The 144,179-nt window shown below is 42.4% G+C and overlaps 3 protein-coding genes and 2 long non-coding RNA genes across 13 annotated transcripts; 1 reads left to right on the top strand and 4 right to left on the bottom strand.

Annotated features, from left to right (window-relative positions):
• Nucleotides 1-25,075: 25,075 nt before the first annotated feature.
• Nucleotides 25,076-35,014, bottom strand: LOC130156466 (uncharacterized). 3 transcript variants are annotated; one of them, XR_008824434.1, is made up of 4 exons: nt 32,267-35,014; nt 30,161-30,403; nt 27,622-27,777; nt 25,076-26,221 (listed from the first exon to the last, which is right to left on the bottom strand). It is a non-coding gene; the product is annotated as an uncharacterized LOC130156466 (long non-coding RNA). The 3 variants fall into 3 exon arrangements; XR_008824435.1 differs by having other exon boundaries at nt 27,622-30,403; nt 32,267-32,429; nt 34,527-35,014; XR_008824433.1 differs by having other exon boundaries at nt 27,622-30,403.
• A 16,017-nt stretch (nt 35,015-51,031) lies between these two features.
• On the bottom strand, nt 51,032-76,224 carry LOC130156326 (uncharacterized). Of its 5 annotated transcripts, none has more exons than XR_008824381.1 (5): nt 75,783-76,224; nt 75,243-75,323; nt 68,827-69,016; nt 58,018-68,061; nt 51,032-52,695 (listed from the first exon to the last, which is right to left on the bottom strand). It is a non-coding gene; the product is annotated as an uncharacterized LOC130156326 (long non-coding RNA). The 5 variants fall into 5 exon arrangements; XR_008824383.1 differs by lacking the exon at nt 68,827-69,016 and having other exon boundaries at nt 58,018-63,589; nt 66,812-68,061; XR_008824380.1 differs by lacking the exon at nt 68,827-69,016 and having other exon boundaries at nt 58,018-58,155; nt 63,425-68,061; nt 75,783-76,222.
• Nucleotides 76,225-76,348: 124 nt separating this feature from the next.
• CCND1 (cyclin D1) lies at nt 76,349-96,755 on the top strand. 2 transcript variants are annotated; one of them, XM_056355082.1, is made up of 7 exons: nt 76,349-77,044; nt 77,645-77,768; nt 79,095-79,497; nt 81,231-81,446; nt 82,032-82,191; nt 87,698-87,846; nt 93,334-96,755. In XM_056355082.1, exons 3-7 carry the CDS (start codon nt 79,300-79,302, stop codon nt 93,487-93,489), a joined length of 879 nt encoding a protein of 292 aa, XP_056211057.1. In that variant the 5' UTR covers nt 76,349-77,044; nt 77,645-77,768; nt 79,095-79,299; the 3' UTR covers nt 93,490-96,755. The 2 variants fall into 2 exon arrangements, with proteins under 2 accessions (XP_056211057.1, XP_056211056.1); XM_056355081.1 differs by lacking the exon at nt 76,349-77,044 and having other exon boundaries at nt 77,072-77,768.
• On the bottom strand, nt 86,308-114,025 carry LTO1 (LTO1 maturation factor of ABCE1). 2 transcript variants are annotated; one of them, XM_056355083.1, is made up of 6 exons: nt 113,870-113,939; nt 113,191-113,259; nt 111,183-111,253; nt 110,081-110,198; nt 87,996-88,155; nt 86,308-86,754 (listed from the first exon to the last, which is right to left on the bottom strand). In XM_056355083.1, the coding sequence occupies exons 3-6, from the start codon at nt 111,212-111,214 to the stop codon at nt 86,519-86,521; spliced, it is 546 nt and encodes a 181-aa protein (XP_056211058.1). In that variant the 5' UTR covers nt 111,215-111,253; nt 113,191-113,259; nt 113,870-113,939; the 3' UTR covers nt 86,308-86,518. The 2 variants fall into 2 exon arrangements, with proteins under 2 accessions (XP_056211058.1, XP_056211059.1); XM_056355084.1 differs by lacking the exons at nt 86,308-86,754; nt 87,996-88,155 and adding an exon at nt 106,949-109,723 and having other exon boundaries at nt 113,154-113,259; nt 113,870-114,025.
• Nucleotides 114,026-118,053: 4,028 nt separating this feature from the next.
• Nucleotides 118,054-123,686, bottom strand: FGF19 (fibroblast growth factor 19). Its single transcript, XM_056354869.1, has 3 exons — nt 123,440-123,686; nt 123,259-123,362; nt 118,054-119,900 (listed from the first exon to the last, which is right to left on the bottom strand). Exons 1-3 carry the CDS (start codon nt 123,669-123,671, stop codon nt 119,568-119,570), a joined length of 669 nt encoding a protein of 222 aa, XP_056210844.1. The 5' UTR covers nt 123,672-123,686; the 3' UTR covers nt 118,054-119,567.
• Between the last annotated feature and the right edge of the window lie 20,493 nt (nt 123,687-144,179).

The raw sequence follows: 144,179 nt of genomic DNA, 5'->3' as shown, positions 1-144,179 counted from the left end.
AGCCTGGTAACAATCTGCCCATTTGTGCTGGTGGTTTTTGTGCTGTGACTACCTTTCCAACAGGAACTGGACTGAGATCACTGGCTTATTCCAGTCTAGCCACTGAAAGGCTGCCTGTTTATTAAAACCATACCCTCTGTGAAATGCATCTTTGTCTATGAAATGGCATGGCCATTACATAATAAGTTTGTGATTTATGGTTGTCAGATAGTGTGTTTGCAGTAGGCAAAGCAGTAGGCCTTGAGGGATCAGGATTTGCTAGCCCAAGGCTGTCCATCTCCAGGTGCTTTCATGCTTGCTTGCTTCGTTGAAACATAATAATTGATGGGACTTAGCTTCTGGAAGGGTGAATAGCGCTGTTCCTACCATTAGATGAGGCAAACCTAAACCAGCAGCTCTAGCATAAAACATATCAGAAGCATCTGAAGCACCTGGATATGTGTCAGAGTGACATGAAAATCTACCTGGGTTACCTCTAGAGCTTGGGTATTGGTAGCAGTCAAGCTGTGGTAAGATGGAGCACCACAAACATTAATTTATGCAGCTGAGATGTGCTTAAGGCTGTGGTTCCACAAACATTTTTCTCTGTGGCGATATTGGCTCCAGCAGGTCATGCTGCCACCGCCCAGGGCTGTTTGCGGCTGTCCCTACACTGCCCTCTTTGTTCTGCACGGAGGGGTGGCAGGAGCATGGAAGCAGGCAGCAGCGAGCCAGAGTGGGCATCGCCTGCTGATGCTGACTCTGTGTCCTGGAGAAATCTGTGTGTAACCACAGCCCGAGAGGCAGGATGAATAAGCTTATGTGGAAGCCTGTGACTAAGTCACTCTGGAAAATAGGCTCTAGGCTCTTTTGACAAGCTTACCCATTGCTAGTAGGGACTAGATGACTTAAAGAAAAGTCAAGAGGCCATTTAGTCTATTCCTTTAAGTGCATAGCGTCATGTATGAAAGAAATCACCAGCACAGCTGCCATTAACTGGAGGATGTGAAATTTCTCAGCAAGTAATTGATGGCCATAAAGATTACACTGCCCTCTCTAAAGTGGTTCCTGGTGTTAATCTAATCAGTGCCAAGTACAGTAGCTGCTGATCTGTGCCAAGAACCTCTCTCTTCTATTACCTGGGTTAAGCCTATTCCCTGGATATAGAAGTAGCATTTCTGAAGTATTGAAGCTGAAGCAAAATGTGAAAAAGTGAGTGTCTGTTACAGGGAGCTAGGAAAGAGATCTGTTGTGTCTGTCGTATCCGTTTATCTGAAAATTCTGGTGATGAAATGTTCCTTGCTTATTTCATTGTGTGTTGTCAAAGAGTGCATGCAATGTATGTGAGCAGCAAAAAAAAGCTAAATTCCTGCGAGTAAACTATCCACCATGAATTACTCAACAGCTCCATACCAGTCAACTTACAGATATTAGTATACGCTGGCATGCATGTTACCAGTGTGGTATTTGCAGATGTTGTTAAGGTATTGCATTATTGCAATTTATTGCCTAAATTACTCCATGTACCATTATATGGTAAGTATGCAAAAAACCCTTCTGCCTCCTATGAGTACCCACACAGCTCCATACATTACACCTTGAAAATGTTCATTTGCAAGTTTGCCCCTAAGTGGTACCTGCAAAAACTTCCATTCTTTTAATAAATCCTGGAAAGTAGGTACAGCAGAGAGCAAAGACCTCCTGACTCCTACAGTCAGTTTGGCAAAGGCAGGTGACAAGAGGCTGATGCTTATTAGCCTTTTTACAATACTAAACCTGCCATTCATCACAGCCCCTGTAACAAGAAGGTTATTTGTCCACCTGGCTGACCTAGCTCCAGGACCATGCCAGCAAGTGTGTCTCAGACAGGTATGGTCGTGCACTGCGGTGGTTATCCTGGCTGGCCTTGAACAAGGCCAGCAACATCAGTCAGGAGTTACTTCTCAAGCTGTCTCTTATCAAAAAAAACAAGCCAAACTGTTGACAGAGAGATGCCAAAGCCTTTGTAATGCCTACAGCCAAGCGTGCCCCATGCTGTGATCTCATCAGATGTCATGTGCTAACTCAGTACTTCACAGAAGGCTTGTATCGAGTGTATGGGAGGCACTGTTGGTAGTAAGTGTCATGCTTTCTTCTGAATCTGGCTTAAACTCAGTATTGGTGGACACTGTAGGTGCCTACTCCAGTAACAGTCTTGCTATCAACCTCTTCTGTTGCTGTAGCCATTTTCCCACCATTTTTGCAAAAGTGCATATGATAATGTAATTAATGACTATGTTTCTTATGGTAGGGGAAGCAGAAAAGTGCTGCAGGGTGGATCTCACATCTAACTGTACAGGACAGGTGGCAGTCAGGAAACAGAGGGACATGGTGTTCCCCACCATCAGGCAGTCCCCATTTTTGGCTGGGGGTATGGGAAGTGTGAAGTGAAATGGGCAAAGACCATGAGAGAAGAAAGCAGGAGCAACAGGCATCTCTGAAGTTGTGGTGAAGACAGGATGACCTGTTCTCACAGTAGAAAATGTGTGTGATAAAAGCAAAGTGGATCAGCGATTAGAAAATAAGCAAAACCATGATCAGAGAAATTACCCTTTTCAGGCTATAGAGCCAAGTCTGGATTCTTTCAGGAACTGATGCTGTTTACACCAATGAGAGAAGAAAATACCTGCTCACACTGAAATATGTGATTTCCATTGCTGAATTAGTTTTATGCACTCAAACATGTGGCCCATGTCCCCCTGACCCTACCAGGAACACATTTGCACGGCTTCTGTCATAGTTGGCTTGCTAGGTTGGGTTGGCGGGATTTCCAGCTTTGGGATAGAAAGTTTCTGCTCCACGACCGCACCTTTTTGCAGCTCTTCTGGTATGTACAGAAGGGAATCCTTTCCCAGCACTCATGGCACACCAGTGAATTTCTCACGAATGTAACTAAGAGTGGATCAGCCCCTTAGACTTTGATTTGCCTGCGTTATTTTTCATGGATACAGCATACACCTTTTGCCAGCAGGTAGGATGCACAGACTTGCAGAGTGTGCGCACTCATGGCTTACATGGGCTTGTATCCTATGGTATGAACTTGACTAAACAGCAGCATTTTAGATCTAGCTTAGCTGTCAGTAGCACCTTTCACTCAACTCTCATAATAGAGTGGTGTTCAGCTCCATCCATTAGTATCCTTCTGAACTATCATAAAAAATTTTGAAACAAAAGTAATTTTTAAAAAAATAAGTTAAAAATCATAGCTACTTATTTTTTAAAATAGCGTTATTAATTCAAACTTTATTAATATTTTGCTCTACTCCCTGTGTAGACACAGATACATACACATACACGTGTGCAGATGCACAGATTTATATATATCTGGGTGTGTGTAAATATAGATGTAGATGTTCCATATAAATATAGGTGTATGTTTGCCTGGAACACATATGAAACACCAGCATCTCTGTAGAACGTTCTCTAAGATGTTTTAGAGTTCACCAGTGATATGTCATTATCAATGATTTATTAATAATGCAGAACCTAACCAAACGGGGATCAGAGTGAGTTAAGCAATCTTCACACGGTTGCTGCTTTGATGCAAATGTTTTACAGAGGAGGTGAAGAGAAAGGAAGATGTAAGAACTACAGGGCAGACTAGTGGCTTAGCTGGTAGTAAATTTTGGTGTCCTAACACCTTTCATTTCTCATCGGTTTTATGTATTGCAGTGTATCAGCAACAGAATTTGTCTGAATGAATATTATCACAGATTGCTGTGATGCTCAGTCCTGCAGGGCTCCCCACACCTGATCGCAGCCTTCAGAAACTGCTAGATTTCAGAGTCCTGACATGGAATTCACTCTGCTTGTGCTGTGCCCTCAGCACTCAGTCCAAGGTCCCTCTGAAGTTCCAAAGATGTGAGCTGTGTTTTATTCCCAGTAGTCCTCATTTTCACATGCTTTTTCACATCCAAATTCCAGAAGAAGCTTCAAGAGGAAGTGCCAGAATCTTATTAGGCAAAGATTGTTCTGCTTTTACTCCCCGAGGAGGCCTGGTGAGATTATAAAGACCCCAGCATGTTCCTGCAGAAGGCTGAGGTGAAGGAAGCAGACAAGATGGAAAAGTTAATACAACGAAGGAAAAGCGTAAAAGAGGTACAGTGCATGGGAATATAAAGAGAAAGGAAATGACTGATGAGGGAGAATGTGAGTCTTCTCTGGTTCACAGAGTTACAATATCACTGTCTGCATTTGTTACATCATTTAACAGCGACCTGCAAGTGATTATTTTTATTGCATTTATGCTTTTCATTGCTTCTTGATGATTTACAATGAAAGCCTGAAAGAGTTCACAGCTTGATTTTTTTTAATATACTGGTCGTCGTCGTTCTATATCTCAAGCTTTTTGTATACACAAATTTCTTGCCAGCACAACTAAATTAGTTTAGATTCGTTTTGATACATTAATGTACAGTCCTTCCCTGCAGGCACCCAAACCCTCACCAGCATCTGGGGGACACACTTTGGTTGGTACAGTCATTTTCAATAGCTCTAGTTTCTATCCATAAGAAATGCTCAAACTGGCAAAGCTTTTGCTGGCAGACAGGCTTTCAGAATGTCAGAAAGATAGAGATGAGGGAAGGGAGAGAGACTGGAATTTTACAGGCAATACTTGCATGTGCTAAATAAAAAACGGGGGGAAGGATTTATTTCCCTGCCTCAATTCCCTTTGCAGTTCACCTTTAAAGGAAAATATTTTTTTAATGCACATGTATTAAATGTGCTCATGTTCAGTGATGATTGTTGTTTAATGAATAGGATATTCATTACATTTAAGCATGTTGAGCTCACAGAAACAGCTGGAAAAATATTATAAGCATTCACTGTACACAAGTGAAGAAACAAGCATGTATGTGTATGTGCACATGTATATTAAGCCCCACACAGCACATTGTGTGGGAGAGGGCACTCACAAGGACATGGATGATATTCATGCATGATGGGGTTAAAATAACAGAGTAAGAGGTGAAACTATATCCAAAGATCAAAGAGAAACAGAATAGAGGAGAAAATAGGGAACAAACTGAGAGGAAGTTATGCTAAAAATTGGCTTTATTCCATATTAATTATTTAGATTTCCAGATTAAGACAAACCAATTTTGTTATTTCTTTTCTTTGCTCTTTCATTGAAAACAGATACACCGCAATTCAAGGAGATGTTTAAACATGTGCTTAACTTTAAGCATATAAGTAATCTCAGTAATTACTGTGTATTCAGAAAAGCCACGATTAATAGAGATTCACTGTAGTTAACAAGATCAACAAGTTCTAGGTGAGTGGAGAGGGGAAAAAAACCTATTACATTTCTGTATATTTAATTACATATGTGAAGGAGAGGGAGCTTGTAGCAATACATATGCGTAAGAAGCTTAACATTGCAGAAGAATAATAAGGGAAACATAAGGAGAGCAGGCAGACCTGTATCCAGCAGGCTCATGTTTTAATGCATTAAGAAGAAAACCTGAAAATGCTGATCTTTTTTCATTAGCTTAATATAGTAGAACAATAAGGTAAAAGGGATAGAACTGGCTTTATTTCAGAAAAATATCCATATCAGATAATGAGTATAGGAGTCATTAAATGTTTTCTTTTCCAACAGTAGCTTTAATAAGTTCCAACAGGAACTTATTAAACACAAACTACTGAAATCAGAGTTGAGAACAAAATAGCCATATATCTGTACCCAGGAATTTTAACGGAGCTCAGTGGTTTTCTGGAGTGCTGGTGCATGCAATAGATATCAACTGGGTGTAAGCTTCCAGAAACACAAAGTGGCAGATGCCATCTATGATTGTATGAAAAGGAAGCTGTCATATAGAGATATAAAACTTGTATTACTCCTGCAGTTCCCTAAAATAACATAGTGAAGATTAAGGTGGGCTCTGTATTGCTGCAAAATTTGAAATCAGGGAATAGATGTTCTGAAATATACACTCTAGTATGAGTCCATTTAGGAAATGCTACAACAGTACATTACATTGGGAGTAGAACTATGGGGTAAATGTGCACACACTTATGCCTAGCTTTCTGTTCTCAAAATCTGACTGTGTGAAGTGACTTCATACTTAATATGCTGAACTTCATATGTCCTAACACGTTATTTTTAAACACATACATTAAACATGTATTTCCTTATGCCTTGCATTGCAAAGCCAAGATCCTAACGCAGGGCTCTCACTGCACCTCCAGCAGCACACCTCAGAGTGACAGGCTGCAACTTGAGCTGGTCTCCTTTGTAAATTTTGTCTTGGATGGGCCAAATGCAATCTCCTGTATGAACCTATAAAATTAAACATATCATCTTTGATCTAAGCCAATACAAGCTCAGTAATGAGAAACAATGTGGCAATCTGTATCATGATGGAATAGATGCTGATGCTTATTTCTTTTGTTCTCTGTTTTGATGCAAGACTAATACATCTATTATTTTATTAAAAAATCATGGACCACTAAAACTAGTTGTCTGTGAAGCACTTGCTGATGGCCCATGGGGAACTGATTAGCAAACAGTATTTTTTACATGTATACACTGTATTACTTTTTTACCTCGATACCTTCTACTTTTTAAGTAACTGTCTGGCAACAACCTGGTAAGAGAGGGTTTTGTTACAGTACTTTTAGACCCTGATAGCAGGATTCTTATTTGAGATAATTAGCAAAACCTTCCTGAGCTCCAGAGATCACCATTTGTAATGCATAATCAAAAGGCTGTTGCATTCAGAGGATGCCATGCTTGAGCTTGTGTGGAATATCAAAGCTGAGACTGATACTGGACATACCAGTGCAGGCAGCTGCCAAGCGAAAACTATTTAATTGCTGTTTTGTTTTTTCTCAACTGCACCATCACTTATTCCTGCTAACTATCGTGATATGTAGATCACTGATATTGCTTCATTTGCAAACTTCAGCAAAGCTGAAGGTAGTAACGCTTGATCAGACCTTCAGGAGCTAAAACACCTTTCTCCTTTGTGTCAAAAAGGAGATGAGTGAGCCAAAAACTGATGGTATCTTCTTTGATCCTTCCCAAACTCTGATAATGTCAATAGGGAATAATTAATGTTTCTGAACTCCTAACTTCCACCTTTGAATGAAACAGTATTGATTTATAAGCTGTTGAAATGCAAAAAGAAAAGTGGGGATCAGACTGTGTAGGTAGAGAGCTATATAACATGGATGTTATTGGTTTGATTGCACAAATCAAGGTTTCTAAATAGGCTTCTGTTGTCTTCCAGAGAAAGGAGAATGAAAGGCAGAAATACTATTAAAAGGTGATAAATTTTAAAGCACAACAGCAGGAAAAATATTGTCATTGATTTAGTGGCATCGTCATTGATTGTATGAGTTTGGGTTCAAAAGAGAATGTTTCTAAAATCTGAGCCTTTCCTTTGTACCTGTGCTGTCAGACTGGCTCTAGGTTGCCGGATAAATTAAATGGCTCTCAAAAAAAGCTTTCTGTGGCTGTAGGCAGCTCACAGCAAGTTGATCCTTATTTTTTTTCAGAACCTACTGTCTGTCAAAAACTTATAGGAGTTAAAAAAACCCAAGCAACTCAAAGATTCAGAATAAAAATTACAGTTGGCTGTTTGAACCTCTAATTGTCTAGTGTCCTTGGCAAGAACAGACACAGAGCCATATCATTTGATATCTTGAACCATAACCTGCAATAATCCATACTCTTTAATCCATCATACAGCTGTTGCTATGTCATCAAAATTTATTTTGAAATGGCATTCTTTAGTACTAATCTCATTCCTAATAATTTATGTTAATGGTAACATTAGAGTGAATTAGGGCATTATTTGCCTCATAGGTGACGCTTAAGTACTTGTAATAATTGTGTATCACAGAAGACGGCATTAAATGTGAATGGCACACAGTATGAAAAATGGAAGAGACCAATATTAAACTTTTAATAGAAATAACTCCAGCAAAACTTTCCCACAGGCAACAGAACTCTGATATTTTTAGCTGGTTGAGGCCAATGTATGTTAAGAATAGCATTCACTGCAGTGGGAAAATACACAACTTCTATTATGGGGCAGTCAGAATAACAACATACTGATGATACACTAGTATGAAATATGTAATTATCTAGCATGTAAAAGAATAAATCACATAAACTGTTTACAGTAGGAATTGTGAAAGGACAATGACACATTGTCGTCTTCTTTGTGTAACAAGGATAAAGTTTGGCTTCTAAAATTGCAAAATCTAATTCATGGTGTTTATGTGACGCTTCCTGCAAGAATACTCTGATAAGATTTTTGATTTCTGATAAATTAGGTTAGATATTAGCTTGGTTGAAATTGCAGATAGAACTGAATAAAATTAGAAAGATGTTAGTTCGGATAAAATCACTTGTTTCTTCACATTGTACCATTACTCTGAGATTATACAGGATAGTCGTCCTTTCAAGCAGCTGCAGCTAACTGCAATTTTGCTTCTAGAACGATTACTGTATTGTAATTCATAGGGTGCAAAATTTGTAACCATACCAGAAGTGAGGTCAGACTCTGAGAGCTATGCGTGGAGTGATTATTCTTATTACAGAACTGCCAGTCCATCATATTAATAAATATTAATAATGCAGAGAACAAAGGCATTGTGTGTCCTCATCTATCACCATATATAAAAATAGTTTTAATTGATAAGCCCCGTCTGTTCTGTGTGCTATTATTGTATCACTATAGGTTGTAAAAATAGGGTGAAATCAATATTTTTTATCTGTCCTCCTTGGTAGCAAAGAAAGAGCTAAGCTTCAGGATTAGTGGGCAGATATGAGGAGGATTTTTTTCTTTGTGATACAAATCTGTATTAATTGATTTTTTTAGATGTGGATTAATTGCAGCTCTTTATTAGGAATAATATCACAAATAAACTATAGACAAGTATAGATTGCTAAGCCAAGATTTCAGCTGAATGAGGCTAATCAATATCTAAGTCTGTAATTTAAAGCAATTCATTAAGGCCTCAGGAAAAGCTAAATAATATATGTGAGAAACGTCTCATCTGGAGCCTTAAAGGAGTTTCTCCCTAAACAGAATAAATACATTTGTAATATATAATTATTGCAGATTAAGCTTGCTCAAATGCTTTTCATTTGCCAGCTATTAAGGGAGCAGAGGAGCACCTCTGCAGCTCAGGCTGGGCTGGCAGCATCCCGGTGGGCCAGAGCGCTCTCCCTCTCTACCATCAGGCTGGCGGTTTGGGGGGGCACAGCTCTCATGCACTGCAACACCTCACGTCACTGTTTACCTTTCTGGTAACAAAAGCGTTCATATTCTCATTTGAAGGAGGTGTAACGTGTTGTATGCTCACCATGGTTTCTGGTGGCCTGCATTAGCCGAGAGGAATATAATTCTGTCCTGGCCATGGCATTTAAGCACAAATGCCAGCTGCCAAGCACAGCCCACAGCCTCCAGCCGTGCCAGCAGGTAGGGAGCAGGGAGTCCCACGGGACACCAGCCCCTGGTCCCCGCCTGCAGGACTGCCCATCCAGGGCCCCTCTATGGCCAGCTGGCCATGCCTTCTGCTGGGGGCTCCAGGTTCTTCACCATCACCCCCCTGCCTGTGTGCTGCACTTTGGGGCTGCCCAGCACATGGCTGGGACTCTCAAAATCACTTGTGCCTAAAAAGTAGAACCGCATAGGATTGATTTTCATCAGTATGGTATAGTCATATGTTGGGTGATTTCAGATAGACAGTAATTAGACAGTAGATCACATGTGCTTTGAGGTTGAAGTCAGCCAACATTTTAAAAAAAAATCATCAGGAGAGCTTAGTGTTTCTGATAATTTACATTCTTCGTGTACAGCCACACAGCATGTCTAGCAGCGTCTGTGTTACCGGTGCTTTAGACAACAACCTGGGTATCTGTAACAACTTTGCTTCAGTCTCTGCTGGGAGTAGCGCACCACTTGCTCTCAGTTCAGTCAGATGTATGGTTCACGTTCTCATCCTAAGCTTCCATTGAAAGTTAAATACATGAGCAACCATTATTAAAATTGCTACCAATAACTAGCCTTCAGGAAATTATTTTAGTGACCTGTAGTGAGTGTGTATTATGCCAGGTGACTTTCAGGGTTCTGTGACTTAAAAAAGCTTTCAGAATATGAATGCTATCATAAAAAAAGCTAAGTGGCTGTACTTGATTAGTATGATTGCTGTAATACTTGAGACAGATCCGAGATTTAGAAGCACTAAATGTAAAACCTAGGATAAAATGCCTGAGGCAGTGTGACAACAATGAACAAAGTAGATAAATTTCAAAATAATATTGTAATAAGTATATTTTGAAAATACTCTTACATATTGGGATGTGATCTTCCTGGCCCTGTGTGTGGGTAAGATAGAAACAGACTTCAAGCATATACTGCTAGTTCTGACTAGTTCAAATTTTAGCACCTACCGAATTCATGAACTTTGAAGTCGCAGAGGACATGCATTTCTCTTCGTAGTTCCATGAATGCTGCACTTAACAGAAAGTTTCCTTTGTGTTGCTTAAGAAATTTGATTTTAGAGCTAGAAATCGAAATTCTTGGTACAAGTCCCAGGTTTCAGCAGGGCTACAGCAGGGATAAATGCAAACAATTTCTGTTGGGAAAACCATGAAAATTACTTTCTTTACAGTGGGATAAGCCAGGCAAAACATTCTGTCATCTCTTCTATGTGCGTATACTGTTAACTGATGCTGTTATTGCTCTAAGCCTTGTCCTTTTTTAAAATTTGCCTAGGCTAGTATTTGTCCCTTTGATACACCTTGACTTCCAGTGCTAGAGCCAGTATTTTCCTTCAGTGGAGAGTTTGACTCTCCCTGTGAAGATACCATAGGCTAGCAATTCACATGTGGTGAAGATAAGCTAACCAGGTATTTAACTTGGTTACAGGGCTTGACTTTGACTTCTGGGTCCCAATACACTAGCTTGTCCTTGTCCTTGTATCAAGGATTGTTTTGACAGCTGAATTAGGTAACTCAAAGTAGCCACTACCTGCACTAGCTAACCACTTCTTCTGAGAGAGACTTGGCATCATCTGGGACTGATTTGCTGCACACTATGGTCCCTTTACAATATTGTATGGGAAATACGTGATAGAAATAATAATGCCTTATGAAATCACAGCAGGAAAGATAATGGAGGACAGAAATTTCTTCCTTTTTCTCATTGGTTTATATTTCTTAGACCCTTTCTCAATTCCATGATGCTTCCATGGCAGCACCATAAATCAAAGCCTAAATCTGAAGATGTGTGGAAATGGTAGGGCATAAATGCATCCACAATAAACTGCTCTTGCATTTGACAGCTAACAAAGCCGAGAGAATAAACATCATAATAAGTCAGTGTGCCCTCTATCTGGCTTAGATTATCTGGAGGCCATCTGAATAAACTCTCCGCTGAAACAGGAAGCCCTGGGACTAGATCTTTCCCCTTCCTTTGATTGTCATTTTCCAATTGTTTTCATTTTTCAGTGACGCCAGCACACTTGTTCATTGATGTTCCATTTTGGCCTTGACTGTGCCAGATCCACCCAGAGAAGTCAGAAGCCAAGAACAAGTTGGGCCTAAATTAAGAGTGGGCTTTCCTTGAAGCATCCTTATACATAAGGTCCTGAAGGAAGGTGCAGACAACGCTGAAGTTTTGTATGAGTTGTTTTAAGACAGGGTGCTTCGAGTTCATCAGGCTTCTTGAAAGGTGGAAATAGCATGTGTGCACATGCACAGATACTCAAAATCAAGGATAGCAACAGCAGAAATATTACTGTGAAAATACACAAAAATGTGTCAGGTTGTTTTGGGGGGTTTTTTTGTTGGGTTTTTTTGCAAAATAGAAAACTATCACGGGTGACTAGATAAGGAGAGATTTTCAAGTCTCTGTTGTTAGCCCGGTAGTGCAAAGGAAATGTAGTACCACGAGAAGGTGGCACAGTGTGGTAATAGAGCAAGTTCAGCTCTCCTCTCCTCTTATGGGATGTATTGCCCAGGTATAGATGTGTTTCGTCAACCACGGAGAGACATGACATGCCAGCAAGTTCATCACAGTGATTTCCCCTCTCTTCCGGTTGGTTTTAGTTTGCTGCCAGCCACAAGACTAAACACTGCGCTGTCTTGATGAGAGTGATTTGCTCATGTGTGTGACAAAGGAGAGAGAGGTCTGGGTCTTTTATGCACATTGCTCATATTTATGGAGTCCTTGTCATCTGACCAAAACTCGTTACTCTTTGAGAACAAGAGAGTGAGTTGGGATGAGTTTTAAGAAGGCTGGACTTTCTTAATCCTGCACGTGTCCTGCCCATTGGGACTGGTTGGCAAGGAAAGCAAACCAATGTCCACACATCTATTTTTCTTGTGCAATAGATCTCAGTTGCACAGGGGCTGTCAGTCTGATGCTCATCACTAACATTAAAGTTTAGAGGGGAAAGACTGTTCTGGAATGGTCAAGCAGAGAAAATCATCCATGTATTTGCATTCTAGTGCTGTTAGTGGTGCCGCGTTCAGAGCAGCTCTCTGGTCTGAGGATGGATTTGCAGGGTAACTGCATTTTTGTAGGTTGCTTTGAAACAGAAACAAGCCAGAAAACGAAGCACCAAACCACAATTTTAAAAACAGGATGCTTTAAGATGCCTCCTGAAAGTCACAGGCTGTCCTTATATCGTTCAATTTTTTGAATTCTTCAGGAATGAGAACAGACTTGGTTGTCAACAGAGTGCTGTTCACAGAAACTAGGCAGGAAAATGAAAGAAGGCTTGCTATTGTTCGGCTATGTGGTGTAGGCTGCAAGAATGCGTTGGGAATGCAGTGCCTGCATGTCAGACAGAGAGAGAGGTCTTTGTGTGAAAACACTGAAGCAGAATGTCAATCATATAAATAACTATTATCTCATTTTTTTATCTTGATCATTGCTATCACACTTCTTCAAACTGGAGTCCATAAGGATAGTTACCAACTTCCTGGAACATACACTGGTGTCTCATCGAAGCTGTCCAGATACCGCATGCAGGGGAGCTGACCTACCATGAAGTGGGGAATAGTGTTGGAAGCGTCACACCTCTCATGTGCCCTCTGCTTCGTGCCACTTTCTGACATACTCTCGATCATAATTTATCAGTAGGTAACATACAACCATCCTGCTCTGGTGTCACTTAGAAGCAGCATTGTTTTTCCTAAATACAAACGTCTTTCTCAGTCCCCGGAAGAATGTTCACAATTGAATAATTAAATATTCATAATTGAAAAAGGAAAATGTTGGCTAATAGAAAGGAAAGCGACATGCTTATGCAGATGTAAAAAACACGCTTTATCTCACAGTGGCTAACGTTGTGTCTGGGTCAATGATGTAAGAGCACTGTTATGAAATTCCTCAAAATCCTGAACAAAATAGAGGCAACATGCCTGAAAAGGCTTCATTTGTGATTACAATAATTTTACTCTTTCAGCAAATTAACGCTTGAAACAGAAGTTTGCAGGGCTGGGAATAACGTACCTGTTATGATCTGAACTAAACTGAACTGACCTCCTCTGAAGTCTTGCTTCTCATGGGTCGGGGTTACTTGGTGATGCTTAAGGCAGATCCGCCTTTGAGGTAACACATCACTGTTTTGCTTGCCAGTAATGGGAGGAGATCACATACTGACAAAATCCACCCTACTGGGAGAGTCTGGGCCCATATTTTGTCAGCCTACACCACGTGCTGTGTAGCACTCATAAGGGAGCTGTTTCGGTGGAGTCATTTAGGGCCAGGAGGAGCAAATCCTGCGAGCTGGTTTGAACACACATGCAGATGTGGCACTCAGAGGTGAGAGCTGCTGGGTGAATAAGGAGGAGGTAAGCGGTCCTGAGCAGTACAGGGGACCCAGTCCTGCACCACCAAAACCAGGGAGAGTTTTTTTGCCAAAAAGTTACCTTTAATCACAGTGTGGCTGGGCACTGACCACTTGATTATTTATCCCTGTGTACCAAGGCCCAGTTGGGACGGCCTTATCTCACAAACCCTTTGTCTCGACACGCTGAGTGACCGATCTAGGGAGCACGGAGCAGAGCAGGAATGCCAATAATAAATTCCTCTTCAGTCGTGCTTCCTGTCACCTCACCAGCCTCTGCCACAGTTTATCCAGCACAGTGAATAAACTACAGGCCGTATCAAAATCTCCGTTTGCGTAAATCATTGTAGCTCTCTCCAGTTCAATCGGGCTGTGCTGATTTATACCAGCAGAAGATTTATTTCACTACCTCAGATTTCTTCATTTTTATAGCAACTGTAGCTGTATAGCACTTAATAAGAGCGTGTTATTATGCTAGAGTTTTCCATGATTCATTTCAGGAATTGAAAGTACACATAACCATTTGTACTTACTGCTTAAATGCTCTGCAGAAAATCATCTTGATTGTAGAATCAAATCCGATTTGTGTGCCAAAATACTGTTTGTTTGGCCAAAACTGGCAATTGCCAAAGTGACCAGAACACAGAAACCTACAGGATGGATGTGCCATTGCGAATGGCCAATAACAAAAAAGGGACATGTACTGTTTCACAGAATTTTTAAGTATGTTTTTCAGACTAATGCATGAAAAATACTCGATTTCATTCTAGAGGGTAAAAACCTTCCGAGAAAGATTTTACAGCTGTTCTATTCTGGTTACAAAAATAATAATTTCTTTTTTTTCCCTATTAAAACACAATTCAGAATATATTTTAATATTAAATCCTGCAAAATCTTACTGAAAAAAATGTTGTTACAATTCCTTGGGGCAGAGGAGAGGGCTGTTTCTTTTGCATTTGTCGTGTTGTGAGGGCGTAAAAAGGAAAATTTCTTCTAATAGCCATAGTTTGGTGGAAAGCTATTCTAAAAAGAAATATGATTTGGCTAAGATAGTGGCCAATACTTGATTTAGATTTTTTAGCTTTTATTAGCCCTGTACAAAGCAAACACTCTGGTTGGGGTTCCAAACTACAACTACCAGAACTCTCTGATGACTAATACTTCCTGGCTGTATTTCATGCCGGCTTGAAAAGAACAAGACTACTTTTTGTCTAAGCCTGTACTAATGTTACATAAAAGGTTGTGAAAAAGGTTGTGTAGGTCCATCCACAGATGTCCACCTTTTGCATATGCTTGTGGTGTTTTAGCCAGTGGCTTTGGGGAGAGTTAATCTGATGTTTAATTAAATCATTTAGCTTTATTCGAAACATACTTTTTTTTTCTAGCTGCCTGTTTTTCATGCAGGGATTTGCTGCAGTCCCAAAAGAAGAATGAATAACGTTTCCTATTTTGACCACAGAGTGATCTGATCATGCATGCTGTCAGTGGACATTGCTACTGGCTTCCAGGGAGAAAAAACATCCGTTGTCCACTCCATCCCAGCTGCAAGGTCATGTGGCAGCAGGGTGTCCTGCTGGTGGGCAGAGCATGTGATGGGGAGCTGGGATTCCTGGATTCTTTCCTTGCCCTGATACTGAGTCAGGCTGTCACTCTGGACAAGTTAGGTAGCCATTCATTAAAAAGAAGGTGGTAATACCCCTGCATCTCCAAAACATTATGAAGGTTATTTCTGTGTATATAGGAGGCTTTTCTAACCCTCAAATGAAACTGTCAGATGACCACATACCAAAAATAACAGTTCAAAGTAGATGCAGGACTGAGCACATGTCTGATTTTCTGTAGGAATCTGGGCCCACTAACCCATAGATTCAGAAGCATCACATAATCTCCGCAGGAAATAAAGGCTGAGGAAGAGCTACATGAAAATCCTTTTTTCACTCGGAAGAAGATATTCTGTCTTCCCGTTCCTGCTCCCTCCCTTCTATCAAATAAGGACCTTCCATCTAGCTGCCTAATCCCTGCTAGCACCCACCCTCAAGCCTCGTTCCTCCCTCGCTCTTCATTAAGCTCTACATAATGTAGTTCCAGTTGACATCGACTGGACAAGTAATACACCCAGCTGCGCTGCCAGCAATACTCCCAGTCCTTTCCTCTGCTGGCCTCAGCTGCTGTTACGGTCGAGCTCTCCCAGTTACTTCTCCACACTGGGGAAAGACTAGAATTGGTGGGGGGCTCCAGCAAGACGAGAGTTCAGGAGAAGGCTGGAAGCAGAGGCTGGAAGGAATGGGCTGCGTCAGAGTTTTCCCTGCCTCTAAATTAGTCTCAATGTCCCGTGATTAAATTCCCTCCCTCCTCCCTGCCACAGTACCCTCCCATGGATGCTCTCCAATACAGAATTATTGTCCACTGTCCTATGGGTAATAATGATTCCTACAAATTGCACTTTGTAAGAAATTCACTGTCCAGAAAAGATCAAGTTCCAGTTGGGCATCCTTATAATGACCAGCTTTTTAGATGTATTCAGCATTTTACATATTTTTTGCCAAATACTCTCTTGAAAAGTTTGGTTATAGTAGCCAGAAAAACAAAATTTTATGAAAGGAATAAGTAACTGTAGGAAGAACTGGGTCAAAAAATCAGCCTCCTGTCCAAAGGCCCAACTCCTATGCGTGCTTGGAGATCCTTTGAAAAAGTCGCTGATGCTTAAATGAAACTTGGTTTTAACACCCCTATGAATTTTACGTAGGTTTTTGGTTTTTTTTTTATTGCAGTCTGTCCCTTGTTTGCTATTGGTACATTAAAACATGGTATCTGCATTTGAAGAGATCATCTTTGATCAGCGCGCTGTTTCCATCTAGCAGTTCTGTGGTTATTTTCATTCTTATACTTCGGATAATTGAAACTTTCTGCAGGCTTGGCTTCCTTCTTGATTCTCCCTCAATTTTTATTCTCTTCTTGAGTTGGACTTTTGTTTAGACAGGTTATTCTCAAAGCAGAGACTTAACAGAGTCGTATTAGGCTAACACAGGCTAAACTTCTGCTTCCTCAGCCTGCATGGCTTGGGCAGGGCTGCGCCAGGGCTCATCGGAGGAGGAACGCAGCCTCTGAGGGCCCGACAGCGCTGCCTCTGAACCGCCGGTCCCCCAGCTCAGGGAACCTTCAGACGCACATCTCAGGACTATCTTAATCCCCTGGCACCCCAGAACATGATAAGTATGCTCTAGCGGGGGGCTGTGCTACATCCTAGATACAGCTGTGTGGTGTGTACACATTTCTTGACACAAAGAGGTTGCTGTAAAACGACTGCTCTGCTCTCAAATGTTGCTGGCAAACTGTCGTGAACATGGGAAAGAAACAAGAGTGTTGAGAGCTCTGGGTATCATTGAAATATTTAAATATTATGTACAGTGACGCCTGTAATTCAACATTTGCTGTGGTAAACAGCAGAAATGACTGTAGCATAATGTTATTCCATATTCTAAGCCAGATTCTTGAGGTTTGTTTTATTTATATCACATGTGGCTGGGATAAATAATTCTAGGAAGGCTCATACCATATATTTTATCTTCAAGTTGCCAAAATATCTTAGAGAAATCAATGGATGGGGACTCTTCTGTATGGCTAAAGATTTATTTTTAACCTCTCAGTGTGCCAAAATCAGGAACAATTATTAATCTGCCCTGAAACCACCGATACAACCTGCTAGCAACAGATGGTGTGAATGAAAAGCCAGAAGTGGCCATTTTTAATATTCAATAGATTAAAAAAAACTTAGTTCTTTAATCTTATCTAACCTCTTGTGACCGAGGGTCTAAGGTACTGACTTAAAGACAATATCAGTAGCCTCAGTTTGAACCTGGATCAGCCCGAGAACTGGATCTTCTGAGATAGTTTGTGCCTCTAAATGATGCTGTGTGTTGACGGTCCCTGGTGACCTTGGTGGGAGATGAGCACTAAGGGTTGCGCTTTGGCAACTGAAAAGATGAGGCGCAGGCAGAGCACCCAGCGCCGCAGGTACCATGCAGCTCTATGCCGGGGGTTCTTGTTTAGGTCTGAACTTGTACGGCAGTTAAGAACCGACTCCTGTCAATGCCTAGGGATGGAAGAGCATTACATTACCAGATATTATCTCAGTTGTGCTGTATTTATACATCTCAATTACAAAATCAGGAAGTATCGCCAGCCATCATTTGGATACAGTTGGCACAAATACATACTCGGAGAACAAAACAAAAAATTCCAAACTTGCAAGCCTACTTTATTTTTCAATTAGTTAAGGATCGTGGAAATCTGAGTCCTGCAGCCTCTGGTGATGCTATGCTTCTAGTGAGCCTGGTTTTTGTCTGGTGTGCCACTGCTGGGGAGGCAGGCTGGCAGCAGCAGGAACACAGGATTTCACAACTTCCCATGAAAGGTGGATTCCAACTGTAGATCCAAACTCACCTCACCTACGGGAAAGGCTGTCTCTGAGTTTCAGATTTGGGATTGCTCGTTATTTTCTGTAATATCTCTGCAGATTTATTTGGGAGAAACAAGGCAGGAGGGACCCTAAACCACCACAGCAGCTCATATATAAAGGCAGTGCTATTAACACGGTGCAGGTGAGAAACTGCCTGAGGTTTGTGCCGGGGTAATTTCCCAGGTCAGGTATCCTGTCACTGCGACTCGCCAAGCAAACGCAGCAGATGTGGACAGATGACAAACTTTGCTTGCCTGACTCTGGGACAGATGAACCCTCTTGCAAACCAAGGGCTGCCATTTGAGAAGCTGTTACTTTCTCTATTTTTAATGCCTTTATTGATTCTTGTCTGCACAGACCCCGTATCCTGGCAGGCCGGCAGTTCCTCACCCACAAATCCCAGTTCTGGTCCAGGCCTCCCTCCTGCAGTTGTTCTGCTCTCCTCGAGCGTGGCCCCTCTGCCCCTTCCCGCCTACGTGTCCGCACACAGAAACCACTGACCACGGTCAGGCAGTCCCCTGACAATACAGCATGTGGGAAAGCTCTTCCAGGGCAAACGGCAGCCTTTCAAGAGCTCAGGCCAGAGAGTAAAGGCCGATGCACCACGGGAGAGCACTGAAAGGACATTTCAGTTTTCTGATGAAGGGAAAATGAGCTCTCCCCTGCGGGTTTTTCTCTGGAGGCTACGAGAGTGAGATTTCTGAATTGGAGGAGTAGAAGAAAAAGAAAAATACATGAAAAAATAGCCAGCTAGAAAGATGCAACCTTAATTTGGTACATTATCATAGTGCTGGTGGGTACTGCTATGAAACGGAAGGTGTTGGGAGATGCCAGGAAAGATACACTTAAATATCAAATGATCCTGGATAGCAAAATTTAGCGTGCTCAACACAGCAAGACAAACACCTAATGAATGAGGGCATAGCCAAACGATCACTTAAATTAATAAGTTACATTATAGTTACATTAAGTTACCATAAGTTAACTTCCGCCATCCTAAGCTGTTGCTGGCAGTGGTGGCCCCAGCATACCCTGTCCCAGCAAGTGCATTCCTGCTGCTCTCTCGGGCAGTCCTGCAGGGAGCCTAACAGCACACCGATCCAACGGACACAATCGCTCCGCTGCCGGTATCCTTTGCAGGGGCAACAGTGGCCTGCCCTGGCCACATGGTAATTAACGCGAGAATGAGCAACTAGACGTGTGGAGGGAGCTTGTGGGGAAGCAGGGAGGAGTGACAGGAGCATGCGTTTTGCTGGCATTGTGAATTTCTGCTGGAATTAAGCATCTGTAACCACGGACTGGGAGGTCTCATCTAATGGTCTGAGTAGAAATCAGCAAAGTATTCTTCATTTCTGCTTCTGGATGAGAGACAGATTCCCTCCTCAGCTTTGGATAGGTCTTGCACCTAGAACGTACTCACTGCGCTGAAAATTGGCTTGTGAAGTGATTATTTGGGTCTGTAACACTGTTCTTGTCTTCCTGGTAACTTCATTTACAACAGAGAAATATGAAAATGTCTGCCTGCAAAAGCAAGTTTCTACCGTGCTCTGAGATGCATTCCTAAATGTTCTGTACTGTAGACTACCCCAGTAGTTCTGGCTACCCAGTGCGTATCTTGCCATGCAGGCCATAGGGAGCTGAAGGCTGTTGAACACTGAGAATTCTTCCACTGTACGATGATTACAGAGACATCTGTTCTCAGTAACCCTCGGCTGAGCATCTGTAAAAATTAGAAGTATAATAGTCCCCAATATTTCTCATTTTCAACAGACATGGATCTGAAGCCTGAACTTCGGATGAGTCTCACTTACAAACCACTTCCCTTGCCTAGAGCTGTACGTACAGCCCCTGCTTTGTACTGACGCTTCACACATTCTGACAGTGTTCTGCAGCATTCAGCTCCGTACGCTCAGGCTCCTTATCTGAACCTGGAGCTTTGCAGTGTTTCTTATTTCATGGTCTGAATTTTGTGGTTTGAATTTAGCTCAGATTTCTAACCTGTAGTGGGAAAACCAGGCTATTGCATCAAAGTGGTGCTGAATGTCCAAGTCTATTTCATGAAGATGTTTCGTTTTGAAGTTGCATAACAAAGCCAAAACCCCTCACTCCCCATGAGCATGCGCAGTGACATACGCAGAATTTCTTACTTCAGGACACAGGTTTTTTCTCATGATCGTGTTGCAAGTCTCTTTGTCTCCCTGGCTTCTAGAAGAACATCTGCACTATCACCAATGAATAAAGTCTGAATATCAGAACATGTATCCCCAAATGTGTCCGCATAACACAAGTTTCCTTAATGTGAAGATACTCTCTACCCATGCAGAAAATAGCTTCAGCACTTCTGTGAATGGTACAGCCCCAAAGTACAACCAGCTCTTGTAATCACAACACGGCAAATCAGAAAAATAAATGAGGAGTCAGAGGGCTCAAAGGCTTGATATGAGAGCGCTCAGACATTTGTAGAAGTGGAGCTAGAATTATCTTTCTTTTTTTATTCTCTGTGTGCGTATCATAGTTCTCATTCATATTGCTCTTACGTGTAGTGGAAAACTGTTACATTTTGCATATCCCTGCAAATAGCCCAGATCTCTGCACTGTCTGCTAGACCTTGCCGCCTCACTGAAAACTTTATTTTTGGTTTGCCATCAGAGAAGAGAGCTTTCCATTCAATATTGGCAATTCAAAAGGGAAAAGCCCCAAACTAAACTGGTCCTTGGAGCTCAAGGGGAACACCTCCAGCACTACCTGCAGAGGACCAGGAATCTCGCACGGTCCCAGGTGCTGCCCCAGCTTCCCCATGCCCAGCTCCGCTGCAAGCGCGAGCAGTCAGTGCCAGGAAACCTCCCTTGCTGCAGCGCAGCGTGGGACCCAACGCCGGGAACGAGCTTGCGCCATCCCTGGCACAAGTAACTCATATGAGCTTAGCAGAGATGAAAGGCGCTTGAACCAAGGGGTGATGACTTATGAGCACCAGGGGAGGAAGGCAGCCCGCCACAAGCAAATTTTTCTGCTGTCTAGATGTACTAAGCAAACACTGTAAAAACAGAAAAAAAGCCAGAAATTTGGAAATTTTATCTTCAGTTTGGGGGTTATTTTTAAATCACATTTCAGCCCACTATTTGATCTTCTTTTTTGTTTTTATTGTTTAAAGAAAGAAAAAAAAAGAACAATTTTCCTTTTTCTCTTAACCTATATATGGAATCATGCAACGTACAGATTACACAGAATAGCCCAGCCCCAGTCTGGAGCAAAAGGAGAGAAAGGTCAGCATTTTACAGGACTGACTCCTAAGTACTGCCAGACTTCCTGACAACATGTAAACTGAAGAAAAGTCTGCAGTAACTTCCCTTCTTTTTTTGAATGAGTGCCTGGTGCTGGAAGGTATCTAGAGCCATTGACAAGAAAGGCATCTGAGGACACTTAGCATCAGCCAGGCAACAGTCAACCTCTTCCAAGATTCAGTGCCTCGGCAGGCAGGAGCAAAGATGTAGATTTTTTTAGCATCCAAAAAAAGAAAGGTGAAGGGTTCATCCCAGTTCTAGGTGGTATTTTAAAGCTAGCACGGTTAAGGCATGCCCAGTGCTGTTGCCAGCAGCTTGCAAAGCGTTTACATTTAACTTTTCCTGTCTGAAGGACCAGATCAGAGCTGGAGCTGGCACTCAGCACATGCAGAGCAAGCATCAAGCTTACGCCTCCTTTTTTTCATCATCAGACAATCGTATTTTGTACATATCTTGGAAACAAACTCTTACAAACTCTTCCGTACTTCAGCTCATGTAAATGGCTCTGCGGCCCTCCTGCTCCAGGGGAGAGATGGCTGGCATGGCTGTGATCTGCCTTTCCACTTGCGGTTCTGAGATTTAACCCTTTTCGCGACAAACCCACAGAGAATTAAGCCATTTGCGGCAATTACTGTAGTCAAAGACTACAGAACTAGCATACCCAAAACAAAAGTATCCATCATATGATCACATATGTGTGTGTATATATATATATATATATTTATAAAAATTTCAGCAGCCCACTAGCCAGAATTCTGAAACAGGTGACAAGGTGACAGACAGGCAAGAACTATGACACTTTCAAGTCAGATATAGTTTTCTCTTTATGGTTCATGTGATTTTATGTGAAAAAAGATTTCTATGAAAATTAAGAAAGTTGGGTCCCTCTTGATTCACACACACACACCCCCCAAAGGATATACACGTATATATGCATGTACATATATATTAGTGGTCTCTATACACAGATATATGAAATATATAAAGAAAGAACATTATGGAAGAAAAATAACATGTATGACTGATTAGTCTAATAACCATTAGCACTAAACCCCATAATATCTTGGAAAATTCAGATAGAGCTAATTGTAGATAACAATAAATTTACTTTTTGTTGGAACTTTAAAACAACTCTGTTATTTTCTCTACTGTGTTGCTTTGAAAATTATAGCACGCTTTTACTGTTCTGCCTTCAACGCAGTTTAGTTGCCATTTATGTGATGCAATTTACACTCCCTTAATTTGAACTCTTCTGGTAGAATAAACACCCAGACAAATAGCGTGTGATATTCTGGCAATATTTTATCCTATCTGTATTAAAGCAAAGGAGTCATTTCAATTCCAGGCACTGAGCTGGTAGAAATTATTTTAGCTGCAGGAGATAAAACTAAAGATAGTGTTAAACATGCACTTATAAAACAGAAGTCTTCTGCACACACCAACCCTCATTTGCATGTGTAATATACGTCAACTCTTGCTCAGGTACCATTTTGCCAGTGTAAGCAAGAATCTGGGTCTGTTGTTAAAATGCTGCATACACAGAACTGGCAGACTCGATTTGATCTGTTGTGTACAAATGTGTGAATCTGAACACATAGGGGCAAACACTTGAAATCACAAGACTGAGGTAGAGAAGCAAACCACAATAATAAAACATATCTCCCTCATTCTCAAATTCTCAAAGGTCTGAGGCAATTTTGGGCCTATTGCACATTTTTCTATAGTAACAAAGCATTTTAATGGGCATTCATATATGGGAATAACGTTCTTATTTCCCCTTACCAGCAAGATGTTTACCCATTCATTTTTATACATTGTATAGACTTACAGAATATTTATCATAGAATCTAGAGTAAGCATACCCTAACAGTAGAACACAAACCATTTTATTTGTATTTTGTAGTTTATGAAAAATTCTCATGCGCAACATCTAGCCCACCACAGATCCAAGTGCAGCCACGCTGCTGCTATGAACACTGCTGGTGCTGTGGTCAGTAAACGTGCTCTGTTGCCAAGAAAACAGACAGTTGTCTCTTGCTGCTGTACAACAGTCAGGAAACACACTTGGCACCTGAGAGAATTCAGTTGGTTCTGCTGTATTAAGACTCATGTAGATTCAGCCTGTCCATTAGATAGAAAAGCACTGCAGTGTAATTAAAACACCTAGCAAAATAACTCAGTGGCTAGGTGGTAAGGCCTCTCACACAGGCACTCATCTGGAAAAATCCTCTGTATTCTTAGGAGGAGACCCTCCGCCATGAAGCTGCTCTCTGACCTAAGGCAGGTTCCTTACTTTTCCCTGTATGTAAAGTAAGAATAATGTCCTTTGCAGGACGCTTGTTTATTCATTACAACAATATGTATTACTCTAAGTATTAATAAGCCTATTTCCAACTGACAAAAAAAATACTTCTTTAGTTTTTATCAGTGAAATATGGCCAGTCATCCAACAATTTGCTTCTTTGGCACACCCTCTACTTGCTATAATGAGGAATAAACCAAGAGTATATCTCAAGAAATATACGGTTAGGAATAATGCTTTCATGTTTTCCATATTTTGTTATTTTTGCCTCAAATCACAGTTCAGTTCAGCATGATCTGACATGGCTGAAATACTGAAACCCCCACTCCTCCAAAGCAGTGTTTATTATAGAAACCACAAACTTAACCTAACCTAGAGCAGCTTTTCCAGCAGTGATATAATTACAGTAGTTATTGTTGCAATAAACCAGATGTTCCTGAACTGGAATGAAAGCACTTCCCCCCGCATTACATTTGTTACGTTGCCTCTTTTCAAGTTTCACATCAGCTGTTCAGAAAGCTCTTTCTTGGTTGAGTGTCACTTACAGATTCTTGCTGCATGAGTCTTTGAGCGTGAAAGAATGAAGTACTGGCAGGCTTCGAATTTTCATTGCTTTCCTTAAAACCTCAAACATGACAGTTATCAATGTCACTAATTCTTGCCCTGGTTTAAAGACTTTTTTTTTGTCCTTTAAGACACTTCCATTTGGCTAAAAAAAAACTTTGAGAAACCTACTTATCTTTCAGATTGAATGAGCACATTGTTCTGTACGAAAAGAAACATTCTACTCCTACAAAATCGGTGAAGTTTGCCAAAGACTTCAGTGCAGCCACCATCTTACCCCATTCACCACCTTGCCCCACCACTCTGAGCAACTCAGCTGTCAGGCAGCCCCAGAGCTGTGGAGAACAGCATCTTTCTAACCGCTGTATCTGCTGTGGTTGCAACTGCGGACCGTGAACAACCGTTCAATGTGGGCCACGAATATCTAGCGTTACTTAAGCATTACACATCTTAGATTTTTAACCAAGCGCCAGTCAACACATTTCTAGTATTTGCCAGCCCAATCAAGTCCTAACACTAAAAATATGGTGCCGATAAAGAAATGGACAGTATTTGAACTACTAGGAGCTTGGGCATGAAAGCTGATGTATATATTTGACATGTACAAGAAAACTGGTCTAGGAACAACGCATATGAAAAGCCAAGTTAGAAGATTGCTTTATTACATTTACTGCACCCTATAATAATACAATTAAGAAACATAAACTAGGCTTCGGGGTTTGTTTACTTATAGGTAAGTTCTCATGAAAATGTGGGAACAGTAAGACTGAATTATCTTATCAACTATCTGAGCACGTCATGGCAATCCTGGAAGAAACCTTTGTAATGTGCAGTTGTACGTGGTGCTCCTCTGGCTGCTCACTAATGGTAAACTATTAGTCACCCCGTCCCCGTGGTAACTGTAATGTAACAAGGGGGACAAACCAGGGACGAATTCATCCCGTGAACCGGTCTGCTAAATTTACACTTTGTAAAACGTAAGTGTTCCTTATAGAAGGAATTTACATGGCTCTGAAACACGGTCCAATTTTTCACTGATGTGGTAGGGGATGCAGACGTTGTTGGCCTGATTTTACAGAAATCTTTGAAAATGGGCCATAAAATAGCTGAGGAAACCCAAGAGGCACCCACACGTTTGGAAGCAGATTATAAGACAGCTCTGCTGCTTAGCCACAATCAGCTCCCTGCTTTCAAAAGAAACGGTATCCATTTCACATTTTTTGCTTTCCTAATGGGAACATGTCAGGGCTGAAATAAATAAATAACTAGGACCCATGTCCAGGGAGCCTTGACGTCTTTCCCATCACGGAGGCTGGGAGGCCTCTGTGCTTCCTCCCCTGGCCATGACATGCCCAGTGAATATTTCCACCACCCACACTCGATTCATTCTTCACTCTCCTCACCCACTCATCATTACAGCTGTGCAAAGCATCCATTACAGACCCTGAAGCCATCTGAAACCTACCTTTATAACTTCGTTATGTGCTTCACACACAGCTGGGATTGGTTGGACTTTTGGTAAATTAGCTTTGGAGACAATCGACCCCCAGTTTCATGCAAATTTGGGCCCAGGTTAAGGTGAATGATTTATGGGTTGCATATTTTGAAAATCGCTGAGAGAGTTTCATATCACTGCAGCATGCTTCACTGCATAGATCCCTGTCATATTCGTGGAAATCAAAAAAGATATGTATGTAGCACACTGCGAAAGGGAATAATAACAGCAGTCAGATCCCAAATGTGCTCCGTGCGTTGCAAACAGTTCCTGGCCTGAAGGACCTGGGGGAAAAAAAAAAGACCTCTTTTTAACTCTTTAACACTTTATTGCTTCAAAGTGTAACTAACTCATAAATTTTTTACTACATTCCTTTGTTTAGCACACATGCATGCCACTAGCATTTCAATTAGATAGGAACTTGTACAAGGAGTTGCCGTAACGATGCTCTCAGACAGGAAGTAAAGGGAAACCCAGACTACAAAATTCAGATTCAAAGCCAGATTTTCTGTGGTCAAAATGAGACTATTTATTTGGTTGGTGATAAAAGTTTGAATTTGCAAAGTTTGGATTTGGATCCCCACCGAGATTTTGGCCAGCCCAGTCAGCAAAATTAAGCAGCTTATTGCTAGATGGAGACTAGATTACACCAGTCCTCCCAAGTGACATCTTGCTCAGTCAGTTTTCAGAACTGGGAGGCAATTTGCTCTAAAAACACAGACCAAAATTATAGATAAACAAGTTTTTTTAAAAGACCGATTCAAAGGATGGAATTCAATATCGGAGACTCTGTGGCTTTGTAGTCAGATAGCATCAAAGACACTAATTTTGTGTTTTTAAAGAAATCCCAGACTATTTCAGGCAGAAGCCCTGAACATATCACTTAACATCTTAAGCTGATACCAAAATATTAATAGGACCAAAAGCCAGAAGTACAGGTTTCAGTGTGCGGTGAATGTTGTTTTGCCATCAGGTGACCAGTTTGTCCTTGAAATCTAGAAATGTGCCTGTTTATCGAAATGCCTCCAAGTGGGGAAAAGACTGGAAAAGTTTGTATAAATCTTGAAAATGGTTTGAGGTGGAGTTGTCTTGGACTTAAGGTCATATTAAGAAAAGTACCAGATTCAGCTGAGCAAAGGTAGATACGCACAGTGTCAGCAACGGTATCTGAACGAGCCGCCATGGTGTGAGGCACTGCTGGGTCTCTGCTCATGTTCTCCTAAACACCTGAGTCAGGAGAGATGAATCACAGCGTACAGGTGTCTCTTTCTTCCCATCAGCTATGAGGGGAACGTGAGGCACCAAGCTGATGTGTAGCTAAATGTCTGTCTACCTCCATGTTAGGTGAGGCGAGATCCATTGCTCAGAGGGTGTCTGCTGAGCACCCTCTGCAATGTGAAATTTGGTGGAGGAGGGAGTCAGGACAAACACACAGCGCTGCAGAGGTCAGTGCTTTATCCTCAGCAGAATCCTTCCCTTGGTGAAGAATCATTAAATAAAAATAGTATGTAAATGATCAGCATGGAAGCATTAACAATAAATGACAAGGCTATCAGAGGTACTCTGTGAAGAAATGGGTCACAAAAATAACATAGCAGCAGCTGAGGGTTGCAACATCAGAATCCCAAAGTGTATTTCCAACAACCTTTAACCACCACCCTCACCGTGCCCGTTTGTTACTCACACTTGCTGAAACATGACATCCACCTCTCGCTTGGGGCCTGCCTTGGTGAAGTGCTGAGCATCCTCATCTCACGTAAACTTCAACACATTGTAGACTTGTACCCAGGGAGAGATAAAATATGGCACATAACGTTTCGAATTGCATATGTGTAGATGGCTGTGAATCAGAGAAACAATTGCTTTTAAATAAATTATGTGAGACTAGAAAAATGATAACATAATGCATGATTTGAGAGCAAAACCCAGGCCCCTTCGAATTCAGTCAATAACAGTAAAGAGTGGTGCCACTGGCAGTGCTGTTCTGAGGAGTCAGTTGGCATTTCCACTGTATCATCTTGACTCTTGGGCTTGGTATCACTGTCATTTCAAGTCATGCTGAGCTGCAACTCAGTGTGAATTAAAAAAAAGAAATAAATTGGTCAAACAATAGTATTTCTCCCTCTCTGTCTGCATCACAAAAAATAAAATAGAATTTACATTTCATGATCTATTTGCCAAACCTCACATCATAAACACCTTCCTTTCAAATGGATGGATAATAAAAAGGAAGACAAAGGAGATAAGTTCAATATTTAAAAGATTTAGCCAACATAGACCGTCCTTCCTTTCCATGAGCGTTGGGTTTTAAAAAAAAAAAAAAAAAGAAATACAAGCCTTATTTAACAAAACGAACAAAAAAATGCAGGCAATTAGTAATGACTGCTCCAGTAAATGTATCTGTTCCAAAAAGAGGTGTCATAAAGAATGTTAGAACTGAAATTTATTACCACTGATGTCAGCAATAGCATTTCCATTGCCTCCAGCTGGAGGAGGACTTGGTTCCTAGGAAGTTCACTTCAAAGATGATTATCTTTATATCAGCAAGCCTCGGAGTGAGGGCTCCGTGGCCTTCCACATGAACACTAAAGGGAATAAAGTGCTATAAATCCCTGTTTCTGCAATGATAAGGACTCTAGCCCTAGCTGGAATATATAGAAATAAAAGTACAGTTATACGAGTTTAAAAATCCTACCAAAATCTCTGAGTAACCGCATCTGCAGTCCTACCACAGGTAAATCTTCCAAGGCTGTTGTTACAACTGTGACTTAAATAAACAGTCCAGGGCCTGTTTCAGTGTTTATTATCAGATTGTTCAAATATTTCACTTAAGTTTATTAATTAAAGGTCTTGGACTCTTTGCTTTGGCTGTATACAGAATTTACCAAACCTGTAGTTCATAATCTACAGAGACTGAATTATCTGGGAATTTTAAAATAATTTTGTTCAGACTGTGACTTTCAATGAATATAAAAATAGATCTGTAAGGACTTCCTTACGTTGACTCTGTTTTGGCCTGATAAATAACCAGTCTTTCAAAATTCTCTAATGGTTAAAGGTAGAGGCAAGGTATTTTGGTCATGCATTTCAAAAATATAGGTAAGCAGACTTTCTCCTTCCTCTCTTGTTTTATTCACAATTTTTTGTTACTTGGGATGATTACAGTTGTGTATGGCTTTGAATGGGATGGAATATACGGTTGCCCACTTTTGAACCACTACTAAATCACACATCCTGACTCACATAATGGGAGAAGGATTCCTTCTTCGAGTTCCCAAGGTCCCTCCAGCAAACCTCAGGACTGAAATCCCCCTCCTGGCTGCTCCCAAAGCTGTGCACCAGGCTCCTGCAGACTGCCCACCTCTCCTCCCAGTCTGCTGCTCAATCTGCTCCCTCTCTTTTCCACATGCATCCCTGCCCAAAACAAACTCAACAAGGCTCCCCACCCAGATCTTTTAAATTCCTGGGCAACCTTACATTTGCCTTTGTTTTGGGCAGAAACATGTGCTGAACTGTCTCCTGTAGCTCAGAAGACAGGGCGGTGGTTAGACCTACCATTTTCAACAAGGCTTCACCCAGCCTATAGCAAAACCCTCAGTAAAGATGTAACCACTTCACAACCCCATGTGTGTGCATGCGTGTGTGCAGTATGTGGAAAGGAATTTGCAGAAGAAACAGCCATCTTTCCCCAAATTTCCAGCTGGACAGGAGCCACAATCAGGACCAGGGCTCAGGCCAGTTCTTTTGAGAGCTGCACACAGGAAAAATGCTTATTTCTTTGCATTTTTTTTTTCTGTTGGGAGTAGAGATGCTGGTGCCCTTACGGTTTCTACTTCAGACATCAGAGGACTAGACAGACGTACAGGCAGCCCCAGCTTTTTAATTCTGAGCTGACCTGACCTGAGCACCAGTTTGGGAGCCAGGGAGGCCACACTCAGTGTGAAGTCTGGGCACTCAACAGGTCCCCTGGGCTGGAAGCAGCCTCCACCAGCTCAGCTCAGAGGGTGCAGAAGAGCCTCGCACAGTCTGCCCCTGTCCAAGCTCACAAGCCAACCTGTGTTAGCAAGCCTCCGCCTCCCTGAGAACATGGGATTCAGAACGGCTGAATCACCTGGGGGGTCTCTCTGCGGGTGCTTTGCCACAAAAATGCACAAAGCACTGCTTACTGAAGTGTGCATGTCACACCTGACAACCCCAAGTGATGCTGACGCCAACGGTCTTACCAAAGCTGTGTTTATACCCTGAGAAGGCTCGTCTGTAGGATGTTCAGTTGTCACTTGGCGGCAGAGGGGTTCTCCGAAGCAGCGTAGTGGCCATTGGCAATGAAAGGCAATGGGCAGGAGGCATTCATGACTTGGCATCTTCTCACAGAGTTTACGTTAAGGTGGGTTATCACACATAACCAACCTTAATCCCTTTTAAATGAAGGTTCTGTTTATAGCATATCAAGGTCATGATTGTAAATCCTGGAACAAATCACCAGGTATAATTAAAAGGAATAATGCCAATTATATTTTCCAGTCATTTTCGGTACTTGAAACGTGGTCTCTGTACTTCTTGGACTTCTCAAAGATAAGTACAGATTGTATCTTTGTGAGCTAATAGTAACCTGTTCGAGTTCCTTTGTTTTTACCACTAGCTTGCAATACATACCAGTATTAAACATTGTATATGGCATAACAAACTAGTTAATTCTTTCAGTTTTCAATGGTATGTTCAACAGAGCTTTAGAAGTATTTCCAAAGAAACTTCCAACCTTTATTTACCCTTTGTAGATAAATTCTCTTTGCTTTTTTTCATACTCTTCTTGTGGTCTATTTCTACCAGTCACCCCCAGTTCACCAATGAGAATTTCACAGGAATAGAGTGGTTTCTCTACATCTCTCAGAATATTTAAAAAACCAGAATGTCTTTAATCTTTATCACATAATTTTGCAACACAAAACCGATTCTGAGAGATAAAAGTACTTCCACCAAGTAAAGACAACAAAACAAAATGTGGTAGAAAAGTAGCGCATGACCTAATCTTCCTCTTTAAAATGTAACACCTTCAGATTAAATTGAATATGTCCATTTAATTTATAAATTTTTGTAAAGTAACTAAGTTAAATTAAAAATCCAAAAATTTAATGACGAAAAAGAGAAAAAAAGTTGTGGTTTTATTATGGTTAACTAGTATATATATATTCTATCAGTACAGCCAATAATTGTAGGGAGTACAGCCAGCAGTGCTTAACTAGCAGAAATTTTGCATAGTTAAAGCACTGGCTTTGTGACAGAACATGCGTAAATCACAGTAAATAGTAATAGTATGTACAGAAATGTTTACTTCTTTCAATTACAGTGGTTTATCAAGACTACTATATAACCTTGGGCTGGGAAAATGATAAAGAAACTTTGCAGGTAGAGAACATTTTCCTGACAGGATCCCAAGTCGTATTAATAAATTGGGATACTTGGGCTTTTTTCTATTTTCCACTGAAGGTGTAGGGGAAAAAATAATAGAGAGTTGGTTTTTTCCTCATTATTTGGTGGTCCTCCTTGAAACTTTCCAAACCAAAGCCATTTCTCACATCTGGTTGGAACACAGATCTTTAAGACATTCAAGTAATTCAAATCAGATGTAAAAATCTAAGCTACACTATATGAAATTCAAGAACAATACAGTTACAGGGTTAGAAAAGTCTGCAATACGGCACCTCTTTTAATCAATAACAGCCTCGGTTTCAGTTTGTCTGTAAATACGAGACTATAATTAAGAATGATCTACGCATTAATTATTTCAATACTCAGTGTAGCAAATTACCAGATTAGTGACACTTTACATCTATAATATGAACAATTTCTTATCCCTGTACTCTAGATGAAGTCCACAGCAATACAGTCTGTATTATAGTTTCAATGCAAAATATTGAAGATCACTAATATCAATAAGTACTTCTTTATCTCAGCCATTTGTAACTGCTTGTATTGACTTCCGTTACATTCCAGCAGTTCTGCTTATACCCAAATGGTAGTCATTAATTTCCATTAAGTCACGACTACACATAATTTAAATTATTTCCAATAACTGTTCAATTAATGCCTGTTATCTGCATTTAATTTCCATTGATTCAAAAAAGCCACTTTTGAGCTTAATTGCCACTGTAAGAAAACCAGTCTCCCATAGGTGTCATTGGGCCCCCATTAATACCACTGGACAGCTACAGGGAGCGATTTCTCTCGTACTGGCAGGCAGTAGGGAGCAGCGCTACACCAGACTGCGAGGCAGATCAATGGCTACGAATGCAAACAGCTGCAGCTGGGCTTGACCAGAAAACTCTATTTACCTCATCAAGAAACGCGTGCTCTTCCAGGATACCATTTCTGTTGGCCTGAAAACATTTCAGAGGTTTCTGTAGACTTAGCTGGCGAAAATAAAAGCGAGCTACAACAGACTGTTGAAAGTAACACAGTATTCTGGCTTGTTCCACTTGAGTTAAAAAATGTCATCTGATAAAAAGAAGTTCTAGACCAAGAGAAAAATCAGTGCAACTTGTTTAAGCCTTTTCTTTTCCTTATTATAATTTCGTCCACACAAATACTCTGGCTGGCCAAGAAAAAAAACCCACACCCTTATCTATAGGACTGTTTCAGATATTTTCGGATACTCTCAGTTCTTAGCAACACTTAAACTCACTGAGATTAGAGCACCATTTTGACTTACCCTTAGGTGGTTTACATACAAGTTGGTTACATTTAGACTCTAAGAAACTGTCAATTCATGAAAAAAAAAAATCTGCATAACTGATGATCTTGACTAATATTCCTTTTGAAGAGAAAAGCAAAAGAATCAGCTTGCCGAAAATTAAATGTTTCTACATTTCCAGAACGGCATTTTTTGCATTGCAAAATTCCTTTCCTATTTTCCATACTAAGTTGAGATCTAAATGAAATGTTTTGCTTTTACTCAGATCACTTGACTAACCAACAATTATTCATAATCATGTTTTGTAACAGCTTTCTGGATTGTTTTATTGCTTTCATTAGGAGTGGAAATAAAACTCAACCATAAGACATTCCCTGAGAAGGAAAAATCTGGATCTCACTGGGTTTTGGTTAGAGCATTTTTTCATTAGCTTCACTTTCTGAGTATGTTCAATGTCTTATTCAAAAAGGCCCTCCAAGCCAGTCCTGTACAAAACTTGCCCAACATCCCACACTACCGTATGGTCAAACCTCATGTCCATTATGAAATGACAGTGGGATATGGCTTTTCCTAGGGTTTTATTACAGCCTGCTGTTCTTTACCAGTTCTGTTAAAATTCACACAGCAAATACATCACACGTTGATTATCCACATTTGGGACTAAAGAGGAATAAATTACATTATCACTGGACCTGAGACTCCCAAAATTAGAAGACAGTCAGACAGCTATTACTCCACCTGCACTCGCCAATGCCTTCTACAGAAGGTTTGGCTCTGCCCTGGCTTAAGAGGCATCACTGCAGCCAAATCTCAAGGTGACAAAGTCTTGGGAAATAGTCACAAACTTTGCATCTGAAAGAAAAGTGACACCCCTAAGAACCAAACCCAGATGGGGAGGGTTATGGGCTACAGGTTAAGAGCCAGAGCTAAGCCTCTCAGGCAACCCTGCCATGCAAACCTGCATGACAAGGAGCTGGTGCAACACCCTGTAGAGGACTGATGCTGTTAAGAGTTGATGTAAAGAAGCGAACAAAGGAAACCATTTGCAGTGCACAAAAAGAAGGAATTTTATTGGTCTTAGAGAACTTATCTCCTGAAACCTTATCTATTAACTATTTACACAGACACAGCCATCAGCGGAGATAGATCCTATCTGCACTTCCTTTTGCTTGCTTCCCTTTCATGCCGACATTACCTCTGCCTGGTCAGGCCTGAGCCTCTCCAGCTAGCCCTCACTCAAGATCCAGTCTCAGCAAGGCTCCTGTGAAGCGCCCTACAGCAATTTAGCAGGGAAGACAGGGGCAGGGTGGTTCCTGGGACATCAGCGTTTAGCCTACACTAGTCTCCCAGGTATCCCTGAGCACATCCCGCAGGAGGTCTGACAGAGGACCATAAAGGACTCAGTCCTTAGAGAAGATCTTTACCATTTCACCCTAGGGTCTCTCAGAAAGGCAGGCACAGAGACACATAGCAGTGCCATTTATCCCCAGTACAGGCTGAAAGTGTGCCATCAATATTTCATGTAAATCCTATGCAATTATCAGAGAATACATTAAGCAAGTAAAGCTTAATTTATTTTTTCTAGAGCTTTTTTTTTTTTTTTTTTTTTTTTTTTTGTGGAACAGAGGTAGTCTCACCTCATAGCCGTGTTTCAGCCCAGGTTCCTCAATGGAAACCTCTCTTCATATGTGACTAAGAGTCACAGAGTCCTACATCCTTCAAATGCAACAGAGATGAGATTTCAGTCTCTTTTTTTTTTTTTTTCCCTGACAGTACAGCTGAATCCGACCTTAAACACAAAAGCATGGCGAAGAGCCTATTACAGAGCAGCAGAATAAAACGAAAGCAAAATATAACAGATATTAAAGGAAACTCAGCTTGATGTTATAGTTACCACTTACCCCAGTGGGTGAAACTCATCCCATGCTCTGACACGGCATGAAAGCACATCTCATAAGATCCACTTCTTTATGGAAGGTCCTGAGGTCAGAAAACTGCATGCCATTCAGCACACTGCTTACCGACTGCGATAGCAACACAGAGAGCTGTTGTGAAAAGACCGAATTGTATTCATGTTCCAGTATTTTTTTGCCTAATTTGAACAAAAGCAAAGTTCTACCAGGCTGGAATTAGGTCATATAAGGAATGAACTGATAGTTTCCAGAGACAGCTGCTGAGCAATTCATCCATCCCCAGAATAATGCTGGTGAATAGCTACATGTAGACACCCACAAGGAGTGCGAACAGGTGTTCCTGACTCCAAGTTTACCATGATGTAACATGCACAGCATCTCCTACTTGCATGTCTCAGGCCCATTTTCCCAAATAGATTAACTTCCAAATTACAGACTATGACCAATATTTTGTTACGCAGCACCAGATAAGGTCATAAACCTTCTCTTAATTCCCTTTTCAGAGTTTCTCAGGTCCCCTGGATATTCAGATTGTCCCTATAAAAAAACTTTTGCTCTGCAATCTCCACAGGTTTTAACCTCAACAAGTTGACCTTCGGTTATAAAGTCTGGAGTTGTCCAGGCTCTGCAACCTGGAAGCAGACACTAAGGATTAGTTAAATACTGTGACTGGCTCACAAACCGTTGCTAGTCCTTGCACTGCCACAGATTATGATGTTTTTCTTTCAGACCCAAACTACCCTGGAAGCCCTGCCTAGTGGGGCACGAGCTCTCAGAAGATAAGCAGCGACGTGAAAAGTCTGGGAACCTATGCCACTGTACAACGAACTTGACATCTAGTCTACTACTTATCTTTGTAATGCACCCAGTAGAGTTAAACTAATCAATGACTGGTCCGTGCATCCTGCCCAACACTTTTCAGTGGTATTCTAGACAGCCCCAATTTACTGTAACTAAAGATGCTCCATCAAAACATTTTTCAGTTTTGCACTTGCAGACATTCACTCAGCCCTGGACAATAAACTCAGATGACAGTGACATGGAGGATTTCTTTCCCAGCTGGATTCCTCCAGCAAAGGAACCCCTGGTGCACAGCTCTTGCACAGATCTGGGCATACACGTGGTATCTCGCCACTGAGCTTTATCAAGCCTCAGGTGCCTTCAAGCAAGTGCAGAACTTCAAAACTTGGACATTTTAAAGCTGGGGAAAAAAAGGTGGCATGCTGTTTAAATACCTTTGGAGCGAGGCATTAGGTGAGTAAGGGTTTTCAGGATTTAGACTGAGTTTAAAGAAACAGTACTTGAATTTGACTTCTGTACCAATTTATATTCCTAAATCTATTTTCTAAACTAGCACTTAGTGACTAAGGCATCTGAATGAGTGGCAGAGATTAAAATAACCACCTTTGATAATTCTCTAAATTCCTAAATTAAAAGCACTCCTCTGAGATACGTAAATGGTTTGCCTGTTTCACATAGACCAGAAAATCAGGACCAAAGTCCAAGAAAAAATGACATATCAAAACATCAGCTGGAAATGCCACTAAACCACAATGATTATTGCTAACATAAATAAAGCAAAATCTTAATCCAGCTTTATCAAGGAGTTACTAACCTTATTTCTCTGTTCTCCCAGTAGTTTTATGAGTAAGCGCATTTTCATAAGCAAGGAGAAGGACGGTCTATTAGCAACCATTTTCTTTTGTACTGTAAAGAACCCTAAACACCTCCAAATGCATCTAACAAACAACTGAACTTGGTCAAGTCATATAGAGTAGGAAAAAAGCTGTCAAACCGGTGTCTAAGTTATGTCCTTACTAAGTGGCTTGACCCGTGGTAGGCTTTTTTTATAGGACAATGTCACTTCCTTGTGACCACTACAAATGATAACAGTTGCAAGAGCTTATGGTTGCTAAACCAAAGGAATGGCTGGAATTTCTTGAAAATCTTTACAGCTTCAATATTCAGCTCAGGCTGACATTTTGTACTTTAAAAGCTATCTTTAAGCAGCTAAACAGGTGACAAAGCACTCCACAATCTGGCAAGGCAAAGAAGAAAAAAAAACATCAAAGCCTGGACATGCCAACCCATTGCACTTCTGCTGCACTCCATGACTGTGGTGAAGGGTTTGGGTTGTTTCATTTGCAGACTTGTGGCTCCCTTCATGCCAGTAACAAAAATGCCAACAGCATTTCTAAATTAAACCCAGCATCTTGTCCTTTCTATTTAGGGCACCTTTTTCTCTGCCCCACCACATCTCCAAGCACAATGCCAGTTCTCTCACACTATCTGTGTAAACTTCCTTCCGCTGTTCCCAAAAGTGCCTTTTTTCCCAATACTGGGATGCTCCAGTCAAGGACAAAATTTTCAAGATTTGTTCAGTGAGTAATTTGTTTTGCTAGCCAGATTAAACTGATCACACAAAGTTCCCCTTTCTTTTTTTCTTGTTTCCCCATCATTACTTACTCTCCAAACTGTTCCCTGAGAACCCTAATTCAAGCTCTTTACAATACAATGTGGGGAGGAGAAAGAGCACAGTAATTTGATGCTGATTTAAATGTTACTGCAATTCCTTAGCATTCCAAAAGACTCATTACTAATGACTAAAGGAAAATACTTTTAAGGACACCAAAGAGAAGCCTGCAGCAGGACATGGCACAGGGAAACCTGAGCTATCTGGAAATGACTTCACTCTCATCGCAGCAGGACTGTTCAGGTCCAGGGGTGTGCTGTCTGGATAAAGATGCTCTGGTTTTGGGATACAATGTAGTATCTCTCCATGGTAGTTAATAAATGGGGGTTTGAATCACAGTATTCTACAGCAGGACTTGTGCTTCTACACCTTTTAGGAGGTTTTAATCTCCTGTCTCTAGTTGTTTATCCTGCCATTTCTCTGTAGAGTTTGTATCACTCCAATAGTTACCGGGAACTCCTTGGAACTGGCATGGGGATAAATTAATAGGACACAAAGATTTGAAAAACCAAAAATTATTTTTTTGCTCGACTTGCAGAGGGATTTAGGATTACATGTTTCTACTTGAGACATGAGGATGACAGAGCACTGGCACAGGTTTCCCAGAGAGGTCGTGGAATCTCCATCCTTGGAGATACAACTGTCTGGACATAACCTGGGCAACCTGCTCTAGGTGACCCTGCCTGAGTAAGGAGGCTGGACAAAATGACCTCCAGAGGTCCCTCCCAGCCTCATCCCTTCTGTGAATCTGTGAGAAATACTAAAGTTGAACTATTTATTACAAAAAGCCAAATAGATTAATGGGATGGGATAAAAGACATCGACTGGGTTTGAGAGGATGTGCCGCTGATAGTTCCAGATCTAAAAATCAAGTCCCTATATGGTCAAGTAGAGGTAGACAAGGTACTCAGGTACCAGAGTGATGAGCGTGACAGGACTGAAATTGAATTGCAGCCAAAAGGAGGGGTTCTGGCAGCTCTGTCACTAGCTGTCCAATACAAAATTGTTCCTCTGGGCTCCCATGCTAATTCATCTCTCCCCTAATATAAGCTACCTGGTAGCCTCGCTATTAAAGTGCATGAAAGGGTGGGTGAACAGTTGTAACACACTATCTCTATTCCCCCTCTGTAAAACACAATCTTTTGACCTTAGTAAGTGTATGTCACTGCTTTCCTACTGCAGCCAGCCTACATGTTTATGTTTGAATGATAAGGTAGCTTATAGAGAAAAATATCTTCTACAATTGTTATGCAAACTATATTGTTCTTTAATATGAACACAACAATGAAGTTGTGATCATAAACTTACTGTTACCAATATAAATAATTACAAAACCATAAAAAAATAAATGCACACAATAACCAAAATTATAAACCCACCGCTACTAAATAGCACTTCATAACTGTGCCTCTGAATTATTACTGCCTCACCAACAGAGCCACAATATCCGACTTCATAAAATCCTCCACTCTACAAATTAAATGAATTGGATAATTAAGAAAGCCTATGTTTAGTCCACAAAGTGAAACCACCATCACTACAGCATGAGAATGAACCCACTTCTAAAAAATGGTAAGATTTCTGTTCCCTGGCGTGCATGATCCATACCTCCTTCTCTCTCCATTTGAAGCTGTATGCGTTTGAGAATGTCAAAGCTGGGCAGCTGAGTTGCTCTCTGCAACAGCCTCAGATGCTCTGCCAACAACTTCAGGTCTCAATTAGAAAATCTTCAGGGCTGACTTTGGCTTCCTACCTATCTGCAAGACACTCCATTGCTAACAACAAAGAAAGAGAAAATTACAGATTAACAGTAGAAATCTTCGTGAAAAAAAAAAACAAAAACCCCAAACAAAACAAACACCATGGCACATAGGTGTGCAGGTCTTGCACTAGGACCTGTCTGGCAGGGCTTGTTACAGAGGCGGGGCTAAGATGGCTGTTCACAACAGTTCTTTACTATGACATCTCCTGCGCCCCAGGGAGAGGAGTGGGCCTCGATGGAGCGGCAGCTATGCCTGTCCCTGCAGGTCTGGCAGAGGGGGAGATAACCAGAATTACAGGCCTGACCCCACAGAGGTCACCTATACCCCACAGCCCTCTCTGCTAGCCTAGAGAAAGGAGGCAAAGAGCAGGAACACAATTAAAATACAGGGTGTGTGATATAGTTCATAGTGCATGCCACTCCTGCTCTGCATTTCTGCAGGGGGCTGCATGTGTGTGTTCCTACCTCCGGGAGGTCTGAGCAGCGCTCACGCATCCCTGTGAGTGGGCAGGCTGGGCATGAAATACTCTCCTAGTAGAAAACAGGGTCCAGGGACGGGGAGAGAGGACATTCCTTTTCCCTTCCACTCTCCCAAGTCTTCCATCATCTTTCTGTTTTCAGCCTCCCTTCTTTTCTGCCCAGACTGTCCCACGTTTTAGTTCATGCACATGCCCTGACAGTCAGCAGTGGTCTGGGTGTCTGAGGATTGCCATTAGCTGCCCTTTCCTCTGAGCAACATCATCGCTCCCACCGCTGTAGCTGAAGATAGTTCCTTGCCTCTGTGTTTTCTTACCACAGTGCCAAGAGATGTCTGATACAACTCCTAAAATAAGTTGGCTGTACAGCATTGCCCGATTACCTTCACATTGCATCGGGTCTATAAATAGGACAAAAATACACCTATATAGATGATGGAAGAGAATGACGCCTGTATGTTTTATCCTGAACAGCATCTCCAGAACAGCTGCTCAGACTTGGCTAGTTGCATTTCACTTGCAACATTTCAGCATTTGCCAACAAGATTTTTGCACTGTATGCAGACGGCCAGGTGTTATTATCGCTCCAGCCACATGCCTGAGTCCAGCAACAGTCCTGCTCCTGGCAAAATTCAATCTTTTCTCATCTCTCAACCCATGTTCATCTTTGTATTGTTTTTTAATTAATCTACGGTTAGCTGAAGCTCCCGCCATAAATCAATGATTTCCTTTCAATTCTTGTTAAAGATTTTTCATTTTCCTAAATTTGCAGCGTGTTGCTCAGAAGCTGCTAACAGCACACTTTTCTCTCATTATCAAATCAGCAAGTAATGGACTCAGTGAAGCAAAAAACATAAACCCAGCACCGAGGACCTCCAGGCTTAAAGACCTTTCTATCTGTTCCAGACACGCTGCAAAGAAAGCATGGTCTTTGGCCACCTTGAAAGCTACAGGCCAGATCCTCTCTTGGTGTAAAGCACCATAGCTCTATTTTGGGGCACAAACAAGATGTCCTGATTTACATCAGTTAAACATTTAGCACTGTACGCGCTGAGGGAACAGCTGTCTGTGAAACTGCCCCTCAAAGAGAATTGCTGGAGTTTCCTGTGCCTATGTATTTCTAAATGCATGTTCTCCGTGCATTTTATTTTAGCAAGCAGTATATTGAGGTCTGTACTGAGTTCTTCAGGGGACGCTGGCATTGAGGATGCCTCTTCGTGCCTATGTGTGCCACCATCCTCAGTGTCTCTTAGCACCGTTATTTAATAAAGTTCTAATCGTCACAGGGTTCCATTTACAAGCCACTGGCAAATGGAAAAACAGTCTTAAAGAATCCCAAGACTTCCTAATCATGTTTGCTTAAAAAGAGAAGATGAACAAATTACCCAAAAGAGAGTGATGAACATATCTACTTGTTCTCTTAAGTGGCAAGAGGAAAACCACCGGTTTATTAATGTTAATGAAGGAAAATGCAAGCTGTAAGACATTTTAAGGTAGTTTGTCAGGTGACTGTGTGCACAGCGACCTGTGAACTGCACGCACCAGAGCTAGGCCCAGTTACAGCACCCTTTATGGCTTCAGCCCATGCTCACTGTGCATGTGTATTACATTAAACCTTTTTCCTTCTCCTTTTCTCTAGTTACCCTTCTGTGGATTTTGGTCTAAATTTTCAGAAAATTGCATGCACAGTTCCTATGATTATGCATGTAATCAATTAGTTATTTATGTATACAACTACTGTGACCAGGTATGCAGATCTCCAAGCAGCTTTTGCCATTTTTCAATAATTTAGCCCTTTGTCATTTATACATCCACTTTTGTTTGAAACACTAAGTTCATGGAAATTTAACTCATTTGAAACATATGTGTAGATCCATATGAACCGCCCAAAAGCATCACAAAGAGAAAGGATAACCTTGTTGTTAAGGCAGGAGAGCGCGAAATCTGGTTTCCATTCTGAGTTCTGCCACACATTTCCTGTGTAACCTTGGGCAAGTCATGAACTGTAACCTATCTCAGTGCAGCTGACCTACATGTAAAGCAGACAGAGCCATCCTTACATCGTGAGGTTATGGAGATGTTTTGTTTGTTAGTGCACATGAAAAACATTGAAACAAGTAAATAGAAGATGCTAGAGAAGTACAAGTTTTCAGTAATGGTATTATATAGTCGCAGTAAGAAACATGATAGATGATCTGTACTCAAATTGTGAAACAGTAAGGTAAAGGGGCAAACATAGCCATTGAGAACTGAGCAAAGAAAATGGCAAACAAATGCAAGCAGGGACATGAATGAGAACCAAACAGTAACAGTGAGCATGAGCAGACATGTGAGTAATTAACCTTTATACTGCAACTTTTACTGTCCTGCTTTGTCTTGTCCTTTTACAAAGGGTCACAGTGTCAGAAGACATCTGAGCAGAACTGAGCTGGTTAACATGGCACTGACCACCTCACAGTCTGTCTGGTTGCATTATTCTTCGCTAATCAGGATAATCCTGACAGTGATATTCATGCCAGGTATTGGCCAAAAACCAGTGGACAAGATTGCTTATTGAAGCAATTAATCTAGCTGTGTTCAGTTACAGGAAAACCTGCCCTTCGTTTCCTTATACATCAGAACAGAACTATAAAGTCAATTCTGTTGCTGTGATTGCTTTCCTCTTTCTGGATTAAATGCATTTGCATTTGCACATTGGATTGCATTGGATTTGCACATTGCTTCACTAAATGTTTGGGATATGGCCTTGTGGGAGCCCTATAAATCATGACATATTCTGCAAGAATACATCTTCTTTTAAAAATTACCTAATTTTGTAGCTGACCTATACATGGCACTCACACTGACATCATCATGAGTCTAGAGTAGACCGATTACAGTTTCTGGCCCAAATTTATGACTTAATACAGCAAGATGTTCAGTATCCTCAGATCCAACTGGGATAAAATGTTACATCTTGGGCCCCATGTAGCAAATCTCCACTTTGATTAACAAAATCTTTCTTTGTGAGAAATGAAGCAAAGCTTTTGAAAATATATTAAAGATTGTATCTTTACCTCTGCAAAACATTTTGATGAGTCTTTATTTCACGCATGGTGCTCCTTGGGAGGATTTAGAAATCAGAATTAAAAATTAACATAGAACAAACAAAGAAAATCCTAATACATGAAGGTTTTCTAAGCTTCAGGCAAGTGTTTGAAAATATGCCTCAATACATAACTCTAAAAGCAATTGTCATACTGTGAGTCTCGGGGCAGTGGAGCCTCCTGCTTCACCGCACCCACCTTCAGTACTGCTGTGCTCCTTCAAGCCAGCATCCTCCACAGAAAAGCCACCACACTCACTGCTGTTAAATGAGGAGGCTGTGAGGGACGGGTGTGATGAGCCACTGTGAGCTGCTGCAGCATGCTGGCCTCCTGAGTCCCCTGGAATGCCTCCCTGTTTGAATTGGAGCCTATCTTTTGGCAAAACGTATCATCTTGATTTTAAATGTTCCAGTAAGGGAAAATACATTATAAACTTTGGGAAATTATTTCAATGGCTAATTAAATTCAATTAAAATCTACAGTGATCATAAGGGAGCTTTACAGGGGTCCTTATTAGCTAGAGAGAAGGAGCCCAGATTTACTATTTTTATACGTGAATTGCACTTGTGTGACGTCTTTTTTTTTTTTTTTTAATCAGCGACTGCAATACAAAAACACACTGACTGTAAAAATCTGGCCACCAGAAAGCTTAGCAGAGTTACTATTCTCTTCCAGATTTTGTGAAGTGTTTATTAAACCTATTAAACGTAACCTGGAAAATGGAGATAATAGGCCTGTGCATTGGGAGTAGTTTCACCACACTTTAGCTGATCCTTATTACTCTGAGCTGCAGTCAATGGAAGAAAACAGGCACTTCTACAACATGATTCATTTGATCTTAGACACACACCTGCCTTGCATTTGATGGATGAATCACATTTGTAGTATGTGTGGCAGTTAAGAAAATTTGGGCTGTGGCCCCACTCTAAGCAACCAAGAAAAGGCCAGCTGAAACAGTTCTACCTGATGGAAAACGATACGCCAGACAACAGGGTGGAGGGAGTCAATCTTCAGCTCAGATCCATGGCGTTCCCCTGCAGTCACTGTCTGGTCACTGCAGTGCTGCGGAGAAAGGCCCTAATGCCGTGTCACCACTACAAAGCGCTGGCTCCTCAAAGGAGATTTGTCCAGCAAAACTGTTGGAGCCAAGGTCCCAGTGTCCACGCTTCCAGCGCTTTAGGGATTTTACTCTGGATCAGCTGTAGTCTAGCCTCGCTGGCTGCATTTAAGTTAGCTCCACTGCTGAAGCTGGAATGGATCTCATACTTTTGATGAACCTAAAAGGAATCAAGTCCATGTGCTCTGCTATGTGACCCAAGCACAGCAAGGGGAACAAGGAGATTCGCTTCGGAAGCATGCTCCAGGTCTGTGCTGCGGTGTTAGTGTAGACATCCCCATGTGTTTCTTCTCTGTGACAATAAGGTATGTGGCTCCGTGCTCAACACTTGAGCCTAGATCTTGATTAGTGGTTGTTACCTTCTCCATCCTAGTCAACAAGCTTCTAGACACATTCAGTTATACATTCCCAGAGCCAAGACAAGTAGTCCACTGCTCTTTCCTCTCTTGGAATGTGTGGTTGCTGACTCCTGTCAAACATAGCTGGTAAGTTCAGAACTACAACACTCACTGGCTCTGGGCAAATGTGCCTAGGGAGCTAGTCTAACGCCTGGCCTGGCGCCTGCTGCTGAGGTATCTGCCTGGTTTTCAAACTACGGTTTAGATACTGCATTCTGAGCAAGCATTTAATTTTGTCCATGTTTAACTCTAACCTGAACCCCTGACGAAGTTTACAGATCACATTGGCTTGGTCAAAACTGTATGTTCAGCAAATCTGTCCTGCAGTCCTTTCTCTTTCTTCACAGAAATTCTCTGCTTCAGCACAACATAAACACCTACTTCCCTCTCTGTTTGGGCTTTTGTAACTACAGGCTTTAAAAGCATTTGTCACTTTACAGTTTGATCTTGATAAGTGTCTTCCAGTTGGAGACAACTCTGGGAATAAAGTTCCTTAAACTGCAAGTCTCTTAAAGGAGAGGTCCATCTTTGATATTTTTTTTTCTGTAAGTGTTGTGCTCACCTACAGGCTCTTTAGAGTTAATAATAATAATACAGAGTTACACAGGTGGAAACTTAAAACAAGAGGTCAGATGAGAAACACAGCTTTCATCAATGTCTGGGATCGTCACTGGAATGCAAAGAGATCATTTCATTTGTAGAAGTCTCAGTAATTGTAGAAGGAATATTGTCTACCCCCTTCTCCACTCTCTAAAGAAATTACCTAATAGTTTCCAGTTGAGATGGCTTTTAAAAGGACTTGTTTTTGATTCAGTCATCATCTCAGAATAAGGGAAAGTATTTTACTCTTACATTGTAATTTTCATTAGTTGTCTAATGCCAGCTGAAATTCACACTGTTCCTCAACTAACATATGCTTCTTAAACTGTCTCTCAGTTTGACGTACATCTAAGAAAATAAATAGGTGAAAATAATAATCTGCTGTACTTCTAACCCAAGATCCAAAAATTTCCTTAAGAAACTGGATTTAATTTCCAGACAGGGAAGCTGAGGCAGAGGGAGCTCTAGGGCTTTGCCTGGGATCACACAGCAAGCCAGCAATTGACCTGAGAATAAAATCCAGGTGTGCCGTTTAATTTCCACATGCCATCCTCTGACCAATACTACCATCCCGATTCCTCCTCCCTACAGCTATACCTGATTTCCAGCAGTGTTGGGAAAGTGTTGGTTTTGTGCAGTGTTCCAAAGTAAAGCAAGTTGCCTTACCTGAACCTCTTGAATTTTAAAATGCTGTATTATTTTGTTTTTACAGATGAGGAAATGTTTATTCCACCTGTCAGTTCCTATCACAGAAATGATACTCTGATAAATCCCAGTGCCCATGATGCCTGCTGTCAAAAGATCAGGTCATTGAGAAGATGAAAAATGTGGTTTAAAATGGAAAAAAACATCAGCTATTTATATGACAAATACAACCCAGGGAGATTATCTTTCCAGGTCCTCTGATGAGATGAGACTTTTAAAATGTTAGTTGTTAACTGAAGAGTGGCCTGTTGGCATATACATGCAAAAGTAGTATTGAGGGTACTTGTCTGACCTAAGTAGGAAGGGGCAAGGCCCAGCTACAAAGAACTGATAATGGAGATGCCATTGACAACAGGGATGCATGCAGAAGCCACAGAGATTCCTTCTTTTGTCTTCAGACCATCGCAAGGACCAGGATTCTTTCACACACAGCAAGAAACAATTGTTGAGCGCTTGAAGGAAATTCAGTTGAGTCCCATACAGTGCAAACTAAGCATCTTTCTGTTCACACAGAAGAAAAATAGGCTGGTTGCAAGTCTTCACGTACAGCAGTATCACGTTGTTGGGTGTTTTTAAACAGAATTAGGCAAAAGCTTCCTCTCACAAAATGCCTTGGGAACTTACTGCAGATCCCAACCGTCAAGTTGTTGCCTTTTTTGTTCGGTCTAAAATACATCTATATTTTTCTCCTCCCCAATTAGATAATCTTTATTTTTCATTCACCTCAGGTCTAGCTGCATCACTTTGACCTCTCTGTGAGGCCTGGGTAAATCCTGAAGATGCTGGGCCACAATTCTTAAGAAGGAAACTTCAAGTTCTTTCTGCTTCACTTCCCCTTCACATGTCTGAGGCAGTTAACGTTGCTGCCCCATAGTCTGCGTGGCAGGAGCTGTGTGCTAGCTGTGGCACCTATTGTCTGCATTTTTCCTCTCGTTAGTCTCCTTGACCTTTTATTGTCTTACTCCTGCAGTGTCAGGTCAGACTTAGTGTAGGTCTCCCTTCACTAAGGACCCCTTTCCTTTCGTGGATCACTAAGCAGGACAATTGCTCTATCCATCTTTTCAGGGTCTATTGTCGAGCCCCCCCTGAGCTGAGAAAGGTTTGATTCACTGGGAAACCATTTTGGTCAAAGGGAAACCTGACTATGTGTCCTTTTAGGAACTCTGTCTTAATCACTGACTTTTTTATCTGGGATATGAAGAGGATTCAGGAGATCAAAAGGTTTGGGAGTACATGGGTTTGACCACATTTTTCCTGGAAATAATGGGAAACCTCCACTGAAAAATGAGCTCCATTACAATAGGCAAACAAGAAGGAAAGCCACATAGTGTTCCCAGAGCATTCTGAATCATCAGACCTTCAATAGCTTCCATAGAGAAGGGAAAAAGTAAACAGAAAATGTAAATGGAATGTAATAATTAATGGACCTAAAGAAACAGACTCATTTGATTTGCGCATAATCGGTGCCTTTAAAAAAAAGTAAGTCAAAAGAAATTGATGGAGCAGATGCAGAAAGCTGAAACCTGGACGTTCAGTTTGGCCGACAGGCAATGGACATGTGTGTGGCTGCTCAGAATGAGTAGCCTGCCTCACCTTTACAAGTGATTATGCATTCAGCGGCCCCATGTATTTCCCAGGACCATGAAGCGTTACAGAGATCTTGCTGGAGCACCACACTGGAACCGGGCTGGTTTTGAAGGCCCAGGCTGTCACTAGGTATTCAGCCACGTTCTTGCTAATGCCTTGAAGATTTTTTCCTGCATGGAAACCCTGACCATTATTTACAATTATAAGGCCTTATATAAAGAGACTATCACGACACTTCAGTTGGCTATATTTCCAAGGAAGTTAACCCGCAGCAACCATTCCGATTCAGGAAATTTCTTGAAATAGAGATGTTGGTGTCTCTTTAGGTGCACAAATTTCAAAGCATTTGATTCAGTGACTTAACAAAAAACAGGAAGCATGAAAACGCCTTTTTTCCTGCAGTCTAGTTAGAACCCTTTTACCTACTGCTATGCTAAAATGCTTTTTAAAATGAACATTTCACTCCTCCTTCAACTAGCCATTACCTCTGCACACAGTCAGCTCAAGCCTTTCCCAAATGCAAAGCTGGATATTGCTGTGTAAGGATAAAAGAGAGGAAAGGGACTGGTCTTGGGATAGGAGGCAAGCAAAGGGAGGAACTTGGACAGAAAGTCTTGGAGAGCTGGACACGTATACCTGCTATCAGTAAAATGAAAGAAAAAAACATAAGCAGAAGCCAGTGCCTCAACTTTTACCATTGACCTAGGCAAAGTAAACAGGGAGCCAGGCTGTTTTGCCTTGCTCCGGCAATCTACTTTTCCTAGGTATTATCTGTGCCTTTCCTTCCTTTTTTTTAATACTTTTAACATGAATAACTAAGGATTCTGTTTTGGAAAGTACCCCAATTTAGGCAAAAGTTGTATTTAAACTTCAGTACATGCTGAGAACTTGACTCACTTGAGTCAAAGAAAAAGAGTCAACTGGATATTGTGAGCACCTGTGCACTGGTTTTTGGATGAGAAGCTACAGCTGGCTTCAGTCAAGGTCAAGTGTTCAGATTAAGTTTCTTCTCCAATAAGAAAGTGAGAAAAAAAAGCTTTTTAAAAAAACTGGAAAACTCAGATTAAAAGAAGTCATCTTTCCAGCCTCGAAAAGGGACACCATCCACATCTCTGATGTTTCAGGTAAAGGTAAGTGTAAAATTGAATGAGATGTGAACTATTCCTGTTTTCTAGAGTGAAATTGCTGAACCTGATATTTTTTGGATAGAAAACAGACATAATTCTTGTGATATATGCATTAAGTATGATGATGATAATTTTTTTTCTTTACCAACATATATTGTCCCTGAAGGAATGAAAATATCTACAGTAACATTTGTGCCACCTTCATTTGCTCCTGCCATTTGATTTCCCAGTGCCAACTGATCACTTAATGTCAGCAGTGTCTGTTTCTGCTAACATCACAAAGTACAAGTGTGCAGGATATTAAATATGCTTGCATTTACATATAAAGGGAAGGGAAAAAGTGATCCATGCACTTCCTGTACTGTAGAAACACCTGAATATTGTTTTGGTTGAATTGTGATTGACCCATCAAGAAAGTTCTGTTCCAGAAGAATCTCTAGTTCTGATTCTTAGTGATGCTAAATATTGATTTTTCTAGTAATGAGTCCCAAACATAGGAGGGGGAAAAAGTGATCAGTGAATGAAAACCCAAGTATATCCTAGTGGAACCAGTATAGCTGCAGTTTCACTTTCCCAAAGGCAGACAGCAAGTACTGTGGGATATATTTCAGTTATATTGGGGAAGCTCTTTGTGTAACGGAAGTGCAGTCTAGTTGGATGAACTTATTTGGAAAACTGTAGAGGTTTATGTACCCTTTAAGCTCGATAAAGGCAGCTTTGCTGACTAGGTGTAAGGATCTAACCACACCAGATTCTGAGCACACAGAAATGCCAGCAGCTTTTACCTGGTATTGTACTACTGAAGTTACTTTCTCTCTACCCCTTTCTGATGGGCAGAAATCTGATCCTGTGCTTGTAACTGTGGTGTGTCTTGCATGGTTAAAAAGGTTTGGTCAAAAAACATCCCAGAGGAAATACCTTTAAGAGAGAACGAGGAATTGTTTTCCCTTTCTCTGGTCAGTAACATTAAGGCTATTGATAAAGGTTTCCTTCTGGATCCCTCCAGGTTGTTTGCCACCCATCTCTAATGTTACTCCTTCAACTGGTCTGTTGATAGAGCACTATATGTGACAGCTTCCTAATGTGCTTTGGGCAGAACCAGACAGACTATTTCAATCCTAGCCTGCATTAAATGGCAGCCCCCAGGTAAATTATGTCTACATCTTCTAATGGTCCCACGTGTGTCACATTTCCTGCATTTTTTGAGAGATCCCATACTGCTTACTATTCTAGGAGTTTCAGAGCATAGCTCGGGTGAGCTGCCATGCTACTCTACCTGTGAAAGCGGCAAGTTGTCCTAGGTATCTTCACAGTTCAGTCCTTCTTGAGGAGCTAACTTTGGTAAAATTTATTATGGGCCTCAGGAGAAATTAATTCCCCTGATAGAGAATTAGACTGAGAATTCAACTTAGCACAGCTAATTTGTTCCACTTAATTTGGAAGTTCTCATGCTGCCTTCTCTGTCAGTAAACTGGTGGAGGCAGGACCTCCAACCAAGTAATGGTAAAAGGAGAGGGGTCACCTCTTCCATTAACACATCTGGATCAGGAAGAGGATGATTTACTATGCCCACCCCAAACTCCTATTGAAATGAACAATCCCGTTCCTCACAAAGGACTAGTGGCTCTGCTGCATATTTAACTGGAATGGTAATATGGTCAGTTGCATAGCTGAAAATGTAAGAATTATAATATGATTGAGCTAATTGCTTCCAGAGAGAAAGAAACAGAAAGAAGCTATAAAAAGGCATGTAATATTTGAAAATCTGACTATTTTTCCCCCAGTAATACTGTTTGTAGAGCTTTAAGTACCTGGTGGAACATAAATTATTAACTATTCTTTCTTGTAAGCATGTACGTTATCTGTGTTTTGTTAAATCTTTTCTGCAACTACTGGTTCATGCCAACAGCTTCCATAGCAAAATGCAGTACATACAGGTGGGTAAAATTACTGTGTATCCTGAGTAATTAGTTGTGGTTAGTAGCCAACTGTTGATGTTGTATCCAACATTGCAATTTTCTAATCTTGAGATACCGAGTAAGTGCAAAGCTCTATTAACTCTTCTTTTGTAATAGCTGGACCAGTAGCTGGTTAAAGTCAAAGGAAAGATTCCCATTAGCTTTAGTGGTCTGTGAATCAAGCTCTTGATATATATAGAAGGCCCCTGAAAACAAAGTTTTATTTTTTTAATGTATTGTCTCATTTGTTGAATAGCATGGCTTACTGCCCAGTGTTATGGCAGTTCACAATGACTATTCTTCCCACCCATTCTCCTTCTCCTCCTTCCATTAATCAGTGATGGGTCGAATTCAAACGTTTTGGAAGTTCTGTCTGGTTTTGATGTGATGGTACATAAAAATATCTACAAAGTAGTTATTAGAGTGCTTGGTGTGGCTGCATTTGTCCTGGGGAAACCTCCCACTCCTCTCTGCGAGCAGCAGCACATTTTGCGGGAAGGTTGGCAGCTCTACAAGGTCTTCTTTGAGGCAGGCTCCACTCCCTCTGCCCCAGTGGTACATCCATCATTTTTGGTTTTCCTTTCCAAAATGCTTTTCACAAAAGTCACTTCCTTGTTTCACATTACTCCATGCTCTGTGAATTCAGACTGAAACATGCTGTGAACCAGATCCGTATCTGGTGTAAATCAGCATCATCCTGCTGCTCTCAGTGGAGCTACAAAATTTTGTATCCATGGAGGATCTTGCCCATGAAGTTTCTACACAAAGAGGCCGTTTTGATGGAGTTAAAAAGAGTTTGCATGTTGTAGGAAGAGATGTTAGCAGGGACAGCAAATGGAAAATCCCACCTAAACAATGGTGTTTAACTTCACAGATATCAACATCTCTGTTCTACCTAATGAGATAATTCTGGATGATTTTTTTCTCTGACAACCCTCATATTGTGTGTTTCTGGGTACTAAAAATTGGTGCGGAGCAAAAAAGGACCAGGCTGCTGACTGTATAAGACAGCTCAATTAGTGTCATAAACTAACCCTATATAAATGTATCCCTTGCACTCCCATTTCCTTATATAACTCACCGCCCCAAGCACCTTTTTAAAAAGCTGCTCAAAGTTTATTCAAGGATGCGTTTGGTTAGATTTACAGTATTTGTCACTTGTTGGCCAAAAGTGACATAAGGGATTTCAGTGTGCTGCTTTTAACGTGGTAACACTGCCTTTAATTTAGCATAAGTGATTATATATGTTTGACTGTCAAATCACTGTATGTAGCTTTTGTGGTTGGGGGCTTGTTTTATCAAAGAATTCTGCTGAACCTCTTCCAAACCAGAACTCTCATGTGTATAATTATATTGTATTTTCATTATATAAACTTTATTTTTAAGACTGAAAACATATGAAATTATTATGGGAATGTGCATTCTATACAACACCACCACCACGTACTTGTGGGAAGAGAAGTTTATAACATAAACCAAATGTTGTCATTAATATACAGGTACAAGATGTATCCATGTGACCCATAAAACTAATGATGGAATAGAGGGATTTGAAAATACATGTAATTGCACTTCAGATTGAGATAAATTTATAGCAACTTTTATTTTGCATTAAATAGCACCTACTTGATACTCTGTGAAAGTAGATGTCAAAGATTCACTGACAGCTGAATCAGGTTTGATTCACTGACAGGCTGAACAGTACTTGTATAGTCAAGCTAGGTGCTTCCAAAGTATCTTACAAAGTGATACTTCAAAAAATTGTTATTACTTCATTGATATGTTTGATTGGTGCAAATACAGCTCTGTTAGAGACCTGTTTTAGAGACCTAAAATAAATATTTTGTCCTGGGACAACTATTCCGGTGTTTTGCCCTAAAATTGTACACTGGTATTAAGTCCTTAATTTCATTGTCTTCTGTCACAGCTCAAGGAGGACCTATTTCTGGTTTGAATAGGTGTCACAGAGACCAACGCATTAAGAGATCTGCAACAGAATATTGTTTAGGGCAAGATCCAAAATTATATCCAACAGCAAGGTCTGGCCAGGAGGGATAAACTGTGTAAATTCTGAGTAAGCTGTCATCACCATCAAGTCCACAGCCCATATTCATTCATAGATTTATTAACAAGGCTGCCAAGTGTTGTCCCTATGTTATAAATGGGGAACTGAATCATCATGTAGATTAAGCAACTTACCAAGAACATACTATGCATGTCCAGATAATTCAGCACTTGAATTCAATTCTCCTTCTGCACCCTTACTCCATTGCCCTAAATAATAAGCTGTCCTTTATTTCAAATGTCTTTGGTAGCTCCCTATGTAATCTGAGTTTTTTTCTCTCTGCCTCAGTAACTTTTGCTTGACTAATAATGCTTCCTTAAAAAGGAATCCTCAAAAGAAGTAAAGACTCTAAAGGGTATGTCATGAAAGCAAGCCATTTCTTATATATATATGTATGTATGTGTGTGTGTGTATGCGTATATACAAACATAAGGACATAGGGAGCAAGAGATATACACATTTACACACAGAGCAAACCAGAGGACACATCCATCATCAGAACAATCTATGAGTCACCTAAGATAAATGCTAACTCTTTCAAGGCAATCCTATACAATAGATCAATAAACAATATCTTCAGTTTGTGGCTGGGAATTTAGACCCGGTCATTTACAAGCTAAAAAACAGGCCAAGGAATAATGGTGATAACTTGCCTTATCATCAAGCAGTGTGTGTGACTGTTGTCATCTGTAAACTACTGACAAGCACGCTCATGGAGGCTTTGATTCTTCTGTTGGGGCGACAGCACAGAAGCCATTGATGTTACAGTGCTGTAAACCTGAGTGGAAAATTGGGGCCCAGGTCTAAAAAAACAACAAAAAAAGTCTTATAATTATGCATAACTTATAGGTTAAGATGTAACAAATGCAGAAAAATACTTGAGTCAAACAAACGCAGAGCTTCCTAATCACAAGAGAAGTCAGTTTTGAGGCTCAGTGTAGTAAATTCCTGCACAGCATTCTCAAAGTCCCCGGCCTGAGTCACTTTGAGCTTAACTGCTCTTGAGCTTGGAAGCTGATGAATCACTGTTGAGCAGTATGTATGTTTTCATAATCTTCACTTTAAGGAATGCCCATTCAACATCTAAGCTAATGACCACTGGATAAGGGTGCAGATGGAATGCAGTTTCCACATTTGGAAACACACTGTGATGAATCTGCTCTTTAAGTGTGTTTATGTTTGAGGGACTTTGCATGCAGGCTATCTCCTCGATGGCATGTTAAACACTCTCTCCAAAGAGAAGAGTGCAAGAGGAGAGGTAGTGAAGGGGGAGGAAAGGACTCCAAAAGGATGGAAAAGCCGTAAAATACATTTCTTTAGAAGCACTGAAATTGAATTTGCAAGGTTTGAAGAGCCTGTCCCGTTTAAAGGAAGAATAATAAACTCCAATTCATCCAAATTTGCCACAAATAATTAAATGTTGAGGGGTCTGGACTTGCAAAAAAAGGCACTGTGTTTTCCAGTATCTCCACAATGAATCTAATTTGCCAGTACATCACATGTTCAGACACTGAAATCCCTCAAAATGTTTGCAGACAATTTTTGTAGACTTTCAAAGGTCTACTAATTTTACACCATCTCCCTCCCTCTTCCCATATCTCCATGTGCATTTTGATGTATGCTGTCACTGTTGTCATTTAAAATCTGTCTTTCACGGTCTCAGCAACGACTTTTGGTATAAGGGAGGAGTTTGCAACCATACTGTATTTTACCATGGCATTTACCCTTGGCTCCCATTATGTGCATATTTCCATTGAAGACAATTGGTTCACATTAGGTATTCTGCAGACCCAGTACTGCCATCTCTTACCATTTCTAGAGAGAGCTGAGAGACTAGAGCTAGAAACTTAATAACTGGTTTGAAGACGACACAGAATTATTATCCTCAGCTTTCCTCCCAAACTCATGTAAACAACTGCCCCACTCCCAAAATAACTCACAAACTACCTTTCCCCCTCCTCATACTTATGTATGCCTCTGCACTTCCTGATCTTGGCAGGGATATTTCAGAAATAGCTATTACAATGGTGTTTCCACTCTGAAAGAGGAAACACTGGGTGGGAGGAGTTATGAAAGGAACAGAGGAAGCAAAGCTGTTTTCATACCATCTCAAGCTGCACTTTTCTAGCAAATAGGTGGAAACGCATCTGGGTGAAGTATGCTATTGAGCCATCAGAGCCCCATCGCTGTACAGCACAAGGCCAAAAGTGAATATGCATAAACCAGAGCATGTGTGGCTCCTTGCATCATTCAGCACAGCTGACGCTGACAGGCAGCTCTAAACTGTTGAACAAACTGAATGAATCAAGGTCAGGCCAGAGTCAGCAGCAAGCTTCCCTCCCTCCACGATTCAGTGATACATGAAAGGTACTGACTGGATGGCTCTTCAGTGCGGCTTTGAGCAGAGCAGTCATACAGTAGAAGCTGCTCTGTCACATGTTTGTCAGTAATCCAAGATTTTAATTCTGAACTTTTCCATGAATCCAATAGCTATATTTTCTGGCTCTGGCCCGCTGGAGTGCTTGGCCAGGGCTATGGGAATGCAATGTCAAAGCAGCCTGTCTATGAACTGAGATTGCTTTCATGCGTCTCCACCTGCTGGCTGGCATTCCTCTAATTGCAATAGTCCATAGAGATGACAGCGTACTTTCAGAACTAATGAGCTTAAGTGGAAAATGTAACTCAGCTTCACAAGAAGACGAGCAAATAAGCACTATGGGAGAGATTATTTTCTAACTTGATAAACAGCAGCACCCTGCATCGCAGGTGACAGGTAGAAGGCCACTGAGATTTTTCAGGTCAAGCTTTTGAACTTCTGAAGCCTCAGTTAAGAAGATAAGCAATAAGAAAGATTTTTGGAAGGAATTCATAAAGTGTGGAAACATTAGCATTTTATTTCGCTACCAAACCCAGATGCTAAGAATGTTAACGTGCTCTCATTGACACAGTGAAAAAGGGAAATTGTGTATTAATATCTGGAAGCATGTGCTTTCTGGGGCCCACGGCTTAGTTTCTGTGTGGTTAGGAAAGCAGTTACTTAGCAAATGCAGGCAGGCAGCTGTTTCAAATGGAATGGAATAGAAATGATTAATGACTTCTATGCTTTAAAGAAATGAACCCACAGGATTTCTTTCTTCTACTGTGCTGTCCCACTTGGCCATTTCTGTCATGTGCCCTGGGACTTTCTTTGGAAGTTTTCAATGGTCTGTCGTGAACTGCTCTTTAGAAACTTACTGGACCAGATCTGGAGCCAGACAGATGCCAGCTGTGGATCTGATCCATTTGTACATACATTTACAGACTCTGAGCACCGATTATCAACACTTGATATTCCATGAACTTTGTACTGCAACAGCAATAGTATATCTTGCTCTCAGACACTGCAGTGATGAGCACAGTATTAAATCCTATTTAGAGTAGGATCAGTGTTACCTTTTCCCTTTTGTAGCCGCATTTTATTCAGGCTATATTATACAATGTAGAATGCAAGGGGCACTCTCAGGCACTGAAAAAATACAAGGTACGAACCCTTCCCCTGTTAGTCATGTCAGATATCAATACGGATTATTGGTATTTTACCATTTTCTGCACTTCCAGCAATGGCTTGGTTTTATCCTGCCCAAACTGCTAACTCTACCATCTGTTTCTCATGTATGCTTTCACATAGGTTCTTAGGTCTTCTATGCATAGCAATGGAAAGTGGAAAAGATTAAAAAGAGGATGAGGAAGAGAAAGAGGAATATGGAGAAAAGAAAAAGGAAGGCTATACAAAACACAGATAACATGTTCACTGAAACATTCACAGCAAATCATCCAGACAATTTTGGTGAAGTAGAATTTACCAGGGAGAGTAAGTTCTCCTCTGACTTGACTTCATGGAGTTATTTTGTATTCAAAAGGCTACATAATATGATCCCCTAAAGGTTCTTTTGCTATACTTTTGACTATGTGTTCAGAACTGCTAAAGCATGAAATGTGAATGTTTGCTATTCCAGAGTATTATCCTATTTCAAAAGTGTGTTCTGTATTACTAAGCATCGGGAACAGGATAGTAACTACAGAAAGTGGTAAAGGTGTCCATTGTGTATCTGTATAATTAAAACCAGCAAGCACATTTATTACACACCTTTAAAAGCAACATTCCTGGCAGTTCAGCATATTCAGTATTCTTAGCACTAGAAATCTGACTAAATCAGCTAGCTATGTGAATTCAAAACCATCAAGTAATTCAGAAGGTGTATGAGTTTAATACATCCTGAATGTGTCTAATACCTTGGCTAAGCACAGGCATTCAGCTAAAGAGAGTTCTCATAGATCACTTTAAGACACAGCAAGACTGGAAGATGATATTTGCTTGTCTACAAGTATATCGCTCTCAAGTCATCGTTTCAACACAGGAAGTTATCTGCTACCTGTGGCAACAATGTGCACTTGGACACAATTAGCCTGCTGTCTGATGATATTTCAGAATTAGCCACATAAGGCTTTCTTACAAAGTTGTCAAAAAGGCTCAATTGATTACTTTAACTAAGCCTATTTAAAATACCTGAATAAACTGATGCAAAATAAAAGCAACTTTTGCATGTTTGAACGGCATGCTTCCTTTACATCACTTATTTCCAGTGTAGGAATAAAGACCAGCTCAAAAGAATAGCGTTTCTCTTTCTCTGTCTCTGCAGATCTCTGTCAGGTACTCGCGTGAACTAGTACTGATGCCATTCAAAGTTCACAGTATAAGGATGAGCTTTATAATATGTCGGTACACAAAATCACACGTGGAGGTATAAATTCAGCTCTACGCTCAGTCCACTTTGCTGAAAGTTGGTCCAATAGCCTAAACCATTTTTCACAGGCTATTTTTGAAACTGATATAACTCAGGCAGGAAGTGTGAGAGTGTGTGTGTGCGTGTGTCTGTCTGTCTGTGTCTCTGTGTGTATGTCTGTGCTGCTGAACACCATATGAGGGCCAGATCTATTTTCTGAAGGGGATTCTTACTCCTGGTTTTGTTTTGTTGTTGGGTTTTTTTAATTGTGAGATGCTTCCTGAAAACTCCCTGGTAACCCTAGAGGGTATAGTAACAAGTACTGTGTTTTTATTCCTACCTGGATAATCTAGCTGATGTGCATATGGATGAATTCCTCTCTTGTTTTCCTGACTCCTTTTATCTTTCAGGCCAGTGCCTCACATTAGTATTTAATATGTGCTCTCATTTGACACTGTCTCAGTTAACATAGTATTTTACCGTCATATTACAAATTATTTTAAAAGAGTGCTCAACTGAAGGTCCCTGTGTAGTACAGTATTTCTGCTTTGCTGTCCATCCATGAAAAAGCGTATTAAAAATAGGCTGTGAATTGTCCGTTTTTTCCTCAAAGCCTGTTGATGCTGAGCAGAATGTCAGGCAGATGAATAGTCATGTCCATCATTTGCAAAGAGATCGTACATCAGTTGGTGTTCTCATGCCTTAGAGCTGTACTACCAGTGAAGAAATACTGATTTTGAACATTTTACTATAAATACTCTTATTAATGTTCCTGTTTTGGCAAGAGAACTATTGCCTGCAAAGCCTTTGCCCATCTCTGAGTATAATAACAAACTATTACTATGGAAAATAAAAGTCAGTGGGAAACTGATTGTCTGAGAGACAATTCAGAAGTGTCTGATGAGCTGTACGTAAGCCTGATTGTGACTACACCTTATTGAATGAGACTATGAAAATTAGGCAAGAAAATCAGCATGATGTAACAATTTGTGTAAAAAAACCCCAGCAAACCAACCAAACAGCAGTATGAAGCTGTCCAGTATTTTGTGTGTTGCTCTTAGTATTAACATAAAGGATGCCTGACAAGATAGGCATCTCTGCAAAATGACTGGCAAGCCCGCATAAGCGGGTGGCTATGAGGTGACTGTTTACAGTGAAACCCCACACAGGGCTAGAGTGGTCCCTGTCTCACTTTGGCAGCAGAGGTGTCAAAGGCAGCAAAACGCCTTTTCCCAGGTTAGTGACACCTAGCTTCTGGCACAGACCCTTACCCCTCTTCTTTCTATTCTGCAAGCTGAGGCTTGTAAGCATGAGGGGAGAAGTAAACTTTAGTCTAGCAGCAGAAATACTGAAGTAACTTACTTCCCTGGCTGGAACAAGGAGGAACTGTGGAAGGAATTGCAGCTCTCTGAGTCATACTTCCTCCTTGGAGTTTCTCTTGGAGTAGTGCAGCTCTGCACCATGCCTTAGGCTGACACTATAGTTAAGCTTGTCCATCGTCTTATCCACGAAGTGATAGAGAAAGAGAGAAAGAAGGAAAGACAGTAGTGGATTATCATACCCTCCAATCTCCCGATTGCAGCTCTAAATATAGCTAAACAAGTAAAAATCTGTTTCTGGAAACAGTACAACTATTTAGCTCCCAACCCTTCAAACAACATACATGAAAAAAAAACCCCAACAAAAAACCCAAACCCAAACCAAAAAACCCCAACTAGTTCTCTCCCAACCGAGATCCTGTATGTGGAGCCACGTTAAGCACATTCTGATCTCCAGCCAGAAAGCAAAAAATTCCCAACCGCCACACCTATCCAGGGTGTGACTAGAGACTATCAACTAGTTTATATTTGCACTTTGATATACAGCACATGCTTAACATCATATGGTGTATCCCCGGAAAAAAAATAGCAACAAGTTTCAACATAGAAATTGTGTTAGACTAGGAGGCCAGAATAAATAAGAGCCAATAAGTTGTAGAATGACTTGAGGTAGCGTATAAGATCTCATCTTAAAAAATAACATGAAGGCAGTGCATTGCAGATGAAACACATGATGAAAAAACATTCCAAACTTCTCATTTGAGAAAAGATTACAAATAAAATAGGCTCGGGCATGCCAAGTGTAAAATCTTTGATATGGAAATGTAGTAATGGTTAAATGAAATAGGCTGAAAATCTGTTTATCAACAGTCTGTAATGCCTAGTTGGATCACCCCATGAGAAAAGCAAATGAGTAGCAGGAGAATATACAGAGACTGTTAAAAAGTTTACATACCTCCTGCTTTTATACCTCAAGATATAGCTCTTTACCTTAACTACAGATTTTGAGAAGTTACAAAGCTGGTATGAAAGCACACCTCAAATGATTCAGGAAACATGCCCTAAGACCCAGATTTTTCAGGAGTCACCTAGTGTGTTCAGCCTGAGATATATTAAAGGGACCTGGCTTCTAGACAGGGGAAAGGAGCCTTCCACCATCAAGGCCCGCCATGAGCATCTTGGACTGATATCCCCAAACAGTGGTACCACTGCTCGTTTCTAAAAACCTCAGCCCAGGCTAGCAGCAACTGTGAGGGTGCTCTGCTTCATAACGTATGTATTCATGAAAATGCTGTTGTGAGAAAGACCACCAGAATGTGCTCTATGTGACACTGCCCAACTTCAATGAGCTCTGCGCATCCAACTGAATACAGAATTTGGCCCATTACTGTTACCTCCAATTCATTTTTCTTTTTATTCACACTAGTCTTCTATTACATTATTGCCAATGGGCATGTAAGTCATTACTGCACCCTACATGTGAATCACAAATGCAAGTGCCATGGAAATTAAACTCCTTGACCTGCTCACATTTTTCTCTTTGATGTCAGTCTGAATAGGCATTTTTGACTGGAACATAGTTTTAATTTTGAGAACTGGCAAGACAACCACAACTTTTTCTGCAAGGAAGTTTGCTGAAGAATTCTTTGTTGTTCTTCCCAAATTACTTTCCTAAAGAAAGAGTGTCAGCAAACAGCATTGCAGAAGCCCCAGATCATATATTCACCGTGTTCAAATGCAGGAAGCAGAAGAACAGCTACTGTGTTCCTGTTCACACCAGCAAATACACAGTCCTAACTGTATCAGTCTGAGCAAGTCGCAAAATTTCCATTAACCTGACCTGGAGATAAAAATGGAAAATATTTTTCATTCATTGCTGAGGACTTCTTTTCACACTGAGAATCTGGATTCAGGGTCATCGTGGCTGTGTGCAACCCATGGGGCAGCTGCGTGCTCTAGGTCTGAGCACCAAATATCTGGAGGGGAGCTGGGACAGGCAGAGGTGTGTTGGGACCCGAGAGCCATCTTCCAGCGGGAGCTTGGGGAATGTGGGAGAGGAGCAGCAAAGCAAATGCCCCTAACTCCAACCCTGTACTTGGGACCCAGGCCTGAGAGCTGAAAACATTCCCTGGGAACCAGAGCTCTGGCCTCCTCCATGCTGTGTGCTTACTGCCATAAATCAGGAGGCACTGCTGTTTCAGAGACTTGGAGCGCCCACCAGCAAAAGACTAGGTAATTTGCAAGGGATCCAGGACCAATATTAGATTTCCATTTGAAACCATGCAATGTTTAGCTGAAACACTGTAGAGGCTTCTGTTTTGAAATCTAGTTTCCCATCTCACTGTTGCTGACCTGTTCAAAATAATAAAAACAGAAAGCTTTCCAAGGTGGATGACACTGGGGCCAAGGATCAAAACCTCACTTGTGTTTCTAAAGGCTCTCTCCATTTGGAAAGCTGGTTCTTGCACTGATCAAACACAGAAGACTTCTCTTTTTTTCATTTTTTAAAATTTTCTCAGCCAGGAGACTTGAAAAAGGGAGATCTCTAGGCCATCTATTATGCTGCTAGTCTTTTTCTTCAGGTCACAATATGGTTCCTAAAGCTGCAGGGTTTCAGGTAAATAAATATTCCAGAAATAGAAAATAATCATGTATTCAAAATATACATCCATGCTATTTAAAGGAAGATTTTGTTTCAGATGTGTGGCTATCTGGGAAAAATTATTGTTTGATACAATGTTCTGTAATTTCTCAAATTAGCCTTTTCCTAGAACTTTCAGTCCAGCAAAGAGGCAGAAAATAATTTTATGGCTGGGAAGATGGCACAGACATCGACTTGTTGGAGTTCCAGATGGACTCAAGGACCTGCATACAGTCATATTTTATAGCTAAAAAGCTAGAAAGGAAATTTTCATTACTGAATCATTGCAAGTAATTCCATAGTGAATATTACAAGAAGAACAGACTATTTTGAGCTAATTTTTCAAACTTCCTCAAATCCACAACTATCTTTGATTGACTACGAAATGGATCTATCAAAGCCTGGAACACAAATCTGAGGTTGTTTAGTAAAGACATAGGAACAGTACTTTCGAAACCTCATGATTTTCAGCTTTCTTCTGGGATTACTTTTCTGCAGAGAAAGGGGGAAAGAAACTTTGAGAACTATGCACTAGCTACATCACTGCACTGCTTGTGTGGAAATACATTAAATTCCAGATTAAGTTAAAGCCAGCACCATTTATCATTGATTTTGACAGAACCAAGGTTGACAGAAAGTAGAGAAAGGCCAAAGCAGCTGCCTTGGGTTTGGGTCTATGCTTGAAGATGTCACTGCAGGGTATCTTTAAGAACAGAGTAGAGTCACAACACACTGGATATTCTGTATTTCTTTTTTTTTTTTTTCCAGCAGATAGAATGAGTCAGCAAGCAGCACTATTTCTGCTTCAATGAATTAATATACCATAGATGCAAGTAAATGATGCGATGAAAATAATCAAGGAAAGGCTAATGGTGATAAAAAGTAACTTAGCCAAAGTATTTGCTATGTATATTTTTGGGACTTACTTCCAAGAGATGAAGCTATACCTGTTAGTTGCCTTGACCCAAAAGAATGGCTTATTTCTGGATTTATTAAGACACGTTTCCTCCCTTTGCAATGAGATTTTTAAAGTTTTCTCTACATAGCTGATTTCCAAATGTACACAAAGAAGGCAAAGCTGGGCTCTAGATTTGAGGAAGAATATGCATATATGAGCTCTTAAACAAAGTGAAAGCAGTCAACAGAAACATGGATGTACATAGATCTGTGTGTTTGAGGCTTTGAATTTTTGCTAGTGAAATATCATTAATTAATACAGAATAGCAGCATGCTTCACACTGCTCTTCACTATGGTGAGATTGACAGGACACAGGATCATCAACAGCCATCAGAAACTGAAAGCTCTAGCCAGTGCGTGCTGTGCTGTGTTGGAAAAATAAGGAATGTAATGTAAAGAAACAAGAGTCCAGAGCTGTCCTGTGCATGAGAAGTCTTCTGGTAGAAAAGTTTATGCTAGAGAAAGGGTGGGCAGACTTGTGAAGTGGATATTGATGTTGTCTATTTGCATCTAAGTCCTGCCAAGTAATTCTTACACTGTTGGGCGAAACAATTCAATTTCTCTGAGCCTGTTTCTGTTACATGGAGATAATAATTATTTCTGTCTCCAGTCATTTGTTTCCTTTGTCTGTATGAACAGAAAGCTGTTCAAGACCAGGGTTGTATCTTAACTGGATGTATTTGTAGTGCTTAGTATGGATGGCACTCAGTCTCAGATGTGGCCTCTAGGCACAATGGTATTACAAAAATAATTAACTGAGAATGTGTATTTATTTAGTTAATTGTAGTAACTTCAATCAGGATATTTGATCTAATTTTAGCTTAGTGTAAGTCAGTTCACATTCATCGATTGGTCTGTTCTTTCTAGGCCTATTGCTTGTGACAATATTGGTTTACAAGCAGGATGTCAACATGCACATGGTGATTTCTATTGTTCGGGAGTTTTTTTCCTGTGAAATGAGCAGGTGAGGATGTCGTACTGCCTGGAAGTTAACTAACTTAGAACATATTTTAAATACACCTGATGCCTATCGGTTTGTGAAGATGTTGAAGGCTATAATACAACCGAACTTCAGGAAGAATGCCTTAATTACTAAGAGGTATGCTGAATGCACGCTGTATCACCTTCACAGAGGCATCCTCCTCTATGCCTTATCTCACTGTTACAATGTCTTTATCTTACTGGCACAAAACCGTATTTTATTTTCCTGGAGAAAACCATGAAAAAATTACAAAGCAACAATTCAGCACCCAGTGAAGGCAAGCAGAATTGTTTCTGTGATGACAAGAAGCATAAGGATTTTGGAGACCCTTCCTGTAGCTGCTGAACACCTTCTCTCAAGTCTTGAGCATCCTCACACTCAGTTGTTTTTTCATATCTTAAGATGTACGTAGCACCTCACAGTTTTCACTCCTGACACAGATGGATCTTTTCTGTTTAGTTCAGAAGGATCACCAAAAAAATTAATTAGAGAGTGCTAAATATAACCACTGTTTTCCAGAATGCTTAAAGCATACAGAAGCTCATCTTTGAGAGTAAATCACTGCAATGTTTAACAAAAGATTTATCACATGGTTCCTAGTAGCATCCCAGTTTGATGTTGCATCAAACTTGCTACCCCTTTTTTAAGAAGAATTAAATGACTTTTCCTCTCCAAGAGTGTTCAGCAACCTACAAGTTACACAGAGACATCAGAAGTCTTTAATGCAGGTTTCCAGAGTAAATGAAACCTTTTTTCAGTGTGGTTGCCTTTGTAATAACAGTCTTCTTATTTGTTGGATACTTATGTAACATAAGATGAAAAGACATTTTATAGCCTTCTGGCAAGAGGACTTAAAATTAACAGCATACCTGTGGCTGCCCTAAGCCAGGGAGGGAGTCATTTTCAGGCCATGGGAAAACTGCAGTTTTGCATCCTTTGCTTCTTCTGACTTACTGGTATTCAGTATTTCCATAGAGTTGTTTTTCATGAGAGCATCATCATCATGCACAAGAAGAAAAATTAAGTAATTGATTCTGATGAAAGAACAAGAGACCAAGGTGGTAAGTGATAACTGTTACCCATTAGCATTTCCCAGAAGAATGTCATGGTTTAACTAATTCTTTCATTTTACATTTTCATGCCTGGTTAGGCTCTCACATAGTACACAGTCAATTGGCTCTCTATGCAAAAGCTATTAACTGTCTGATTACCTCTGGCAGCAAAACCAAACAGATGCAGTGCACATGAGAGGTATGAAATCTTCAGCCCCCACCCCGGCAGCTTTATGGGCCATATCCTGCCAACCATCCGCAGGCATGCAGGCTCCCACTGAATGTAACCGTGTTTTACAAAACTATCAATGGCCCTTCACACTGACTCCCTCTCAATATGCAAAAAGGAAAACCACAAAAAGATAATGATCTGGGGTTTGATCTCTCCCATACTGGGCTGACAGTAGGGTAATCCCATTGACTTTAGCTGATTTATCCTGTCAGTCAAATGACTTTCACAGGCTTTGGGCTGGGCCTTTAAACAAATGTAAACTTGATCAGAATCAAGCCCAATCACATTCATGCCCATTCTTGCTTTGAATATTTGTCTTCCATAGCACGTTTCCACCAGGAATCTGAGTGACCTCAGTGCAAAGTTTTAGTATTTAAAATTAAGTTGACAGCTATTTTCAGAAAAGGTAATTACTCTCTATTACAAATGCAGAACACTTTTAATCCTTAAAGAAGCATGCTTGGAGAGAGTTTCCTACTCATCCCCATCGATTACCAACAAATAGATACGTCAGTGCTACAGTCCCCAAAGTAAAGCAGCTCATGAAGACATGCCTGAGCTCGTCAGCTCAGATATTGTTGGCTGCAGCATGGAGCATACCATACCGTGGCCAGCAAAACCACCCAGGCTCCTGGGTAAATACTTGGGCTACTAGCCTGTTGTGAGCACTGGGCTGCTCTGCTTACGTGGCTATCAATGCTTGTGCTAGCTAGTTGGGAGGCAGGCCTGGGGAACTGACTACGTGAGCTGCCGACACTGCGGGGCAGGTAAAACAGGGCTCTTAAAGGTGGCTGAAACTAACCTTCAGCTATGTTGCACGGCTTTCAACACCTGCGGAAGAGCCCACGGGGTCAGCAGAGCAAGGTTTTCTCTCTTCTCACCCTAGCCACTGGAGGTGAGGGATGTGGCAACCAGCAAAGCATGGACAGCACCGCTTAAGTGAAGGGTATGTCAGGCCCTCAGCTATGATCCTTCCTGGAAAAATAACTCTGCTTTCACAAAAGCCCTGTGAGATCTGTAATGACCCTGGGTTCATGGCTTAAGGAAGTATGCACCAAACTGGTATATTGCATCTACTGGGGATCAGACAGACTAATGCTAATACTCCTTCGCTTCTTCAGCCTTTGGGTTGTTCAAACTTTTTCTCTCAGCAGTAACAATTACCCACAATACTAGAGATGGCAGTAACATTAGATCAGAAAATGACTCATTACTGAACTAGCACTGTCAAGCAAGATAAACACGATTCAGTTGTTAGCTAATCTATTTTTGTTTGTGTTCTCAGTTCATCCAAGACTGATTACATTGCAGTCTATCATGCTAGCATTAAGTATATGTTGTTACAATGCTCTTTACTTTGTAAAGCGAACATTTATGAATACAATAGCTGTATTTGTCTGTCAATATTACATCACAGCTGATGTACTGTGCATCAGCTCTCTGTGTCATAATGTATAAAATAACATTTTGGGGCTTCAGGAGTTAAATTATGGAAAGACAACATCTAATTTAACAGCATTCAAGTAACTAGAAGTCTCATCTAAAATACATTTTTGCTGTCTGTCATCTTTATCTGCCAGCTGTTCCTTCTGCCATCTCTATGACTCTATGACTAAAGTTTTGTGGTTCAACACTGCCTTGAATCAACTTTGGACTTTGGCCTAAGAAGGCAGGCTGACAGGGGCTGCTTTAAGAGGCCTTGTAGGATGCTTTTGCACCTCCGTGCTGAACTTTATCAAAGCAAGCAGCTCTCAGGGGTGCTCAGCACCTCATAAGTTCTCCTCCTGAAAGAATTCAGGCTTTTATTTATTTGCATTGTACTTCTTCTCACTTTGCTTTTAGTTTTGTTTAGCAGTTACTTAGCCTTTGGGAAGGCTATTTATGGAAATTTAAAATTTTCATGATAAAGGAAGTGGTTTGCAATTAGAAGAAGAGGAAACCATTGATCTTGATAATAGGAGAAACTTTCTAACTTGCATGGCTGGCAAATCCATTACCAATTGCTGAACTTTGCAAAACGGTAAACAGGCAAAGGTGCACGGTAAAAAGGAGGTGAAAAGCATCATAAAACATGCTGTCTTTTTCCAGTTGAATTTAATACCAAGTAAGTTGCCATACCAGATAAGCCATTTATCAACTGTCATGTTTTATGAGAGTCTTTACAGACTCAATTAAAAGATCTCGCTACAATCATTTCACGATCAAGTCTTTTCCTGAGAATCAGGTACAGATAACTGATTATTTTTTGAAGGCTGAGAAAAAAATGGTGGCTTTGCAAAGTTCCATCATGCATGTAACAGGACTTCAGTAAGCAAGATTTCTGCTGCTTTTCATAAATCTGACTAGACTATTACGTGAAAAGGACCAAAACAAAAATATTAGCAGTGAATTTACAATACTTTGGAACCCAGGCAGCTGTGGACATTTTTCAGGAGAGGCATGGGCACACACTCACTGTCCTTTATTATGTTTGCCTTCTACTGTGGGCCTTTAGGTCTTTTGTTGTATTTCTACTGATTGTGAGAAATTCTTTCGGAGCCTACTGGTTAATCATGATACCTTAAACAAGCTGCTGAGTGATGTGGGAAACCGTTGCAAAGACACTTAGCTGAGACTGATACACCACACTATGTATATAACCTCCTTCCATCTGATAGTACTATCTCTGGCATGGGCTGTGTGGGAGCCTGCAGTTCCTCTCAGCCTGAGCTGATGGTTTGTACCACATTTCTTATGCAGATGATTCTGTCTCCCAGGTTTAACCCCTAAGCTAGTCAAGATTCAGAGGACGGGATGAAAATGAGGGAAGTAACTTCTACTCTCTCTCTTGAGTATGTAACACTCCATTGTACTGCTTGTCAGGTACATTTTGACACAACAGTTTATTTTTCTCATCGATATTGTAAGATATTATCATAATTATCATTACTTCTATTACATGGTATAATTTAAACTAGTCCAAAATTGCATACCTGTGAGCCATTCCATCTCTCCCTCTATCAGTGAACCAGATGGATGAGATAACTACACCAGGACTGAAGCCAGGGCCCTGCGCTGGTTGGGCTCCCTCAGCTCTGAAGTGAAGGTGGCAGTGAGGGTTTCTAAAGAAGAGGTGGGTTTGTGAACAGGAGCATGTTAAGAGCAGGAAATAAGATCCAGCCTGAGCTGAGGATGTGGCTTTCCTAGTCAGAAGATGCATGAGAGCACAAGAAACCTGTGTTTGAGAGTCTGGCACTGACAGTGGCACCCAGAGCAGCAGCCACTCTCCTGAGGGGCCTTGGTCCCTCTTCGTCATCCAGTTGTGTGGCCAATCCTAACTGACCCCAGCTACCAAATCCTTCTCAGGGCAAAAGGAGCTGAGGTTTCTTGCAGATCTGAGACAGCCCACCCGAAGCAATGCATTCTGGCTAGTCCGTTGATTGATATTTCAAACAATACTTCATTGCTGTTACATTTCTGCTGTAAGGATAACAACCCCACACATTGCACTTGAATTTTCACTTCTCGGTGCAGGAACTGTGTGCTCAGAGTCCTGCTGGGATTTTTGTCAAGACTGTTTCTCCTTGTGCTGACAGAGCTATGGAAATGGGGGAGATCTTCAGGGACTACAGTACTGTACCACAATTATCAAAAGGGTCGCTTAGTACCAAAACATCAAGCATGATCTAGTGAAAAGCATGAGGAATGCTAGAAAAAAACAAAGGGGTTAAAATGGCTCAAGGTCAGAAGGCAACCCAAAACCTCAGTGAGTCCATAAACAAAAGTCCTTCAGCTTGCCAGGCATCATCAATGCCCTTTATTTCTCCAGGGAAACCATGCTGAGATTTGTATTTCTTCTCCCAGATACTAGGTTCAGAACTAAAACTCTCCTTTTTCATTCTGGCCCTTGATCGTCCCAGGACACTTCCCACCAGAGATGGAACTGGCTTCTGTGGCTTTTGATGAAACTATCTTGGTCCATGTACTCTGTGTTGAATAGCTGCCACGCTCTGCCTCGGTGCTCGTTGCAGGTCAGTGGTGCTGTATTTGATTAGTTTGTGAAGTATAGTGGGATCCTGCGTGAGGAAGGTTACTGTAAACTGCTGGTAACAGCTGCCTGTGCTGTAGATCCATGGTTAGCATCAGCAGTTTTCTGTGGAAGAAAATCTCATGGACGTCTGTGTGGGTTCCCAAGAGCTCCAGGGAAAGCTGAGAAATGAATCCAAGGTAGAGGATGGTAACTCTGCAACATAAATTAAACCAACACATATTTATACCTACATTTTTGCTTTCCACCAAAATGGTTGCAACTGTGGAAGCACTAGCAAGGAAGAATATGACCTTACTTCCCCTTTATGGAGTGGGAACAGCTGCAGTAAAGGGAAATCGATTCAAGACCTTTTATCACAGTTGGACTCAATCCTAAAGGTCATTTCCAACCCAAACGATTCTATGATTCTATAAAATAACACCAGCAGAGCCATGGTAAAGAGATAACAAAGAAAAAACATACCAAAGTCCCTTTTTTTTGGCACTTAGAAGCTTAATTAAAGGGTAATATAATCAAGTTGGTGATTAATCACAAACTTTTTATCAATGGAGAGTGATTTTCCCGCCAAAGACTCCAGCTTACATTTTGCTATCACTCTAACTTCATTGAGTACACGCACTCAGTCTTCCCCCACTTGCTCCACATGAGTCTGAAACAGCTTTATGGGAACCCACGGAATTATACCAGGGTAAAATCAGCCCAAGGAGATAACTGCAAAGTAATAGGATCCTTCCATAAACTCTGATACCTACATGGAGTCAAATGAATGGATCTCAATCCATATTCCTACTGGGTGATAAGAAACTTTTATGGCACAAGTAGTGCAGTGCTTTGTAGATAAACTACATGTCCCTTAAGGGCTTTACATTTATAATCCCTGAGGCAAAGGTATGCATTATCTTTGTTCCCAACAGTACACAGGGTGGCATGAAAGACACCATGGAGGGAAAGTCATACCTCATCCTGCCAGCTGCTGCTACTGTAATAGGAGGGAAACGGAGGGGTGACAGTTTGCCACAGCCAGCAAGGATAAAACAGCCAAGAGTTTACATAGTCAGATTCCCGTGAAAGGAAAATAATAGCCTTCTCAATCTCTTCCTATAGGATTCCCCACTGCATTGCAACAACACCGCAAAGCTAAGCCAGTCTGTATAAGAACATAAACAAAGTCAGAACATCATACTTTGCAACAAATAAAGCCTGGGGGTGGAAATACCTCTGACAAAGTATATGCTATGTAGAGGGGTCTCTTTGTAATAAACTCCCACGCTGTAGCCTTAAACCTTAATGGTCTGTGAAAGTTATTATGCGATGTTTTTAGCATTCAATTTCATTCTGACAAGACTTTATGATGTGTATTACAGAAGAATACTGTTAAGCTAATCATATTTATACCAAATCTTTGTAATATAATAGCTTCAAACATTTTGAGCAAGGCACAACTTGACTTTTCATAAATACAGAAAGGCAAAACTTTTAATGATGTTATTTTCCTACTGCTTCCCCAAGTCCATCTGTTAGAGCTGCTAAAGATCAAGGGCCATCATTTCTTTTTTCTACAGACTGAACGGTGGAAAAGATACTTGGCTTCCCAGAGCCTAATTCTGCACTTTTTTTTATTCTCAGGGACAGTCTCTACAGGCATTATCCATTTGTCTTTTTCTTTTTAAGACATGTCTGGTATAAGTCATGTCTGAAATATAATTCCTTATTTCTGCTACTGATGACAGCTTAAATTATTAGAAGGAATCTGGAAGTTCTTTTTAGGTTTCTCATTTTCACATTATTATTATTTTCCTTTCTGCATTTCATTCAGTTTTGGTAGCAGAAGGAGCCTTATTGGAGTCACTTTTTCCTTCTGTTCATTAAAACTAATTCTACTCTGTTTGCCTTTGATGAGCAGTTAAAAGGAAAGGAAATAAAAACACAGGTAGTTAATACTCTGAAACACTCAGCAATGCAGAACTGCATATACTTAAAGAAAAACTGAATTTACATCCTAAAATTGTCAAGAAGGGCCCTTTAAGCTTGAAACAGGAGCAGATTCTTTTAAACTTTCCCAGAGAATAGCAGTGACCTTGCAGATCAGATAACCCATGGTCTACAAGAGTTCAAATATGTCATCAAGACTTTATTTTACTGCTTGATGTTCCTTGGCCTAGTAGCTCCAACCAGGCTAATTGCACCACCCCCTAAAAAAAACCCCACAACAAGACTGTACAACCAGAACCAACGTCAGCAAAGCAGAGCTGGGTGCACGGTAGGAACAAGGATAAATGAGACACTGTGTCGAAGGCTGGATTTTTGCTGAGTGACTGTAATCTGATGGGTACAATATATTAAAACTAATGGAAACATTTGATTAAAAATATGCTAGATCTTTGCACAGAGTCTTATCACAAAGCCGTCACAGGCAGGCAGCCAAGTGCTTTGTTGCAGCTGAAATGACCATGATAGAAATCCACAGGCCCTAGTCTTCCTCCTCCCATGGAAAGCTTGCCAGAAGGATACCTGCAGTCCTCAGACCTCTGCTGCCTTTAAATGCACTAAGAGACCGAGATCTGCTAATGCCACCCTTAAAAATACAGACAACTTTGCAAGCATCATCTCCCCAAGCCCATGACTTCCTGGTGTATGTCCAGGGGAAACCTTGACCTGCCCAAGGGGTCACCTTTGTGTCAGATCCTCTGAACAGCCTTTGATATCTCTATGGTTTTATTCCAGAATCAGTTTGCCAGGAGACAGTGCTATCCTCCTGCTTGCAGTAAAACCTTCACAGAGGGCCAAAGACAAGCGGTGAAGCCCTAATCTCTCTGCGGCTGGTTTCAGCAAGGCTGAGAAGCCACCAGCAATGCTGGTGTGCCGACAATGCCTTCTGCATCCCCACCGTGAAGGGTGAGCATCCCAAAACACCCTGTACCTTCCCACCTGCTTTGCCGCCAGCATGATTTCAGTGACACATTTGCTTTGCTGTTCCCTTACTCTTAGTTATCGCTAGGAGGATGCAAGGGCCCATAAGCACAATAAAGGCATCCTAGTCAGCATGAGAACTGCTCCCCTTAATTCTTTTTCTAACAGGCTGTAGCTTGTGAAATCAAATAGGGATTGCATGTTAGTACAGAAATTGACTTCAGTGTATCACCTCCATTGATTTTCAGTACTAAGACTTTTACTTCCATTTTTATGAGAAATTAATATTTTTCAAAGTTATTGAGGAAGCAGCAGTTATTGTCAATAAACTCCAGTGTGAGCCATTTCAGGGAAGTAAACCAGGATAAATCACTTTCAGCAGCAGCTACTGTCTAGACTAGTTTAGCTTTAACTTTAAACTGTACCCTTAGGCTCCAGTTCAGCAATGTATTTAAACATATATTTAATTTCTAAGCATATAAGTAATTCTGGTGTACTGTACTTATTTAAATTTAGGCACGTTTTAAGTATTTTCCTGAATTAGCTTCTAAATCATTCCCAATCTGGCTTCAGTGTGCTACATCATTTGATTACTCCAGAAGTACCAAAAAATATTCTCGGTATTTCTTGAGAAAGTTTTCCTGCTTTTATACTACCATTTTGCTGAGATTCAGCTTCTTTAACCAGTTCCAGTCACAGCCTGAATTCAAAGCCAAAGCTGGGACTTGATGAAATATTTTGGTTGTAGACAAAATATACTCAAACTACACACAGATTTTAAAGAAGAGAGATAAGGCAGGGACACAGCTTTATCATGTGCTTCAATCAAATATGTAGCCAGTCATTCCCCTTTTCCAGATCCTCCCTTTTCTCAGCACAATATTCTGGGAAATTACCTGCACATTTCAAGACACACTGCAGTTAGCACACGCATCATAACACCCATGCCTGTGCCACAGGCTTGTGCCTGGCAGAGTCCTCTGTGCATATTTTAGGTTGGAAATAAATATTAAGGTTTATTTTGCTTTCTCTTCAGGTGTTTGAAGTGTTGGATCTTTGTGCAGTACCATTTTCCAGTTGAGAATCTCTGTCAGATGATCTCATCTAACTTCACTCTGTTCATCCAGATGTTTTCATAGCCTGATGCAATCATGACTAGGGAATCCCATGACAGCATTATCCATATTTTTCAGCTGCGTTAAAAAGACCTTCCTCACATAGTCAAGGGAATGGAAGTTTTATACACTTTCATTATGTGAATGACTGGGGATCCTATCAACAGGCAACAGCAAACTAAGCACTTTGATAAAGCCACTTAAGTCCCATGCTGGGAAATGAACAAATCCTAAAGAATAAAGGGAATTTTGAATGGAATGGCATCACATTTTTAATTTTGATTGTTCTTTAAAAGCAGACACTGATGCTGCAAAAAACTCTAGGCTCTTCCTAGGCTAAGGTAATGTTAAGACCTCAGAAAATATCATGGTTTGGAAACAAAAAGGATGTAGCTATTAATCAAAATTGACATTCACATTTTATTTTGTCTTTTAACTTTAATCTCTCTGAAATGTAACACACATTTAGAAGAATTACTCCTGCTCCAGTCCCTCGCACCCACCCTACCCCCAGCCCAGAAGCAGCATCCACAGTTTAAGGTTGTAAATCTGAGCAATTTAGAGAAGGATGTAAACACCAATGAAAATTAGCCAACAAAACAAATTCAGTTGAGTTAAACAGGAGGCTATTATCATACCTTACATTCTCTTCTGTCACTAGCTGTAGCTCAGTGGAGAGCGAGTCAGGTAAGAAGTAACCAGAGGGGACAAAACAACTACTGCTGACGTTGTGCGCTACTCCAGACACAGCAAAAAGAATATAAAACAACCAGTATACAAAGATGTAACGCTAGGAAACATACAATGTTTCATATATATAAAATATATATAATAGAGAAACATGGAATATTTCCCCAAAGATATGCTATTCCATACTATTTTTTAATCAAACTGAGCTGCACCGCAAGAAAGTAAAAAAATGTCAGCTGCCACAGGCAGATCAAATTAAATATAAATATTTCTGAAGACTTTACTAAGGCTATAATCTCATCTTTTAAGGTTTTCAGTTCTTTGCTTCCTTTAGTGATGCACAGAAACAAGCAGACCAGATTCCCCAAAGCTTGTCACCCTGCATCACAATTTATATTTTTACCAGTCTGGTATAACTGCCCCAGATGTGAAATGGTAGCACTCTGGATCCACTCATTTGGCACACACATAAAAGTGCACACACACACACACACACAAGGCAAAAGGTGGTAGCAAACCCAGGCAATGTAAGTTTATTTGATTGTAGTCATTAGTGCTATACATTACAGGTTCAATCCTGCTCCCTTTGATGTTGATGGTAATACTCCCATTGAATTCATGTGCTCTGAAAAATGCCTGAGTTTTGCAAATTTATCATTTTGTCATCTATGCTTCAGGTTAGAATTATAATCCAGTGTTTTAGACTTGGTTTTGAGCCAAACGATTTTTACTAAAGGTTCAAAGAACACATGCTTGTCCTTCAGAGAGGTGCCAATCCACTTTACAACCAAGGAGTAAAATGGCTGAGGTTTTCAAATCAGTCTGAGGGATGCTGTAGTCACCTGCAAGATGTTTGCAGTTTCAGCTTCCAGGGTCTCACTCACGTGAACAGCAAGGCCCTCCTCTTGCTGGGGGCACAACGGTGCCTGTCTGCTTAGAAAGAGTTGGGAAAGCCATTCACAGACCACCACAAGCGAAAGGAGACTTTCTGGGATTGTTCATGCTACTGAACTGCAGCTCTTTCAGTGAAATATCTTAAATCCTAATCATCTACATTACCCAGTCCACTGCTTTTAAGTGAAGCAGGTTTCTTTCTCTCCTCATCCTCACTTTCTCTTGGCCCCTGGTGGAGAACATTGCATGGTGAGCAACGTTAGGTAGTACAAGTAAAGTTCCTCTGGTCATTGTGGTTGTTCAACCAATGTATTCAAGACCAATATTCAAGAAGTCCTGAAACAAGGCAGATGAGCTTCCCAAACACAGAACTTCAAGTCAACAGAAAGCATGAGAGAACACAGAAACAATTTAGGTGGGTGTCAGATGTCAATACGACTTCGATTTTGAAAGCCTCTCCTTCTGTCCCTTGGTACAGTTAATGTACCAAGAACTGGGACCTTAAAGGAGGTGAGTGGATTACAGGGGAGCCAGGCAGCTGATGTCCTGAAGAAATAACCCCTAGAACTGCCACTGGCTTAAATTGGAGTTAAGAAGTGCTGAGCACCCCCAAAAATATGGTCCCAAAGGTTATTTGTATCACTTTTACTCAGAGAGTGTGTCACAAAGATGTGGTGAGCAGATTTACCACCTTCAAGCAGGTGGAGAAAAAACAGACAGGGCAGCGGACCGAAATGAGAAGTGCAGTTACATGGCTAGATAGACTCGGTTCTGGGCTCTGGGAGAGCTGGAGAACAGGCAGTGGAGACTGTGACAAAAAATGTGCCAGATCTCATTTGTATTTAGACTGGAGTGTCCCAAAATATAATTCTGTCTTTACACCTTTTTACTGCACAGAGATGTGCACAGGAAGGCATGTTGATCCCTGCAGCCAATACGTTTAGCCAGGAGTCAAATCTGCCTCGTTGGAGCTACCCCTCCAGCTCAGCCTATCTGATAGTATGGATCACAGTTACTAATGCATCTTTTCTGGCAGAGGGAGACAAGAAAAACGTAAGAAGACGACACCTAAGACATTCCTGAAATAGCTTTTGTGCAGCGTATGTGACACATACTGACTTACTGGCACTTACCTATGCAAGGCACTCCGCAAAATTTGATTAGGGCTTCACCACTAATGAATAATACAGCCTAGGGATCATTCCAGTAAACTCTCTGTCCCCCTGCCTCAAGCACATCGTCACATCAGCAATCTGCCTCATTACAGCAACCCAATGGCTGCTGACTTCAGTGGGAGCAGAAATGAACCTATAAGCACCATTTTGTTTTAAAATATTGGTGAAAGAGAGATGAAAAACAGTAACACAGTGCTTCAAAAACTACTACCAATATCCAATCAAAAAAACCCCAAACTTCTAATGGTATTTATAATGTGCCTTTAAATTGCCTTGCAGTACTACACAGAGGAAGCATCAGTTTGTGGAATGGAGAAAACGTTCCTTTTCTACCTTGTAAAATGACTTTAAATGCTCTATGTGGCTAATACATGTTTTTTCATGGTTCACAAAACTGTATCAAACATCAGTGTCTATAGCGGTCACTTTCATGCTGATGTGTTACCAGAACGTACTGTCAACTGAGGACTCTGGGTTAACAGTGCACAGCAAAACAAAAACCGTAGCTGCTGGGTTTGAAATCAAAATATTTTCCACGGAAACATTTTCACTTTGAGGATGTTGCTGCACAAAGACGCTGTCTATTCACCTTGATGCTGTCTGCCAGACCTCCTTCAGTGCGTCTCCTTCCGTCGGTTCATTTCTGCCATGGCTGAACATGAGGTTTCCCCTGATGAAGAAAGGCACAAACTAGCCCTCATTTCCTTCTTCTTCCTGTCCTTAGCCCTTTTGCCTCACTTCTCCATGTTACTACCTCCTCTCTCCAGGCTAAATTTCGGCTAAGCTAACTGCCATCAGCTCTGGAAGGTGGCTATGGTCTGTCCCTGCCCGGCCTATGCCACCACGATGCGGCCTCGCCTCAGGACGCCCTGGCCAGGCTCTCCCCTCCCTTGACTCACACTTCTCCCCAGCTTGGTGAGGGTTCCCCCACACAAATCTATCAAAGCAGCATTGCTCCTTCAGATCCCTCCCTCCATGGACCCATATGGTGGCCCTGCATTTGGGTCGCCACCACTGTCAGCGCCGGGTGGGAAGGAGGAAGAGCTGCCCCGTGGCCCCTCCAGCGCACTGGGGTTCGGGATCTGCTTCCCCAGCGTTGTCCTTGGCAGAGCAGCTCGCCCACACGCACCTGTCCGCCAAGGGAGATGGTCTGCGCACCTCTCCCACCACCCAGAGGACGTCCGGCCCTGCGCCAGGCGCTGCGGGCACAGCTCCCAAGGGGAAAACATGGCGGGAGGCCGTGAGGGGCCGCGCGCCTCACCTGCCTCGCGCCGCAGCGCCGGGCACCTCAGCGCCTCCCGCCTCGTTACCGCGTCGTAATTACAGGCGGGAGGGCCGGGCGGAGGCGCCCGCGGTATGAAGCCGCGGCATGAGGGGCGACACCGCCGCCCCCACGGGAGCCGCTGCTCCCCCTCCCGTTTGCGCCAGTTCAGGTCGAACGGCCCCCACCAGAGCGGGGCGCGGAGGGGGGAGGTTTCCGCGCCGGCGCCCCCCCTGCGCCGCTCCTCGTAAGAATACGGGCGGGCGGCGGCACGCGAGGAATGCGCGCTCAGGCGGCGGGGCCGCGCAGCGGCGCGCGCTGCCGGCGGGGGCGGGCCGGGCGCCCCTTGTCGGCGGGGCCGGCGCGGCGCGCGGGGCGGGATGACATCATGAGAAAGTGCCGGCCGGGAGCGGCGGCCCCGGCAGCGGGGAGGGCGGCGGGCAGGAAGGAAGCGCCCTCGGAAGCCCCCGGGGCCGCGAGCGGCGGCGGCCGCCCCTGGGAGCAGCGGGGCAGCGCCGCGGGCTGGGCGCGCTGGCGGCGGGGCAGGAGGCGGCACGCCCGTTAAGCACGCAGCCCCGGGGCGGGGAGCAGAGCCGCCGCGCTGCAGGCACCCCCGGGGGCTCCGGCGGGCGCTGCCGGTTGAGGGCCCGCGGGAGTACGGCGGGGGGGGACGGCGGCAGTGCGGGACGAGGAGCCAGCGCTGCCGGAGCCCCGTTCCGCCGCCCAGCGGGCGGGTAGCGGGGCGGGCCCCCAGCGGGGGGGGCGAGCGGCGCCGCCCCCCTGGGCCGGGCAGCTGCGGCCACCGGGGTGAGCGCGGGACGAGACTGGGGGTCCGGCCCGGCGGCAGCGGCTCTGGCCCTTGCGCCCAGTCCTCTTTGTCTCGGCGGGCCCGGGCGAGCCTGGCGCCGAGATCTGCCCGTCCCGCCTGGTAACAGCCCGGCGCCCCCATTGGCTCCCGCTAATGGCCGCTTCCTGCGGCCGCACCGCCCCGCGCCGCCCGCCGGGGGCTCCCCGGGCCGCGGGCCAGGCCGCTCCCGCCGCCGGCACCGCCAGCCCGCAGCCGTGTGAATGAAAGCCGGGGGAGGGGGGCACACGGGGACCCCCCTCACGGAGCCCACCCCAGCGGGAGGGTGAGGGGGGCGGCGGCGGGGTGTAGCGCCGGGCTGGGAGAAGGGAGTCCGTGCGGCGACGTGGCCGGGAGCACATGTCTGGAGGCCGAGAGCTGGCGCGATCCGTGGGACCGGCGCCCCCCCAAGGGTTTTCCCTGCACCCCCAAACCCGCTGCGCCTTGGGAAGGTGCTGGGGCTGCAGGGCGGTCAGTTGCCCCCCAGTTGTGCATCGCAGGCAGGCCGAGCACTAGTGCAGGGGCACAGGGTCGTGGCGTGTTTCTTCATTAAAAATTAAAGCCTCCCCGGCCGGGCAAAGCTATGAAAACCGGTGCATGTCCTGCACAGGGAGCACCCACCGGCCCAGCGGAGGGGTGTGGGCAGGGGACAGCCGCCTTGCCGGGGAACCATCCTGGCTCACCCCACAGGCTGTGGCGTGCAAGGGGAACTGAGATCCCTGGCCCTCCGATGGCCTTCTAGCACGCAAAGGCAAAATGGAGACAAGTGGTCAAGCGAGCGGGCAAACTTAGGAAAGATGGGCAGAGGTTCCGTGCAAAGCAATTACGTAAACATGCAACTGTGCAACAGCGTGCCCTGTGATCACTGACGCTGCTTTCCCCACAGGTCATGCAGGAGAGATGCTGTATGACTCTATGGCATGGCCGCCAGGGCATGTCCTCCACAGCCAGGAGACCCTCCCGCTGCCCCAACGCCTGTGGGCAATGCTGCCGCGAGCATCGTACCACAGGTAGGTAGGTGTTCCTGCTGTCTGTGCTGTGCCCAGGGGATGCCAAAGCACCGAGGGCATGGTTAACCCGCGTGCTCAGGTTTTGAGGGGCAGGCAGGCAGAAGGCAGTGTGAACCCCAATTTATGGCCTTCCCACCTTTCCTCACTCCATTTTGGTGGTGTCTCCCGTGCAGTTGGTGCTTTGGCGTCACCTCCGGTATTCTCTGGCAGGCCCCGAGTTCCCCTATCAGCCTCTCAAAAGGGAGGATTCTAGAAGAGAAGACACTTTTAAAAAAAATTATTATTATTATTATTATTATTAGAAACAGTGCAAAGTGTTTTCAGGTCGAGGCAGCTCAGCCGGGGAATGGGAGCTCCTTACAGTGGGGCCCCGCCACTGCACGTCAGGCGTGGACAGGCTGTCCCGGCAGCGTGGCGTGGCGGATGAGGCCCCGGCAGGCTCTGGGGCTCTGGCGGCTGCCAGCACCTCCCTCCACCACCACCCCCCCGCCACCAATTCATCTCCCTTTAGGTGCTAGAGGAAGCTTGGGCCACCATTTTGCTGCTCTGCTGGGGTATTTTTTTCTGGGTGGCTGTGAACGGTGGGAGTGGGGTGCCGATTGCGGCCTGTCTGGCATGTGCTGCCACCGACCGCAGCTGGGATTAGCTGTCGCCCTGTCCCCTGCCACCTCCGTGACCCTTTTGGAGGGTAAAACTTTCAAAGTGAAAGGAAAGACGTTAAAAAAAAAGAAAAAAAAAAAAAAAGGAAGAGACGTAAACCACCATCTTGCTGGAGGGGGACACCCCAATTCCTTCAAAGTTCTGGCGCGCAGCAAAACCGTCTAGGCTGGGAAAAAAATAGGACTGAGGAAATGGGAGAAAGCTTTTCCCTTGGGATCAACTACAAAGAGCGGGGGTTTTAAAATGACAGATATTGCAGGTAGGTGTTGGTGACGGTAATAGTAATAATTGATAAGGAACAGCGACACACTGGTGCTGTCCTGCTCCCCCTCCCCGGCGCCCCCAGTAAAATAATCCCAACCAAGGCTCCTCGTATTTATATCCCTGCGTGTCTGTGTGTGGCCTAGCCCCATTCATCATTTGGCTCCCACTGCAGAACTCGCTCCATTTTTAAAATTATGCATGATACACTGAAGAGACAATTTGGGTTTCCCCCACCTCTCCCTTGCCCTTGAAGAAAGCAAGCCCTTGTCTCATTTGCATTTGCATTAAAACCCAGCTCTCTATAAGCTAAGCAAAGGGGAAGGACTTGAAGCCTATGGGATGGCTTTAGGGCTCTGCCCCTTGCTTTTGGCTCTCTCTCTCTCTCTTTCTCATTCTCTCTAGTGCTTTGATCTCTGCTTAACAACAGTAACGTCACAGGACTATACAGGAGAGTTTTGTTGGAAGTTAGAAAGTTTTGCAGCCTCCAGAGGGCTGTAGCGGCAGTAGCAGAAGCAGCATCCAAGGGACTCCTGGACGGGGAAGAGAGAGAGCGAGCGAGCGACTCAGTCCTGCTGCAGAAAACTGACTCGAGGCGACGGAGGCAGACATGGAACATCAGCTGCTGTGCTGCGAGGTGGAGACCATCCGACGAGCCTACCTAGATGCCAACCTCCTCAATGACAGGGTGCTGCAGACAATGCTGAAGGCGGAGGAGACCTGCTCGCCCTCCGTCTCCTACTTCAAGTGCGTGCAGAAAGAAATCTTGCCATATATGAGGAAAATAGTTGCCACTTGGATGTTGGAGGTTTGTATCTTGCGGGGATTTTCTTTGCAAGCTTCGGCACCGAAATGAATTAAACCCGGGGAGCTGCTCGCCATCTCCTGCGGCTCTCTCCCCCCCCCCCCCCCCCCTCCCCCCAAATCAGTTCCGCGGCACACGTTGCTCTGGCTTCCGAGACGGCCGCGTGTACCGGGGGGGCGCGGGCCGGGGTCCCCATCGCCGCCGCCGGTGCTGCCGCCGCTTTATCCCCGCTGCAGCGGTCGGGGCCCGCCGCGGAGGGGCGGCGAACGGACCTTCCCCCCCCCCCCCCCCCCCCCCCAACCCCCCCGGTAGACCGGGTCGGGGGGTGCCCCGGCACCTTTTCCGGCCGTCGGGGCGAGGCGGTACCGGCGGAGGGAGCGCGGAGCCGAGCCCGGCTGTGCCCCCCGGCTGCCGAGCCCACGGCCCGCCGTGCGGGGCCGCCGGGGACAGCCTGCCAGTTCATTTTTTCTGAGGATTTTATTTAAAATTAATATCCTTGTACACGTATGCAAGCGGCTGCCCGTGCCAGTATTATGCGCCATCTTTGTTCTTTTATTTGCAAAGCAAAAGTGTTGATTAATCGGGAGAAAAAATTAAGAAAGTCTCGGGGAGCAAGCCAAGGGTGTGTGTGGCGGGGGGAGCGGAGGAAGGGGGCCGCGGGCAGGAGGTCGGGGGCCGGGGGACCCCGCGGGGGCTGCGGGCAGGGGGACCGGCCGGAGGGGCTCCGGCGTTTCTGGGGGGAGCTGCAGGGTGAAAGTTTCTTTGTTCAGCGCGAAGAGAGGCTCGGGCTGTGATCACCCCTCAAAGGCACGCTTGTGCTGCGGCGGCGAGCTGCGGGGTCGCCTGGGAAAAGCGAGTTGGAAAGGGCCTCGTCCCCCGGCGGGACACGTCTGGGGGGGCTCCCAGCGGGAGCCCCAGGAGCTGGGCTACATTTTCATGCCTTTTTGGAAGCTCTGGGCGCCCGCGATCTATTTTTAATTAATTTTTGAAAGCGCAGCGCCCAGCCTTGCTGTGGGAGATGTCGCGCCCGGCTGTGCTGCAGGGCGAGAGAGGGAGGCGGTGAATTTCACTTCGGGGGGCCTCCCCGGAGCCCCCCAGCAGGACCATGGACACGGGGCTCGGTAAAGGACCCCCGCCGCTTCATTTTCAGCCTTTTTTGAGAGCTCGGAAAATTTTTTAAATATTTTTAAATATTTTTTGAAAAGATGACGTCTGGGGAAATGAGGCTGGACGCCACCTTTGTGTCTCGACCGGAGTGGAATCGGCAGCACAACGGCAAATTAGATGAAAAAATACCAGCGAAATAAATTAACGCAGGGGCAGGCCGGGCTCTGCACCCCATCCCCAGGCACGGGGGGCTCCCATTTTCCTCCGCTTTCCTTTTTCTTTCTTTTTAAAAAATTTGTTCTAGGGGCTGGAAGGATGGGGACAGACCTCCTCTTCGAGACATCCCCCCCCCCCCCCCCCCTTTTTTTTTTTTTTTACCATGAATCCCCTGCGGATTTCTAATGCCACATTTCTCCCCACTTTGTCACTCGTGACTTTCTCTTTCATTTTCTTTGATGTCTCTGTTTTCCCCTTATTTATCCGTTTCCCCCAACTGCATTTTCCCCATGGTCTCCTTCAACCTTGCCCTGCAAAGCCTGGGGGGTGAGGGGGGAGGGAAGGCGAGGGCGGTGGGGCAAGCCTAGCTTTCACTTCTATTAAATTATTCTTCAACGATCTCCTTCTTCTAGGTCTGCGAGGAGCAGAAGTGCGAAGAGGAAGTTTTCCCCTTGGCTATGAATTATTTGGACAGATTTTTGTCGTTTGAACCCCTCAAGAAAAGCCGATTGCAATTGCTCGGAGCTACCTGCATGTTTGTGGCTTCAAAAATGAAGGAAACTATTCCTCTGACCGCAGAAAAACTGTGCATTTATACAGATAACTCCATTAGACCCGACGAATTACTGGTAATTTCATGTTTAATCATCTCAGGAAAAATAAAAAAATAAATACAAAACCAACATCACCCCCAGCCTCCCAAGCACAGCTGCCGCTTAGGAAGCCCCCCGAACACCGGGGCAGGCGGGGAGGGGGCTGCCTCCGTGCCGGCGGCGGGCGGGCGCTGCTCCCCACGGCCGCAGGAGCTGCAGCCCCGGCGGCGGCAGGCGGGGAGGGGAGCGGGGCCGGGGTGAGGGCCGGCACCGGGCCGGGCGCCCCCGCTCCCCCGGACCCCGCACCCCCCTCCCCCCCCGTCCGGCCCGCGGGCTGCCCCGGCCGGACCCACCGGCAGCGCAGGGCTTGGGCGGCGCGCGGGCGCCCCCTGGCGGCCCCGCGGGGGTTGCGGTGGGTGATGCGCTACAGGGGACAGCTGCCCGGTGCCCCCCCGGCGCCCGCCCGAGCCGGGGCACCCCGCGGCAGGGACCGCAGCCCCACCGGGGAGGCGGAAAGGGCCGAGCGCGGACTGCTGGCCCGGCCGCGGGTGAGCGGAGCTAACCACATTTTCCCTCTCCTCCTTCTTCTCCCCCTGCTTCCCCTCCCTCTTGTCTTTGCAGCAAATGGAGCTGCTTCTGGTGAATAAGCTGAAATGGAATCTGGCTGCAATGACCCCCCACGATTTCATTGAACATTTCCTTACTAAAATGCCTCTGGCAGAGGACACCAAGCAGATCATCCGTAAACATGCTCAGACTTTTGTGGCTCTGTGCGCTACAGGTATGAGCCCTGCACATTAAGCAAAGCGTGTTCCTCCCCTACACGCGCCTACCCCCTGGCTTGCAAAGCTTCCCGCAGCCGTGGTCTAAAGCGAGCCCACAGAGCTGTGGGGAGGTAGTTTAAGCCCCGATTATTGCCCCTTGTTTGCAGAAGGTGGATTACATTGCAGAGGTAAGTTTTTTCAGAAGTTATTTTGCTTATGAATCGAGTCTGTGGTGGTGGCAGGGAAGGAGGAGGTCCTCCCCCTCTTCGCAGCGTAACCGTGGAGTGGCAGCTCAGCCTGGCAGGATTTCTGCACCTCTGCACGCCGGGTGTTACATGGTGGTGGGGGGCTGCAAAAGGCTGGCTGCCCGTACAGGGAATCCCTTTTCACATGGATTCATTCTTAACAGTTTTTCAAGGCAGAGGGAGATTTGGCTTGTGAATAGCTCTGTGTGTGTGGGGGTGGCGGGTAAAACTTCCCTCTTCACATCGCCTCTTCCCCTCTCCTCTCCTCGGTGGCTGGTGGGTTGGAGGAGGGCCACGCGGCACAGAGGCTCTCCTGGCACAGGACCCAGCCGCTGCCATCTGCACCCTTCTGACCACGTGCTGTGCTGGAGCCATGTGCGGGGCCGGCCTCCCGAGACGCGGACTGTTCGCTAGGCCAGGTTTGCAGAGGCCTGAGCTTTGGTTTCAAGGGCACCGTGTGTGCGCGCGCGCTGCTGCTTTGAAGTTCCATGTTTGCATGTGGACTGTGTGCGTATGCGTTTGTACGTGCACCAGCTTTACCCGCTGAACCCTAGCAAGTGGGAAGGAAACAAAAGTTTTAGAAGAGCCTTTCTGTTCTCCAGATCCCGTGGTTCCCACAGGACAGAGTGGAGGAGCAGGGACAAAAGAAGTTCTAGAGGGAAGATCCTCTGGTTTAAACAAAACGAGTTCAGAGCGTTTTCTTTTAGTATGGCAAGACCAAGCCAGGAACGGCAAAAGGATAAGGAAGAAAAAAGCAAAGCAAATGTTCTTTTGCAGTAAGCACATAAAAAGGAATGCCAGACACTCTGTTGACACTGATAAAAACTTAGTGTAAAGGAGATACAGTGCTTTAGTAAATATTAATATTCAGTAGCAGTTGTGCTAAAAAAAAAAAAAAAGAGGTCAAGCTTGCATTTGGACTTGAGAAGAGCTATCCACACTTGAAAACCTCGGTGGGATGTGTGTGGTCAATGGCACAAATTAATGTTGTGTGGTTCATTTTCCAGAGATGGATCTGGTATAAAAAATTGAAGAAAGATTGCAGGCACTCAGAAGAAAAACTTTATTTCACAGAATTGGCCCTACTGCAAGGCCTAAAGATAGAAACGACCAAGCCATAAAAGAGAATTTATAAACACTGGCATTGCTCTTCATCTTGGGCCTAACATCAGCATAATGGGCAGTTCGTAAGTTAGCTTGCCTGGAGTAATGCTTGGTGTTCGGAGCGCTACAACCTTCCAACAGCCTTCAAACTACCGGCAGCAACATTTTGGGAAAATCGGACGTAAGTCTTCATGCCAGATTCTACCAGATAAGGCTACTGTGACTCTGAGCACGTGATTTGCTAAGTTCGAAGCTTCCTCGGCTGCTAGCTAAAGAGAACAGCCACCCGGCCTCCCCTTTGGATATGGGGATGTTTAACCTAGGTTGTTGTGTTGGCAATGACAGGGATGAAAACAAGAGTAGTTCAAAGGTTGGAGACTTGCTAAGAGTCCAGTACTTTGATCTACTGTCGGTGTTGTTATGTTTCTTTTAGGAAGCACATCCAGAGCCTTTATTTAACACTGCTACACACCACAGCTGGAGAATGGATCAGTAAATGAGAACCATGTTCTGGGAGTTTTACTTAGCTTTAAAAAAAACCCCAGTGCTGAGCTCACCAGAATTGGGGCCCTCTTCAGCTCCCTACTGAAGTTGGGAATATTGCCTGGGGAAAGAGCACTCAGGAAGGCTGCCACTAGGCTCTGTATTCTTATTGTTGTTTTTGGATGTCAGGATTTTCTCTACCTTTTGCTTTCCTCATGACTTCTTTGTTGGCTAGTGAAGATCACATGTGGCTTAAGTAGCATCTGGACTTTGCTTTGCTGTTGCTGGGTTGTGTTGTATTTCCCCTTGCCAAAATGAACCTAGATGGACTGCAAATGCATTGTGCTGCCTGGATGCTGTGGGGCCCAATCCAAAGTCCACTGGAAACACTGACACTCGGCTTAAGTGGCCTCAGGGGCAAGTGCAGTATATCTTTTGCTTGAAGTACAGCCCATGTCCTCTACTGTAGAGGAGGATCTCCTAAGAAAAGATGGCAAAATAATGCTTGCTTAGAAAATAAAATCTCCGCCAGTTGGCTTAACAAGGTGAAGGCTGTGGAAGTGTTTGTAGATGAGTGTGTATGTGTTTGCTCCAGAAAGAGAAGGTTACGCTGCAAGGTGAAGTTGAGGGGAATTCCTTCTAAGCTCCCTCTTCAGTTGTCTGGCTAGTAGAAGTGGATTTGTTTGATTTGGTTTAGTTTTGAAAAATTCATTTTCACCAAAGGATGTCTTTGTGCTGTGGTAGGTTCGGGAGAAAAAGCAAAAGCAAAAAAAAAAAAAAATTACCAGGGGTTGTTTGAAGTTAACACATAATTGAGCTTAATGAATGGGGCTTTGGCATGGCCGAGCAAGGCAGGGAGAGCTCAAAAGGAAGCAGGCCTCTTTTGGCCCAAGTTAAGACCAGTGTTGAGGGAGAACTGCAGCTCTATACAAGTATAACAATGAATAGCAACAAATATTGGAGCTTCAGCATTTCATTATGTTCCTCTGGTTATCAAAACATACCAGGCTCCTTTTATATTATTATTATTATTGTTGGTTGCTTTCCTCCTCTGCGATGCAGAAAGAAAGATCCCCCTTTGAAACAAGCGTGTTACAATTCTCCTATTCTCTGGCCTTTATAAAATTGGAAGTCTCAAGGTATGTGACCAGTTGGAACGTGTTGCATCTTGCAGCAAGTGATTTATGTTCGCAGTTTTGATTTGCCTCAATGAAAAGATTTTCATTCATAGCCCCCAGCTCTCCAGACGGATGGAATTGCTGCTCCATTTAAAAAGGAAAAGGGGTGACTCGCCTTGTTAGGAATTTTTTTTAAAGCGCTGCAGTGCCTATATGCCTGCTTTGTCCTCCCTTCAGGGTGGCTGGCATTCTTCTCTCTCCTCCCCCTCCCCTCTCTCTCTCCCTCTCTCTCTTTTTAACAACGCTGAAGTTGTTTATTCTTTTTGGATGAAGTCTCAGATAGGCTACTGGGGATGTGTGCTTCAATTGATGGGGCCCCCTACCCCATTGTGGCTGTGTCAGGTCTAATTCATCTCACCGAAGCCCCCTTGTTCCTGAGCGCTCAATAGCGCAAGATGAGGCGATGGAGGCTGACAATGATGCCACACTCTTCACTTGGGGGCATCCAATTACAGGCGAGAGGGGCCCCCTGATTAATATGCTGAAATTAGTGGCCTCTGCCACAAATAATTCCTTGTTGAGTTGCAACAAAAAGGCAGTCCATGCTGCTTGTCTGGAGTGGTTATAGGGACAGACACAAACTGGTCATTTAAACTTCATTATCACTTTTCCACCTTGGAAAGAATGAGGGTGTGACTATGAATTCATGTTCTTGTTTACTGCTCCCTTTAAAAGAAGAACGCAAATATTAATCCCAAACGTGATCCTGTCAGGACAGACTCATTAAACTGACACATTTTGGTCATGTTCTGTTTGTGGAGCTCAGTAAATAGTGTCGCGAACACGCTGCCACCGTACCCTTCTGAGCAACCCAGTCCTGGTGGCATTCATGCTCACCCACCGAAACACAGCATTTCTGAAGTCCACCTGCAACTGTGTGTCAGCATTTCAGTTAGGGGACTGGCTTTGCTATGTGTATAGCGTCAAAAGCATGCAGTCTGGACTACTCTGATTTTGGGGAGTGACCAAAGCTTGCTAGAAGGTGGGTGTATTTGTATCTGCCCAGAAATGGGCAGATGAGGAAAAGGGGATAACCTAAATTTAATTTAAGCATGGTGACGTAAATGAGATTACTTGAGATCAAGCTTGCCTTTTCACTGGTAGTGCATCATGCAAGTCTGGCCACAATTCATCCTATCAGTTTAATTTTGAAGGTTCACAGAAGGCCGGGCGAAATGCCCCTTTGAAGGTGGGTATTGGTCAGGGATAAAATGGGGTGTCAGAGGTATATGCGTAGAGTCAGAGAGAGGACTTTCAGAGTCCCAAAGTCTTTAGTTTCGCTGGTAAAACATTTACACAAAAGTTACTTTATCATAATAAAGGAGATGCATGATTTAATACTTAAACTGTTCCAGTGAGTCCTCTAAGCTGTCCATTCCTTTGACTTCATTCAAGAGTTTGACAGATGGTTTATGTTTTTTCAGCCCAGAGGAAGTTGCATTCTGATAAAAGCTGAAGGAATGTATCTCAGGTTCTTGTGTATAATGTGGCATTTCCCTTTCTTCCTCACAAAATTGGACGTTTAGTTGTTCCACTTCCCTGTGTTTCTGAGTCTCCTCCAAGGTGTACACTGCCATGGATCAAATGCATTCCTGTTCAGCAGAAGTCTTAGCATTAAAATGTGGATTACTCTTGATAAAAAAAAAACCAACCAAACAACAAAACGAAACAAAACCCAAACGAAAAACATGCTAAATGGCAGAGATAGCCCCTTAAGGAATCATGGGAGTGGCTTTGTGGAGAGACCTACAGCAATGCAGTCTGGAAGGGGGCCCAGCCTCTTGTCAGCATGGTGTCACATCAGAATGTAACTGATTGTCCGCCAATTCTTGGGACCCCCGTCACTTAGTTATGCCACATTTACATTAAATCCCTGTTGCCAGGATGGATGGCAGCCACTGACAAGAGACTAGGTTGAGACAAAGCATTTTTAAGATGAAACCTTAATTTAAATATGGATTATCTGCCTCCTGACAGGGTTAAGCAGTCTTTTTCTTTCTTTCTGTTGATGTTGTTCATTAAAGCTATATTCCTTTGAATGTCAGTGTAAAGGTTTCTGCTTTAAAGGGCCCGAGGACTCCTGGTTAGGACGCACCTAGGATCTGATCCTGCAAAAGACTTAAGAATGCGAGCAGGTTTTCTCAGATGTATTATGCCATTGACCCCAGTGGCATTATTCACTTGAGCAAAGTATTTTAACATTTGAAGAATGGGGGCCCGGTGTATGACAAAAATACCTCAAAGTGATGAATGGCTGCCCAGGCTTAGTGCTAGGAAGGGCTACTCGCTGAGGTACAGTTGCTCAGGTGGATAAGTGTTCACACGTTTGGACCTGTAACAGGTTATAGAGCAGGAGGCACCTTTCTGCTCACAGTTTTCCGTACCTTTGCGGATGCAATAGTTGGCAGCTGAAGCCGTGCTGGTAGAAGAGTGTATGCATATGGGCAGGCTTCTCCTAAAGCAATCATTTCAGTCTTTTTTTTTTTTTTTCTCTCTCTTCTTTCTTCATACAGATATTAAATTTATTTCAAACCCACCTTCCATGATCGCAGCTGGCAGTGTGGTAGCAGCTGTGCAAGGCCTGCATCTGGGGAACACTAACACTTTCCTCTCCTATCAATGCCTCACACATTTCCTATCACAAGTTATCAAATGTGATCCGGTAAGTGACTCTTTCTCTTGGTTGATCTCCTGCCTTAGAGTTTAAGAACGAATGCCTACTTACTGCATAGTAGCTAAGCTGACAGTAAATCTTGATAAAAGTCCAACCTCGGAGTGGAGTTTTTGAACGTGTCCGTCCTAGTTATTTACCTGTTGTTATGTCCATTAATAATCTGTGACTGTGCTGTTGCAGTTCACTGATAGGAATGCCACATCCAGCTCTAATGTTTGTAAGAGGCATATCTGACAAAGCAGAGGAAACGCTGCATGGCAGAGGCTGTGTTTGGTTGTAGGTAATTAAACCAGGAGTCTATGTAAAACAAAACTTTGAAAATAAGACGAGGAAAGTGGAGACCTTGTGGTATCTCTGACCTTATCTTTGACCATTCTTGAGGCCTTTTATTGTGCCAAGTGGTGTGAAAAAGCCCTTCTTAAAAGAGTTCTAATGATCTAATTTGGTTTATTACGTGCTAGACCTGCACAGTAGCTGGTATTGAATTCCTTTACGGAACAAATGCTTGTCCCACGACTTTCTGACAAGGTAGATGGTCCTCACAGGACTCTCATTTTGCCCTGCAGCTTGCAGGAGATGCACATCAGTAACTAGTGAGCAATAAACCTTTCATGAGTGAATGGGCCAGGAAGGGAGCCTACAAGGAAGACCTAAAGTCAATGATCCATGTCATAATGGTGTGTGAAGTTGGGGCAGAGCTGAGCTTTGTTTTGTAACAATGTGGAAGACCAATAAATAGATGCTTTAAAAAGGTTCTTGTGAGGTCTCCAAGTGCTGGACAATGAGTCAAATAAAGACAACTCTGTGGTTAGCGGCAGAACTTCTGAGATGCTGTTAGATTATTTTACATGTTAATAATTTGAATACATACAGAGCTGTGCTAGTCCAGACACTGCAAAACTAGGTCTGTATAACTGGACTTTGCTGACCGCACTGAGTGATTTCTGGAAAGATGAATGCATCACAATTAATTATTCACAAAATATTCTACTTTTGATAGACTATGTGAAACAATTGCTGACAACTATGGTATGTCAGCTCATTATCTGGATCACTTCAACAATGATTCAGTATTGAGCAGGTTACTTTTGCCATTTATATTACTGCAACTACAGTAATATGGATCCAGTGCTGAAATGTTAAATACTATAGGAACTTCAAATGCTGAAATGAAACGCTGCTCAGTTTGGTATGTACATGTGATGCTTTCAGTCAGTTTGTAAACAACGTAGATATTTCAGTGTATGGTTGGCCACTATCCAGTGCAAGATATTTGAAGCAGGTACTGAGGAAAAATGCTGGGCTCGCTATCTGCTCTGACAGTATCTGATTCAGACAACATTATTTAATCGTTCCTGATACAGAGCGTTGAAGTAGATTCTCTCACATCTTGGGAGAACAACAGCATGTCCTTACGTGACTTGACTTAGTTGATGACAGAGCTCTTTTAAAAGAAGAAAACAAAGTACTTGTAGCAAGAAGGAGAATTCTTGCTTATTTCTTTCTTACTGTCCAGAGTCATTGCAAGGCCACGATCTGTATGACCTGAACTTAAAGTTAACAGCTTTAAAAGGAAGTTAACTCCCTTCCAGCTTTCGTTGCTAAATATATTTATGTGTAAGAGCAGCTAGAGTTATAAGTAAGGTTTTTGTATAGGTTGCTACAGAAAATAAGCATCATAAAATTATACGTATGTATATGTATACTGTTCTGTTTGTAATGGAGTAAGTGAAGAGCATCTTTCGCTGCTGTTGCTTTTAGTATAGAAAACTGCTTGGTTCCTGCATAGCATGATTCCCCTGCATAGAGAATTTCCATTAAGATGTGTCTGTGTAATCTCCATGGTACCAAATGCTATTCCTATTACCTTATTTCACTAGCACGTATACGAAATATGTTATTCCACAGTGATGGGTCCCCTTGTCAGACTGCACAAATGAATAAGCTTTACACTGGATTGCCCTGAAATATTAAGAGCGTGCATTATAACATTGTGGCTAACATTCTCACTGATTATCTATTAGCTAGAGCAGCTGGTCTGTTGGATTTCAGGTTATGTAATTACACTTTTTTACCTTTAGTCTCAAAGAAAGCTGAATCTAAAGTAAAATGAGTATCACCTGATTGGAATTCCTTTATGGTTCATGTTTACGTTGGTAGGAGTCCAATTTCCCATTTTGCCTTTGATCAGGGGTAATTAGAAGTCAGATAATCACAATTAGAAGTCTTGGGCTGTCTTCCATCATTCTATTCCTGACCCCATCATCCAAATGGATTGAATTTTACCTGACATTCATTTCCAGGCCAGAAATTTGCTAAACTAGATTAGATTGGGTTTCCATGCTGTCTGTTAGTACACTGGAATTCGTCTCCTGCCTGCCCCTACTCAGAGGCACCTTCTAACATGTGCTTGTTATCCAGAATGGGTCAGGCAGTAACAAAGGATTTCCAAGCAGTTTCTTTTTTGTTGTTGTTTGTTTCCTTTACTATCTGACCCTGGAGTCTGATCATGTCTAATGTCTACTGTGTGTTAAAGGTATTTGACCACATCAGTTAAGCTAGCAAGTCTTTTTTTTTTTTTTTTTTTACTGAGGAGCTTAATTAATCCAGGAAGGGTTTATGACCTTGAACAAACTGTGGGCATTGAAAATTTGGGTAGTGAAGCAGAAAAGTTGTTGGGAGAAGTTATCAGAGTAATGCCCAAGTTTTGTATTTGCTTTTCAGTGTTAAGAAGCATTGAGAATGAAAAAAAACTTTGGTGAAGTTGTTCACAGTGAATTCTATACTTTGCAGTCATTTTTGCTAGCTCTGATACATTCCTGCAGACCAACTATTCATCTGATAGACATCTGAATAAGAAATGAACAAAAATGCCTAAAGCATAAAAAAAAATTGTTCATTCAGCTGTAGCTTAAGACATAGTCTATTCATAATAAATTGTAAAGATTATGTTTTAAAAGAATAGTTACAACATGCTGTCCTGAGAATCTCACAGGAAAAAAAAAATAGTGGTCAGAAATTACCTTTAAATTACATAGTCCTATGTCATTATTCATGATTGGACTCCAGAGGGAGAATAGGTATTTATAGACATTCTTTTGAATGGTTTTACTTTCCAGAGCTCAAATATGCTATATGCAAATGGTTAGGATTAAAAAGCAAAACAAAACACAATACCCCCACCAAAACCAAGCGAACAATCCACCCTCTCCTTCCTCTCCAAAAAAGCCAACAGGGTTCATTTTGCTCTGAAAATAAATTGGCTTTCAGTTTGGAACACTGAATATGTTATCTTGTTAAAACAGAACTACCCTCAAAAGTGCCTGGATTTGTAAAACAAAAAATACCTAAACCTGTATTCACATAATACTCTTCAAATACATCTGATTCCAAGTGTGACTGAGGTACATGGTACAGGATATGCAAGTAGAAGCCTTACAGTCAGGATTGATCCGTCCTATCTTGAGAAGGGGTGCAAGCACTTCATAGAGATCTTATTGTGAAGGCCAGAGGTATGCAGGAGCCAAAGGCATGATGACTTTAGGATATGAGGCGTTTCTTTTTGTCATTTAAAACGCTGTGTGTCTCTGTCAAGAGGAAATATTACACTAGGGTTTAAACCAGAAAAGGTCATAGGTTATGTGTTTTCAGTGAGCTGTAACTGATGGTCTGATCTGCTTAGAGGTAGGATTAACCTCCCTCTCTCTCAGAAAGGACTTGCAGAGAATTGTTTGCTTGGGTTTCTAATCTTATTTTACCCCAAATGCCGTGTGCCCTTATTGGTGGCAGAGGAGATTCTTGTGGTAGTGGAATCACTGAAAAGCTGGTAGATCACACAAGAAGCCTCTGAATGAAGGCAGAATTGAAACTGGGAAATAAAGAAAACAGCAGGCAGGTCACCCTCTCAGGAAAACAACATTCATTCTCAGTCATGCACATCCTAACACTTTTGACGGCAATTTATCATGGAAGACTGGGTTCACCGCAAGGGCTAACACATGTCATAGGTTAAATCAGAAAAGGCAATGCTGAAAGGAAACTTCAAAGTCCTTAATACACAGAGTTAAATATGTTGGGGGAAAAGCTTACAATGTTTGTTATAAAGATATGAGTAAACAGCATGCTGGAGGCATGGCAAAATGTTGTCTGATTGTTTTGCCTATTTAAGGCACCATTTCTGTGTCGTTGCAGTGGATGTACATTTTGTACAGTAACTTGCAGAAAGTTGGACAGGTTGAGTTAACAGGCCTTCTCCAATTCTAATTGCTGTGGATTGATAAGTAGAATTGGATGTATCTACTCATGGTATGGTTTAGTGTCTGGGGGAAGTTGCCTTTTCCCACCATAGATGTAATCCTGCTTGGTGCTTTATGCTTTTAATTCACAGCGAAGCCCGCGCAGGCAGCGAGGCGAGGCCCTTGCACCCTCCTAAACACTCACTCAGTAGGCTTGTGTGTGCACGTTAAGCTCTGAGAAAATGCTTTTGAAGCAAGGGAAAGAGATCTCACCCTGACTGAGATTTCAAGGTGAACGAGGTAGCAAACTGAAAGCTTGGCAGTAATGTGTGGTTGCAAAGGTGTTTAGTGGTGCTTCTGAAAGATCTTTCCGTTTTGGGGTCATATAGTCCGGTACATTTTTCCGTTCTCTGTTAGAAATGTTAAGCTAACTTAAGCTGCCCACTGCTGGACACAGCAGCCGTTGGCAGCCAACTGTGGGCATGTGTATCTAAAGATATATGTATCTATCACTTCTAAGAACTGTGTATTACTGGAGCTGAGCCTGGGAAAATCACTGTTTATGACCATCACTTCTAATAGACTGTACTGTGGAAGTGTTTCTCTGGTAAAAGTAGAAATCGTGGGCCAGCTCTGACTCCAGCCCAGTTTCATGTCTTTGCACTACCAGTTGTTTAATTTTGATTGATTCACACTAACTCCAGTCAGACTGTTCCTAATCTCTTCAAAAGGTATAAAGCACAGCGAGGTAAAAGATAGTATGAATGGACTTTTACAGAACTGCTGTGTTAACAGCATTAGAGCACGGGTGGAAAAGTAGTAGCGCAGACTACACTGACTGTCAAGGTTCTGCCCGGGTTAGTTACTACATGTGTCACTGTAGCAGAGCATCGGTCACGTTCAGTTGTAGACCTCTGTGGGCTGAGATGAACAAAACCGCAGTTGAGATTTGCCCAGAGGACTACGCATGGAGATGCCCACCTCGGCCGTTAAATAGAAGATGGCAAGAGTCAGTTGCTCACGTCTGGATGCAGGCTAGCTTCCTGCAGGACACAGGGCAGCCTGTCCAGCTCCTGTCAGTGTTTCTCTTGCTCCTCCCACACTCCTTTCAGTCTGCTGCCCTCCCAAATAACTTGATTGTATTTCTCTTGCTTTTTCAAGAAATGGTATTTGGTCTGTGATCTTACTGTTTTTCTAAAGGACTCTGGGTCTTTTTCTCCTTCCATTTAATCTTCTCTAGGATTGTTTACGAGCCTGCCAAGAACAGATTGAATCCCTCCTTGAATCCAGTCTACGTCAGGCACAGCAGCACAACGTATCTTCAGAAACAAAGACTGTAGAGGATGAAGCAGACCTTTCCTGCACACCTACTGATGTGCGAGATGTGAACATTTAAGAGGACTTCTAAAGGGTTTGCTTGGCGAGAAAGCAGACAAAGAAAGGGCATCTGAGAAGGAATCAGCGTCAGGATCTCCCCCCCAGAAACCCTTTTCTCCAGGACATTTTTATACCAGAAGGGAAAACCAGTCTTGTTATATTTTTTTCTTGCTCTGTCTCCCTTCCATCTGCGACTTCAAACAAACAAATAAACAAAAATACCCCAAAAACTGTCTTAAAAAAAGAAAAAATAGTATTTGCATTACCCCCAGGGGTTTGTGCTACAAAAATAGAGGATTTTATACAATAATAATCAACTAGTTTTTATATTAAAGTGTTCTTGTCTGTATGTTGTAAAAATAGGCATTAACACACAAAATGTCTCCAGGGGAGGTATTAGATTTGATTTCTTACATATAAAAAAAACCAACCAACCATTTTTAAAGTAGAAGAGGGTGCTTTTTTTTAGATAGTAAATGAAATATTCTTTTTTTTCTTTAAAAAGCATAGCTTTAACGCAGTTCTAGGCTTTTCTGTATCTTGCTTGCTTATGCATTTAGTCACTTTATAATTCATCTGTAAATGTTTATTTTATTTCCTTAGGTTTTTTTTATCCTCTTCACCTTATAAATGGTTAACGTAACCCATAAGTTAGTGTATGTTAGTATGCAGCATTATTATATGTTAATCTTTTTTTTGTGCCTGTGGATTGCCTGTGCATAAGGCATTTGTAGGGTTCCAGCTTAGCATTGTTGGGAAAGGCCAATGTACTACTCATACAATACTCTATTATAAAGAGAAACAGAAATAGTGACATAATATATTATATTTTTGTAATCTTCATATTTTTGTAGTTACCTGTGTAAAAATGCTGGTCTGACCCCACAGATATTCAGCCTAATTATGGTCAGGTTCAATCCACAGTTCAGTCTTTTTTTTTTTTTTTGGTTTTGTTTTGTTTTGTTTGTTTGTAATATTCTAAAACCATTCCATTCAAAGCACTTTCAGTCCATTAGATATAGGAAATACATTCTTTTATTGTGTGGGAATTTTTTTTTAATGGAATGGTTTGGAAATATATAAGTGCTTGTTGGCAAACTTGGAATTGCAAAGCAAGTGCATTTAACTATGGTGTTAGAGGAGAGGTGATTTTTTTTTCCGAAGGTTGTGTTCCAGTGAGAGAAATTGCATTCACAAATTGCCAGGATATCTTCCTATCCTTTTCTATAGAAAAGTTGAAGTTTAGAATCCTTTGGTGCCAACTCATCTTTATAAATTAGGGGCCTTAAAGGTTCACATATAGGACACATAGTTTAAGGATTGTCGCTAGATGTTTTACAACTGAAGGTTTTTAAACACTAAAATATATAATTTATAGTTAAGGCTAAAAAGAATATTTATTGCAGAGGATGTTCGTAAGGCCAGTATGATTTGTAAAATAATGCAATCGCCCCTTTTTAAAAAAAATCTTTCTACCCTTGATGTTGCAGTTTTAACACAGCTTATTAAAGAAAAAAGGACACGCTTCAGAGAACAAACCCAAAACAAAGCAGTCTATTTGGCCCCTTCCTATACATTTTCAAAAGCAGTCTAACCATAAAAAAAAACGCCATAGTTAATAGATATGAAAATTGGAGTACTTGAAAGAAGTTCTTATTCCAGTATATGCCCCATTTTTTTATTTAGCTACAAATAGAAAATTTGCACATCTTGGCTATGTATCTTTTTATTATTATTTTAGAAAGTAGCTGAAGGGACGTGGACATAGCTGTTGAAGTTGATGCTCGAGGAGAATGTGATGGTGAAATGTATGTGAGAAAACTGCCGCTAAGGTGTTGATTGTAAAAAAAACAAAACAACAAAAAAACAACAAAAAAAAGAAAAAAAAGAAAAAAAAATTAAAAATAAAAAAAAAGAGAAAAAAAGAAAAGAAAAGGAGTGGATGCTCCATTTTTATTGAGCTGCTATGGATAAATTCCCAGCATGGTTTGAAAAAAAAAAAATTAACATTGCTTTTCTGTATCTTTGTCATTGTGTTTTGCTGCTATTTTGTGGATCAGTTTTTTTTTTTTGTTATACAATGTCATATACTGCCATGTTATAGGTTTTAATTTTCTCATAGAAAATTATATTATTGACATCATTTTTTTGTAGATTTTTTATGTGATCAATTTTTACTTAATGTGATTACTGCTCTATTCCAAAAAGGTTCCTGTTTCACAATACCTCATACTTCAGTTAACCGTGTCTAGACCAGGTTTTAATGTTCGTACACAGTGCCTCATAGTCCTACTGCAAATGGAAATGCATCGAACGTTATTCTGAATGGGTCTCGCGATTTGCAACTAGGTTGCATTAATTTAAAAACAGCAGACATTTCAGAAGATCAAGTAATGTCAGTTTTTTTGTTGTTATGCATTTTATAAAGCTGGATTCTTTGTCTGATCTGGGGTTTATTATCATAGTAGTTTTAAGCTGTGTTATTAGCCACATTGATATATGAAAGGTGCATTATAATATAACTCTTGTATGCCACCTGATGCGGTTTCCCATCAGTTGGGACGCATCATTTGGTATGATAGGTTATCTTCTGGAACTCTAAGTATTTTGAGTGTTTAATCTGTTATGATATACTAGTTTTTTGTTTATTTGTTTTTTTTTTTTTTTTTTTTAATTATAGCATAATGCTAATTTAAAAAGCCTGTAAATCTCATAAATAAGCCAGCTAACAGAGTATGCTGAAGAATAATCTAGCTGTTGCCTGTATGCTGCTAAACCAAAACAGAATTAGAACTCACTTTGAGGCAAATGCAGTTAAGATCCTACATAGTGCATAAACAAAGCATTGCAATGCTACTAGCAGTCGCAGGACCCAGGAGGACTGAATACATTCTGTCCAAATTTCAGGAACATTTCTTACTGCTTACCTCATAAAACACTTCTGTTTGTGGCATCTCTGTGTCTCTGAACCAAACATGATTATTGAGTTAGTGCTTGTCGGTTATATTATGTGTTACACTGAGTGGCAGTGTGTACTGCAAATTTCTTTAAAATATTGTATGTACTAAAAGGCCAAATCCAGATAAGTGGGTTCATGTGCCAACAGAGATGCTTTATTTGTCACATTATTATAACAATCTGTAGTAAGCAAGCAATTCAGATTTGTACATTTTTATATTGTACTTATTGGCATCACTGGTCTGAAATGCACATTTTCACCAACAGACCTGTAACAGACAAGTTTCCAGCAAAAAAACCTATAGAAATAAAATTGGTAAAACCCAATGTCTGCTTGTTGTCTTTGGTTTTTTTTTCATTGCCTTCATGAATGCTGAACAGTAGTAACTACCCGATGCAGTGAGTAAACCACATGACATGTTCTGGTTTTGACTCTATGTGCTATAATAGTTGCAGCGCTGAAAACCTTTGTCGTTATTTTAAGAAACCAGAGGCGTTTTTAGCAATGGGTAGGTGACTGCCTGTTAGAGTAATGTGTATTTTTAAAGCAGGAAAATATTTTTTTGCTGAAGACTTTATTTTAAACATCAAAGGCAATTAAGAGTAAAATACCATTTGGTGGTTCTTGTCAATTAAAGGCAAAATAAAGTAGGTGCTGGACAGTATAGAATGCTTGTTTGTATTTATTTATCAGTGTAGGTTTTGTGTCCTAGAATACCTTTACAGAAGATAAAGTTTGTTTTAAAAGCAGTACGGTTAACCTGCATTCTTTTCCATCCCTTCCCCTCATACACAGCTTTTGCATCTTACTATTGTATCACTAAGATAACGAGGAATAAACCTGAAGAATTTAAAGTAAAATAAGAAAAAAATTATAACGTCTCCCCATTCATATTCCAAAGTATCTCTGAAAACTGGGGATGCATGTTATCAATTATTACCAGAGCTGAACAAAGCAGAAACAACTTATTCTCAGTGGAAATGGTCAAGTTTCTAACCTATGTATTTGACTATTTCTCCTATGAAGTTATTTCTGCCTTTAAAAAAATAATCTATGTAAAACATCCAGTGCTCGTCTCTCCTGTTGCAAATTATTTTCCCATTAGACTAAACTTCACATTTACAACTGACTGCAGGAAGTACGGCAAAGGATATGAAAAAACAAACTCCTGAGATAACACCTAACATGTTAATCAGAGTCTAGTGCAAAGCAAGTTAGCTTCAGTGCAGTTACCAACAGACAGCAAACCATCCACATCTGAAGAATCCCAACTGAGCTTGTATTAGCTTGCTAGTTTCCCCATCATTTCAGACAGAAACCTGAACATGTGTCCTACTGTAAAATCACAGATCAGGTAGGTAAAGTAGTATCGGTACATAGTGTGATCTGATTTTTTCCATTCAAGATGGGATAGCTCCTCAATATGGTCAAGTTCCACTGGTAAGCCACTGAGGAAGGTTTGTATAGCAGTGAGAGATGATCTGAACTAGATTCAGAGTGACTTTAAATACAGGTAAGCCAAGCTTAAATTGGACTTGGTCAAAAACAACTCATTTTTTCCACACAGATCTTTCTCTGCAAAATTTCAGCATATTTTAAAGAAAAACCAAAACCAACTCACTTCCGTATCACTGACAGCTAACCCCTCTGATTTTAGATGTTTCAAAATTGAATGAAGACATACTTAGGAAATCTTGATTTGGGACAAAAACCTTTTTGCTGATAAAAATATTAAAATGATTCAGTGGGAAATTTAAACTTGCATTTTGTAGAGCATGTTAAGTGGGTTTTGCCTTTCCTATCTGTTTTATAAGCTCTATTAAATTTTTAAGTGTTCTGACCAAAGTGTTCTGTGACTTAAGCAGGTTTAAGCCCACATAGTCAGCTCTGTTATTTACATTTTCCTTCTCTCAAACATCATCTCTAAATGCAGACTACTAAATTTGAATGTTAAGTGAACTCTGCCAGTATTACTCACATTGCAAAGGGCAGAAAGACAAGAATGTAGCAAGAAAAACAATTTATTATAGGCTGTAAAAAATATGCATGTTCAGCTAGGCTATGCTGTAGCTTATTAAAGGGGAAAAAGACTGTACTTTCTTACATCAGATTGAGTTGTGTACACAGAAAAACCTGCAAAAGACCCCCAAAAAAACCTCCTCAGTTCCATTGCTGAATTCAGACTGATTTGACAAGCTTGGACCTTTTATGAACACTTAAACTCACATACTCTTTATTAAACAATAAACAAGATCTGTTAACTGTAAAAACTCAGAATGCACTGACATTCAAGCACATCTGGCATTTTAAGTGATAGAAACTCCAGAACATAGAGGAGAAAGTGAAGCTTGGAGCTATTATTTCAAAGGAGTCATAGGAATGACCCAGGCATGTGGGCTAGATACTCTGATAAGCTACAATGGGACAAAGGCAGTAAAGCTATAAATGATGGCATATTAATGAATTCCTGCCAGCACCATTTTATGGGAAGTGTATCTCTTCAGATAAACACGGCATTTTTGCGATCGCACAAATATAATTGATAATAGCAATTGCATTGGCATGGCAAACATAGATTCCCATCTGGCTTTTGACCGAGTTCCAACTCAATATTCCAATCAAATGATGAGAAAAGGTTTGCAAATTAGTCAACTGGATTGCACTGATACCAAACTTAGATTTTGTTCTTTAGGGTCAAGGAGTACAGACCAAGGAGTGAGGCAGAAGCTACCCTTTTGTTTCTTTAATGCAGTAGACATTTAAGAGGGAAAATGGGAATAGTTTCTTGATGACCCTATTAGCATCTGCAGAACCCTACTTAGATCTGTCCTACTTTTTGCCTGCATGAAAATTACGATTTGTATTTCAGGGAAGTTACTGAACAGTCACAGCCATAATTTTCCTGAGGGCTCTTGGCTGCAGAGGGAACTACTAGCAGTGCTCACTGCAAATCAGGAATAAGGCACATAGGCAGCATCCTCACCCTGCATGGGTCCTGCTGATGCAGGAGCACCAGCCACTGTGTATGGCAACAGATCTGCTCCTGGGGTACACACCACCACCTCTACTGAACTCCTGAAGCTGGTTTTAATGTGGTCTTCAGAGCATCAATTCCTTTACAGAACAGCCCCAAGCTTTTAGAGAGCAGTCACTACCATACACAGGCCAAACCAACAGCAGCTTTTTACTTGTCTCAAGTTGCCTCTCTGGACACAGGAGGCTGTGTTCAGTGGCTGCTAGAGAAGGAAGGGGAAAAAAAAGTATCTGCCTGTGTGAATTTAATCTCTCTTTGCATTTTAATTACAGCTCTGTTACTTTCCTTATTTATGATAATATCCTTGAAGAAATTATTTCCAGTTAAAAAACCATGTAGCATATCATCTCAAAAACTAGAATACCAGTGTGTCCACTCACTTTAAGACTGCAGTAGAAAACTATTTTCCCATCATATTCAAAATATATGTTAATGGCCAGTCACAGTACAATCTTCCCTGCTAACATGTCTGTCAAGGGATGAAGCCTACCTGAAAGCCAAACTGCCCAGTCAAATGAGACCTTGACTACATCTGCTCAGCTCTGACTAATCGGGCATGAACTGGAAAACAAAAGAAGCAAAGTAAGAACTTTGTTAGGCAACTGTTGCTAAATTCACACTTCATAACACATTTAGGGTGGGTGAGCAGAGGGTGATAGGAACCTCCACCCCACCAGTAACTTGCCTGAGATACGGAAAAAGTCAGAGAGAACAGCCTGGGACTGCTTGTGCTGACAAATATATAAAGCAGTTAACTGGTTAAGAGGTAAGCCCTCGGGGCTGGACAGCACTCCAGGTACAGGTATCTAATACCATCACAAAAGCTGAATCAAAGGAAGAATCCCTACATGCACAGGCCAAGCTCCAAGCCAGGACCTGACACATCAACTGGTTGGAGAAAGGGACCTTTCCTCCTGGGCCCATGTGGTGAAGGGTCTAGGGCTTTGATTTGTGCACACAGCATGTACATCACAGATGGAAGTTGCTAGCCACTCACCCTTCCCAATCTGCTAAGTAAATAAATTTTAGATTCTATGTTGCTGAGTGGTGGGGGTTTGTTATTTCATCCATCCCACCCATGTGCTCTGTGTCACTTCATCCATCCACAAGCTGTATTCCACTCAATGCTTGGTCTCCTATGTCCACTAACACGTTACCTACCATAAGGATGTTATTTGTAACATTAGCACCAGTCTTCAAGGAGCTGGGCTGAGATGGGCAAATGATTTAACAAGCACCACTAAACCCCCACTACAGCACTGCAACAACCCACCTGAGCCAGTGCCAAACGAGTGACCTAGTGTCCTAAGTCACTGCTTCGACGGCAAACTGTCTGAAACGAACAATTGAGCTTTTTGATGTTTTACTTCTCCTTTTATTAGATTCTATCACTATACATTGTTTGAATACAGGGTATTATTTTTGAACAGCTTTTTTTGCTCCTTGAATACCCACAGGCCATAGTTCTCTATGTTCTGTTGCTGGCTACTTTAAATACAAAGACCAGACCTTCAGCAAATGTATACTGTGCAACATAGCTATGTTCTTTTTATATGCACTGATATAACATCTTCCCAAGATTTCCAGAAGGCATCAGCAATTATTTACCCAAAATTAAACATTATTTATTATAAACACAATATATTTGTTTCATGGTTTTGACTCAGTATTTCTGTAGCTGGTTTGGTTATTCACTATGACTGCTTCCTTCCTTTTAGACAATACATCTATCAGCCACATATTAATTCATGCTTCTCTCTCTACGGAGACCCTGGATTGGATTGCAAAGGATCAGAAAGGTTCCCCCCTTACAGACCCTATCTTTCCAATATAAGTGGAAGAGCTCATCCGTCTTTGATTCTGCATGGTAGTGCTCAATAGTGCTGCAGAGTCAAACAAGCATATGTAAAGGCTCACGTGTTTGGGGAGAACACACAAGTATTCTCTTATCCTCAAATAACTTTCCAATCACCTAAATACAGCCCTCCATGTTTTTAAATCCCTCTGTAAACCTGCTTAAGTGTCTCCAGGGATCTCTTTCCACTTCTCCCATGCTTCTGCTGAAGGAGATTTTCAGGCAAATCACATGCCAAAGCTCCTTGAAAAAGTCTCGCCACATTCTTCTCTAACACGACTTACTTCTTTCGCATTAGTTTGAGAAATAATGATGCTAGTGGATTTTTGTGGAGTTTGTCCTTATCTTATTGTGTGAGAGAATTTTAAAGAAGAGCAAGACACACAACTATAATAAGCCAGATTCTCAACATGAGGTTCTAACCATGTACCTATGGTGAAGCAGGGTTATGAATTCCCAAACTGTGCTATAGTATCATTCTCCACCCTACTCACATGTTCTGGATATGACACATAAAATGATGCCACAAGTCCATGAGGTTTTAGGTTTACAGTGCACTCAACTAACTGCACCACAACCAAGGTCTCCTCAAGAAGGAAACAGACTGCAGACATAACCTCTAGCTCTGCTTAAGTGACATATTATTATATTGATTCTTAGTTTCAAAGTAATTTTGGTTTTACTTCTATTTCAGAAACCGTCAAGTGCTTATTAACAATAACTTCTGCACGTATGTTTTTTAAAGGAGGTAAACGGGGTCTCAAAAATCCAATGTCTGCACATACATTGTAAAAAAAAAAAAAAGCCAGTTTAGAGAACAATGTAGGCATGTGTTTTTAAACTACTGTTCGTGCAGTCTGGTCAGGACTGTGTGACACAGTATACAGTGTTTTGTCATCCAAGGAATGTCTTTGATCAAGAGTTTATGCAAGAAGGAAAAAAAAAGCCATGAAACCCTAATCCGTTCCCACAGTCCAGTAAACGTGAGCTGGACAAACACTGGACAATAGCAGTAAAGCTTGCTGCTGGAACAATAGCTGCAACTAAAAAAATTAAAGGGTTGCTGACTCACAGTTCCTACCATCAAGAAAGATTCCATGCAGTGTTGATTATTCTGCAGAATCCTGAAGATGCTGAAGGTTAAAAATTGTAATTACTATTACATAGAGATAAAGCAGCAAAATATGCTGCTGAACAATCAAAAGTGAAAGACAGCAACAAATACTGACATCGATTTTGTCTAGCGCAGAGTTGGGATGCAGAAACTGAATAATCAATCTTTCTACCTAAACATTTTGCTAAAATAAACTCCGTAATTTTATTATAAACAAGTATCAGTTAAATTCTTTCAGTCAGTATGCCGCTATTCCAGACGCCATTCACACAAATTCTGCCTGACTACAATCAAGCTTTCTAATTTTCCAAAACAAAAGCTGTGCTGTTTCTTATACCTATTCAGAAATCTTCTCTAGGCAATTTTGCCACACCAAAAAGATACACAGAATTCTGTATTATTGGTAATTATATGTATATTAAATATGATGGAAGAATTAAAAAAACACTGTATAGCAAGCCAGAATCAAGTGGCATTAACTATGGCTGATTTTTTTAACCTTTCATATATTTCATAAGAATGAACGGGTACTACTTTAATAAAGATTTCCAAAGTCTCCTATGCTGGCTAAGTTTCAGATAAGCTTAGTGACCATGTTTCCTTCTGCATAGCATTACATCATCTGGTAGAGCTGTACGTATGTTCAGGAGTTGCAAAATACTTTAAGAATTTTAGTATGAAAAATGCTGCAAGAATTTAATTATTACACTTAGGGAATAAACTCCTGTGATTAAGGTAGGAATACCAACAGTGTGATGCCAAAGAGATATTCAAGTTAGCTACAAATGAATTAACTGCAAAAGCAGTGTTAAAATAGAGCTCATTTCGATATTTAACAGCATTGTACATCAGCTAGATCAGTGCTTTGTTCCAACACAGTCTGCTGCGTTAAGCTGGCTTTAATTTTAGCTCAGGTATCACCCCATTGCACAGGGTAGTCTAGACAACCCGAAAGAATCCAGTATCTCTTCTTGTCTCTGCTAAGGAAACCATTATTTTCAAGTTTGAGTGCATGGAGTCACATACTTAGGTGACTGCTTTCAAAATAGTGCATTTTTTTAATTTAAATTTTTAAATGTCAATAGAGGCTGAGCTGGTTCTGCAATTCCAAATGCTGGGACACACTGAAGTGCTTCAGTACCAGATCGCTCTAGTTGGCCTTTGTATGTTAATCCCAGACACCAAAACTTGCACCTGGAAACTTGCCACAGAACTCATTTCATACCTCCCAGATCTCCATTTTCTCTGGTGACATATAAATTTCTGTAGTAATGTGTACTGTCATAACTTTATCCATTAAAAAAACAACTGGCAGACTGCAAAATGAGAATCTTCATGGTCACTTACTAAACTATGAAAGCTTGGGTTTTAGGTTGTAATTAGACCAGAACCCATTGCCAGAAGAAGTTGCAAAAGGCAGTATTCAAAAGGCACTGACATTCATACTGAATAGCACCAAGAACATAAAGAATTGTAACACTAGTGGAAATATTAGAGTTTGTTTCAAACCAAAGCCTTTCCTCTTTAAGATCAGGGTGAGACACAGTATCACACATGCACTGTTCTATCTGCCTAATCCAACTTTTTTAAAACCTCCTCTGCAGTGCCCTGAACAAAATATTTTTTTTTTTAAAATTTCCCTCAGAAATAAAGATTTTAATCCAAGCGGCCTTCTGATAATTCTAACACTCCAGCATATTTCAAACTGCGTCCTTAAGATCATTAGGCACACCAACACCAGCACTTTGTCAAAAACATGTAGTGCTTCATGCTGCTATCAGCGCAGAAATTGCTTAAGAAAGCAATTACCCTGACAAGGAGTCATCCTCATCTTGCTTGCCCACACCTTTACCTCCAGACAATGACCTAAGTTAACATCATCAGTATTCCCCTTCAAACATTTAACACTGCCAATTAATTACAGGACATTATACAAAAAACACCCACAAATGTTCAAATAAGCCACATAGGGAGAAGGCACCCACTTTTATTTCAGAACAAAACTAGAAAAGAATCTAAGATTATTAAACCAGATCTTGAAGCAGAGGCTATATCTAATAAAATATACAGCTTTGGCAGCTTATGAGTAAATAAATATTAGATCCAGGCCTGTAGTTGCATGATTTTGATAAACAGAAGATTCCATTTTTAATGCTCTTTTCTTGTAATACCTTAATGTGGAGACAGGTGTTAAAGCTTCACATTCAAAAAGGGATGTAGATGCATACAGGACAAAAAGGTGTGAACAGAACAGGATGTATGGATCTAAAAACTCAAAAATTCAGATTATTTGATGTATTTCTGTGGGGTAAGTCACGTATCTTAAAAGGGGTATGAGTTTTTACTCTGAAGCACTGCAGAGTACTAGGGTGCAGGCAGACTTTTGACAGACGGATCTCCCTTTGTTCCAATACAGGAAGTTGTATTTACAGCCAAAGTGTAAATAAGCATTCATAAACACATCCTAAGGTTCAAACTCTCTTTCATCTCTTCAAAAACTAAAACTTGTAGGTTTATCAACTTTGGAACTGATCTACTGAAACATTACAACTCCTAATTTTATCTCAATGTAGTCCATCTATTTAAAAATGTTGTAACTTTCCAGAAATCCTAAAGACACAGACCAAAAGGTGTACTTTACTCTCCAAAAATAATCCTACATAACCAGAGTGTTTAAACCAACCTTTATTTTTCTTCCTCTAAATAGCATATAACCACAAAGCTAGCAGCACAAGTTTGCACAGGTTCTATGCACACACTAGAACACACTGTTGCTTATATATTTAATACCTCGATAGCAATCATATCAAAAAGTCACATAATCAAACAAGGCATGCCAAACTGTGAAGCCAGGCTTTCCTTACACATCCACACACAAATTATCATAACCTTGTTTCAGGAAAACATAACAGGATTTCAATGAGCCAGACTACCCCTACAGGGTTGATTTTTAAGTGAACAATTGCACAGCCACATTTTTTTTCTGATTTATTTCACCCATTTCTGTTGATTACTGACATTCAAAGCTGAAATTGATCCCCTTCACATTACAGTTTACAACAAATGGAAAGTATGCTACTTAATGAAGATAGAACAAGTATTTTATTAATGAATTTTACTAGGAAGCTTTAAAAAACTCCATTTTTTTTTAATTGTACTGATCTAGTACGACACAGATAACCTACAAAGTCAGATTTACACATTCTAGCGATGGCTGATTCGGTATCAACAGCTGATGATCCCATGGCTATAAGACAGCATTCAACCAGGACACACTTCTGCAGGGAATTAATTCACTGTAGGCAGTTTACGTTGCTGATGCCTCAAAACTGACTCTTTAGTACATCACATGCCATAGAAAGAAAAGTTAAGAGTCTTCGGGACTGCAATGGCTTCAGTACCCTAGCAGTGACCAGCTTTGTATCCACCTATCAACAAAATTCTATAAGCCACAGTTTCAGCTGAGAAATGACCATGAAGAAACAGACCAAGCAGAATGCAATCCAGGCAAGTCAGAAATGTCCAAGTTAAATGCTTCAAACATTCCTCCCTAACTACCAAGCAGTATCTGGAGGCAGTGAATATGATACATTTTTAAGTCTCAGCAACTTCAATGATTTTAGCAGCAATTAACTTCACTGTTCTTAACAGATCAAGTACTTCTGCAAAATTTCAAACTTGTTTGACAATATAGCACAAAGCCACAATCTCTATGCCATACTTTAAGAACCACTATTATAATCTACAAGACTGCATTTTTCCCGTATCTTTTCCACCCAGTCTTTAAAGCCATACTTAAGTTGCACAGTCAAGCATTCAAGCCAGGAAATGTCTGAATGACCATGGGCCACAGAAGCTTTACCCAGCCTCCCTGTGCACAGATCTTCTGATAGGTCTTTAATTGCGGTGTTAATGCTTGCTTCCACCAGAGTCCTGACCACTCAAGACACAGGATGAGTAATCAGAAACCAATGAAGCCATTTATAAGAATTTGGTTTCATTTGTTACAGATTTTAAGATGATGTTAACATAACAGGCAAGGCCTCAAAAAAAAAAAAAGAAATCACAAAACTGAATACTGTTTTTTGAAATTTTGATGGATTTTTCCCCCAGTAGCATTCTAGTTGGCTTAAGCACACACCTTTCACAGGTGTTTGCCAACTGTAATGTTCCTCATTTTCTAGGTGACTGATCTGAGAAACACAGGCAAAAATACAAACATGCAAAAAAGCTACGTAAGCCACTCGACGCTGGCAAGAAGCACATTCTGAAGCACTCAAAATGCAAAATTACTTGGAATCAGTCACATTAGACATTTCACATTAGTTAAGGCAAATCAGTATTTTGATGTAACCTGGGCTTTAACTCCTTAGCTGTAAGGTACAAAAATACCACTACACTATGCTGTGAAGGCTCCACCGATACAGCCCTCAACAACACAGAAAACCCTACTCCGTTGCAGAAAACAGTTTAAAAAAATTGACACCAAAGAAAGTACACAACTACATACCCAACAGAATTTTTAACCATACCTCATTTAATAAACACCATCAGGCCCATACAAGACATGCAACAGAAGATATTCAGCAAAACACAGACTCATGAAATAAGAGATTCCATCAGTATGTACACACATACAGAGCTAAATTAAAGACCTAGCAGCAAACCCTAAACTTTGCATATCCCAGTCTGAGATTCTGGTTGCTACAATCTTTATAGTTAAATAGATGTGTGTGTATATATATATATATATATATGTGTGTGTGTGTATTTATATAATAATTTATTCTAACAATAATACTTGTTATAAATAAAATTAAAGCAATAAAAGAAAATTTGCCACCAAACCAATTTTCAAAGTCATTGACCACCTGATCCACAAAGACCCTTTCTCTTCTTAGTCAAACAAAAATAATTTTGCTTTTGATACTCTACAGCAGCACTTTCATGTCACTTACACATCATACACTTCTATTAAGCAAATGCTTCACAGATACTTGGAGCTCTCACATCCCTTTCTCTTGCTTTTACATACATTTTTGTAAACCATGTACAAAGATTCCAAAAAAGGCTGCATTTTAAAGCACGAATACTTAGAGCTCCGGCTTTTACTTCCCTTTGTACTACCATTTGGAAGAAAACAAAACTGCCTTTTTTAGACCAAGATCCAGAGGGAGTTTATTTAAAGTATAATTCATGGACTTCAACAAAAGATTTTGAGTCAAAACTTCATCACAGATGACTACCTAGTGATTCATTTCACTAATTTGAAGTAAACAGGTAAAATACTTTGATTTGCAAAAATAAACTGGTTTGTAGATACAGAGACAACTTCTTCAAATTTGTGTTTCTCTGAAGTGATAATAAAGTCAAATTATCTTTCTTTTCTCTAGTATGTCATCTTCTTGTTTTGTGTCTACCTATTTACTGAGATTACAGGGTATGCTAGTTTATTTTGCTTCTGTTTTACAGTACTTGCAGTTTGGTGCCTGTCATGGTTCCCAGTAGTTTAGCTGCGTAACAGTTAAAAGCCAACCGCACTCAAACTGTCCCAAATGAAGAGACCATCATTGCTGTCATGTCCCTTCCAAGGTCTCAAATGAGGAAACAAGCTACACGAGTCCTACCTCAATATTACTTTATTTCACAGAAATTCACCACATAACTAGAAGAGCTGTATCATGCGCACCTATGTTCTGCACTCTGTTTTAACAACTTCTATCTCTAAATATTTGTGAACTCTTAATGATCTGTTTCTTACACAATACAACCTCCTCCACTAGATGGCTCTGACATTCACTACGTGTATCAAAGCTGTGTGAACACTTAAAATACGTACGACAATAAAACAAAGTACACCAGCAACCACTTACTAAGAAAAGCCTCTGACATTGGCATACTTGTATGCTCAGAAAACAGACAAAAATTAAAACATTATTTTGAAATTAATGAATACACACACGTGCAACTCCCTCCATATTGTCAGCAAAACTGTTTTTATCTTCAGAGTCCAAAATCCAAAAATGTTAGCAGAATGCATGTTCTTCATATCCCAGTTGGAATGCACAACGTACATTTTAAAACTCCAAGATGTTTATTTTCTTGTATAATAAAAAAGCTGTACAAGTAAAACAGAACTGAGGTCTAGGTGTACAAAGTAGTGCTGTTCAAGGATATGGCCATATTAAAACATGTCCTTCACCCAAGATACCTGACCCTCCGTACAGCTTCAGATACCCACAGCAGTTTTATCTGTCTTTATGAAGCTACACTATGCCATGCAGACTTAGCCAGACATGCACACGTTAGAACTGTTGAAGGATCTTCTAGAATTCATTATATAACTGTATCGCCAATAGTATGCAAAGACATCCAGCACCCCAACCTAAAATACCTTTCAGGTAAAATAACTGACGGTGTTTGCCTTCGACATAGTTGAATACATTTAGCTGACAGCATCTGTTTTTTGGAATGAGACTAAAGAGCACATTTTCAAGGGTGGAAAATAAAAAGTTATTCCTTGATAAAAGCTACTAATAAATACATTTGATCAGTATCACAACTCTTCTGGTAGTCATGCTTCTCTCACCGATCATTTAAATTGCTAGCTTTTTGGGTCTGGGTTTGGTGGGGTTTTTTTCCCCACACTGGCTCAGTCTGCAGAACTAGCAGAAAGTACAAATTTCATGTTCTGAGCTGCGGCTACTTTATGAGCAGGTATCTAAACCTTTCTCCTTCACATTCTGACTTCACCTGTCATTCTATCCTTTACCCACAGAAATGTTTCCTACTGCAAAGTCTGCAGGCAATTGATCGTATTTTACTTCACCTACAATATTTACACATCGTGTAAACTGAGTGATCTGCATATACAGATTTTTAAATAAAATATACCTTTAAATAAGGAAACTGCAAATGTGTATGTTTTCCTTCTGAGGAATTAATCTATTAGTGTAAGGCTAGTGAGGAATTAAAGCAAGCATTTCTGTTTAGGAGGTTTACACACTAGTGTTTCCTAAAAAAACCCTGGAGATGACAAATGTTAAATGACATACAAGAAGTAGCATTGCAAGTTCAATGGTTTTCCCTTTCCCCTTTAGTATTTAGCAACTCTTCACTATTTTGATTTTGTTTAAAATAAGAGTAGATAAACACTTTTCCAGTTAACTGTTCTTTTAATGTTTCTTCTTTGGTCATCCATGTTTATCTTCATTTGTTACATTCAAAATGTTAGTGAAGATCTTGCAGTACCAATTCTAAAATCAGACTGAATATTTAGCATTGAACAAACCTAAAAAAGAATACACGGAAGTGTTTCAAACCATCTATTTTCAAAGAAAAATGTTCAACAGAACTCCCAGTTCCTCCATTTCTCTTCTTCTGGTCCCACTAGTTGAAAATACTATTTGACAATTAATTACTTTTCTTTTAAAGAATATTTTTCTTCTATTTTGCATTTGCTATCTGTTGGGGGATTTTCAGGTACCAAGTATTTTCGCTTAATTCACTTCCAGTATTTTACTATGACTGCAACATAAGAACAATAATCGCTTTGCACAAAGACTGTCTTTTTGAACAGGTTTAGAGACTGAATATTTTCAGAAATTAATATCATTGTGTGCTAAAATAACAACTTAATCCTACAAACCTGTTTAAATTTTCCTCTGATTTTTTCCAGGTCTTCTTGCAGCTTATCGTAAGTTGGGTCCTCATATGGGAATTTCTGAATCATCCCTACTAATAAATCCAGAGCCCTCATCTTTTTGCTACAAAAAAAAAAAATAAATCAAATCAAAACAGAGAAACCAAATAGCCTACTACAGAAGTTTTTTCAATCAATCAATATGAAAATACTACTAATACTTATATATAGCTTAAGAGCACAGAACCCAGCCCTGCATCCTCCTTTAATTCAACTTCTCCCATTTAGCTCACTGACAGTGTGTATTTGATACATATTTAAGCCCTAATCAGAGATTCAGCTCAGCACAACTGACAAAGTTAAGGTTTCCCTTTGAACTTACCTGCCAAAACCCGAAAAATATTCAAAGATCTACAGAAATATTAATTAGATGACCAAGATAAACAAAGAGACATAATAAAAAAGCTCACCAGAATAGAAATCAAAATGTCTGACAGTATGTTGGCAATTCTGTCACATGAATTAATCAAAACTGGACAGAACAAAAATTATGGAAAAAACATTCAAAGTCAGAAAAATGTACATTGGAAGGGACAGCTGGAGGTCATGCAGTCTACCTTCTGCGGAAGCTGGACTAACTTCAAAGCTAGATAAGGTTGCTCAGGGCCACTGCCAACCAGATTCTGAAAACCTACAAAGATGGAGCTTCCAGTGCCTCTCTGTACAACTTGTTCCAGCACTTAGCTGCTTGCACTGGAAAGGACCTTCTCCTTATGCCATTAGAACTTAACTTGCTTCAGATGGTGAAAATTGCCTATTGTCACTGCAAGGAACGTGTCTTTACCTTACCTAGAACTTCCCTAGAAGTGGTACAACTAGGTACCTCCCTTGTCTTTTCTGCAGGCTGAAGAAACCAAGCTCCCTTATCTTTTCAGTATCACATGGTCCAGCACATGATACCACCCTAGCATCCCACTGCTCACCTTTCTTCTGGTTTTCAGTATTTCTTTTGTATTGGGGAAGAGGCAAAACTGGACACCATAATTTGAAACAGTATTAAAGGAAGGGGGATTATTATTATTTTTTTTTTAAATAAAAAAACCCATACCTGTTCTTTTCATCTGTGCATTTCTGGAGCATACACTGCCACGTCAGTGCAAACCCCAGGTAGTAACCAACCTGCAAATGGGAAGAATTTTGTGACGGAAAAAACCCAAACAGGTAGTGTATATGTAGTCAAACCAACATAAAGCACTACATTGTATCCCCTTCTTCAGGACACAAATCACTGGATATGCAAACGTGTTTCTACGCTGGAAATATCAGTAAATTAGGATAGGAGAAACAAGGGCCATCTGTGTTACACAGTACAAGAAGCAGAAAACTTCTTGTAAAAATCTACTTAGCATCAGAAGACAGACTATTTAAAATGCAGAAAAAAGTAATTCCGCAAAACACTAGCTGTACTATATATGCTTTGAGCCCCACATTTATTAAAGCATGGTAGTAGGGAAGCAGTCAGAAAGCAACCTATTTAAGATGTTTGGTAAGTATCTGTTTTTGCAGCACTGTCAGTTTATGCAGCCCACATACAGCCCTACAAAAGAAGTAGACAAGATGGACCAAGTGAGCCACCAAACCAACCAAAGAGGAAACCCCCCTTTTTTCTGAGTTAAGAGGCAAACAATTTTACAGGTCTAACTCAGCAGGCTAGCATGGAATCAGTAAGAAACATGAAGAGATGATTAGGCCAGCTTTGATGCCAGAACTTTTCATTACAACTTTGGACACCAAATGAAATAGGAACATAGCTAAGTTCTTCAATGCACCAGCTGGGTACTGTGTCTAAGCCTGCCTGAGGGATGTGCCTGAAAACAGACACATTTTAATTATAATGTCTTACTTTAATTATCCATCAAGCAAGGCCAGCATCAGATCAGTATCATAATTTTGCCCAAGACATAAAATAGGCTCACAGGTCCACGATTACTCAAATCACTCTTTCTCCCATTTAACATGACTCACTGTCTATAATCCTACTGTCCTCTGGAGCTTCCTCAATGTAAGATTACAGCACTTCTCTATTATAGTCTGTCTGGCACTATTTTGTATAAAGCTATCCAGCTTTGGAGACTGCTGTTTAACATTGTCATCTCAGAACAAGACAGTTGTAGCGTAAGTAGGAAAATATTTCATTACTGTACATCTCTGTATCACACCCAAATACAAACCAAAAATCTTACAATAACCAAACTGCCAAAATTTTGACAGTTTACCTTTTTCACTTCAAAGCAGATTAATTGCATTGCTACTGTTTTTTCTATAGATAATTAACTTTCTGAAACTTGAAAACATCAAAAGGGACAACTGTCAAATTACCCAAAGGTTTTCAATAGATCAAACAGATTTAGGTTTGTGGTGCTGCACTCAAAGTCTGCCATGAATCCTGTAGTACAGCTTCCCAACAAAGCTGAAAAAGTTCAGTTCAGGTCCAAAAATACTGTAACTATATTATACAGATCTGCGCACACCCCATGTTACATAAACTTGAACTGGACATAACAGACAAGTTAAGGTGCCTCACAACCACTCTCCAGTCCTTGCACTTCTAGAAAGGGTTGTTGATTCAGGTACGCCATTGGTGCAACCAGAATTGCCCCTTTAGGGTTCTCCACGTTCCATGTTTATCGCTAATGCTGAACTGCAGCAGATGGTACAGGGGTGGGGCTTTAGCAAGAATTTTGGGTTACAAAAATAAATGTATAGTTCATTGTGATTTTTTTCTGAGCCAGGTTGTTTGAATTAATTTGTTTCTTCCTACCCTCCCTTTCAGGAAAAAAAAAAAAATCAATATCCCATATAGCAAATAAGCTCAGAAAACATAAAACCATCTGTTAATTGCTCATATCAAAATACCACCTTTGAACTAGTTTTATGGGTCCTCTTGGACACATACAAAGCAATGGAATCCAGCAGGCCTCTGACTACCAATATATCAGGCTTTGCTTAACAGTTTCTGTGTTACAGTAATTTTCTAACGACAAAAACCATCATGATTCTGAAGTATTTTCCCATTTACCTCAGACCCAATCTTGGCACCATGGAGCGATCCATACCTCCTGCCCTCAACAACTCCAGCATGACTGCCTTCAGCATACCCCTCCTGATACCCCTCACTGTGAAACCTATAAAGACAAAAGCATGGATTTTTATTACCTATTTTCACTTTATATCAAACTCACACTGCACGCAGGCAGGTCACCGAAACAAAACTATGCTGGATCACCTCTGAAATGCAACTATCCATATTTCAAAACTCCACATAACTGTTTTAAATTAAGATGCAATTATGCACACCATGATTTTTTCAAACAAGTTTATAATAATGTGCCAAGAATAGCGCACTCTGCAATCCAGCTCAGGACTTTTACCAGAATAACACCGCTAACTACAAGCTCACAACTCCGGGCCAATTTTCCAGACGGCGGAAGAGCCGAGATCGAGCAGGTCGGTCGCTCAGCAAGAGCAAAGAGCGGCATTTCTCCCGCCCTTCTCCTTCCTCGCCCCTTCCCCGGGCTCGTTACCCGCCCTTCGCCCATAATTTTTCCTTCTCGGCTCCTCCTGCCGGCTGTGGAGACCCAGGCCCAGGCCAGGGCTCAGGCTGAGGCCCAGGCCCGTGGCGCCCCTTCCTCCCCTAGGCCAGCCGTTACGCGCGGCAAGCGACGAGCCCGCTGCGGCCCCACCTCCACCCCCGAGACCCCCGAGCCCCAGCCAAGGCTCCCCCACCAGTCCCACCTCTCCTCGGCCATCACGATCTCATCGAACATGTCCGTGCCGGCAGCCACGGCCGCCATCGCGCCGCCACAGCCTGACGGCAGGGCCGCTCGGCACCCGCCCCCGCGCTGGGCATGCCGGGAACGGACGGCGAGCCGGAGGGGCCGCGGGCGGGGCGGGGCCGGCGCGCAGGCGCACGGACCCCCTCGCGGGCACTGCCAGGAGGCGGAGCCGGTGGAGCGAAACGGCCACGCCCCCTCGTCATTGCCTCGCGCCGCCGGCGGGGCCGTGTGCGCGCACCAGGGGGCGCCCGAGCGCCGCCCGCGGAGCCGGGGGGCTCGGGGGATGGGGGGTGGGGGGGCACGGCTGGGGGCGGCCGAACCGGGGCCCTCCCCCAGCAGCGCCCGTGGGAAGCGGCAGCGCCCCAGCGAGGGGGTCAGCTCCCGTCGTTTTCCCGTGAGATTCGCAGGACCTGCGGTTCCGGGAGAAAAAAAAAAGTAATAATAATAAAAAAATACATATTTATTGGTGATCAATTCTTTTGTCTGATTTCCCGACCTTCTTCCCGGGGGGTCTGACCCGTGCTCGCTCTGCAGCCTGCGGGGGCTCTGCTCCGACCGCCCCCCCCCCCCCCCGGCACCTTCACCCCTAGCACTTCTCGTTCTGTGTTTGTGCTGTATATACCCAGAATGTAAATGTTTGTAATGTAAACACCCAAACCAAACTTCAGTGTGCCCTTCTGGGCTGCTTTGTAACGTTCATTTGTTACTGCAGGCCAACACTACAAAAGGAAGCATTTATACTTACTTATAAGCCTTTTATGCTTATTTGTAAGCATATATTTTAATGCTAACTTATAATGCTGTTTTCCAGATCCGTAATGTAACCGTGGCCCTGTGCGTGCCAAAGTAGCCTACCAATTCACATAGGGGTTTCAGGGGCTCTGCTGCACCCCGAATTGGCCCCAGGAGGGCAGGGGGCTCAAAAAGAGCTTTAAAATCCAGAGATGGGTCTAAAGAAAAAAACCCTAAAACTACATTAAAGTGAAAACAGAGCCATGCTGCGAAAGGTTTGGCTAAGCAGATGCAGCAATGGCAGCGCATCGCAAACGCTGCGCCGCAGCAGGCTGTAGGGTTTTGTAGTGACTCCGCCAGCTGCCCTAAATTAAAGTGTAGCTCCCACTGGATCCCACAGGAAATCTCGGAAGGTGTGCCAGGTGTGAGTACCCTCCTGCTCCACCGACACACCAACACGCGCCATCCGCTGATGCCTGCGGAAATATGCGCTGTCTTTCAAGGTTTCCTCCAACACAATACCTACAATTAAAATCTTGCTTTGGAATTTGATTTAAAAAAATAATATTCTTTGATCTCAGAAGATTGTGGGATTGATAAAAAATGCTGAAAATGTAATAATGTCCTTGCAAGAAGGCTACAAATCACTAGCCCCACTGCGTGGCATTCTTGCTTACATACCTTCAGCAACCAGTATCATCCATTGGGGCTCCCGATAAACTTACTGCATCAAAAACTTGCTGACTGCTGCAAATTCACCACAAATTCAGAATCCTAATCATGTCTTTTTATTCCTTTCCAAGGGAAATGCATCTCTGCTTTCATCATGCCTGACACTGCCTGAAAGGAGGGTTGGCTCCCATACATTTTTCAGGAAAGAGAGTGCTTTTATTTAATTTATTATGCTGTTCTCCATTCATATGCAAAGTACACCAACAGAGTAAAAAAGAATGGTCCCAACTTTTCCACAAACATGGTTTCAGTGCTTTGAGCAGAGGTAAGGTTGATATTATGGCTCTTGAATAAAGGATTTATAGCTTTTTACACTTCCCCAAAGTGGAAATGGAGATGCTCAGCATCTCCCCTCCTACAGCCTTCCCACTACTCTAACAACTCGTATTTGCACATCATAGCTTCTGACTGAGACTTCACAAGGGGACATCTGACACCTGACCTTTAAAAACCTTTTCGGGCTGTAAAATGTACTATTGCAAATGAAAGCACCACAATTCTCCTAGAGAAACGACAGTCAGCCGGGATGGGTACGACGACGGCCAGTCCTGGTGGTGTTTACATTCCCACAGAACCAAAGGCAATGCTGTGCCGAAGTTTTTTGCACACCCAGTTCCTGACCGAGTCAGGTGTCTGATGGCAGGGAAAGCGTTTTCCAGTAAACCTTCCACCTCAAGCTGTGATCTTGTCAGATTTTATAAGCAAAACAGCCAGGTCTGGTCAGTGCTTGGATGGGAAACCTCCAAGGAAAACCACAGTGCTCCAGGAAGCGGTGTGGGTAATTTAGCTCCTGGCATCCTTCCCTCGGTCTGAATAAATATTGAACCAATTCTGCTGCAGTCAGAAACATTGTGCTGCTGGTGGAAGATGCGAACCCAATGGTGTCAGCGCATAGGGTCACTGGAGAGCTCAAGATGCTGTTTGCAAATGTAAGGTTGCTCACCTTCGTGCTCATGACCAATGTTTACCAGGAACATTGTTACATCTACTTAAAACATCTCTCACCGCTTAAATTAAACAGCATGCCCTCTGAACTCTGCTATTTGCTGTGCTTCCCATCAAAACGCTGCATTTTTTTAGCAGGAGACTAGAAGTGGATTTTTTTTTTACCAAATATTAAAAGTTCATATTTCTCTTATTTTGTTTCCTCTTTTTTTTTTTTTTTAATTCTTTTACAAAAAAGCCTTGAAAGGTATTTAATGTTCAAAGAAACTATAGTGGCTGATTACAACTGGGAATGAAAACTAGAATGCCCCAAGCCTGAAAACTTCTGGAACAAACCAGCTTAAAACTCAGGACTACACTGTGTAGTACAGGAGGAGCAGGAGTCCTCCGGGTGTGTGGCAGTGGCTCAGCCCACAGGAGAACAGGAAACACCATGGGGGATATCTGCCAGCCAAGAAATCTGCAATTCCTGTGACTTACAGCATTTCCAAACAGAAACGTTCGGTCTCTTTTCCTGCCAGAAATCCACACCTTTTTCAGGCAAATATAACCAGTTGTCTCCCCAGCTCCGCTGTTGAGCATGGCTCCCATTTTTAAAAGGGAGCCACTCTGCACCCACGGGATGGGTTGCGTCCTGCAGGTGGATTTTTGCAGCCAAAAAAGAACCAGAGAAACCACAGCTGATCGGGAAACCTTCCATCTCCCCCAGGAATCACACCCTCACCCCCACCCCCAAGCAGCTGGGGGTTATAATGCACTCGGTTCTGTGGCCAGCCCTGTGAAGGCTGTGAGCAGGGTGAATGGCAGGGTTTAATGATAGAAACGGAATATTAAAGGGATCTCTTCTAGAATAGATGGGAAGTCACAACTGCTTTACTGCAGATGAAGCATAACTCGTGATGCCTACAGGCAGCACTCCCCAGCCTCGACCTACAGCTGCCTGGCGGGGGCTGTGGGCAGGGGCGGTCGGTCTCTGCTCCCAGGGAACAGTGACAGGACAAGAGCGAACGGCCTCAGGTGGCGCCAGGGGAGGTTTAAATTGGGTATCAGAAAAAACTCTTCACCAAAAGGGTCGTTAAACATTGGAACAGGCTGCCCAGGGAAGTGGTGGAGTCACCGTCCCTGGAGATGTTTAAAAGACACATAGACGTGGCACGGGGGACATGGTTTAGCGGTGGGCTTGGCAGTGCTGGGTTTATGGTTGGACTCAATGACTTTAAGGGTCATGCCAACCTAAACAATTCTATGAATCTTTTGATTCATATTGAATGATTTGATTATGATTTGATTCATAATGAATCATATGATTGAATGATGAGGAATGGGAGGAAAACATCAGGACACAGACAGCCTAAAGCTGAGCTTCACTCGTGTTGTATCAAGAGAGTAGCAGCTTAGGACTAGATAGAGTGACCTTCACATATCCCAAGGCCAAATTTAATGAGCTGTTTCCAAACTGCTTCCTAACAGATAGATACTTTTCTTAGACTTGCCATTTCACATGGAGCTCATCAGAACCTGGCAGCAGACAGACTGGAATTCCAGCCTTGGCATTCCCTGCCTAGCTTTGGGAAAACCCTGTTGTCTCTCCATGTCCTTGTCTGTTGTCCCTCAACCATGCCACCTCCACAAGGGACTCCATCTCCTGCTGTGGAGCCAGATGCCATGGTTTGCTAAAGCTCCTTGAAGTCTCTGGACTATAGGAGTGACAAAAAAGTCAGCTAGATTTCCGTCTTGAAGATGATTTCTTTTTTTATTGCAAATGTACACATTACACTACTGATAATGCACAGAAATTTAAAAAGCTATCGTCCGCTAAAATGTCATGATTACAAAACTCCACAAAATTTGTTACAACTAAAAAACCCACCTTCAGGAGTATATAAATAGAATTTTGAGCATAAATAACAGTAACAAAATAAACAGATGTACGTATTCAATAAATTAATTATAAATATTGCATTGGCAATGAAGTGCTAGGTCAGAAGAACACCAGTATTTCCAGTAGAGCTTTTTTTGTATAGAAATCTCTATTATAAAGGAACCTTCGGAAATGAGTAAAATCCCTGAACCCTTTTCTCACATTGCTTTTTTTTTTTCCCTTCTTTTTTTTTCCTCTTTGGTTTCACCGTGGTTATTCCTTCATCAAATTTTTACTACAGGAGAACAGAACTGAAGACGTCAGCCATCCGTCTTGGCCATGAAGTATTCATAATCCCTTCCTGCAAGAAGAACGGTGGGGCTGACCCAGTTCTGCAGCATTTAAATCACTAAACTCTCCCTCCACCAATTCCCATGGACACAGAATTAAGCCTGGAAGGGACTTGAAAGAATTGCTGATGGTTAAAGGTTAGACACAAAAGCCTATTTTGCAACCGATTTGACCTACACATCATCCATGTTCAGTCTTTTTCTCCATTTGCTGATAACATACATGCTTACATACAACAGAATTTTAATTTAAACACTAATTTGAACTGCTCATTCCCTACCTGATGAACACAAACTAGCATTCTGTGCACTCTTCCAACCGCACCCTAAGCTCTCACTAATGTTAATGAAAACTCTCCACTCCATGATGCTGATGCCACAGTGAGCATAAATTAGCCTATAAAAGAAATCAAAGATCTAGTTTTACCAAGTACCTTATAGCAATAAGGGAAGGAAGAAATTTTCCCCTTTCTTCCCTTATTTCCTAAGGGAAGAAAAAGCACAATATACAAGCAGAACTGTTTTTTCAGTGGTATGCTTTCCGTAGAAAGTTTTCCCAGAACATTTTCAGCAGCTTTGCAAGAAACGACGTTCACTCTAGTTCATGTAACCACATTTACTAGCTTTTCCTTAACCGTGTTTTCTTCCAAATGCTTGTCTTTAAGGCCTCTGAAGAGGAAGATGTTTTCTGCATTTGTTCATATGAGCAGAAACAACAGGTGAACTTATGTGGTAAGGAAGTTGATGTAGAAAAAATTGTAATTATTTTATCATCACCCTGGTAATGGAGGAACTCTGATGAAGCTACTAAGCTTTCCTTATTTAATCCTTCTTTTCCAAATAAAACTATGGCTAGGCAATTCTTTAGACTATAGAATAGCCTCTGGGCACTCATCTCTTACAGGTACAACACATTGCAAGGAAAAAGCTGGCTCCATACTGAAATATACAGAAAAGTTCAAAATACCACTACATGAAAAGCTAAAAACCCTGCAGTATTCTGCAATATTTCTTCAAAAACACGTGTGGGATCAGAGTCATTTCTGAAAGCTGGGGCTCTTCACTGGCGAGAGTTTGGAGGTGATGCCAAAGGGGTCCATGCTGTCCGTTTCGAGGGGCGAGGAGTACACCTCTGGTTCAAAGGCCTGGCTGTAATCACCGTATTCACCAAAGTCTGTTGACTCCACGGGCACAGTGTTGATCATAGGTAAGAAGTGAGATAGCGGAAGAAAATCTTTTCCTTTGAACTGTTGTCTTTGCTTGGCACTACTCAAAGACACCGATATTCCATATTTTTTTGATTTATATACATTGTAGCCATCTGGACGAATCTCCTCTTCAAAGGAACAATCCTCAGTGGAATACCTGAGCTGAACAGCAAGGAGTAACGAGAATTACAAACACACCCACCGCAGTCATTGTATTCAACCACCACATAAACCTTTGACACAACCAGCCCTTCTCCCTCTGCTGTCAGCAGGGATGTCCCTCTGGCTTGTCACAGGTTTGTCTGCACCTTGCAGACCCCACTGCTGGTGGGCTGCCCACTGCCCCTCCCCCTGGCTGCTGCAGGGGTGCAGGTGGGACCCCTGGCTCTGGCAACTGCTCTTTCAGTGATGGACCACAGCCACTGAGATGAAGTGCCCTGAAGTGGTCAGGCAGTTGGATGAGATGTTAGTTGTGGTCCCTTCCAAATGAAATATTCTTTTCTACTCTATTCCATTCTATTCTGCTCTATTCTACTCTCTACTCTACTCGAGCTCCCCATGTTGCACATAGCATGCGTTTTGTGTTTACGAGGCCATTAAAAGACCTAATCCAGAACTCCTGAAGTTAATGCACATCCATCACGTTAAATAAACTTTGAATCCTGGATGTGTACTTCTCCACAGCTACCACGCTTCTCCTGTCCTGAGCCCAGGGGAAAAGGGTCTCAGATGACAGTGCTGGTTTAGAGAAACCGTCCTTAACTGCTGACAGTACGTAACTGCAGCCACGAGACTTAATCCAACAACCATCAGGTAGGAAACTCTAGCTCTGTTAGAGATTTGCCTGTGTAAGGGCTTCAGGATCAGGTCTGCAGAAAGGCAGCATGCAAACATGGTAAAAAATATTAAAGAGGTAATTGTCTTTTTTTGCTCAGCATTTACTGAAATTACAAAACATCAGTTAACACAGGGTTATTTTCTCGTTACACATTAGTTAGAACAGCCAAATTAATACCAGTGCAAGTTAAGATTCTGTATAGAAGAATGTATTTTCCTAGGTATGAATTTGTAAAATTACATTTGTGGTATGCTGCATGTATAGTACGTTAGGATTTTGTATCAGCAGCTCAGACCTTCCCAGATCCTTACACAAGCACTGAATTTCTTACAGCTCCAGGGCTATGTCAGGCTCAATCACTGCAGGTGATTGAACCTGCGGGCAATAAAAGACAGCTACTGATGGTGTTCCAGCCTGCAGTGACAGCAGTGTCCTTACATGAACGTTCTGCTTGTCTGAACAGAGCTCATTTGCTAAACTTCAGCCCTTTCTCAAGCACCCTCAATAATATGGAGTACTATTTTGTCTTTTAAAAGCATTTTTCAAAGAAATGCAGTAATTTTTTTAAAAAAAGGTGCTTTCTCCAAATAAAATCATGCAATATTTATCCATCTGCACACATATCTCAGAAAAACATGTATATATGATACAAATTTATGGCTGAATTGTTAGCTGTCTTTATTTCTGTGAGTGCTCAGCCTCACCAACAAGGATGATGAAATAAAAAAGCCTCTTGAGTAAGCACACATTACAAGTAACAGTTATTGATTGTACCCCCCCGTGTCTCGACTAGATCATTCCTGCTTCCTCTCGCTGGTATTGTCTCTTGTGTATTCTTTTAAGCAAGTACCAAACACACTTTAAGTATTTCCATATCATCTTTTTCACAGGAGAAATTTATAGTATGTCAGTATATTCAGCAGTTACATGATTTCCCCTTAAACTACTGACCAGGGCACACTGCACATCAAAAATCAACTCTCGTCATCAGTTTTCCAGTCTGATGGAAAGTCTTTTTTCCTTAAAAAAGGGCATGTTTCAGGACAGCAAGTGGTTGCCCAGTTCAGTCCCCAGACACTGTATTTGCCCCTTCATTCTTCCACCCCTGAGTGTAGCTCTGATAAGGCAAAGATTTGCCTGCCCTGGCTGTGAGCAGAGAGGTGACAGCAGGTGTCCACAACACAGAGATGTGGCGACGTGGCTACATGTTACTGTATTTTCAGAGAAAATCCCCTGCAATTAATACTATGCACCAACACAGTCTGAGTCCAAGCATATGTATATGCCTTCAAAACAGTGTTACATGAAAGCTATTTTAAAATTCTGCGATTGCTAAAGTCCAGCCAGCAGCTCCAACGGAAGCAGGATCCAGGCTCTGCTTTGTTTTCATTGATCATATTGCTTTGGATATACATTAAAACCCTAAGCTAATAATTGACCTATATCATCTGACCCTATGCACCTTATCACAGCATCGATTGATTCTAGCCCAGGAAAGCAAGAAAACAAGAAAGGCTTAATTATATGTTATATACGTATTGCTCTTATTAAACATGCTGGGAGTTTTGGGAATGGGCCAAATCCTCACCCAACTGAAATAAGCAGAATTTTTGTGGGAGTAATGGAAGCAGAATCAAGCTGTATCTTTTCTACAGCATAATAAAAACCCATCTCCCTGTGAAACTCAGGCTGCCATAAAGCAGTTACACACAGCATAAGTCTGAGTCTTACCCTTTCAATTCTAGAGCTGGCAACTGCTCTGTGTGGCTTAAAACAAGTTTACACCGCTGACAGTGCCTAGCTGATACGCTGACATACCCAGGGAGAAAGCATGGATGACCGACCCAGCAGAGTGATGTCAGTAGGTCCCTCAGCCCCTCCGCCTGCTGGGGTCCCGCAGGTGAGCTGCTCTCCCAGCCCACACCTGGGGCGGTGGAGAAGGGTCCCTCGTCCCTCGAAATCCTGTTTCTGTCTGGTACAACCTACGGGATGGTGACTCCCTGTTTCTAGGACTTGGTGCCTGTCAGCCATCTGGCTGCATCTCCTTTTCCAAGGAGTAATCCTGGTTTTTTTCTTCTTCCAAAACAGTGAGAAATTACTCAGATTCTATGGTGTAATTTAATCTATTTCTGCAGCGGAGACGCAGCCACCCACCGCTGAGGCTTTTTACACATCAACGCAATTTTGCCCTGGACCATATCCTCAGTGTATTTTGGCCGGGGACACGTAGCACATCCTTTGCTCCCTAAATGATGCTCCCTTGCTGCCTTCTCACAATCCCGACGGCCTTTCGTGCAGCGGCAGCGCCCAGGATCCCCCATGCTCCAGCCAGAAGGAGTGACGGGGGCCCCGAGAGCTTTGTTAACCCATCACCAAGCGTAACGCTAAAAAGAATATAGCGGCCCTTGGTCTCGGCTGCGCGGCGGCGCGGGTGGAAAGCTCCCGTGGGGAAGGGGAGCCCGGGGCAGAGCCGGCGGGGAGCGGGAGCAGGGAGCGAGGAGCGGGAGCAGGGAGCGGGGAGCGGGAGCAGGGAGCGGGGAGCGGGAGCAGGGAGCGGGGAGCGGGGAGCGGGAGCAGGGAGCGGGGAGCGGGAGCAGGGAGCGGGGAGCGGGAGCGGGGAGCGGGGAGCGGGGAGCGGGGAGCGGGGAGCGGGGAGCGGGGAGCGGGGGTGTCGGAGCTCACCTGCCCGTGCAGCCGCCCCGCCTCGTCCATGCAGAGGTAACGGGAGCTCCGCACGCCCTTGATGGCCACGGTGCGCACGGCCACGGCGCGGATCTCCAGCAGACCTGCGGCAGCGGAGGGAAGAGCGGCGTTAGCCCCGCGGCCCGCTCCCGCCCCGCCGCGCCCCGCCGCCGGTACTCACTCTGCGGGCTCTGGCTGCCGGCGGCGTCCACCCGGCCGTCCCCGCCGATGCGCAGGAAGCAGCTGAAGAGCCCGTGCTTGCTGGCGGTGTAGAGGTGCCGCAGCCGGATCGGCTCCCCCCAGCCGTAGTTGACGTGCGGACCGGCGTCGGGCAGCGGCAGCGACACGGCGGCGGCGGCGGCCAGGCCCAGCAGCGCCAGGGCGGCGGGGCGGGCGGCGGGGCGCGGCCCCATGCGGCGGGCGGCGGCGGAGCGGCGCGGAGGGGGCACGGATGGGCGGCCGGGCGCTGACTGCGCTGGCGGCGCCGCGGGGATGTAGCGCGGGCGAAGCCAGCCCCCCGGCCTTTTATAGCTCCGCGTTATCAGCCCGATCGATTCGGCCGCATCCAGCTCCAATATAGAGCCCATTTCATAGCGGGAATTGGTCGGGTCGGGCACTCCCCCCGAAAATATTGATCAGGTGACATCATTTCGCAGGGGACACCCTGAAGGCGCTCCCTCCCCACCCGCACCGCCGAGCTTTCCCCCGCTTCGAGGCTCCGGTCGCGCCTTTGCCCGTCGGGCCAGGGCTGGACCCCCGCGGTCCCGGCTGCCCCGACGGGACGGGACGGGACGGGCGGCACTGCCGGGCCCGCAGCCCCTGCCCTGGTGTGCGTAAGCGCCGGGCCGCGGAGCGGGGCTCCCCGGGCGTGAATGCGCACCCGCCCGGCTGTGCGGAGGGGAGGGAGCCCGCCCGGGCTGCGACTGCCCGGCCCCGCGCCTGCCCAAGCCCCTGCCCATCGTCCTTTATTTCCTTTTCAGAATAAAAGAGCTGCGCCCCCGGGGAATGCTTCCTAAACCTCGGGGCACACCCCGTGGGCAGGGGTCGTGCCGCTGTGGCAGGGGCGCTGGGGGAGCGGGGCCGCCGTTCCCCTTTACCGGCAGCCGGCGGGGCACAGCCGCATGCCTCCCGCACGCCGGGGCGGGCCGGTACGGCTCGGCATGGCCCTTGCACGGCTTTTGCACGGCTCTTGCACCGCCCTGTACGGCCCTGCACTGCCTTTGCACGGCTCTGGCACGGCCCTTGCACGGCTTTTGCACGGCTCTTGCACCGCCCGGTACGGCTCTTGCACGGCCCGGTACGGCGGGTCTGGGTGGGCCAGCGCGGCTGCCGGGCTCTATCGCCGCCCGGCCATCCCCGGCTGTGTCACTAGATGGAGCCGGGCGCCTGGGCTGCGGGCTGCCCGGGGGGCGCTGCAGCCCCCGCCTGTCCCCAGCCGCACACGGAAACCGGGGCAAAACCGCCGTCTGCGGTGCAAGCGCGTGGCCCGCGGGCGGCCCGACCTCAGCCGCACACGCGTGTTTCTTCTGGCGTGTCCGTGGACTGAGGACCTCGCCCAGCCGGTGCACCAGGGGCGGTGGAAAGTAGCGCTCACACTCGTATTTTTGCATCTCAGGGGCACCTTAGGGCATTGCTGCTGACTTTTCTGCTGTCCATCCAAACTGAGCATTACAGGAATTTTCTGAGATCTCAAGAGAGAAAACGAGGAATTCCACAAGTAAGAAAAATGCTTCTCCCCCAACAGGAGAACAATTAAACAACAATTGAACAAAACATAACCCCGTGCCCCTAGCGAGTTCTCCGAGACAATGGATTCGGTCAGCTTCCACATACTGCTTTTATATTTTGCTACTTGTCTACTTTCATCCTTTTAGTCTTGCATCTCCCTCCTGTAAACACACAAATAACTTTTCTTTATGAGTGATCTTAGCTCAGTGGGGCTGTGCACATAGACAAGGTCATACAAAAATAGAGTCTTGTAGGACAATGGCCCTCATCAGTATAAATGTTTATGCTTACTATCACATGTAGTTTACGGTACTGCAGGTAATGGCATCGATTGACCAGAGTTTGAATGATCGGGGTCTTGCATCTCCAGCTCCCAGGAGCAAGGAATTATATGTCACTGACCATTTCAAAGGTAACTACTGCTTTTGGTTTCCTTCAGGGTTTTTCTGATGGTCAGCTTGAGACACCCAAAAAGGAGCCCAGTTTTCTGTACGTGGTTGATGAATAATTAATAAAGATCAGGACCACTTCACTTTCAGGTTTCTCCTGCTGCATCCTGCAAATCATGGGATGATTTGAGAAATTCTGGCCTTTCAAATGTCACAGAGGTTTACAATATTATAAACCCAGTAAATAATACTGAGGCATCCAAGACCCTATTTTTTTTTTCCTCTGCAGAATTCTGCAATGTTATTACATGACTGCCACAAAGGCAGTTCACTGCCCTGCAACCCTGGGCCCCACAGCAGTTGTGCATGTAACTCATCCTGGCTACACATGCATTCTTCAAGGTATTGAGCAACCACCACACACACAGAAGCTGTGGTCTGAAATTAATCTGAAAGGCTTTTTTAGTTCATTTTGTTTTGCATCTCAGGGACCAGAAGCTATTTGATGAGTACTATTTATGCTGTACTACAGTGTGAACCATATTCATGGTCATAAGTATCCATTTTCTTCATCAAGAAGTCAAACTTCTTTCCAGCGGTAAGGGATTGATGCTTGCAACTTGTTCATTCATTTTGACAGCATTATTATTCCCTTGTGAAGATCAAAAATTGCGACAGAAAGGGCAAATCCTTTGCACTAAATGTTATTTCAAATAAGTAAAAAAGCTGACTATAAATGAGAATTTCCCAACGATTGATGGAAAGCTCTTAGAAATTATTTTCATCCTTACTGTTGCTGATGTTACATGGAATGATGTTTAAAGGTTTATGTCTAATAAGATGCAAATGAAGCACTTCACTGATTTTTTGGAATGGCCTCTCTTGTTATAGGAAGCTTTCAATCTAAGTCATTTGTCCGAGTTCCTCTGCAGTCAGTGACAGAGGTAAGCACCTCCAAGTACTTCTCTGGACTGGATACTGCCAATTCTATCCCAAAACAGCTGTTTAAGAGATATGGGTTAAATAATCTCTGGAAGTGCCTATTTCTTTATTGGCTCTGGAAAAAAGCCTAGATGATTAACTCAGATTAAGTATCTTATTTTTAGCTAAAGCTGAATGAGCTAATGAATCTCACTGTTTTCAAAATGTAAGAGTTGCAACATGTGATTTTCGTTCCAGTTCCTATCCATGTCACTGGACTTTATAATTTATTGGCATAATTTTGCCCAAGTTCAATAGAAAGACACATGTCTTTTCATGGTCCTACAAATGTATTTGCAGGAAAAAAAATATTATTTGCTGAACAGATTTATTATAGGATAAATCACACCGCCACTTCCAGTGTTGGATCTGCTCCCTATATAAAGCGCCTGGAACAAGGAAACCTGGTAGTGCAGGACTTTTTCCTTTTATGAAGGTAGGAAAAAAAACCCAAAACCAAACAGAAGGAAAGTCTTGTAGAAAAAAAATACCTTCTGACCGAAGAGTACACAACTGCAAAAGCATTTTCACCTGTTGTAATGAATCATTTATTTCCACTGCACTTTTCAATGTCCCGATGCAATTTCTGCAGAATAAGAACTTCAGCTTTCAGTAACAGAATGTGTTTTGGAAGAACATTTTTTTGGAAGAACATATTTAAAAGTCAAACATCCAGAGGTCCTGGAACATGCCAAAAAGATAACAGAGGGCTTGTGCCTCACTGTGCAATAATGTCATTGGAACCAACAGAAATGAAACCAAGGAAGGTGCCCACAAGTGATGATCAGAAGTAGGGCATGAAGCCACCCTAGGAGAAGGTGGTCTACTGTGGTGGAGATCAAAGGAAAAATTACATGAGTTATTCAGGCCAATTGAGGATCAAAATGTGATGAACTAGGTGTGTTTAGGGTGAAGAGACAACTTCTCAATAGTAAAATAACTTCAGAATATTATGGTGAAAGCTTTGGATATATGTCATTGCAGAAAGAGGAAAATAGTATGGAAAATTTAAAGACTTTCTGCTTCCTTTGGAGTATCTTTGGGATCTCCTGCAGGTTTAGGAGTAGGCATTACATGAATGTGGTCCAATATTACTTTTGAGAAGAGATTTGTAAGTCTTTTCCCCTTTTCTCTGAATTTGGTAGTGGCAGGATTACAGCGGCTGTAAGTACTCTGAGGAAAGCAAGGTCCCAAGCAAAACTAGAGTTGTTAGTGCTCATTTCTTTGGGTTCTAACTTCTGCTGTAGTTCCTGCATGTCACCCCAGAAGTGACGGCAGAAAGAAAGACTTTATTTTCCCCGTGGCAAAGGGCCAGCAGAACAGTCCAGCCCTTTCTCTTGCTTCTGGTAGAGAAGAGTATCTCAGGCAAATGAGGGAAGGCAGAAGTGAAGACACAGGACACTGCGATATGCGGTTATTCGAGCACGAGGTTGTTCTATAAAGAGCCTTATCAGCACAGCCCAAGTCAAAAAACCTGCCTAAGAAGGAGAGGTTACTCCACCATATGTCAAGGACTGCTCTGCTTCCCAGCTGCTTCTGCAATCCAAGAGGCATAAAGGTGACAATATTTCTCCCTGGGCTGTGAATGAGCACAGAACTGAGATTCCACAGCTCCGGCTCTGTGCACCCACTGACAGGATGTCACACGGCGGGACGAGCGGTCACGGAGGCTCTCCAGAGCTATCACAACCAGCATAGGGCTCAGTCAATTTGTCGGATCCAAATGCATCGGATACTTAAAGATTTTTCTATTGAACAACTTCTGGAGGAGTTCCTCTTCTAAAACCGCTCTGCTAAAGAAAGCCAGCGTGCTGGGCAGATCGTTGCTACTGTAATTTGTAGTCGCATGTGTTATTGCTGGTTCTTTCCAATGAACACAACCAGACAATTAATTTCAAATATCTCTCACCATTCTGTTATCTAATGCTTTCTTAACTATTGCTATCAGTCAATGCATTCCTGAGAGGAATACTTAGCTTGGAATTGACTTGAAGCTTTCACAGTCAAATGATATCTTCTGATTAAGTCTACTCTAAACCCCACAAAAGTCCTGTCAGCTTCAAATGGCCTAAATGCAAGTTTTAATCACTGTAAGTCGTTATTTCATACTTTGGAAATACTTAATCCACCCCATCCTTTCTGTGTGCTATGAAATCCTTTGCAATCCTGGTGTAGAAGAAGTGTTACTGATTTTCTGGGAACATATTTGTAACGCTAGCTTTCCAGCACTTTATTTACACTAAATCAACAAAAGTTATTTATTTATTTATTTATTTAGTTAGTTAGTTATTAGCAAACCTGCCTGCATCCTGCAGCAGAAATTAGTAATTGCAAGTTTCTTTGCCAGTAGATTACATTTTCCTTTCTCACTTGGCCTAGGCAGGAAGGCCCTTGGACCTTGTTTATGCAATGTGTTTGTGAAAGCCATGAGGAAAGATTGTTCAGAAAAGGGTCTCTCTAGACTAATAGCTTCTCAGTGAAAAGTGGTATGAATGGAGCATTTACCTGTGCTCTTCTCTTGTCATGTTGCCTTTATGACAAGTTCCAACTCCATTGGAAATATTTTTCCTTTAATAGAGAATGGGCCAGTAGAAGAAGTTATAGCACAAAAAGAAAGAAACAGATACGCCACCAAAGTTTGGCTTCAAACTCGCGAGAGCACGTGCCCAGAGCTGTGGTCCTGTTCCAACACATCCAGAGCCCTGGAGAGCCAGAATTAATCAGGTGATCCTATACAGTCTGATTTAGTGACAATTCCCACAAAATCTGTCCTAAAGAGCATAGTAGGAAGCCAGGATGTGCAAAGACTTCAGCAACAAGACACATTAAACCAAACCTGACACTGGGGCAACTTCGCTGAGTTATATTTGGGAAGAATTTGTTCCATAAAGGTCTAACTTCCCTTCACTGGAGGTGCAAAATTGTTCTCTTTGTCAGCAAGGACACTGAGCCAGGGGCTCTCAGGCAGTGAGTTTTTGGAAGTCAAAGTTAAGAAGGGGGTTGGAAGGGGTTTAACTATACCTGTCTCTTTGGCGAGGCACTGAATCCCCCTTCTCTTGACATCAGGCCTCCCATATACCTGGGAACGTGATCATAACTCTGCTTAAAAGGCAGATGTTTTCTCAAAAGCACTTGCAATAGTAATCCTGATTTGTTGTAAAACCGATAACACAAAGTCTTTTAATTGTGACAATTATAATAAATTATATCACTAATATATTTGGTAGGTTTATGGCCATCTAAGTTGTCTTTTAGCTAGAATCAACTCTTGAATATTCATATAGTGAAGAATTGAATATTGAAGAATAACCTATGGGAGAATTGTTACTGCTTATGTGATGCTGAGGATCAGACAATCCTATGGTTGTCCCTGATGTCCCATAAAGATAGAATGCTTTTGAGGTGTTCATCTGAGGCTCTACAGCATGTCAAGTTTACACACGACAGCGGTCTCAGGAGGATGATCCCACACAGCCGAGTCACAGAGACAGTGGAGCAAATGCAGATACAAGTAGTTGTGCTAACAAGGAGCCTGGTTTCCTCATTGCTGCTCTCGGCAATAACTAACTTGGCGGGCTTGCTCTCATGTTTTCCTAGGGAAGGCATGAGCCATCCAAACTGCTGCAGGGCAAGAGACCTCCGTTCTTTATTTGCTGTTGAATCACCATTGTGTTCTGCTAAAAGTTGTGGCAGGTTTCTGGTCCAGCTATAGTTTGATGAAGCTGGCACTGCTTTTCCCCTATGAGACGCCTATGCTTGCCAATATATACATAGGATCTGCAGATACTTGGCACAGTGAGTCTCTTGGAGCACAGAGGTGGAGAAGCACCTGGCTCCAGATTGTCCCTGTAAAGGTTAGTTCCAGGTTGCTCAGTCCTGTTAAGACTGAAGGATGTGAAAGGTAGGAATTACATGTGTCTGGGGAACGTCTGCTTATATCCAACTGTGGACAGTTTGGGGGTTTTTGGATCTGGGCTTCAAACAGTCAACCAAGGTTGGATGGAAAGGAGTCTGAGGTCTGTGCTGAACACCATAAATTGCCACAATTTACCATGTAGTGGAGTAAAAGAGGTAGAAAGGGAATTAAGCAAGCCAGCTAAGACTCACAGTTTTCTGGGTGCCTGTTATTTCATGCTACACTCTGCTGCTCATCACTACCAGGAGTTGCAAGTCACCAACAGAACTGTATGAACTGTTAAGGAGATGGAAATGATAAGCGAATGCAGGTGAACGATGCGTCAAAGTGTCAATTCAGTTCACAAGGGCTTATTCACCTACTGTCATCACTTTTTATTATTATGGTACTGCAGGACTCTCACTGCAATGGTGAAGCCCTTTATGAAACTGTTCTGAGCAAACGTAAACTTGAAAAACCTCAAAGTTTCCTGAAGGCATCACTTAAGGCTTTTAAGAATATTTTGCTAACAGCTGTACCCCCAGCTTCTGGAAAACAGTGATTCAGCTGAATCAACAGAAGTCTACCTTTCACTCCAGCCCATATCCTGGGCCTAAAATAATGAAAAAACGCCTTAGAAGAAATAAAATTTTTGTGCAAGTCCTCAAAAATCTGTTCAGTAGATGGAGTTATTTCACCTGGATTTTAAAAAGTGTGATGGCAACTTGCCTCCCTCTTCACAAGACACTCAGACTCAACCCTTAATATAGGTGGCAGGCATGTCGAAAGTTTTTACAGTGACTTTGCTCAAGAGGCAAAAGCTGAAGATTATTAATAACTGTTTTTCCACTTGGAGGTCAAACAAAATAATTTCCTGCAGAAAGGAAGCCTAGACCACCGCTGCGGAGCAGCTGCACAATTTGCTGTGAGTCGGGAAACTGAGCAACTTTCTCTAATGTTCCGTGTTGCAGCTGCCTCACTAGTCACGTTTGCTACCACGGAACATGGATGTGGGACATCTGGGGTCAAGGACCACAGGGCAGAGGTTACTGAAGCATCCTGCCCATGCAGCTAAAAGTGACCTTTACTTGACAAAGCAGAAGTAACATGGGATCTAAAAGAATGGTATTCAAATAGCCAGTCCATCCAGACATTGCATTTGGATTGATCCTAATCAGCCATAATTTCCTAGTTTAATGGCCAATTAAAAGGCCATTTGGAAGTAAGAGAAGCAGAACAAATCAGCATGGAAAGAGCCTGGATGGTCTTTAGAAAGTAATTCAAGTTTACTTAGGTTTTACACATCTGACTAGTGAGAAAATGAGGAGGTAATGATGTCTTACTCCAAAAGTAATTCAGATTCATTAAATAACTTGTTTCGTTATGAAAGAAAATCTGAAGCATCACTGAAAAGTGGAATTAAATACCTGCATTAAAACAAGGGATTAAACATCACAGCAAATATTAAATGGAATGTAAAATCCCCCATTATCTGGCTATTGCATGTGTTATGTACCTTGACTTGACATGAGAAGCAGAATTAAACTCAGTATGGCTTTTATGTATATTTACTGGGATCAGATATATAATGGTCAAAAGGATTCTGACTGTCTTTAAACCCCAAACGTTATTATGTTAAATGGATCTTCATTTTTTTTTTTTTCACTTTCCTGGAAACAAAGTTCCTTAAATATTATGGGACAAAAGTGAGAGCCACATTGTCTCTGGATCTTTCACGGCTGGAGGCACCAGGGAGATCCTTGCACTACAAGAGGCAGGGACACCTCAGCTCTCAAAGCAAACAGAGCAGGCCACAGTGCTGAGGATGAAAAAGTGAAGTCACGGTGCTGCTTGCATGGGGATTGGTCTCCAGTTCATATACTCTTGAAGATGGGTCTATTGATAGGCACTCATTCTGCAAAGGGAATTGCAAAGATAGGCCCCCCCAGTTAATTCTGAATTTAATCCAGTTCAGATTTCCAGAGCAGGGCAAGAGGCCTCCTTGTGGCTCTATGTGGGGCACCAAGGTTTCGTTCAATACTGAAGGTTCCCTGAGACCCGTATATTACTCTTTATCAGAGATCTCTAGCAGATAAAGCCTGCAAGAAAACAGCTCTGATCTCTGTTGTAGCCTCACTCTGCAGAAGAGCTGCTATTGCTGGGTAATAGACGTTCCATCTTCCAGTCTCTGGGCTAATAGGTCACATATTGCCATCTGTGTGATTCGGATTCAGTTAGGCAGATGTGTCATTGATTGCATAATGTGGTAGAAGGAACTAGCCAATCCTAATGCAATAAAGAGCGACAGAACTAACTGTAAACAGACCTTATAGAAACCCTTCCAATTTTTGGCTCCAGTGGCCATATCAGTATCCCAGTCTCAAAAGACTGTAGTCCTCAAACTTACTTTTTCCTCAAACACACAGAGACAGCAATGAGAACCCTTTGCAGCACCCTGGCAAATAGCAGTGACACAAAACCTCCTGGATGAACTGTTCACCCCTCACACCAACTCCCTGCCTGGCGTTTCCTTCAGAGCTGCATTTTAACTTGATTTCCTGAGAACGGTAGTGACGGACATAGCAACTACAGCTTTTGCTGGTCATTTATAACCCTTGCTGCCCAAGTTCCTTCTGCACCATCATTAGGGGATGGTAAGATTTTCCAGTTATGATGTCTAGTCACCACTGAAACAGATCTTACTATTTGGTTAATGAGTAGTTTGTATTTCAGGCTGACTTTGCCTTATGGCACTGATTGTTAATATTAATATCAATAATAATAAGTTAATGTTCAGAACAATATTTTCAAAACTTTGTAAAGAAAAGGAGCTAAGCCCAATTCTGCCTTCCACTGGAAAAAAATGTATTTACTTCAGTGGGAACAGTCAGGCATTTGGCAACCATTCTTGCTAGTAAATTATTAGAGTATCAATTAATATTTAAAGTTAAGGCCTCATAAGAATGAAGGCTCCGTTTTGCCTCACATTTTATGTGCATGCTCAAATAAGCACCGGTGTCATGCTTTCCCTTGTGCTTCCTAGCACAGTGATGCACAACAAGCGGCTCCCAGCCTGCACGTCTGTTCCGAGCGTTTTGCTCCTGTTACAGATGTGAACACGCAGGACTCCAGCTTTTCCGAATTTAGATCAATGAGCCACACGGCAAAGAGCATGGAGCTGGCAGGTCCTCTACATTCATGTGAATGAAATGAAAGGGAGCTCAGTTCTTGGCTCCAGTTTTCTGTCACTCCATTGTCATTCAACAAAACGGACCAAAGAGAAAAGCTATCAATCCATAAACTCGTGAAGCCTCAGTCTCCAGCTGTCATCAGCTTTGAGCTCCCTCCACTGATCTTATCTGTTGCAGAGTGATTGAAAGTAATTTGTTTTGGTTGAAAGTAATTTGTTTTGGAGAGTAATTAGATTATCTCTTGGGGGGCTTCCTACCTGGTGACCCAGTGTTTCTCCTTGGCTTGCTGCTCATTAACATCAATTACCATAGAGACACTCTTCAAAGGAAGGATTGCACTGCCCAGGGTAGGGAACCTATTAAGAAATATGCTTCTCATTCCTGCTAGGAGATAATAAACCTTCTGATGTCAAACAATTATTTGTGGGTCAGACACAGATGATCCCACTGGGGCTTAAGCCTTTCATTTGCCATCCAGTGTGAAATGCTTAGTAATTAGGAAACGAGCTAGATCTTTCTGTAACGCTGTATATTGACATGAATATAACAACAGGCTCAAGCAAACTGCTACATAACATTTGTGAGCATTTACTGACACTGGACATGTATTCCATGCTTGCAGAGGTACTGAGCAGGCAAACAAAATGGATGTATGAAGAGGAAAGTGCAGAGAGGCTCAAAAGTTCATGCTTAGGTTCTTGTCCCCAGAATCAACTCTTTTTAATTGAGACAGTTAATACGGTTATGCATATGACACAGCATTGATAAGCATCACAATAACACCAGTATCTATTTTTGTCTTAATCATGTGAGCTCTAAATGAGTCATTACCCGACTGTGACATTTACTGGTAATGATTACATCATTACTACTATGCCATCCTACAGCACAATCACAAAATAAACAAGAACCATAATCATCTTTTGAACCCCGTCTCTTGTTCGGACACAACAAATCTGAACAATGAATTGCCCTGGTTATGCATTAATTTACAAATATTCAGTCTAAAATCTTCCCATGTTACGCTGATCTTTGTGGCTGCTCAGGCTGTAGAAAAAAAGTTACAGGGGGAGTAGGAATGGTTTTTAAAGGTAAGGTTCACTTGATGGGGCTTCCCTGGTTGTGTAGAGGTCCTAGCATCACTGAAAGCTCCAGCTCTGGGGCGTGCAGGATGAGCTGGGCTTGACTATGGGGAAGCTGGGTGAGAAACATGGTGAAAATGTCCCCGTTCTGCAGCTGCACGTGGCTACCTGGTCCGGAGGGAGAGGAACATAAGTTGGGGCAGCCCAAGAGATTCCTGATGGAAGGGAATCACCACCAGCTCCTGCAGTCATCAACCCCCACCCTGTCAGGTGATGCTGGCTCTCACCTTCCAAACGTGTGCTACAAGTCCTTTAAATCTCTTTGCTGAAGAGCTTCTAAAAGCTGACAACTGAAGTGAGTAACTGCCTCTTTTTCCACCCCCACCCCCCCTCATTTGTCTTGTTTGAGTAATTAGGTCACTATATCTGAAAGTGATTGTTTTATGCGTGCCAAGAGTGAATAATGAAGACCTTTGATGAATCCAGCAAGCAGCATATAAATGTGGGGAAGGAATGCAGAGGCAAATGAATGACCTTTCTGAAACAGAATTTCTCCCTGTGCCTCCATTTTTGTCCACATTAAAGTAAGTTAATGCGTTTACTTTTTCCTGCTGTGTATATTATAGCTGATTCTTCAACGCTTCCTTTTCCTAATAAAATGCACATTGTCCAAAGTGTTGCCAATGTTCTTTAAACAGGCTACTGTGGGCTTGTTTATGAGCCAGCCAGTGGCGGCTTGTATAGAGCTAAACATTTCCTCTTCCCATAGTTTTCAAGGAGTGCTTAGAACTTAAATATTTTATCAGACGGCATTTATATAGCTTTGATATTCATGCTGCGCTATGGATGGCCTTTAGCCACCTCCCCAGGCTCTAGAAATTAAGTTAAATGAAAGTAAAAAAAAAACCAAACTACTTTTATTACTCATAATGGTGTTAAAAAATAAAAGACAAGGCCTGAACAAGCAATGGAAAATAAATAACCTTTTGTTTCTCAGGGCTGATCCTCACAGCAAAGGGCAGATCAACTGCTTCCACGCAGCTGCTCGTGTGAGTGGGTGCAGGATATGGCCCTACAGCTCAGTGAAACCGGATTGACTCCGTGGCAACACGTTATCAACCAAACCGAGTAAAGCAAGTGGAAATATCACAACAAGCCTGGCAGTGATTTTGCTTTGTGGGCCTTCCCTCCAAGGCCGGGCTGGGAGCAGAGCTGCTCGTGCCTGGGAGCATCCTCATCGATGCGCGCTGACGGCAGCGCCAGGATGCTCAGTGGAGGGAGGCTGCCCTGACCCAGGCAATGGGGCCGGTGACCTTGTAATCCTGTCTCACGTCTGCTGGCTGCCAGTGGGAAACCAAATTCAGTCCCTCAGCAGGATGGCTGGTTGTGGGGATGAGGATGGCACAGGACGACTACGGTACCTTGAGGAGAGAAGACGATGTGGCCGCCTTGGTCTGCAGGGCTTCATGGGAGAGGAGAGGAGCACGTGACTGATAGCATTTTATCTGAGCTGTGGACTGTGCAGGTGTGCTTTCTGCTTTCAGGTGTACATATCTGTATACATCACCTTCCATTAACTGGCTGTGGTGATGTAGAAGCAAATGAGCTCAAATCACTAGATTATTTTTTTTTTGTGAGGTGTGCAGCATGTCAGTGGGAAAAGGGTCTGTTGATGGCAGCATTTTAGCTTAAGTCAGAATAAGTGGCTTGAAGGAAAACTTATCTTCCTTTCTGAGCTTCAGTTTGCTTTTTGGAGTAAGTGGTATCAGAACATGTAGGCTGAATTCTCTTTGGATTAAACTAAACCTCAGCATGTGATCGGTGAAGTCCCCTGGCACACCGTTAACTGCTTGTGGCTGTTCGGTCTATAGGACCAGCCCAGCCCTTGCCTGAAACAACCCCCTGGAACTGTGCATAGTGTGGGTGCTAGGTCCTCAGCACCTCAGGACAAGCATTGGGCAATTCATGATATTCATGCCATCTTTTATTCGCTTGAAAAATCCTTTTTTCCCTGTGTATGACAGATAGCAGGTCCAGTAATTCCAAATCTTGACATGGCATCTGATATACATCTCAGACATATATCTAGATATAGCTGAGATATATAGATACCTCCACTATAGATTTCATCTATATGTTCAGCAGAAAACATGGTACTGTTTTGTTATGCACTTTAGCTGCTTTGGCTCTGTCGTTCATACGCCGATTCACTGCCCTGCCAGCTTAGGCTAATGAAGTGAAGGCTGTAAACCAAACTGGGGTGAGTTCTTGCACCTGAGCTTTTATACCAGCCTGCCCGCTTTTGGTGGGGGCTGATCTCTGTTTACAAAGTGATTTCCAGCTCTTTGTTCTCAGGTTTCTGAAGGTCTAAGGAATTATGGAAGGGATTATCATCGACTTCTTATTTACTTGTGGGAAAGCTACCAAGGTAGCTATGCAAAGCAGGCTGCTAGATAAAAAAACTAAATGTGGATCAAAAGGGATGAAGTCTGTGGAAAAAACCCTGAACTTCCTCTTGAGAAAATTGCCATTTTCCCAGCCAGAAAATTGCACATTGCACAAAGTCACGACAGAGAAATGAGGCAGGTTGCATATTTCAGAAATATTGTGGGCAGATGCTCCTGTTTACAGCTGGCTTACAGTTTTGAGATTTTTTTCTGGAACTATAGAAGATGAAATCAGAGTTTAAAGAATAAACCTCCTATCTGGAATGCAATACAGCAGGTAGGAGCTAATTCTGAAATGAATTTCTCATCCATGGAATCACAGACAAGATACTTCCTTAATGGTTTTGTTAAACCTCAAGTGGGTTTTGTTAAGACTCATGTGGGTTTTAAATGTCCTGGCTGCAGAAACCCCCTGCCCCTTCTTGATTCTCTGCTACAGTAATGTAAGGAAGGAAAAGATGGATAAAGTGACAAAGAGGTACCCATTCACGGTTATTTATCCACCGAATTGCTGACACAAATGTAATCATCAAATCTTTTTCTGTGAACACTGCAGAAGAAAATTATTTTCATTTGGATGGTTGATCAGGAACACTGTAGAAGCACAACTCTGAGTCATTTCTAAATGCACAGGTTACTGACCCAAGGTGCAGAAATGCCAGGGAAGGAATTAGGGAGCCACTTGCCCAGAAGGGTGGGAAATACCATGGATGTGAACATCCTCAACACAGAAAGTTCCATATTTTTTTGCTTTGAAATGGGTACTGGTCACAATCCTAAATTCACATTAGAAAGTGTCCACTGGCTGCTGTTTGTACAAGCAATCAAATGTTAATTAATTCATAAAAGTAATCAACTCTTTGTGGGCAATTTATAGAGCCCCATTTGTCACTGTCATGGCACATTCAACCATCCTGAGCTAAGAGGTGACTTCTTAAGCTCTAAAAAGCAGAGTAACCAAATTACAAAATACCAAAGGCACTTGTGAGGGGTTTATCAGCTCATGTTTCCCCTTATCCTCAGATTTGAGTGCTGGCCTTCTTCCAACATTTCCAGTTTACGACCACAGATTTTGCCCACTCTACCCCTTGATGGCTTGGCTGGGTCTGCCTTTTCCCACTTGATGCTGCTGTATAATCCTATTCAATGCCCCCAGGAACAGCAGGGCTGTGAGGGGTCCGAGGGACATGAGCAACTCCCAGTAAAAGGAAATGAAATGGCAGCACCCTCTTTACTTGGCTGACGCAACGATCCTGTACTAGCAGGTTCATTAAAGGGATGTTGCAAGATAGTGATTACAGGGAAAGTTCAGCTGGTTTCCCTTTGAAATACATAAAGGTGGTGTTCAGGTAATGGGTTTGAATGTCAGCCCTTTTGATGTCTGCGGGCTTTACACTTGCACATCTGGAAGCCTGCACACCTAGCTATAAACAGACATTGCAGCTATGTTTCACAGCTGGCTTTACAAAAGATCAGCAGGACGCACATCACTTACAAATGCCACTCTTTTCTTTTCCTTTAGCTTGCTTGAAATTGTATGTTGTTAACTTGTTACTTGCTTTGGTGATTGTTTTATTCATTTTCTTTTTACTCACCTTCAAAGAATAAGCAATCTGGCCCCACAGACTTTGTCGTGTTGCCATAGGGATAGTCGGGGCCAGGGACCGGCATTTGTTCTTGGAAGCCGATTCAAGACCTGCTGAGGAGAGCGTGAAGGCTTTGCTATGGTGCTGAGTGCCCCCAGCCCACCATGAAAGAGATGAGGGCACCCTGCCAATCAAAGAAGACGTGGTGGGGTCAGTTCGGACACAAGGCTTCTTAATTTCAGTCCCTCTAGCCTAGTATTTAATTACATTTTACGTCTAGATTCAACAGCAGTCTGTATAAGGAGCAACAAAATGTCATCATTTAAAACCTGCTTTATGGAAGCAATGTAGATAGAAAACTTCTTAGTGTCGCAGCTCAAAAGCAGCATGCGTGTCCTTACCCAGAAATGGGAGTAACTGTCATTAATTTTTGAAAGACTTGGCAAAAAAATGCTATTGCATTTGAGATACCGTTTGATTCAGAGAACTGGCTGTGTCTTCCCAGGTAAGTGCTGTTCGGGTCACACTGTCTGGTGCCAGCTGCCCACCTCACGAATAAGCACGTTTGGGGCTTTAAGATTGCTATGTTAAACATAAGATAGACCAAGGATTATCCAAATTCACGTGTTCCCTGCTTTCCAATTGAGTCTCATGTGGAGCTATTTGAGTTAGGGATTGGATTAATCCAGAACCATGGCATTTAACGTCCTTCAAATATTCTGTTACAAGCGTGTGTCTGGACAGATTTGCAAGGACATAAGCGTGGCTGGGATGAGTCAGATCCAAGATGAATTTAGTCCAGGCTCCTACCAATTTGGTACTGGCTGGCTACAGATACCTATGGAGCAAAGAGATAAAAAGGACCATATAGGGTCACTCTTCCACCTCCAGCAATGTTTGTTGGAGGGACTTTATAGAATAGAAGGTTGTCTGCTGGGTCATGGGGCTCAACACCTTGTAATGGAAGTAAGGTTGTTTGACGGCCGCTGATTACAGCTGGTATTTTCAGGGTACAGGAGTTCCAAGACGCCCCCTCACCCCAGGGCAGCCTGGGCAGGGGCTTGTCAAAAACTCCAGCGCTGAGCTGGAACTTGCTTCTGTAAAAGCTTTGTGGTAGCCTGCCCACTCTTCCGTCTTTATCCTTGTGGCTGCTAATAATTTTTCATTATGGTTTCAAACAAGGTGCCTAGTGCTAATTACTTACTAATTTCTAGATTTGTTGGTCTTCCCGTGAGCCCCTTGGAGAGTGGGCATCCCATCTGTGATCCTTCCTTCCTCTAACGCTGCAGCTGGCACAAGCAGTAAGTTTTACATCCCGGTCAGCAGTTCAATGAGTCCATCACTTAAACTCTGATACCCTTTGGACAATAGCACAGGAAAATATCCTGTGGTTAATTACTGTGTCGTATTTACCCCAGGACAGAAATAGGAAGAAAATACAGTGGATGGACACTTACACAACTAGAACATTATTTTTATAGAGCTTTTAGACCCAACTAGCAAAACGTGTAGCAGCAGTTCATCAGCTGATCTCTCTGTGGTATTTGGTTTGGTCTAAAACCTACATCTAAATAATGGTTTTACTACACCAGTGCTCAGCCATTCCTTTTTTTTTTTTTTTTTTTTAATAAACATAGAAATGAAGGAATCTCCCATTTCACTCTCTAAATTCTAAAAAACAGAGAACAAGAACGTGCCCTATCTTAGACAAGACAGGTTTTCAAGCAGCCAGTTCCATCCAAACCCATGAGTCCTCCCTCCCCTTCTCCTCCCCAGGACCACATTCCTGCAAAACTTCAGTTGAAGTCGCTTTGTTATTTCCAGCGTGCTCTGCCAGTTTGCAGCCCATGCCATGACACAGCATTCCTCGCGCTTTGTTTGGGCTGCTGCGATTTTGGAGCTGACATTTAGCAAAACTGCATGAATGCCTCACTAAGACAAGACTCCTTGTTGAACACAGTTAGCTGAAGCAGCAAGTTCCAGGCACAGGCATGAGTGGGGTGTGCAGCCATGGATCCCAAAGGGAGTTCCCCCTTTCCTTGGGGTGTGGGGCTTGTCCAGCCATGGAGCTCACTTTGGGCATAGTTTGCATCTTGAGACAGACAGACAGAGCACAACCTTGGAGAGCAGGGACTGTCATCTACCTCAGCGCTTCAGGGGGCAGGCGGTGGGGGGAAGGCTTTTCCAAACACTATAAAGACACTCATCATGTACCCATGAGAGGCTGAGCGCAGACGGTTTGGACCAAAACGGGTGTCTGGGGGGACACGCTGGGTGTCTTTCCTTTCTAGCATCCGATGTAGGGCTTGTCTTCACTGAATCCAACAGAAGCTTCGCTACCCACTTCAGCAGACCTGAGTCAGGGCTGCAATATAAAGTATACTGCAGCTTATAGTATAGAAGTGTAAGTGTATGTGTGTCACTTAGTGCTGATACATCTCTAAATTAGCAGCAAATGCTCTTTCTAAGCCATCACAGTAAAAGTTGTTCACAGCAAACCATCCACTCTGCCAAAGGGGGCAGCTTTTGCTAATAGAGGCTCATAGGTGTTGGCTGGGTAGGTGAACTAAATGGTAAATGTTTGCTTTCTACTTGGCAAATGTCTGTCACAGCCCTGCTAAGTAGCCAGAAACAAATTATGTGTGAAACTCAGCATCCGTCTCCCTCTCTCTCTTTCTCTCCTATGATTGGTATTTGTTTATGCAGCCCAAGCCTTTAATTTAATTAACGGGAATATGCTTATTTTACAAATTATAACCTTGTAATCTCCTTAGCAGGAAAAAAAGGAGTATTTTTCCTATGAGCTAGTCTTTGTTGCACATCGTTTTATTACCACCATTGTTGTGGCGCTTTATTTCTTAAAAACTATATTAGACTTTCGGATCTTTTCCATTAACTTACAAGTGGATTTTGTCTACAAAAAATAGATGGGAAAGCTGCAAAAACATCCTGAAGCTGTGTGTCATTAAACAGACCTCTAGAGTACCTCAATTTTTTAAGTGCTTGCGTCAAATACAAAATGAATTAGCACTGACCGGTCTTAAACTTTTCCTTAGCAGGGTAACTGAGCAGATTCTCCCCCAGTGTCACTGTTTTGAACCCAGCTGTGCACTGAACGCTTTGGGAACATTTTGTAGATCCCCATGAAATGGGGGTAAAAAAATGAATAAATATTGGTAGCTAGCTGAGATATTTTTAAGTATATGTATCCACAGACACCTTCACAGAGGTGGTTGTATTTTTCTGCAATCCTTCAGCACAGTGCATAAAAAGCATGTGCTGGTTCTGCCTTAAACATGGATTTATGACTGTCAGTTCATGCACTCTTCCCTTTTATCAGGAATATATGCTTTGGTGCACTCTCACTACCAACATAAAGAAATATTTTTATTGATGGTCACGTGTAAAGGCAATTCTGTGAACACAGCAGCTCATACAGGTGAGTGCCCGGCTGTGTCCCTGGAAATCAGTAGGCACCTGGAAAGCTAGCAGGGCTTTCCACAGAATCCAGAGGGCAGCTCGTGTTTGATGCTGCTATGAATAGAACTAGAACAAATTGGCAAGCAGATGCATATTTGCTTCCACTTTTTTCTTAATTAACTTTTGGAGAGTGTAAACAATGAACAAATGCAAATTTATGCTGCATCATCTTCCAAAAATCTAATGGAAAGAAGCTTCAGATTTATGTCACCAGAAGTGAATATGGTCATTTTCAGGCTGCAATTATGGTATCTACATGGACATGGACAACTTCTTACTAACTGCATATATATTCCTTCTTTCTGCATCTGTTCACCTTTCTGTAAAAGCCACAACAAGGTGATTACAGCAGTATTACGGATTCCAGATATTATTCCAGATACACAGATTCCAGAAGTATTAATCTCTGTGTCGGTGTGGGTCATTCAATGACTGCACTGGTAGCCTTATTTATTTTCTCTGCTCGTTATGCAGAAGAGCAAGAACATTTGTTTAATCACTGAGGTTTAAACTAATAATATAGAATATGCTTCCAAGCATGTGTGTTCCCTCATTCTGCAAGGTCATGAATTCACACTCACCTCCCTTGCAAGCAAGAAGTACCAGAAGATCCGTTTTCCACCAGTTAAAACCTGAAATGATATTTGTTATTTTTTTAGCTTTTATTCACAAAATATTTTAACTAATCTACTTTTCTGTTCTTTATTTCATTGGGTACCTGTGACTACCAGTAAGCTGAGGCTTAAAGGGTCCAAATAAGACCTAATGAGATGTGATAATTATGTGACTAAGGCCACCCCAGTATGCACAGGAGGGTTTTGTTTAGAAACACAGTAGTTACAGTCAGATTTCTAATGTGAACATTGGCTTTGTGATATTTATTGGATAATAAAAAGTGTAAAAGCCCCAGACTGAAATGGAATGTCTCAATTTTTAACCTTGGGAAGTGTTTTGATAGACTTTCAACATGTTAACCATTGTGCTTGTATTTACTCTTTTATTCCATATTCCAGACTAAGATGTATTCCAAAAATTATAACATTTACTGAACAAGCTCTAGCCTAGCACAGCCTGGGGAACAGTCATATGAAGTACCTCATTCCATGAAGTCACATTTTTTGCTATTTACTAATCATTAATCCAAAATATTAACTCTGGGACTCATTTGCCAAGGCAAGAAATAAAATGGTAATTTATGGCTGGAATACCTATTCTATGATTTAAATTTTGGATATATGTGTGTGTATATATACCTATTCAAATGAGCAAATTAAATAACAAGAATTAATTTAAAAAACTGACTGTCTTGGATGTGGCCAGTGCTATTGGAATAAAGATTTGTGGAAGACACTAAACTTCTGAACTTTGAGGTCAAAGACTTTCAGTTTATTTTACTATGTAATTTCTTAGGTTTCCATTTACAGATCTGACTTCAGCAATGTTTCTGCATTCAAATTTTTTAAAATACAGTCACTACTTATCACAAAGCTACTCATAGAGATGCCCATCTATATAGATAACTTTCTGCCTGATGCTTTGATTATTCCATCAAGGCATATCTTCTTTGCACGGCATAGGACTATCATAGTGATATTTATAACTTACATAGTTCTATAAATACATAAGTGCTTTTCCTTGACCATCCTAAGCATGCTAAAAAACCCTGTGCTGAAATGCCCATGCTGTGATTGCCAAAACAGATATGATCCAGTGAATCATATCTGATAAGGTATCAGGGAGCACAAAGGACCTGGGGTTTATGCTTTTCTGGCTGGTAAACAGACACTTGATGGTCTAATTCTGCTTCCATCAGGGTCTGTGGCTAACGCACCTTGCTCTTCAGGCAGGCGTGGGTTGAACGCCCCGCTGCCGTGGCTGGGTCACTGCTCACCAAAAGCTGGTTTGATTCCCTCTGCAACCCTCAGATGCTGGGGAGAGAAACTGAAAAGGTCTGAGGGAAAGGAGGTATGTGGGTCAAAATAAAATACAGGCAGGTGAGAAGTTCTGGGCTAACCTGAAAAGGAACTTGAACTTTACACACAAGGTGAAGACTGAGGGCAGATACCGACCAGAGCAGCAAGGAAGAGTCTTAAACAAAAATAGACTCAGACTAAATATAAGGAAGATTTTTTTTTTCAATGA

This window comes from Falco biarmicus, chromosome 10 (assembly GCF_023638135.1).
Source record: "Falco biarmicus isolate bFalBia1 chromosome 10, bFalBia1.pri, whole genome shotgun sequence".
NCBI classification, from domain to species: domain Eukaryota; kingdom Metazoa; phylum Chordata; class Aves; order Falconiformes; family Falconidae; genus Falco; species Falco biarmicus.
This window is presented reverse-complemented; position numbering and strand designations above follow the sequence as displayed.

What these genes read in the sequence shown, in the direction of transcription:
- LTO1 (XM_056355083.1), bottom strand. Translation starts at nt 111,214, where the DNA reads ATGCTCCAGAAATGCACAGATGAAAAGAACAG. An exon ending in TGCACAGATGAAAAGAACAG is followed by an intron (nt 110,199 to 111,182) that starts GTATGGGTTTTT and finishes TTTTTTTTGTAG; the next exon opens with CAAAAAGATGAGGGCTCTGG. An exon ending in ATTAATGGACATAACAACAG is followed by an intron (nt 86,755 to 87,995) that starts GTAAATAACTAG and finishes GATCCATGGCAG; the next exon opens with TGTACACCTTGGAGGAGACT.
- FGF19 (XM_056354869.1), bottom strand. Translation starts at nt 123,671, where the DNA reads ATGGGGCCGCGCCCCGCCGCCCGCCCCGCCGCCCTGGCGCTGCTGGGC. An exon ending in CGGCAGCCAGAGCCCGCAGA is followed by an intron (nt 123,363 to 123,439) that starts GTGAGTACCGGC and finishes CCGCTGCCGCAG; the next exon opens with GTCTGCTGGAGATCCGCGCC. An exon ending in CGGGGCGGCTGCACGGGCAG is followed by an intron (nt 119,901 to 123,258) that starts GTGAGCTCCGAC and finishes CTTGCTGTTCAG; the next exon opens with CTCAGGTATTCCACTGAGGA.
- CCND1 (XM_056355082.1), top strand. Translation starts at nt 79,300, where the DNA reads ATGGAACATCAGCTGCTGTGCTGCGAGGTGGAGACCATCCGACGAGCC. An exon ending in TTGCCACTTGGATGTTGGAG is followed by an intron (nt 79,498 to 81,230) that starts GTTTGTATCTTG and finishes TCCTTCTTCTAG; the next exon opens with GTCTGCGAGGAGCAGAAGTG. An exon ending in AAGTTATCAAATGTGATCCG is followed by an intron (nt 87,847 to 93,333) that starts GTAAGTGACTCT and finishes AATCTTCTCTAG; the next exon opens with GATTGTTTACGAGCCTGCCA.